We start from the raw sequence: 143864 nt of genomic DNA, 5'->3' as shown, positions 1-143864 counted from the left end.
TTTCATTATGCGGTCGGTCATGTCAGCTTATGACAAGAAAAACTGGTTGTTGTCCGATTGTGTTGCCGGATCTTGGTCAGTCAGTCTCGTGGGAAGAAGTCACCACCTCTAGCATGTAATGCACTTATGTAACTGCTGTTGGCACGAGTGTTCTCACTGGGAACTGTTTTCCAGTTTCTGGACAGTGCTTTTTGTCTGGTGTACCTATTTATCACAACATTTTTCCCCATTAATGGCTTATAATTTATCTATAAAGCATTAGTAAACTATTTATCATTTGAACCTGTTTGAAAATTGAGGGAATGGAGGTGACGATAATCTGTAATCTTATTTCAGAGCAAGACTCTTTTGATATTTATGTTTTATAGTCATTTTAGGCCACATAAATATGTAGAAATACTTGATTTGATTTTACGAAGCAACAGAAAGTATGCTCTATGCACAAAACATCAGGAGGTATCATGTAAGATCACTGAAATTTCACTCTTAATGTAATTTAGGGATTAAATCGAGAACACATAAAACAGTCTTCAACGTGAATAGAAAGCCGCTGGAAAAAGCTGACCTTAAAATAAAATTGGGTTGACTTCAGCCTCTCGATAGTAGATGGATAAACTGTTTATGTCTGGTCTTATATAATTTACTTACTTATCAAATGTTAATCTTTGAAGAAATGCAGCACTGTGGTTGTTGAGCTGACATGTATTTTTGGTGTCACATCTGGTTTTTAAGTGGTTCCTCCGCTCGGCTGATTCCAATGTTCTGTTCATATACTTTAATGAGTGGGAATAGCATCTACTGATAGATTAAAAATGGAAATATTGGGCTAGGGACCCATTTCTAAGCATTGGAAATGGATTAAATCGAGACACTAAAACAATGAATTAAGTGAAATAGATAATTTTGTAAACAGAGTACTATCTAATATATCAGTTCATAATCTCTCATGGGCTACTGATTGGGTTTAATGGTCATGCTGTATGATTCAAATCATGTTAAAACTCGTGATTTTTCTTTTATTTGCCACCCGCCTGTATGTCCTTTTGCATTTCCAAAGTTAATTTGTCAAACAACTTTTTTGTTGAAGAACAAAAACATCCAAAAACTCTTTAAAATCTCTTCCTGCTGTAATTCTGTGTGTTTCCAGTCTTTGATTTTGTCTTTTTTTTCTGTTAGGAAGGCACAAAAACATGTGAGCGGGGCAAGGCCATACCAGCAGGAGAGTGCCAACCTCACCACAGCCACGCCAAAGCTTTTCGCAAGTAGTCTGCTCCATTATCTTTTAATCTGCATTGTCTGAGAGAATCTTAAGAAAGGATTTTGACACAAGTGTTTCTTTATGTGTCTTCCAGTTTAATTTTGGTTCCAGACAGTGTTAGCGCAAAGTTAACCCTTTTTTCATACATTTTCAGAAGTTTACTATCAGCAAAGATAGAGAACTAGATAATCATTTACCTAATTTTCACAATGTTTTTGTCTTTATGTTGGTGATCATGTAATCAGAGCAAATGTAATATTTTTATCAGTCAGAGAATTCCTTAATTCAACAGAATATGGTGAATTTTTTGAAACCTCTGTTGTATGAATTTACACCTGGTTACACTTAAAAGGGACAGTTCAGCCCCAAATAAAAAAATGCATAATTTTCCCCTTTCCTAGTGCTGTTTATCAGTGATATTGTTGTGGTGTGAGGTGTGGCGATATCATCTGTGGAGCTAAATCATTATTATTATTTTAATTATTATTATTACTGTAAAAACTCAATAATAATGTCAATTTACAGAAATCATGACCTAATTTCTCATGAAAATCCACAGACCTTTTTGCGAGCAGTTTCATGTAGGAGCTTTTTTCTCTCTAAACTAAACCCATGATATCACCACTCAGAAGGAAGCGTGCATCTACTCATGAATGAGAGGATGGTGCTCATGACAGCACGAGATGTAGAAAATAGACAGAAAATAGTTCCAACATGAAACTATTCAAAACAAGGTCTGTGGATTATCTTGAGTTATCTGGTCATGATTTCTGTAGAAGTCTTGCTGTTGAGTTTTTTGTGCCGAGTCACATTTAGTTTTATTATATCAGAGATATTTCTAACACTCTGCAACTCACACCAAAACAATCCAGACTGATAAATACTGCAGCACTACAGGTAAGAGGGCTGATGTGTACTTTTGATTTTGGGCTGTGTGGTTTCCCTATGTAACTCACAGGACAGTTTAACCTTAATTAAGAGTGATGTGTCACCTTAAGTCGAACAAAGTGAGACCTTGGAAAATCTCAAAGCGGAGAAACATCTCCGATCTCATGACAGGCATCATGTTAATTTAGTCAGATGCTCTGAGACACGATGCTGTTCTGTGAACCTCAGTCTGAGGCCAATAAATTGAATTAATTAGAGTCACAACTTTGGTTAACTGGAAACGGCTGATGTTTTCTCCACTGATTACAGTAACCTCCTGAGACCTGATGTGATAAAACGTAGCAGTAGGTCAGTCTGAAGGCGTGTGCATGCCCTTTTGTTGCACCTGGTGCATTTAGAATATCAAATATGCATACACGACTGAAAATGAAATCTGATGAGAGAGTCCTTTTTTATGCTTAGCTGAAATTTCATGCTCTACACTTGAAGCTGAAAACATAAAGGTCAGCAAAGTTTTGAAATTGAAGTTTGTGGTTCTCTTTGTTGTTGCACATAATGTGTACATGAACAAAATTAATTTTCAACAGAAAAAGAACCAAGAAAGCCTCATAACTTAGATTAACCATGCTGCGTTACAGAGATAATCATCTTAAAATCAGACGTGACAGCTATTGAAACATTGAATTACTTTAAATTTTAAAGTAAGACCAGTGAGGTGATATACATTTAATTTTGTATGCTGTAGGATTTAGGATTTGTGTTTCATTCGTGTATTATCACCTAAAACTAAGAGCCTTGTTTTTGTTGCAAAACAAGAACAAATTAGTCAACATCTATAAGTCTATTTACAAAAATATTCACAGAAACTGCATACATGATGAATGAAAACATTGAATTTGCAGCTTTCATAAATCATTGAGTTGTATACTCATATGTACTTGTATCTTGAGTTTACAGTTAGTAGGTTTGTAGATCTTCTGTACACTTAAAAATCAACTTAATTCCAAATAAATCCAGCAACATATTGTATTAAGTAATGTTTCAAGACCGTCTTAAAACAGGAAGCAGGTCATGTTTGGATGTTGGAAAATTCAAGAAGTGAGCCTTTAGAGGAAATCATTTCTGACCCACTTAAGTGTCACCCTCACCCACTCATGTAATGTGATTTTTTTTTTTTTTTTTTTGGTGACACACATAATGTAGAATAAACAGATTCCATTTTTAGCTCAAAAATCGAATCACTGTGGCGTGGAGACACAGTGGAGGGATGTCGGAGGTAAATATGTGCTACTCTAAAGTTTCCAAGTGCACAAAATAGACCTTTGTCCTCCAGTTTGGCAGTTTTACAATCCTTAATTAAGAAAACATTCTTGGCACCTTCACAATGAACTATTTCCCAGCGTTTCTGTGCTTCGGTCTGTGAGCTCTGAACCTCTGATTCACATTCAGCTCCTGACTGATGAACAGGCGATTGTGCAACACAATTTTTGATAAAAAACAAACTGCTTAATTCAGAACCAGCTGACTGAAAACAGATAACTAGATCAAACTAGAACTTCGTACTCATTTGCTTTATGGATTGTGTTCGGGGAATTAATAATAAAAAGGAAGTGCTTTGATGGATAAAATCAAAAACGTTTGCAAGAAATAAAAAGCTGAAATTAATGAAAATTTGTTTGACGTCCAAAAGAAAAATCACATTATTGGAAATATTTTTCCTGGTTTAGGACAGTGGTGTGCTTGTTTTTAAAATATTTACATTGACAAATAAATTTTTTTTAGTACATCTGTGTCTTTGTATTTCAAAATAGTTTAATAGTGAAATAAATATTTACAAAAAAATGTTAAGTTGTGTATGAAAGTACCAGTTTTACCCAGTTTTAAAATTAAAGCCTGATTTATTTATTTTTTTAGGGTTTTACAGATTTTTTTCTTACTTATTCCACCTCTTTTTGCAGCAGATCCCAACCCTTTTGATCATTGAGTAAACTGTAGTGACATATTCTATGGATATTTCATATTATATTCCCACATGGTGATCACAAAAAACACTATTGCCTGTGAATATTGTAATAGGGAAATTATTTTTGATATTTTAAGTGACTTTTTTCATGGTTCACAGTATTTATTATGTTTTTATTTCTTTTTTTAAACAATCATGTTTACTGAACTGGCCTATTTTACTGACAAATTTAGTGTTTTCTCCTTTTGCTTGGCCATAGTTCTGTTAGCTCTTACATACTTTTCTAACACAGGACTAGGCTGTTAAGCAGAAAGTGATGGATCTGTAAATATAGCCTGTATTCAGGTCTTCACTATGGCCTTATCCTGTGAGATGTTTTTTAAATTTGTATCTTGAAATACAATCTAAACTTAAAAAATAACAATGTCATTCAGTTTTCTTCACAGAAATGAATAATATGCTGAAATATAGGCCCATTATCTGTCTGTATGTCTGTATGTCTGTCTGTCTGTCTGTCTGTCTGTCATATATATATATATATATATATATATATATATACATATATATATATATATATACATATACATATATATAACTACCCTCCGACTTTTTCTTTTTATTTCTTTGAATTATCACGTAAACACATGCAGATACTATACAAACACAACCAGCGTTGTTTTCTTAATTACCAGCTGATAAGACTTTCCTCTTAAATAACCTTTTTACTGAAGCTTTGTTAAGATGAATAATTTATAGAATTAAGTTGTTTGGATGATCATCTACTGAAGTAAAGTCCATGGACTTGTTATTGCAGTTGTACCACTGACATCTGCTGGACAAAATAAATACTCAAATTTTACCACTAATACTCATTTCCAAATTTCAGACTTTCAAACTAAGAACTATAAAAGCCATCTCTGATTAGTTGTTTAACACTTTAACTTGGTGTAGTGCTATGTATTTATAGTAAATTATGCGTATATGTCTGTAAAAGAAAGTAGTAACCACTAACTATATAAGAGGGGAAATAAATGAAACAGACAGACACTGCACAGGTACTTGCTGCTTGTATTGTGGTTTCGGAGGGGATGTTTTAACCTCATTCATGTAGGTCTTTGTTTTCTTTAGTATCAGGTTTCATTTCACGCTGGAGGTGTGAGCATCTACAGCTTAGTGACACATCTACTAAAAAAAAAAAAAAATCGAGAAATAAAGCCAGCGTGACTCAAACTCATGGAGGCCGGTGGAAATTACTAATCACATACAAACCACTGCTGGAAATGACTGTCGCACAGCTTCCCACGCATCAACTGAAAAATCCATTTTCCATACATTTATGTCTTTTTCTGGCTGCATGACTGATAATCACCTGACAGCTGGTGTTTCACAAGTCTTTGGGAAAATTACTAATGTTACCACACTGAAAGGTTACAAGATGGAAAAGCAGTCTGACTTCTGCAGGACTTCATTTTGTTATCACATGTGTGCACATCAGTCCCTCCCTTTGGAGAGATAAGATATCTGAAATACTTCCTTTTTATTTTCTGTGTCCACTGTCAGCGTGCGGTAACTTCTGTCCTTGATGTTATCTTACATATTTGCTTTTATGTTCTTATTCTTAAGGTCTCATCATCATGTTAGTCTCATTTCACAACCCGTCTTTATCACAGACATGAAGACATGAAATAAATCTACCAAAACAAAGTGCATGCAGGCGACCGATGCCCTGAGAATATAGAAAAATGTGAACAAAATGTATCATTTGTCATCTTTATGGTGAATCCTTGAGCGGCTTCATCTCATTGTGCGTCACTGCGTGTCTCCATGTGACACAAAAGGAATGCAGAAAGTTTTGTTTCTGAAACCTTTACCTCTCAAACAGGTGTACGAGTGATGATGGTTAACATTTTTAAAAACTTTGGCAGACGTCTCGCTGCCTGTTGGACTGAGCAACAGTTTTTATGATCAGCTTAAAGAGTCTGCAAACAACATCTACAGATAACCAGCATCTCATATAGGTAAGATATGTTAATCATGTCATTATAGATTCATATTTTATATTTGTTAGACTTACCTGAGGAGGGAATTTAAATTAAATTTTAGGAAATCTGAACAGAAAATACGTAAGTAAGAAAACTTGAAATCGAAGCTTCTTTACACAGACTCTTGTGGAGGAAATGTGTTGAAAGTAATAATGGAACAAAAATAAAAAATCTAAGGTTAAAATCAATAATACACACTTCCTTGTGCCACTGGTTCATGACTGCTTTTTTTCAGGTGGTTCAGGATTACTGCCTCTGAGTCCTTTGCTGTTTTTGTTTAATTCCTCTTAAAAGTATCTCCACTTACTTAAAACCGGATTACATACATACTTAAATAATTTAATACTATAGTTTTTCTGTTTTGAAACCTGTTGGGTGGGTCCTGAAGGGAGATTAAATGTCCTGGCAGATCAAGTGCATTCATCTGAGATTACATGATACTGAAGAGGTAGAAAATGCTCACAGCTGCTTTGCACAAAAGTGTTTGACTGTTATGTAGTTGGTTAAGTTCAGGCCTGTTTGGCGTCTTCAGTCATTCTGAGGAAACATTTACCACCAGACAAGTACAAACTTGTTTGTAGCTGTCGGTTTTTGTCTTATTATGTCCGTCCTTTAATTTGTATTTTTAAATTTTTTTAACCATCTTTCTCATTCTTATCTCTGACTCAATGTATTCCACTCTGAATTAACTTAAAGGAGCAGTTCACCCCAAAATACACATCTTTCTTCTTACCTGTTGTGCTATTTATCAGTTTTTTGATTGTTTTGGTGTGAGCTGTCGAGTGTTGATGTCTTCCTTCTCTTCAGTATAAAAAAATAATAGATGGCACTCGGCTTGTGGTGCTCAAAGCGCCAAAAAAACTTTTGAGATACACCTTGTTGTGAGCAGTTACCCACCAACTGTATCACCATGCAGAAGGAAGCGTGCATCTACTCATGGGTGAGAGATTCGTGCTCGTGACAGTGCAAGATGTAAGCACTGATGGCATCCTCCTCAGCTGAGCAACCCATGTTTGGTGGCTCAAAAGTCACCAGAAAAGCAGGAACAAGTTGATGACATCACATTTGATGGCTCAAATCCTGCCAGGAAACACCCCTTTGCTGATAAAACCCCTTGTTTTGATCCACATCCCCTCTACCTTTCAATGACATAATCAGCTTATATATCACTTCATTTTAGACACACAGATACACATATGTAACTCACAAATGAAGCTTATTTGTGGTTTGCAGAAATGTACAATGCCAATATTACAATTACAATTCCTAGGCGAACTAGCAGTAGATGCACGCTTCCTGCAGAAAACTGCTTACAACAAAGTCTGAGGATTATCTTGAGTAACCGGGTCATCATTTCTGGAAAGAGACATTGGTGTTGAGTTTTTCAAATGTATAAGCCGAGCATATCTCCAACACTTGGCAACTGATGCCAAAACAATAAAAACTGAACGATAGAACTACAGAGAAGAGAAGAAGTGGGGGTTTTTTGTAATTTGGGGGTGAACTGCCCCTTAAATACAACAGCCTGGCAATCGTTACTCTATTTTACCAACATGATTGACAGATTCTCACACATATATGAATAAATATAAATATTTTCTTCTTTTTTTTCTTTCAGACATGAGAGACCGGCTGACGCACCTCCATCAGGTGCAGACTGACTCTGACGGTTTCTGCACGGTGGAGCTGGACAATTTATCAGCTCATGATGCAGCAGCAGCATCACAGACCATCACTGACCAGGACCTGGATGGCGTCCTGCAGGAGGCCCAACAGATTCGTCTGGAGATCCAGCACATCCAGAACGACATCAGCGAGCTGAAAGATGTGAATCACCAGGCCTTGAACAAAACCTCATACGCCACTGCTTCAAAGCGGGACTCTAATGCAATCGGGGCGGATATCAAACGCAGGGGAGAGTCTGTGCTGCAGCGGCTGCACATGATGAACGCCCTCAGAGGGGAGCTGGAGGCCCAGCGTGGCAGCTCTGACCCCACAGCTCGCATCGCTCGAACACAGTACCAGTGTCTCAGCAACGCCCTGCGGGAGGTGATGTTCAGCTACAACGACACAGAGATGAGCCACAGGGAGGCGTGTAAACGGCAGATCCAGAGGCAGATGGAGGTGGTGGGCAGGGAGATCAGCGAGGAGGAGCTGGAGGAGATGATGGAGAGCCCAGAGGTGAATGTGTTCAGCGCCCAGGTGGAGGGAAAAACCGCTCGCTCGGCTTTCCTGCAGATCGAGAGCCGACACAAGGAGCTGCTGGAGCTGGAAAAGAGGATCGAGGGGATCCAGGAGCTGTTTCTGGATGTGGCCGTGCTCACAGAGGAGCAGGGGCTCGCCATCGAAAACATCCAGAAAAACGTCCAAAATACTGGAGTTATAGTTGAGGATGCAGTGTTCAAGCTGGAGAGAGCCACTGCATCCGATAAAAACAACCCATTCAAGAAGATGTTTTGTAGCTGCTTTCCATGTTATAACTAAGTCTGATGAGGATCGGTGGCTTTGGATCAAGTCCACTAGTCCACGTGGTAAAACCAAAGACTGCATTTAAAGATGGACGACATGACAGATCCCCTTTAAGTGTAACTTTCAATCTTGATCACCCTCTGGTGTCTGTCTGCAGTATGTGTCATAAAGCCCGCCTCTCCATGTTAGTGAAAGGGACATGAGCCAAATTAAAAACTCAAAGTACTCACCAAATAACCTTAATTTTTCCCAAAGATGGTTTCAGTCACTGAAGATAGTTCTCATAACCCTCATGTTTGTTGAAGTGTTTTTATGATAACTTTAATTTTAATGAGTTGTTCAATTCTACAAAAAGCGTATTTTTCTCTATGATTGACAGCCGCATGTGCCAATCCATGCACTTGCATTCAATGGGGTTACTTGCAATTAGTTGGACAGGCGTTTTGGCGAATATCACTTCTGCACAGAATCCAGCTCATCACCATCGCAAGATGGCAATGCCCTATCTCGGATATTTTAACCTCACTGAAGCGTATTGCGGGCGTGTCGTCTGTAGGTAAAATTAAAAACTAAAGGAACAACCGATGAAGATTTTTTCAATTATCAGTCCCTTTAAAAAAACTGTTTTGATACTGACAGTCTTACCACAAGATCCATGTCATAGCTGTTCTGGAGCTTTTGATCAATATAAAATATAGTGAGACTCAAACTGAAATGCTCTGGTCCCAGAATGGAGACGTGTGTCAGATGTGTATTCAGGCTCAGTGAGCAACGTTTAGTGAAAGTTTTAATGTCCATAATGATAAAGTGAAGTTAGTCATATCATGTGACATTAGCATCATGAATGATTAAAAAATCATTCATGAGCTTAATGTTTATTAAGCTATATACCTTTTTATTTGGGAGACATTTTGGGCTTAAGCTGAAAAGCCATATAAATAAAGATTATTATTATTAGTATTTTTATTTACTGACTTACATACAGTTACTAAATGAACCTTGTGGTGAGAAAATTTTCACAACTGCTTATTATTATTATTAATATGTTGTTATATTTTTATGTTAGTCTGTGTCTCCCCCTTATTTCATCCTGACAATAAACTGTTGTTTAAGTGTAAAAAAGTATTTGAAGTTTATCTCAAACTTTATGCGCAAACGCTCAAATCCACCTGCGCGCTTTTAATGTTCAATAAAGCAGCGTGAGATGAGCGTGGTGGATGTATCGCCTCTTCCTGGACTCAAACCTGTGGTGTGTGTGTGTGTGAAGCAGTGGGGGAGAAGGCGTGATCTTCCGCGTTAGTACCTGCAGCTGCTGCAGGCTGTTTCACGATCAGCGTGACTGCGAGACGACCTTAAAACACTGACAGATAGATGAGCCCTGTGCATGTTGAAATTTAGTGATAAAACGGAGAGAAAAAGAGGAAATGAGTCTTTCCGTGGTCACTCCTTCTGCTTTAGCGACTTTTATAGTATAGCAGCGCCGGAGGAGAACGCAGTAAGGTATGTGTGTATCTGTAATATAATATTAGTTTAGTTATAAGGACTACAATAATCGATTCGTAACTCGCTGCGGATCCATACCAACTTTTTATTGTTTCGAAGCTATATTTCCTCATAATGTTTTGCCCAATGATGCTTCAATGGGATGTATTTCCTTGTGTAAGACTGTTGTTTTGAACATCACAGTTAAGTAACAGATTGTCACGATGGTGAATAACTGAGACCTGAGTCGTCTCTCTTTTAAGATAAAAGCGTCTCAGCTGAGGAAGTAACAGTTTCCTCGTGAAGAGTTTAAACAAATAGCTAGTCATCTGACTTCAGAAAGTACATCTGAAATACTAATTAACCAATAATGCTTAAAAAAGTTTGCCACGGCCCTTGATTTTTAAAAATTGAATGAAAAAAAAACAATATTGCCTGAATACAAAGAAAGGCCCAACATGCACAAAAGTAACTCCGTAAAGTAAAGACGACTAAACACACCATATTAAAATGTAAAATATTAATTCGTAGACATTACATTACAATGAGAAAGAAATTGCTTATTTTAATAATTGATAAAGCTCATTTACAAGATCTACAATTCCTTCAACTAAGAGGCACAAATCAAATTTGCAACAACCATAATTTCCTCTAAATATAACATGACATCTGTTAACCACCTAGCATGTGAATTGTGTTAAATTTTATAATTTAAACAGGGGAAAAATAGGGAGGAAAAAGTATTCAGATCTTTTACTTTAGTAAAAGTACCAGCACAATACTGTTAACATACTCCAATACAAGTGCAGGTCTTGCGTTTGAAATGTAAAAAAAAAAAAAAAGCAAAGAAGTTTTATTAGTAAAATGTACTTAAAATATAAAAAGGACAAGTATTCATTTTGCAGCAACATGGAGCTTGTGGCTGATTACTTCATATTATGATGTTATTTTACATTAATGGATTGTGGATGCTGATGCATCATTGTGTAAGCAGCATTTTACTGTTGCAGCTGGTAGAAGATGAAACAAGTTTTAACTCCTTTATATACAGTTTGGTGGTCTAGTCCAACCCACAAGTGTCAGGCCGTTCCAGTGGGTCACAAATTAAATCTGAGGGCTGGACAGTGTTGGACAGAATAAAAAACAAAGTCTCACCTCACAAGTTTGTATTAATTTTTAGACATTTTGACAATTTGTTTTATGGAGTCATAATGTGCTGGAACGTTTCTTCCACCAAAATTGGCAGGCATATGCTGTGTGTAGACGAGTATGCCGTTATTTTTTCTGGTGTGTCACATTTGACATGACAGATGCTCCGGAAAACAAGGTCAGTAAATAGTACAAAGCAGCATGGAGGCCAGTGAAAAAGTGAAAGTGATTACATCTTTTTTATGTCTCTTACTTTTTCAGCTTTTTAGCAGTGCTGCTGAAAAAGGGGCTAAAATTATCGTGTCCACCTGGGTGTCATATTTCAATCACTGCGGACTGGACCTGATCTGAGCCAGAGCCGATAAATTACTGCTGCGGAGTGATTTCGACTGAATGATGATTGCAACCATGTCCATTAACACAAAATTCACATTAGCATGTGGGTTTTTTGTAGGCTTTAGTTGGGACCAGTAACATCCTGGAGTCTGGTTGCTTTGCAGCTGCTCAGATTCAAGAAATAGTTAGGCACACATACCGTCCTGTAAAATGATGAATTTTTACTTTACACTGTTTTCTTGTATAGATAAAACAAAAAGATATAACATGTTTATTATTAAGCTTTAAATGTGCTGGTTAGGGGATTTTGTTGATCTAAGCTAGCTGGTTGCTGGCTGGCAGATTTATATTTAAGACTTGTATCACTCTTCTTATCTAACTCCTCATCAAAAAGCAAATCAACAGATTTCCCCCAAAATGTCTATTTGTCTCAAAACAAATGTAGAGGTCAGAGGTGAGTCAAGGTGTCTGGCTCTTGTTGCAGGTGAGATGAGGGACCGACTGAGTGAGCTGCAGACGTTGACCTCCAAACCTGCAGGGGAGGAGTTCAGGCTTGAGGACAACCACATCACCGAGGATGAGGATCTGGAGCAACACGCCATCGTCTTCGAGGGCGAGGACGTGATGGACGGCATCTACAAAGAGGCCCAGGCGTTGAGGAAGGAGATGCTGCTGCTCAAACTGGACGTCAAGCGTCTTGGGAAGCAGAACACCAGGTTCCTCACGTCCGTCCGGAGGATCAGTAGCATCAAACGGGACTCCAACGCTCTGGGGCGGGACATCAAGGCCAGAGCGGAGGCCATTTACGCTCGTCTGCAGAAGCTGGGGAAGCTGAGCAAAGAGTTAGAAGAGGAGCACGGGCCCACATCAGCTGTGGCTCGCATGGTGAGGTCACAGTGTATTTCTCTAAACAACGCCTTCCACGAGGCCATGTCTGAGTACAACGAGGCCGAGATGGTGCAAAGGGAGAACTGCAAGACCCGCATCCAGAGGCAGGCGGAGATCATGGGCAAGGAGGTGACCCGGGAGCAGATCGACGAGATGATCGAGACGGGCAAGTGGAACGTCTTCTCGGATAACCTCCTCCTGGAGGGGAGGACTGCCAGATCGGCTCTCAACGAGATCGAGAACCGGCACAAGGAACTGCTGGAGCTGGAGAGCCGCATCAAGGACATCCACGAGCTCTTCTTCCAGTTGGCGCAGCTGGTGGAGGAGCAGGGCTGCATGCTGGACAACATCGAAGCAAATGTAGGTGCGACTGAGGACTATGTCGCCAAGGCCACGGTTCAGATCAAGAAGGCCGTGAAGTACAAGAAAAACAATCCATGCAAGAAACTCTTTTGTTGCTGCTTCCCGTGCTGCAATTGACACAGCATCAGTGCTATTTTTATCTCAACATTACGAGAATTTAAAGATAAGATTCAAATCAGCTTCCTCTGTAAAGATGCCTGTAATGGATTGCTTAAGTTTGTGTATTTATTGAGCTCAAAATGGAGCATTAACGTAATTTTTGAGCAGCAGTAGTGTCCGAATTTGACACTTCACTAGTTTAAGCTGAAAAGAGGCCTCAGTTTAAAACCACACACCCATATGCAAATGTGTACAGTATGATATAAGTGTTATTTCCTGATTGCAGCATGCAGGATTGCCGAAGAGACGTCTAAGCTATAATGCAGTGCACAAGTTGTATGTCAGCTTTAAACTTTGTAACGTAGTTGTGAATTTTGTTGGGAGGAAGCAGGGGACATGACGCCCTCGACATTAAAGAGTCCATTTCATGAGCATTTAAATCTTTGACACCTCAGAAAATTGGTTTGATTTCTTTCAAAAATAAAGGAAATAACAGAATGATAAACTTGACAAGAAATATCCTGCAAACTGCAAAAAATATAAGTAAAAGGTGATAAGGAAATTAGCTGAAAATTAGCTAGGGGGAAATATTAAATATGTTTTTTTTTAAACGTGTAAACAAAAAATCCAAAAGACAATATTTATAATTTTCTTACATAGAAATTAAAAATGATATTACAGAAAAAAAGGGAAAAAGTATTTTAGTACTCTCTTGAGGTCTGTTTTTATTTTTGTGTGCTTATTTTCAGGAATTTTTCTCTTTTTATCACTTTTTATTTATTTCTTGCTAATTCTTAGGCCATTTCTTGTTAAGTTGCTCGTCATCTCATGTTTTGATTTTTTGTGGAACGGCACTCTTCCACATAATAACAATGATAATAATAAACTTTATTTATATAGCACTTTTCTTAACAAGGTTACAAAGTGCTTTTTAGATAAGCAGCAGATTAAAAACATCTACTGTATGGAATATACTGTTTATGGAAAAATGCCCCATACAACCCACTCTGAAAAATCTGAACTATCCCTTTAAGTAATGTGAATAAATGCCTCATACTGGCTTTTTAAATGTATATAGACTCGGTTCCACAGCCTGATTGGCTCCTCTGTAAACTGGAACTTAAAGTATTTCTTCTTACAGCTGTTGCTTCACAAGTCTGTAGAAACACATTGCACGCAGCTTAGCTGCTGATTGTGGTTAGCCGGGGAAGCGAGATAGATTTGTGTGGATTGTGTAACGACATATCGGCCACCCCCATTATCACCAGCGTGTAGGCCGGGGCTTCATGTGTCTCAAGATTTTTAACTTTTTTTTTGCCTCACATGACAAAAAACTGTTTGTATTGCCTCCACTTTTAAGAGATTAAACAGTGTCATCTTTAACCCCTTGTTTTCCTGTAGCTTCACTGACTAAACCATGGGGCAGATTTTCTCAGATTGTCCCATTCAGTGGTAGAATGTAACTAAGTGCATATACACAAGTGCTGTACTTAGGTACAAATTTGAGGTACTTGTACTTTACTTGAGTCTTTTAATCCCACTTTATACTTTTACTCCACTACATTTCAGAGGGAAATATTGTACTTTTTACTTCACTACATTTATTGGAACACTTTAGTTACGCTACTTTACAAAATAAGATTTTTGCATAAAATTAAACAGTTAATAAAATTAAATTACAACTAAAATTATTAGGTGATTAATCAATAAGCCGATTTACAGAAAATTAATTAGCAACTATTCTGATAAACATTTGAGTCATTATACGTTTTCTCTCTTTCATTTTCTTTTAAATAATTTTGAGTTTTTTGGGGTGATTTTTTTATTTTTTTGAACTGGTACATTTAAGTCATTTTTTCCTTCATTTTTAGAAGCTTGGACTTTTAGGGTCTTTTTTAATTTTTATAAATTGGGTACTTTGGCATCTGTCTTAATTAATACTTCAATCATTTTGTTTTTATTCTTTTAATAGTTTTGAGTGTTTTGGGTGTTTTTTCATTTTTCTGAATTGGGTACTTTGGCGATTATTTCTATAAATATTTAAGTCTGTAATAGTTTTGAATTTTGCATGGTGCTTTTTCTAGTTTCTGAATTAGATACATTTTCCTGATTATACTTACAAACTTTTACTCAAGTAACATTTTCTTAAATATTGCAGGACTTTTACTTTTAACAGAGTGTTTTCACAGTATGACAGCTGTACTTTCACTTAAGTAAAGAAAATGAATATTTCCTCCACCACTGGTTCCATACAAAAGGGCAGCAGAGTCTATATGCACATGAATGTTTGCTCAGGTAGTCAATAGAGAAAGAGAAACTAATGAGGTCAGAGTACTCTCTGTTTACACAGCAGGCCCATATCATTGTCCTATATGATAGTAAAATTAAAAAGACCTTTATTCTCCTGTGTGTGGCAGTCCATTATCCACTGGGGGATTCCCAGTTATCCACCAGTTAGGCTCTATGACTAAGACCATCATCACTCTTCAGACTTTCTCTGAGAGACACCAGTGGGTGTTTTCAGTCTCCTGCTCTGTGTTGAAACCAGTTTAAGGTCTGCGATGATTGCACATCATCAGCAGCGTGTGGTTTGTGGTGGCCTTTTACCGGCAGCGTGACTTTGCACTGTGACGTCATACGTCGCATAGGTAAACTTACCTGTTGTCCTCGTGACATCATCGTGTATAAGGCGGTCACCTGTTTCCTTGTTTTTCGCACCAGGATGGCCGAGTGGTTAAGGCGTTGGACTTAAGATCCAATGGACATTAGTCCTCGTGGGTTCGAACCCCACTCCTGGTAAAACCGGAAGTTTTAAGCCTAATATGGAAAATTAAACACAGGTAACTCACGTGCTTAAGAAAAATAAAAAAAAGAAGAAACCTCTATGTATCACACAACAGCAACAAAATGCAAAACGGAAAAAAACGAATGCATGTGGATATAATCGTAGTCAATAGTAAACATAAAATAATACAGCTACAATAATGAAATACGTTCAAAGTATTATGTCTTATTTAATTATCGCCATGCATGCATTACCGTATATATTTCTAGCAATTATTTATTATTTTAATTATTAATATTTGTATTTCTTTATTATCATAATTAGTTTATTTACATAGCTGATTAATAAATACAGAAATAAATAAATACAAAAAGTATGTCCTATATTTACGTTATTTATGTCTGGTTTAACTATCGAGTTTAATGTATCTATTAATTTATTTCAGTGTTTATTATTTTCTTTATTCGTTTACATATTTATTTTTTTACTGTATTTATTTAAACATGTATTAATATATTATTTTAAAATATTTTTTATATAACCCTGCGTATAAAGCGGGCTACTCTTTTCGACACAGTTTCGACACACAGACGTTTCCGGTGGCTATATGTAGCTTAAACTCTGATATGGCACCATATATGAGACAAAATTACGCAATTCTGTGTTTTATGTACATGTCGTTGGTCCTTCAGATGAGGCACGGTAGCATTTTTTAGCTGGAGACGATTTTTAAGGCTCTTTTGTGACTTCAAAAGCAGCTAATCACACCTGTGTTTGTCATTTAAGCTAATTAAAGTAAGCTAACACACTTGCGGACGACTCAGGAAGCTAACACAGGTTCAGGAGGGGAAACACCTCGACTCAACTGATAAACTTTGGGTAAGTTATGAAAATGTTTTTCCTTTTGTAGCGGGGATTTGAAGGTAAATACAGGCAGTGCACGACTTTAAATCAATATTTGAATGTATAATTTGGTCCAAATGTACACAAAACATAGCGTAACCACTAATACTCAAAGGCCGTTCCCCCTGTGTCCACTGACTGCTCTTTTAACACGAAAAAATAGCAAAAAATGTGGTTATTTATTTTCTGGAGCAGTAAAACTTTGGTTTAAATATGCTGTGGTGGTTTAAACAAGAAAAACAGTGGCCTGTAATTTGAACTGATATGATTAGAAACCATGTAACCCTTTGAAACATGAGCAAACTGGTTGATTTCTTTAAAAAACTATGGAAAAAGGCAATGAGCAACTGAAGAAGAAATTGCCCAAAAATTAGGGAAAAAAACCCTGTAAAAGTACAAGAAAATAACCTGAAAATTAGTAAAATAAATAAATAAAGGAAGAAAAAAAAAAACCCAAAACAAGGAAATTACCTGAAAAACTGTGCTTCAAATTAGAATTTTAAATATACATTTCCTCTAGCTCTGTTGAAATAATTTTATTAATCTTCCTAAAATTTGAGGAACATTTCTTTATAAGTTGGTTATTGCCTTCCCCTCCTAGTTTTAGAAAATAAATTGCACCAATATTCTCAGGGGTTCAGAGGTTAAATATTTATGAAAGGCGTCTGAAAGCTGCACAAGAAAAGTGAAGTCACTGCAGGTTTCAGAGGGTTTAATGGTCGTTTTCTGCGTCACTCAATAAGTGATGCATAAAAACAGATTTAACCTTCACAATATTTTGTGTATTTACATCAGTGAAATGACACTGGGTCACAAGCTGAATCCTAACAGGGGAGGGTGTTCACTGTTTTCAATCTGGCGCCATCTAGCTGTAAACAAGTAGAACCCATATAACCCATAATAGATTAAGCATTTTTTTAGGAAAACATTGGGCCTTATGCAGTAAAATGTCTGAAGTTTGATGAATAATCATCTGATTAAGTGTGAGAAGTATGTTGCATTATTCTCTTGTGATTTAGAAATATTATCACAACTAAAAATGCAGAAATACTTTGTTGTCACCTGCCATTTTTTTCTGGCAGCATCATTAATCTAATCGGCAGTCTTCAGAGAGCTGTTTTCTGTTGCCTCTTTGTAGAACCAGTGTAATACAAAGGACAGTGCGTTATTGTTATAATTTTATTTTTACAGAAAGTTAAGAATGTATTTATTTACACAAGGGATGGTGTAGAACACTATATATGATATATACTTTTGATGGTCTTGAAGATATGAAATCTCTGTTTGTGTTGTAATGTGTTTAGTCGAACTGTGAGTATGAATGTTATGTGTCTTTATGTAATCTAGTAACCGAAATATTGTAAATTAAAATAATGGGGACCCCAGGAAGAGCAGGATTTAAACAGATTAAAACAGGGGCTATTGGGGCTCTTAATAAACAAATGAGCAAAAAAAAAATGTAATCCCAGGATTCAATGGGCACTAATAAAATAAAAAAATGACAATACAAACAAAAATTTGTTCTTATAGTTTCCAACATGAGACCCATTGAGAATATGCACTGCTTTCAATTTCCTAAATCGTATTGTTACTGTTGCTGAATCAACAGATTCAAAATAAATTAAAGTTTTATTGCCATACAGACTTGCATTTTGTAATACTGACCATTAGCCTGTTGGGCATTGAGTATTAGTCCAAAAAGAGCTTTGTAAGTTTTGATCCAGTGCACTAACACTCCCAATTTTTCCCTTCAGTTCATTTCTTATCTTGAATTAAATGCAGGCTGCAATGTACGATGTCTCTGTAATTTCTACCGTGTTAACACTTTGTCAGCTGTAGGCTAAACCTGTGAATTATGCTGAAACCACAGGCTGAAACAAAGTACTGTGACGCAAGTGATCTGCTGTTCAGGGGCAGTGTAACATTCAGGCTTTGTCACGAACATGGTTAAGAGCAATAAAAGAGAAAGGAAATCAACATTTAAAAACTGAGAGCCTCTTTATTCAAATGCTTCAAAAGTCAAACAAATGAAGCTGGCATATTGTGGTGAAAAACACATCAGCAGGAGTGAAAACAAAACGTAATATGCTGATGATAGTGTTGATACACTCCAGGTGCCTGCAAAAACTGTCTCACTAAAAAAGGTGTGCTGCAGATGAAATACATTTGTCTTAATATTTTATGAACCTCAGTGGAGCAACAGATTTTATCAACTCAATCCACTAAACCTGAAGAACGACTGCATGTGATCAGGTCATTATGACACAAGTTTAAAAAACGCTACAGTAAATATGAATCGTACTAAACCAACTGCGCCTGAGAAAAAATCTGTATGAATGAGTTGCAACTGGACTGATACATTTTCCAAAAGACATCAAACTCACATGCAAAACACGAGGGAGTGAAATTCCCACTATTTTTAAGCAAAGACAACCCCCTCTGCATTATAATTTAAATTTTACAGTACATGCCTTCATGTGCAAATCAGTAATTTCAATACAAATCTACAGAGACATTACAGAGACAGATTATTTTTTTCCTTCAAAATAAAAGTACCAGTACAAAAATAAGAAATAAACCAAACATGAATTGGGACTTGTCCGAGTAAAAAGAAGTCCGAGCTGAATTCTGTCATCACTTGGGCTTTACATCAAACTTAAAAAAATTTAAAAACACACAAATTCCTCAAAGGAATATACCAGTTACTTTTCTTTGACATTTTCAACCAAAATCCACATTGCAAACATTTGAGTTTCTCATATTAGTGAGCAAAATAAAAATCTCTCGTGTTATTTCTTAATTCAAACTGAAAATATAAATAAAAAGGTGTCTGATCACTCCAGAGAACATTCAAGCAGCATTTGTGCCTGGTTTGGTTACTCTGTTATAAACATAATGTTGATAGATGAAAAACATGAAATTTATTAGTCCAGCACTGCAACACACACTGTTATTTATGCCATTATAATACTGAGCGGTTCACCAGTCAGTTCGTCTGAGACCCCACGATAAAACAAGCAGCTGACGAGTCATCAAGTTGACTTAACACAAACTACTGGGTGACAAAGCTTCATGCTACAACCCTGAGACGCCAACATTTGAACACAGTGGACACGTAGTGACAAAAACATGATAAATAAAGATAATTAGTGATGCTCGTTACTGGAGGGAAGCGTGTGCCCGTTTTGTCTTAACACCTGGCCTGCAGGGTATTATGAGGTCTGACGCTAAAGGAGGCAAACCAGGCTGACCACAGTCACTGATGGATTTTTATATTCACTGAGTACATTCATCATTTTACTTGCTACATTTAGATCTTTGTATAAAACCTACAAACAATTGCTGGTTAGAAGTAGCTGGTAGAACAGACAAACCACAAGCCAACCACAGCTATAAATATGTTGCCATTTAGCTGGTGAATAGTGTTGTGCCGTCTCTCACCTGACTAACATGCCTGCTCATTAGTCAGAAATAAGGGAAAAGGAGGATGGACTGCCTTAGCGTAAACGTGCCACACCACGCTACATTTAAAAACCAAACATGACGGTGGTGACATGCTTATGCTGGTGAACGAAAACCCACAGTGAATACAGTATGACCATCCTGTAAAGAGGCATACATTGTGCACCGCTACCACAGATGTTTGGTCAGTCATAAAAATGTAGAATTTAAAGCCATGAAATCTATGAGCCTGTTTACACCGGGTGTTATCATGCATTTTGGGTGATACAATGACAAGTGGACAGCTCTTCAGCGTCTCCACATGCATCTTGAGTGACCACTTTAATCGGCTCTCTTCCCCGCTCTGAATCAGGGTAAACACGTAAATCATTGCTGTTTGCGAAGAACAAGTCTGTTGTCGTGCTATAAGCACACACACGGCCTTTACTATTTAAATGGAGTAAAATCGTATTTAATTTGACGGCTGCCTGTGTGTTGACAGCCACTCCTAGCACACACAGCCTGTTCAAGGCGTTATGCTGCTTTGCCATTCAGTTTAAACGGTACGATCACAGAACGTGGTGGACAGAGTTGTCTTGCCTTTGAGCTGACAACGTAAGTAGTAACATAGTGTCTAAGTAAAAGGGACAGCTGGCAGGACAGGATTATGGGCAGGGTGGGTATGATGTTTTGGTGTGTCATTACAAAGTTACACCGCAAACTACTGGCCTGGCATGCATACTCCAGCATTTTCGGTTGTTTTTGCAGATCCGTATGCACGAGGATCTTTCTCCAAATGTCATCATATGAGGCCGTTCTGGTCTTTACATGGCCTTAGTAGCGGCCCTATAGCATGATATCTGGTTAAAAGGAGAAAAAGTTGAATTGTTAAACTGCTGGTGTAATATCGTTGGGATGTTGAACAGCTGCTGCTGCTGTGTTGAGTTGTGCTACGTGGGCAGATTTTAAACTGACTGTTGGAGTAGTGTTGACTGTAAGGAGTAGAGTTGCTCCAGAGACGGCCCTTAAACTCTGCATCTGAGGAACTGCACCAACAAAAAAATGCTCTCATTTGGTGGTGGTTCAGACAAGCAAGGACATCAACCGAGCAGGCGGTCATTCAGTGTGGCTGCAGACACATTAGTGTTTGCACTGCTGAAACGACGTGGCCATGTGGGGCCTGTACCACCTCTGAATGTGGTCTGAGTGATCAAATCTCAAGACACATTGAGGACATATTTGGTCAATTCACACCTGTACTTGGAGCTGTCCACTTATGATCTGCCACCCAGGATGTGTTTTAATATCAGGTGTAAACAGAGCCTAGGAGCTCTAAGCAGCACACTCGTGGTCACTCTAAGTATCAGGATAAGATATAAAACCGTGCAAGACACCAGTAAACTGTTCCAGCTGGAAGCAGCAGAGAAATCTCACTGAGACGTTCCAAACAACCTCATGACTAGAAAATCAAGTGTATCATAAATTAAGGCCGTACTCTTACCTCAATCGTAGCACAGTACTGACTCTTTGATATAAAAATAAAAAAAAAATCTACATCAAAACATCTGGTTATTTACACAATGTCAGAGTAAATATGGGTACAGCTTCAGTACACTGACATTGATAAATCCATCAGAGAAGATGATACAAGGCGAGAAATTTAATTTGTTTACAGTCCCGATCTGTGACAGCAGCCTCAAATCTACCCACTACTGGCTTTGCCTTATTTAGGGGGGTGAAGATTATTTCCACTGTGAGAAAAAGAACCAACAGTTTATAATGTTCAACCAGGAGTTATCTTTTTTTGAGGCTGGAAGAGATTAATGTCTGTAAACACTGAAGGGAAATACATGTGTATTTGAGATCTGATGGTCTCAGAAAAGTCCAAAAGAAGACGTAATCCTCACTTTATGCTACTGGTTTGAGAACTGAGCGTAAACACCTTCCCTCTTTGGTGAGCTCTCTGGTGAAGCACATGCACGGCAGAGGGATTGCCTCTTCCCGACGGGCAATCGTATTGAACTTGCACTTCTTGAGGTGGTCGGCCATGCTGGCGATGTTGGCAAACTTCCACTCGTTCACTGTGCCGAAAGCTGTGCTGAATCGCCACACCTATATCACAAATAATCGAGAGTCGATCAGTTGCTCCTCGTGATGTGACAGCGTAGTGTTACATCTTCCCCAAAAACAAGTGAAGTTAAATACTAAATGTGTTTTTAAGGGGAGACCCTACAGGTTTTTTTTATGCACTCGTCAATTTTGAGATTTTAAGCTTTTTTGCCTCCATCATACTGGGAGAGAGAGAGAGATGTCCAATATAATATAAAAATTACACTACAAATGTACTACAATAAGAAACAAGTTTGTAAAATCCTTTGACTCTTAATGTATCAACATAATTTTTAACTAGGCTTTCTTCAATTTACAGATTTGTTATGAAAATATGTGCAAAATATTACATATTGCATATCAAAACATAAAATTTCAAAAATTGTTACACACAAATTAACTGTTTTAATATAAGTAATAAACTGGTGAAGTTTCATGATTACATCTTTTAAAAGTTTTACCCTATTCACCTGTAGTGTCTCCCCTTAAAAAAAGCAAATGTGACTCACCTTGTCAGTGATCTGCCATGATGGAGATCCGTCATCACGCCGTTTCTTCTCCCACAGCAGGACGACCATGCCACGCATCTGGAGCAGACTAGCACACACATCCCTCATGGTGCGGGACACTCTAGAAAGCTGGCACAAGCTAAAGCTGTCCAGGAAGCTCGCTACATGTTGCAACACCTCAAATGGTAGGCTGCTGAACTGATCGCTTCGTGAGCCAAAGCGGCAGCTCTTTCTCGGGAGGTTGTCTCCGCTTCTTAAGGGCAAACCAGGCTGAACCCCAAACGAGCCGAGGTGCCTGTCATGGATGATCCTGAAGCCCTGTACAGACGGGCAGAATCGTCTTTGGGAGTAGGTGCAGCCATAGTAGGCCAAGGGGCAGCGTTGCTCCATCCAGCCGTTGAGTCCGGCGTGAATGTCCCCGTGAACATTTTTGAAATGAGATGAGAACTCATCCCGTCTGAACAGCTGCCCGCACACAAATGTGAACATGGAGCGCTGCTTTGTTTGGTATCGAGCCACACATTCGAGCACAAGGTCCAGCCTGAGGGTGTGGAAGGGGCTAGGGTTGGAGAGCTGTGGGCTGGCGTGATCGCAGGCAGAGGCCGAAGCGATGTCTCCCACCATGGTGTTAGTTGCAAGAATGGCTGAGGGGAAGGAGAATGTCTGAGTACCAAAGTCAATGTGGTAACCATCGACGAACCTGCTGTCTGAGATTCCTCTGCCTCCTGGGGAGTCACCGAGGCAAAAGAGCAGAGCTGCAGTGATGAGATCGATGCCGTGGAGGCCCATGGGGTCGTCTGCTACTTCCAGGTCAGATGTGTCCACCGCCTTGTCCTCCATCTTTGCTCGAAACAAGTAAGGATCTGACAGCAGAGCTCGACGTCCATTAAATGTAAACATACTTATTCCTCTGAGCACCTCTACATTCTGTAGTTTGCGCTCCAAACACCGATACCTGAGTTCAGTGGGTAAGTGTTGCAAGAAGTTATTTCTCACGTGATCAGACAGCAGGAATGGCATTGGATGTGGAACCGGCTCTTGCTGGGGTATGGGAGGCTCCAGTGCTACAACAGGCATGTAATTCTGAGGCATCTCTGGCCATACGAGGTTGGAATCATCTATTGGCTCCTCAATAACATCTTTCTTCTCTTCAAAAAACAGCTCAACAAAATCGTTTTCTTCTGCCCAGCTGATACCATCTTCTTCTCCATCTGTCCCGACTGCGCAGTCCACCCCACCTACAGCTCCGAGCTCACACTCTGAATCAGAGTCGCTCTCCTGCATATCTACATTCTTCCCATCTTCTGCAACATAAACATCATGACTCTCACCATTTTCCCCATTGTGGAGTGCTCCATTTTTATCAGTCTTTTCCCCGTTTAAATTTCCAACAATTACATCAATATCCTTGGAGTTAGTGAGGATGTCCAAGGCAGCTGCTAAACTTCTGCTTGTCTCCACTGAGGCTCTATACAACCCGTTGTAGGGCTCCTCTTCCATATCAACTGTGACGTTACCTAATATAGTTTCCGGTAGGCTTGACGCTGTGGCCATTTTGACGCTTTCATCCGCTTCTTTATCCCCATTCTTTGACACAGTGGTTGTGACCTTCAGTGACTCTAACAACATCCTCTGATCCTGCAATGCCAACGCCATGTCTAGCTGCTCCACCTCATCAAAGTCTTTGCTCAAGTTTTCATAGGATTTGCGATCGGCATAGCTCACGGGCCAGCGGTTCCACTCCATAGTACAACACACTATACTTGCTGGGCACGTCTCAAGGTGTTGTGCCATCTTGATCCTTGCAATAGTGAACGGGCAGCCAAATCCACTGTTAAGGCATGGCAGCCGCTCATATGGACACAGCAGACGGTGTTCCTCTAGTTTACACGAGTGAAAAACTGCTCCACAGACAAGAGGACAGCCGATGAGGTCGCAGCAAACACCTGCCTCTGGTCTTGCCATGCATCTTCTGTTGATGCATTTCAGGCAGTGGGAGTGCAGGCCATCCATTTTTTACTGTAGTGCTTCTTGCCGAAATGGTTCTGGCAGGGAAAGGGGTGTGAAGTATTCAACCCTGAAATAAAGTCAACAGATAAATAGTTATCATTTAAAAAACAAACAAAAAAAATGCACACAAAGCACAGAGCTGCTGGTGTTGCATTATCCCATGAACATTAAAGGTCCCATGTAATGGGTTCATTGTGGTTCATTGGCGTATTTTGCGTTTCAATCGGAGCATGTTTGAATGCTTCAGTGTTTAAAAAACATATTATTCTCATTCTGTTGGCCTGTATATACATGTTTCACCCTCTGTCTGAGACACTCAGTTTTTTTAGCGCTTGTCTATTTAAGCCCCCCTCCCGAAAAAGCTCTGTCTGCTCTGATTGGTCAGCATTTTTGTGTCTTCCACAACTGTGCTGTGGTTGTTTTTGCACCGTCACTGCAGTTGGGAAATGACAAACTAGCGTCAAAAATAGTCTTTGAGTCTTTTAATGATGAATACAGACTCCTGCAGTTTGTTGGATGGGAATGTTATTTCCTTTCACTCAGGGGCAGAATGTACTTGCTGATTTGCTGTTGGTTGTAGAGGTGTGTCTGTTAAGTTTTCGACCTAGTCATGGGCGTCATGGGGCGATGCAACAGTTGGCTCTCATTCCCACTGGTTCTCTTGTAGTCTTAATTTGGAACATTTATATTGTACAGTTTAAAGCTGTGTAGATGATAAAATTGTGACATCACAACTTTATGCAAATCTGGACGCTCTGATTGCATTCCTGTTGATACTCTGAGTATCTGTATAGCACTGATACCTGCTTTATATTAAAAAAAAGACATGGTAATCAGACTTTTTACAAATGGGGCCTTTAATTTATGTTTTCGACATAACACACGTGAGGTCTTCAAATTATGCTCCCTCTCTGTACATGTTTACTAAATCTTTGGGCTGTTCAGGGACCTTTCCCAATACATCTTAGGTTTCATGGTGGGCAAATCTGAACCCTCACCTTTAACTCTCTGAGAACTGCCCTTCACTTGGAGTTTGGTGTTTTCAACATCATTTGGAGTTTCAACATCATGTGCAAACTGTTGACCTAACAGACACAACAGACCCATGTGGTAAACACCTCTGAATCATTAGCCCCGGGCTTAGTTTTGTAGTGTGCATAATAATGGCTGCTGGATAAAACGACACCCAACAACAACTTAAAGTCCCACAATAATGCAGCAAGTCCAAACCACAAAGCCACACAGGAAAGCTATTGTTCAAGTCTTTGCAGCCATCGCCAGCTTGTTAAATTACGCAAGCATAGCTGGCAAGTTAGCCAACAGCTAAAAACACAAACAACACAGCAACAGCCGGCTTTACACGTTTTTACCCATTATAATCCAAGCGGCCATAATATCACAATACCCTGTTTAACTAAAATAAGGTGTTTTAATAATAACTGCGCACGGAAACATGTGAGCTGCTAAATCGAAAAACTTTAAACAAAAGAGCATCAACAACATGGCCAGGCTGTTAGCATTAGCAGCTAAACTTCGTTAGCTAATCAGTTAGCTGGTAGCTTCTAGAAACTGCTTACCCGAGTTACGGGGTTCTCCCGGTGTATGGTATCAATACTTCGTTACTTAAATCAGCGCCGTCGACCTCAGCAGCGTGGGCACTAAAGCTACATAATCATCTCACAGTGTTAAATGTGTCCAAATCTCCTTATGATATGAACTGGCTGCAGCTGGTTCTCCGGCTCTGAGTCCTTCGCTGCTCTGTCGGCGTTTGTGTTGATCCTGGAGCTGTGGGACGTCGTAGCGTTACGTCATCACGTAAATGGACATATTTAGGTCTATGGACGCAGAGCAGAGAGGACACTGAAATAGACAGACCGGGGGAATACCCCGAGGACAGTTTTACATGTAATCACTCATGAAATGTCTCTGCTGTTATTTTGGGATTTTAATGGATACAGATTGTTGCCAGGAAATTTAACAGCTAATCTGCTATCACTTTACCTTAATATAATAACCGTTTTACAAACTGTTTAGGGACTGTTTTTTACTTATCAGAGTTGGGGGATGGCTGGAGTGTGAATTTGTTTTGTGTTTTTATTAGGGTTGTTAAATTATTCTTTTTTTTTTTTTTTAACAGTGATTAACTCTGCCTTTTTCTTCCTTTACCTTATATCGCAGAATTTCTATAGTTTATCGTGATTAATTCCTTTTTTGAATCACGCTTTCAGTTTCATTATTTTGCATTACAAAACAATTTTGAACATAGACTGTATATAAAGATGGACAACATGGCAGTTCCCCCAAAGTGTAGCTTTTCAATCCCGATCGCCCCCTAGTGTCTGTCTCCATAATAAGTCATAAAGCCCGCTCTAGTGAATGGGACATAGACAACACTAAAAAATAAAATAAATGTTTGTTCAAGTGTTTGTTTTAATGATAAGTTCAGTTTTAATGAGTTATTAAATTATACAAAAGGGGGATTTTCCGCCATGATTGACAGCTGTAAAAGCCAATCCAGGTTCTCAATAACATCACCAACCGTATCCGGGATATTTTAGCCTCACTTGAGCATAGCGGGGGTAAGTGGGAGCGCATTGTCCATCTTTATGTACAGTCTATGGTTTTGAAGTCCATATTGACAAGATAAAGCAATTAAAACCTGTTCCCATTCCAAACTCGTCTAATGGTGCCACTCTGTCAGTGCTTTTGGCGTACAACGCCAAAGGCCATCTTCATGGCCATCTATGTGCAACATGCACAGATGTGGTCTGATGAGAACGCGGTCTTACAGAACTGGTGGCGTCGTTATTGTACGCTGTTAGATGGCTGTAAAGCACCAGGTGCGTCCACATGCAACGTGCATGGATGGCATCACTTGGGAATGCAGCCAGGTGGAACCGGTGGAGTTGTTATCATACGCTACGTTATCATTTTTTCTTTAAAAAATTGCAGTAAAATAAATACAAAATACAGCCATTTAAATTTGTACCCACCCATCCCAAAGCCAAAATAAAAAACTCCAGTCCATCCTCAGTGCTTGAAAAATTATTGAAAGTGCTTCTCCCTTTTTGCACAACCCCCTCCTGTCTCATAAATAACAAACAGTCCCTTACATTCAGTTCATTCAGTTGCAATCATGTCTACACAAATTTATCTTACTTAATATATATATTTTATGTATGTCTGTATTTTATTCCTATATTTCACCTTGTATTATTTGATGTCTTACATTCAGTTTTTGTTTTTACTGGTGTGATTTTCTTTTTTAGATTTTTAAATGAGCTGGAGGGAGCCTGAGCCCTAAGATTTTATAAATTGGTCATGTGTTGTGTAGATACAGATTTTACATGTAAAGTAACTATAACTGTAGTTAAATAACAATATTTCCCCAAGAAGTTAAGTAATATGGAAGCAAAAGTAGCATGAAGAGGAAAATAAAGTACCTCTAAATGGTACTTTTAAGTATTTCATTGAATGCACTTTTTCACTACTGTGAAATAAAAGGAGAGACAGCATAGCAGGAGACCTTTATTCAAGCTGATTTTTTACAGTTCAAGAATTTTACTCTATAAAGAGAAACATATAAAAGACTTTAATAATCATAAATCACACCTGTACATGTGTGTTTGTATTTTTACATGTTTATGTGTCCATGTCTTTGCTCAAACAGGTCCCTGATTCCCACGACTCATGAGGCCACCTCTGAGATGTGGTGAATGTTGGACAGGGTGAGCTGCGCCTCCCTCGCAGGGTAGAAGCGTCTGGAGCGAAGCCACAGCCTCCCAAACACTCCTGTGATCAGCAGCAGGACGACCAGCAGTCCTCCAAGGACAAAGGTCTCCACAGGAGGGACCCCGGCTGCATCTGCATAATAAAGAAAACAGGTAGACACACTCTTTGCATATGGATGCATAAAATTAGCGTTGAAGTTGTAAAAGATCTAAGATCCATATAGAGAAGAAATAAACATACTCAGACTGGGCTTTTCACTATTGCTTAGTAGTCGTCTGATTGGTCCGTAAGACACTGTATGAGACAGAGGGATGTCTCTCCGTATCCTGATTAATTCATCTTCACCGTCACTGGAACAGTTCTGTTTAAGGCATGAAAGACACGAAGTCTCAGTGTCACTGAGTTCACATCTCACATCAGGACCGCTTAACTTCAGCTAATGCAGCTGAAAAACAATTCTAGGCCAAAGGGGTCTATATTAAGGACATAAGCTGCACATATAGTGGGCTACTTGTCTGAACTGGCCTCTGACTACCAGTGCGAGAAATGCATGAGCTCACTCACAGGCTGGCACAGTCCCGCAGTGTTGTGGCAGATCTGGACGTTGCAGTGGAGGAAGACGTTGGTGTAAGAGCTGCCGACAAACTTGAACATTTGTATCCTGAACGTGGCCTCTGGACCTTGACCGTTCCTCAACACGCTCAGAGTCTGTTCATTCGCCAACACCGGGCAGCTATGAGAGGGAGACAAAGCAGTCAGTGAAGCCTGGTGGCAGTGAGATTTAAATCTAGAATGAAATATTGTAAAATAGAGACAAAGAAAACTACCTTTCTCACTGTCAAAGTGATTCAACACAGCCAGAGACAAATTTGTATTTTCTTTTCCCTGTGGCATTTTGAAATCACTGTGCATTTATTTGCCCTGCTGTTGCTAACAGTACCAAATACTGCCTGGTTGTCAAGGGCATGCACAGCTGTTGAGCTGAAACGCATGTGGCCTCTTGCACAGGAGTCACATGACCAGGCTCTCAGAGTAGTTGTCTGGCCGGCTCTCGAGGCAACAAATTCTCTTATTTCAGATTTCAACAGAGCTCCTGTAAGAGGACTTGGAGCTGTTTGGAAAGAGCATGCGTGTGTAGAAATAGCTCACATGCCAAAATCAGGTTTCAACACAACATCTATAAGTCTCCTGGACTATTTATTTGTACTCTTTTTAGATGTAAGAACCAGGCTTTGTATAAATCCACAATGAGATGTTTCTTTTTTCCCCTATTTGTTCATGAAATTAAAAAAAAAAAAACTTTTGCACAGCACAAATTTACTTGAAGGTTTATTGTGTATGATTTAGTAGCATCCAGTGGAAAGGTTGCAGAACTGAAACTTCTCTTGTGTACCAAGGGTGTAGGAGAACTATGATGACAGACAACATGAAAACTTAAAAACGTGAATGGCTTTATCTAGAGCCAGTGTTTGATTTGTCCGTTTTGGGCTACTGTAGAAACATGGCACACTCCTTGGGATGGGACCTGCTACGTATTTAGATAAACATAGACGGCTCATTCTAAAGGCCCTGACACACCAATCAGATGGTCAATGTCGGGTTCGCCGGTGAGCGTCTGACATCCAAGTTTGTGCTGTTGTGTCCTGCACCATTGGCATAAGTCAGCTTTTGACAGTTTTTTAAGTCCAAAACAGCTTGTTGAATTTGCGTCAGAGACATAGACTGAATAAATAAAGGGCGTAGCTACTGTGGTGTCATTAATTGGTTTGCGGTTTGCCTCTTGTTTTTTTGGAGCCAGGAAAGATTAGAGCTCTGGAGGAGCAAGGGGTGAATCTGACCTTCAGACTGCGGTCACACTGAGATTTTTTTTTTTTTTTTTTTCTTTGGTTGATATTTTTCCTCAGCCCCTGTCTTACATTTTGTACATTACTGAAATTAACTATTGAGACCCAAAGTTTTTGTGCCAGGCTGTAAACATGTTTATTTTTGCTGTAAAGTTGGGCATTTTAACAGGGATCTCTGGGGATTTACTCTGCTGTGGGACCTAGACTCGAGTGGCCGTTTAAGGAATTGTATTTTTTTGGCTCTTCCTCAGTGGCTTCATTATTCGGCTTCATTATTATTGGCCCTTTTGGCAGTTGAAATGACGTTGGAGGAAGCGGAGCTCGTTGGTAAATGATATCACTCTGATTGGCAGCTCAGCTCAGTGCACGAGAAGAGAAACGGGCATGAGATTGAAACAAGCTTGTAATATAAGGTTAGATTAATATTTTTAGCCGTTGAGCATTTTTGAAGAAACAGTTTGTAATTTCTTGTGTTACTGTTTGCTGGCTAATTAGCATCTTGAATCCGTCCTTCTGGTTTTTCAGTTTCCTCTTTTTAAATGATGAGTACAGACTACCACCACCTGCTGCTAATAAGTAATTTCCTCTCACTAAGGCGCACAACGTATGTGCTGGTTGTCCGTTGACTGCAGTCTTTGTGGTGTGTTCTAGTGCAACTTTTGGTCGAGACAGGCAACATGAGGCAATGTAACAGTCGGCCTTTGTTTTCTGGGAGCTCTTTGATGTTGGATTGTGTATCCAGCCCTTACACGAAAACACAATGATCCTTATTTTTGGATGATTATAAACTAATGACGACATTAGTGGTCACCCAATATTGTTTTTTCAGGGCCGATACTGATACCAATTATTAGTACTACTTAATAAGACTGATAACCGATATTTTGAATGGATGTGCATTTACAATAAAAATGAAAATATGTCTGTTAAAAATGTTGAATTTGAAAGCGAGCAAACTCCAACACAAACCTTTGTTTAAATGCCTTTAGCAAATGTTTAATCACAACTGAGCCTTTCAACATCATACACAGCAATTTCCCTGCAACTTCTGAAAATAAAAAAAAAGTAAAAAAAAAAAAAAATAGCTCTCTGAGGTGTTACAAAGTAAAAGTTCCTCCCATGCTGACACTTTGTTTGCACTTTTTCATTAATTAATTTAAGATAAAAATGCCAATACAGATCGGCAAAATGCCAGATACTAATAATCTGTCGACCCCTAGAAAACATAGTTATGAATATTATATATAATTTCTGCCAATAGATGCCCCTGCATGCAACACACTGGACCTTTAGAGTGTTAAAAGGTTTACCTGTCTCTGATGAAGGTGTACTGAATATTACTGTATGGATCACTGGTTGGTGTGGCCCAGCATCTCTCCATACGCAGCATCAGATGAGCCGGTATCTAAGAGACAGATGGGGTTGGGTAACAGTCAAGTCATGCTTTACTCAGAGTTATTACTTTTCCATGTTGGCCTACAAATTGATGATTCATAGTTAGTAAACAACAGCTGTCTGAGGGCTTATAGCAACATGAAAGAGAAGAAGACACGTGTCGCTGGTTGAGTGTTAGATTTCCAGCATTGCTTGGAACATCCTGCAGCAAAACATATTGCTTAACATAACGTGCTAAACCCTCTTCAAAAATAGCTGTCAATAGTAAGAATACCTGAAAGTCTAATATGTTTTTCAAACCTCAGTATACACAATCAAGACTCTACATGTATTTCACTCTTATAGTTAAATATGAGTTCCCATTAATAGAGGGAATGCTATACAAAACATTGCTTTAAAAGGTGTTTATAGTGTTTATAATGTAATCTTCATATCAGCGTGAGGTGAACACATCAAAGGGATCATTTGGATATTTGAAGTGGGGTTGTATGAGGTAACTCTCCATAGTCAGGGTTTTATCTACAGGAGATGGAGGTCGATGCCCCCAGTTTGGAGAAGCAGCCAAGCTTTGAACATAGGCTATATGTAACATGTTACACACAATTGTATATATTCTTATTGTTATTCTTACACATGTATATCTTTACTATTAATTGTAGCAAAGCACACATATTTAGATTTTTAACTTATATACTAGTTTTATGTATTGCATTGTAGCATAATTGATTTTATTTATATAGTTTAGTTAATAGGGACAATATCAATTAACATAGTACAACTTTCACCTATTACAACCAAACGGCAAAAGGCAGTTTTATATTTTACACACTTAACACGCTCAGCAAATTATCTATATTCTGATTTAAATATTCGCATTTTAGTACTAATTGCCTTCTTTACATTTATACTTTTACACACTTACATACTCAGCATACTATACATACTTAATTTTGTAAATAGTTACATACTAGTGCAAATTGTTTACGTTCACTGAATTTCTATTTTTATATTTCTATTTTTATATACTTATGCTGATACTTATTTATACTTTCGATAATTCTTTATGCTGGCATCAGAGCACCTTTAATGAACCACTATTTCCCCTTGGGGATCAATAAAGTATGTCTGATTTTGATTTGATTACCACGAGAGCTAAGCAATGTATGGCTGTGGATACATTTTAGCAGCAGAATATTTTTTAGCCACTTAAACAATATTGTTTTAATGCCCTATTTGTACGGGACTAGTGTTACGAGGGACCTCTGGCCTATGAAAACTGCTTTGGCAATTATTATTGAAACTATGACAGCATTTTGGGTGCAGGAGGTGTATCTCCCTACACAGTATGGAAACTGTTGGCAGAAAAAGCTCAAATCCATCAGAGGAGTGAAATGTTGAAATATGATTAGATAGATAATATGTGACAAGGTGTGGCATAATCGGTTTCCTTCAGTTAATCCTAATTTAAAAAGGAAGAAAAAACAGATTAACACTGTACATGACTGCTAGTGGAGCTGTGTAGTGTTTCTGTGTTGCGTAGAGTGGAATATAAAATGACAGTGTGTATCATATCCAGGGGATGAAGTCAGTAAATTGGAGTAAAATACAGACTGTGCTTATCCTGTGCTATCCCATGCACTGCACAAAATACACATGTGGATGGTAATTTCTAAATCACATGAGGTCCTTTGGTAATTATAGTCCTATGCAAATAGAGCTTAAGTTTACATGATATTTAGAATATTTTCACTGCTTTACCTCACTGTCAGACATCCCTTTTCTTTGGCGCAACACTTTATCATCTGTAAAACTTCTGTATTCCTACGCATACCACACACTGTATTTTGCAGACCAGCTGTTTGGGTGAAATTATTCTTGATAAAATGTACATTATAAGCTGCTACTGATTTTTTTAGTGGCTGAATTGTTATTCTGGGTTTCAACAATATGTGTAATACTACTACTACTACTACTACTACTACTACTACTACTACTACTACTACTACTACTACTACTACTACTACTACTACTAATAATAATAATAACAATAACAATAATAATAATAATTATTATTATTATATATTTAAGTCATTAAATATAATGACTATAAGTATAAGTCATTAATTGTGTTTTTTTTTTTTTTTTTTTTTTCTTTAATTTTCTTTCAGGTAATTTTCTTGGAACGTTTACAAATTTCTTGCTAATTTTGGGGTAATTTCCTATTAAATTTCTAATATTTTTGAAAGAAATCAGGCTTATTTGTTCAGGTTTCAAAGGATTAATAAGTCTGGCGACACACTTTGATTTACCATGAAAACTTTGACAAAGATGTCGTCATCTAGCGTCAGTGATGGAACAGTGGTCCATCTGTCCTCAAAGGCTTCATCTTTGTACAGTAACATTGACACTGAAAAGTTCCCGTCCTCTGTGTTCAGAGTGATGGTTCTTTTGTGAGAAAGAAGAAGATAATTAAAGTAAGTTCACACATTAAAATTAAATCATATTACAAGTCAGTTCAGGAAAAATAAAAAATGTAAAAATAAACACTCACCTGACATCTACTCTGATCATGTTTTCTCCATTTGGTTGTTGAACCAGGTAGTTTATGGGGTAGCGGCACACAAATGTTATGTTGATATAGTTTCTCGTTATTATGTCTGTGTCGTTGTTGTGTATGGTGTTTATGAACATGATGTGCGAATCATCTGAGGCCTGAAAAAAGGGACACACATGAAGGTCAAATAATCTTCTAAGAGACATTTGAATTGCAAAGTCCAAATAGATTTCTTAAACTGCTTTATATTTTTTTAATACAAGAGTTGATACCCGCTATGCTATTTTTTGTGAGAGGTGAGAACAACTGGAGAAATCTGGCGTGGATGTTAGGTGAAAGGCAGCTTGACGACATTAGGTGTCTCATGTCCAGACAGTGTCTCTTCTTACATGTTTTATTTAATTTGGTCGATGAACACGCAGCTCAAGCATCCTGCTGACCCACTGACCCTGATCTGCACTCATTTACCTTGTGCGCCATTACACAGCAATGTGTTTGCAGAAAATTATCATTTCATTATTGAGTAATCCACTAATCCTACCTTTGTTTAGTTAATCTACATTAGATTTAGAAACCGTGAAAAATCACACTTTTCTTGCAATGGCAACATCTTGAATTTTTTTCTTAAATCCAAATATATTTAATTTTCTATTGCGTTAGAAAAGCTGCAATGATTAATGAATTAGTTGTACACTATTAGAGTAATAGCCAACTAATTTTTATAATCGGTTTGAGTCTTTTCTTTTTTTTGAGAAAAAAAGTTTAAATTCCAGCTTCTTAAATTTCAACATTTTCTGGTTTCTTTATGACAGTAAACTGAATAACTTTGTGCTGTGGAAAAAAAGACATCAAAAGAACAAAAGAATCAACAGATTATTCAGCAGTGAAAATAATAGTTAATTGCAACACATTAAACTAAGAAAAGCAACAAATTCTCACATTTTCTAACCCAGAATCTTTGACAAGTTTAGTAGTAGTAGTAGTAGTAGTAGTAGTTGTAGTTGTAGTTGTAGTAGTAGTATTTTGCATTCTGATGTGTTTTTCAATGACAACCTTCTATTTTTTTCTTTGTGTAACCCTTTTTTTCAGTGTTAGTATTTTTTAATTTATTTAGTCTTTTTAGTTTTTTGTCAGTTTCAACTTTCTGTCAGTGATTTGGTGTGGAGGGGGAGAGTTTGAGGGGAGGGTCAGAGACAGCGTGATTTACATTTAGCCTGTTTTTCAACTCACAAAATGAGTGATATGAAGAAAAAAAGACATCTTTCTTAAAGTTGTAAGAATGACAGTAAAATTTAACAGGAGTCTTTGAGGTGCTGTTATGTAACCTCTTTCCCAAGTTGTAACTTCTACAGTTTTCATCCTTTCACACTTTAACTGTAAATGTGAGTGACACTGTTCAATATTCAGCCATTGGCAGCTGACGTAGGTCAAACTGTAAAACGTGGCCGGGTGAAAAGGTTGTGTCTGAGGTTTGTCTGAGCTCCTGCTGGGCGCAGACGGAGGGTGGCTGCTGTGGTCTCTGAGCAGCTTGAATTGCCTCGTTCTCTAACACTGAGACGTCTTTTACAACCTCTTGGTAAACACACAACCCCCCACTATGAGCACCAGTGACAGGTCTCTGCTGCCAGCAACAGGTCTTCATTACGCCACAACAGGCACCTGCGCTTATCAACATGAAGGCTCCGTGACGATCACTGAAACATGAGCGAGGACGCTGTCATGTTTCAATAAAAAATGTCTGACCTTTAACCCAACAATTCAGTCATTTCTTTACTGACGGCAGGTTTTAAAGGCTCTAAGTTCAAGGTGAAAGCAAGATTGACAGCTATGGCATTCCTCTCCTTTAGCAACAGCCATCTAATCCAGCGCGGGCTTACTTTCCTCAGCCGCTATGCGAAAACCTTGTAAACTGCTGAGGTGGTGTACTGGGAGATTTCTTCCCCGTTGGAAGCTGCGTTAACCTTTTGCTTGCTTTACAAGAACGCATTCCAAGCGAGCGATTCAAGCACACTCGTACACAGAAGTAGGGATTTACAGCTCGCCAACGTTTGAATCTACAAGAGTGGCTGGATTAAAATAATCAGGAGGCTAGTTGGCCAATGATTTATGGCCTTCCTATTCAGTGAGCATCAACAAATAATCATCATTTCCATGTAAATCCTGATAATTTAGAACTGCGAGGCCATTCAGGATCCCCTTTGCTGCTTTGAATAAGGCCCTGCGCTGTTGCAGAGAAAAGGAACAACGCCGCCCTTCTTTCTTGACATACACGCCACTCCCCCCCTTCTTCTTTTCTCCGCAGTCTTTTCTGTCTGGGCTACGAGTTTGTGCCTTTCTCTGTCCGTCTTATTATACTTGCTATGAGCTAATTCCATAGTGTCCATCTGAACACAGAGCCTCACAGTGCGCATTTACGTCACAGCAGGAAAAAAAAGCCTCTGGTCTTATTCAAGGTATTTTTTGCTGTTATGTAAAGTGCAATAAATCGACTAAAGTAGCTCCTTTTTTTGGCGCTGAAGAGATCCTTATTAGGGAACCAGTTCCCACAACAACCACAGACATCGTAAAAAAGATAATTTATTATGATGGGGATCTTATGATGTCTATGCTAAGTGTAGTTTGTCTTTATCCTTTTGTTGGAGGTTGTTCTAAATGTCTGAGTTCACGTGCAACGTTTGATTAGTTAGACCCCTGCAGACACGGCCCTGATTGAAAAGTTGTCATTGACTTTAGTGTTAAAATGTGGAGCAAAAGATTGAAGGTGATACCATTATTGTTCCGCAGTCCGAGAGATTCGTCTTTATGCTGAAAACGTAGTCATCGCCGACCTCAACGCCACGACACTCCGGGTCATTTAAATGCAAATCCCAAACCTAAACAAAAAAAACCCACACACACAAATCTATTATTAAGTAAAACTACACTGCAAATAGTTTAGGACATCAGCACTGGGGAATGCCTACATTGAGAGAATACATTTGACTTTTTTTTGGTGTTCACTTACATAAACTGGAGGCACTTTGTTGAGGAAAAAAGCACTGGGAATAACAACCTCCATATGGTCGTTGGTGCAAATGACAGTTTCATTGAGCTCTAAAAGAACGAAGATAAAAACATTAAATCTCATGCAACAAGTATTCCTTTTTTAGATAATGTGAAGAAATTTTTTCTTAAACCTCTTTTGGGTACTTTGGGTTCTCTGGTGAGAGGAGGGCAACACACACACACGTTTTGTTTTGTTTTCTCTATGGTGTTTTTGTGTATTTATATGAAGCTAGGATAATAAGAAAGGCATTTGTAGATATCACATTTGGGCTATATTTCATGTATATTTGCTATTAACTTGAAAAAATGTTTTCAGATGGATTTTGGGCTTGCATCATTAATGCTGTTTGCTTGAATATTGGAGGGATTTTTGACTTGTTTTTGTGTGATTATGGACACACTTCCAACACAGCTGGTAAATATCATGCAATTATGAGCTGTATTTAAGCACTGTGTCACCTTAAAATGTTTGAATGTGTCTTTGAAAAGGTCCTTGAGACCAAAACATTGATACTTTTTCCATAAATTAGTGCAGAGTTATTAAGTGTGACCAGGAATTTACGTCTTTCTTTTTACTTTGGGCTCTCTTCCAATCTCTCTCTTAGACTCCAAATACCGTTATTTTTACTTATTTTGGGTATCATGTTCAGTCGCATAGACAATCTATATATTCTACACACTATATATTATACACACTATATATTATACATATAAAGTCAAGCTATCGATATCTAAGTGTCAGGAGTTGAACGTACTCAAGTACTGTAGTATTTCCATTTTCTGCTAATTTCAACTTTTCACTCAATTTATGACAGCTAAATTTAAAATATAAGATTAAGCAAAGCAACAGATTTATAAAGTATATGGACTATTCTTAAAAATTAATATGATCTTTATAGAGTAAATGTCGTTAAAAAAGGGAGTTAACATCAACTTTGACCAGCGACATGAAAACGCTGCTTACACACTAATGCATAAATAATAATGATCCAATAATACCGTGTTTGATAATCTGCTATAGATTATCGGCCTGGTTGATTATCATGGCCGATATTTGGCATTTTCCCAATTATCTGTGCTTTATTGTAATGATTGCAAAGAAAGTGTCAGCATGGGAGGAACTTTTACTTTGTAAATCCTCAGGAAGCAATTTTTATTTATTTTAATTTAAATGTTCACTTGACATTATAAAAAAAAAAGTTGCTGGGAACTTGCTCTATATGATGTTGAAAGTTTAAGTTTTGATTAAACATTTATTGGAATTTGTTATATTCCAAATTCTACATATTGACAGAAAGATGTTCATTTTTATTGTAAATGCATATTGGTTCCAATATCGGTCTCATTAACTACTAATAATCTGTATCGGTATCAGCCCTGAAAACACTATAATGCAGGACTTTTACTTGTGATTGTGGTATACAGAAGTATTCAGATCCCAAGTAAAGGATCCAAATGTCTTTTTCACCATTGCTACATGCTTAATGCCAAATTACAGTGCTGCTGCTATGAAAAAACTTTATTTCCGTAGTCAACCTACAGAAAGTTCATTGAGTATTTGTAACACTCCAACAGTTTATCAATTGAGGTCCAACAATTCTATAGTGAAGTGAAGTCTATTCTCGCCACTAGTTTGTGTTATATTAAACATAAATTTTAATTTATTGTAATGCTATTTGTGAGATTTAAGCATTTCCTCAATTTTGTGTTAACTTCTTTAAAATTGAGATTTTTGATCCATCCACCCAGCTTGTGCAAAGAGTAATGTACAATACATGAACATACCTACATATTCTCAAAAGAAATTAGTTGACTTCGAACTTTTCACTCAACCAATGCAGCTTTAGTTGAGTGAATAGCTCAAATTCAACTTAACTGAATTGTTAAAACTCAACTAATAAGCTGCTTAAATGTTACAAAAATATCTGTAGGTGGATTCAGCAAATAACGTTATTGAAATTAAAAAGACCATTTCAAAGAACATTTCAAACGTAGGGAAGCCCATGCTAAACCAATAATCGTCAATATGAAAAATGACTCTTTAATGACTTCCCCCTAAAAAAGCAGTTTATTTGACCCTTGACACTTCACTCCCAGGTGTGTGATGTGAGGTGTGAGCTCACCCTCCTCCTCCAGCTCCAAATACTCGGCCGAGGTGACCATCCTCGTGGTGAACAGTAACCAGGCAAAAAACAAACTGGCAGGTGCCATCTTCCCAGGACTCTCCCTCTGGTTTCTCTCAGCTCAGCCACTCCGCTGTCTTTTGGCCCTGAAACTCTGTGAATCTTCTGGGGACTATTCACCACAGCGCGCTGTCACCACAAAACGTAGGACCCCTCTCTTACTCTGACCCTCGAAACACAGCTCTAATGAACTGGGAGCCTCCCTCCGGCCTTAAAACACCAGCTTGAATGATGTCCCCGCCAACAATGAGATTCCGCACATGAATAGGGGGAACTGAGGGGAGTCCAAGGTAACACGTATGTCACCGCCTACTGCGGCCATCTCCTCTTAGTAAACATCTTACTACTGTTTCTTCCTACAAGAAGTCTGGTAACCATGTGAAGAGGAACAACAGTACTGGGCTGCCACTCTTTGTTGTCTACGTCCTTTGTGTGGACATTTTAAAATCTTTACTGGTGCGGGAATCCCAGTCAGTCAGGCGAAAAGAAAGTCATTATGAGTCAAGGGCAATTCAGCCACGATGGCAAAGACCTGCGAGTGTATGTGTGTGGTGGAACAGACCGTAAAATACTTGAGCAAGCAAACACGAGATTAATTTCATCTCATTTAACAAAGCTTTGGAACAGGAGAAATGTCATAAAAAAAGCTTAAAATCTGTTAAACATTGTCCAGACAATTTGTAAGTGGTAATAGAAGAAAAAAGATAACTGCTGCCATGAGGCGGAAAACTTCTTCACATTTTCTGACTTTTATGAGTGTGATTTACAAGATTAGTTTCCAAGACGTTGAATCTTGTGCTTTTTTTGTCTTGCAAATAAGACAAGGCACAAGTGTTGGGCTCAATTGTTTTAACGGACAAATAGCTTTTAAGAAGAAAGTCCTGCTGCAATCTCTCACTTCAATTGTAAAAGAGTAAAAGTAAGTGAAGGTCAATGGCTTCCTTCCTGCTTCCACTTTTACTACACAGAAATAAACCACAAAAAAAGCACAGGACAAAAAGAAGCTGGTCATAACAGGCTGACACCTCGCCATCGACAGACGTTTATTTCCTGATTGTTGTGAGAATGCCTCGATCAGCGTCTGAATTCCCCCATTTTCAACAACAGTGAAGTTGTATACAAATGCATATACTTAATAATAGATTAAAACAAGCAACAATACTGTACAGTCTAGTCAAACGTGATCGTCAAACATGTACTTGAGCATCAGACGTAGTTATTGAATCCGTAAGTTACAGCTATGACAAGTGAGCCAAATACACAAATACTCCAAAGAGATTAAAAATTCCAAACAGTTAAGAGACATGTTGTAGTCTGCTGTCAGTGATCTGATAAAATATCATATTGGGAATGTTTTCCATTACTTAAGTATTTTAATATTTAAAAAATGTGCAAAATAACAGTAATTCTATCACCGCGGTGTACAGAGTGAGCTGTTTTTGCCTGTGTATCTTCAGTAGGTGATCCATGCTTGTGTGTCCAGGTGTTCAGATTCACTCCAGATGTTCTGTGTCTTCAGTAAACAGATCAGCCAGGTCGGCTACTGTCAGTACGGCAGCCTCCGAGTGCTTCATAGTTGTGCTGGTGTGACTAAAATGTGAAAAAAGAAGCTTCTATCAGTACTTTCATTCAGTAGTAATCTCCAACCCTTCACCCTTTGAAACTTGGAGCGGCGCCACTTTTCTTTGCTGATTTCAGACGTAGACAAAGTATTTAAGCCCCTGAACCCTGAGCAAATCAGTGTTAGTTCTTTAAACATGGGAAAAAAACACTGAGCAACTTGGTATGAAATGTTCCATAAACTGCAAGAAATATTTAGAAAAATATTTATAAAAAAGCTGGGGAAAATGTTTAGGGAAAAGAAAAAAGTTAGAGAAAAAAATGACATTTGAAATTATGTTACAGAATTATGTAATTCTTAAAAAAAAATTTTACCAAGTCTTATTTACCTATTTGTAATTTTTTTTCGATTTATTTATTTTACTAATTTTCATGTAATTTTCTTGTACTTTTTTACTAATTTCTTGCTAATTTTTCTGGTCATTTCTTCTTTCATTGCTCATTGCTTTCTTCTCATGTTTTTGAGAGAGATCACCCCAATCTGCTCACGTTTCAAAGGGTTAATCTCAACACTCACCTGAATTTATAGGTTTACATTAGAAGTGTACCAAAAGATAACTATCTGTATCTGTATCTGTATCTGTAACTATTCAGATTGAAGACTGGAAGTGGGCATGCTTATATCGAAGGTCACATTAAATTGGGCATATGTTGAATTTTTTAATATTCATTGGCAAACATCAAAGCATCAGTTGTGACAGTTTTGCCTCTATAATTTATACATTTGGCTCTGCAAACATCATAGTAGTCAGCTCCCAGCCCACATCTTGCTGTGTAGGGGCGACTATAGGAAAGCGATCACTTTCCAATAATATGTAGTGAAAGAAATGACCATTCGGTGAAATCAAAGCTCTTTACTGGAAACAGAATGGGCATTTTTATCTTGTGTTCATTCACAATGATATGAATCTAACTGAAGAAACATAATGGCTGAAAAACGGGTCAATCATGATTTTTTTCCCCCTGAATTATATCGAGTAACTTCGGGTAGAGTTAATATATTTCCACTATTCAGGTTTGGGTACATCCCTAATTTAAAAGCAGAAAATTTACGGTATTTTGTTTTAATTCTTACGTTTTTTCTGCTGTCTTCAGCATTGCCTGCATTCTCTCTTCAATGGTGGATTTGATAAGAAATCTGTGCACAAATGTTGGCCTGGTGGACAGAAAAAACAACAGAAATCAAACATAATGAACAAAACAGTAGAGATGTGTAATTAAGTGTAACATTAAAGTAAATACTGTACAGATAACAGCCATGATTAAACCCATTAAACATCCTTACAAAACAAATATGATAAAAAAAACTTTCATTGTATGTAGATCGAAACATCGACATGTTTATATTTGCAGGTCTAAACTTTAAATACTGTTTTCTGTCTACAGATTGAACTCGCTGCTTCTTACTTGGTTTGTCCGATCCGGTGCACTCTGCCGATGGCCTGGAGCTCGTGAGCCGGGTTGAGGATCGGCTCCACCAGCAACACGTGTGTCGCTTCGATGATGTTCAGCCCGTTGGAGCCGGTGTGGAGAGGAAGGAGAAGGATGTTGATCTTCTCTTCGTATTTGAAGGAGCACAGATTCTCCTGGAAAATTGAGGTCAGTGCACGAGTTACAATCACACCTGGGTCAAGGGATTTCTGGATTTTAAGCTGTGTGGTAGTTGTAATTATTTGGTTGCACGTGCAGGAAAAAGCAACTATGTGGTTAAGTGAGGTGAGCACATTTGTAAATGTTTACAACAAAAATTCAAACCTGGAATTTGTGAATCCCATTAATTTGAGAGAACTCCATGTTGTTGTCGAACAAGGCTTTAGCAATGATGTCCAGGACACTCAGCCACTGCGCAGCAGAGAGAGAGGAACAAACTGGGTCAGATCCAAACTCGATATGGGCAAAATAAATCACTACCTTACAGAGCAGGGATAGTTTACAGTTACCGTGGAGAAGACGAGACACTTGGCCCCGGGGTCGGTCACTTGAATCTTCTTTAGTGTTCTCACTACCGCCTCCACTTTGGTAGAGTGACTTCCCTGATAAAGTTTTGTTAAATTATAATTACATACATTGCAATGCATGAATCAAAGTATAATCCCCTAATAATTGCTTGTTAAAGTCATAAATAACATCTCAATAATTCTGGTGGGCAACAAAAAGCATATTTTGGACAATTAGGCCTAATTATCTGAATAGATTAAGCCATAACTAATAAAATACAAATCCTGGAGTTGCTGACTGACCTTGACCGGTATGTCCTGGTCCTGGCTAGATGACTGGGTGGTGAACACATAGGAGATCTCTGTGTGGGATGTGGTCTGTCTACAAATGGCACATTTGATGGCACGCCGCCTCGAGCCCACGCTATACTGCTCCACAATAATAGCAATGCACTCGTTGCAGAAACAGTGGCCGCAGGTCAGCACTGCCCACTGCAAAACAGAGTGAGAAAACACAGTGAATAACCGGATATACCGTCACACGATTACACGCCTCTGCGCACCAGTCAGGTCCGTGAAAGGTCTGTGAAAACATGATGTTTCACACACAGTTTTCCCCAAGCAGCGCAGAAGATCTATACAATCAGCACATTTTCAAGTTGGGCACTCAAGGTTCATGAGTTATGGCCAATAACATGTTTTATGAGGTCACCTTGACCTTTGACTTTCAACTATCAGATTCTAATCAGTTCATTCTTGATTTCAAGTGAACATTTGTGCCAAAATTTGAGGACACTCCCTCCAGGCCATATTCAGATACTGCATTCACAAAAATGAGACAGATGCAAGGTCACAGTGACCTTGACCTTTGAACACCAAAATCTAATCAGCTCATCTTTACGTCCACTCGAAAGTTTGTTCCAAATTTGAAGAGATTCTGTAAAAGTGCTCTTGAGATATTGCATTCAGAAGAATGAGACTGACAAGGTCACATTGACCTTGACCTTTGACCACCAAAATCTAATCACTTCATACTCAAGATCAAGTGATTGCTTGTTCCAAAATGTAAAAAAACATATAATGAGATATTACGTTTAAAAGAATAAAACAGACAGTCACAGTAACCTTGACCTTTGACCTATGACCACCAATATCTAATCATCTCATTATGTCCAAGTGAATATTTTTGTCAAATCTGAATGAATTACCTGAGGCAGTCTTGTGATATCTCTACACAACAATGGGCCGAACGGACAACCCAAACACATAATGCCTCCATCCACAGTTGTTGCCGGCGTGTAGAAAGTAGTTATTTGCAAAGTACTTTTCTTAGTACAGTTTAAAAGCAACCCTTACCCTCCTGACTGGGGTACCCGCAGACCTAAGAGGTATATTTTTTCTTCTTACCTCACTGGTGCAGTTTTATAAATCTGAGAATATGTTAACGTATTTTTGTCTTTGTTTGTACACAGTTTTATGGTTCTGACCCCTGGTACGGGACGAATCAGCCTCAGACGAGATGTAATTACAGTCCCTGGACAGTGATGATAAGACAGACTATTAAGTTCACCCAGTGTATCAAGATAGTCAAGTCACAAGTGGAGATGTTGCATAAAACACTGATACAAATAGAATTGGTGAGGCATTTAAAACATACAGTCAACAAGTTCTTGCTTACAACTAAACTATTCTCACCTCCTGTCCCAGGGGCCGCGCACAGATGGGACACGGCTCTGGGTTCAGTCCTCCGGTAGACTTGTCCTGGGACTAAAACAAAGAAATTAAAGTTATTTGGAGATCATAGCACACAGTTTGAGATAAAATGGGTGTATTATTTCTGTGCTTCTTTAGTTACTATCAAACGACCTTCTCCAGATTCGTGAGATACAGAAATTGTCCGAGCTTCTTCTGGAGTTGAGACTTGGCCACCGCCTGATCGTTCAGAAGCTTTACTCTGTTCTGCTCCACCTGCAAGCAAAACAACCGGAGCAGAGGTCAGGAATGCAATAAAAATAGTTAAGGCTGAATATTACATCCCTGGAAACATTCACCGACAAAAAACAACTACGCTCAACACAGGGTCAGAGGCTAAAGTTTTGATTTTAATTCCTCCACGATGGATTTGCTGTGTTGATATGTTGCTTGCACTCTGTTTATTATTTAGAACCAAACCAGCCATTTTACTTTTATGCTCATATTAGGTGCTAAATTTGAAAGAACATTTGTTGATTAGTCAGCCTCTGTTTCACGCTGCAGTTCCGAGTGAAACAATCATCCAAAAGTTTTTAAAATATCCAGATTAGTTTTGGAGTGGAAATTAAGTAAGTAAACACATGCACTTTTTATTATTTTTTAGCCTTAAAAACATAATATTTCTGTTTTAAAGCGAGGGATCCCTCCTGTGTTGCTCTTCCTGGGGTAGATACAATGGAAATAGGAAAACAAACATTATTGAGAATAGGAAGAAGTGCCTGAAAAATAGTTTGTAAACCATAAACAAAAGATGTTATGTAAACTATGTGCTTTTATAAGAAATATTCTGCCTCTCTTTAAATAACTCAGTTTGCGCTTAAGATCTGCTGTGGTTGTTTAAACTCAAATTGCTGTCTTGTCCTATATTTGTACTCCAAACCATGATTTGTGGTCTGTAGTATAGAAATCTGAATCTGAGGTTTGTTGTTTTACAAAAGGGATTTTTGGAGCGATTTAAAGGTCTAAGGACTGAGGGTGTTGTATGCTGTACAGACAGTAAAAATCTCTTGAGCCAAATTTGTGATATTGTGGTGTATGAAATATAAATAAAATGGACTTGCCTTGTGTTTAGTACCTTTCAGAACAGTACAGACTCATGTTAACATGCTGTTATGATGCGTACTAATAATAATATGTTTCCTCACCTCATGTGGCTCGATGATGTGCAGCAGTTTGGGCTTCGGTTCATCGGGCAGACGCACGCGTAGTCTCTCTGTGGCCATGCCCAGCTCATCGATGGCCGACACGTGATTCCTCAGCACCATCCAGTACTCATGCAGCACCTGAGAAGCCACAGAGGTAGTTTTTACTGTTCTTCATTGGTCTAATTAATACTGACACTTGAAAATATGTATATATATTTTTTTTACAACCAACAACATGACTGGGACACTGTGCAGGAAGGTGATTGATGATAAATACCATTTCATTCATTTATTCATGCTATAGTACACTGGCTGTTGAGATTTTTGACTTTCTACCTCCTCTGACAGCTTAGTGTGTTATTAATTTAAGAAATATTAAACATACTTTGGAGTATGATGCCACTAATGTTGTCAAAATCATATCAATACTTTTTGAATAGTACATGTTAAGGACATTCAATAGTACTGAAAGTACCAAAGCTAAAAATGTGATGGTAATCAAATCCTCATCACAAATCTCAGTTTATTGTTTCATCAACAGCAACAGAAAATAGATTTGCCATTATGTTACATTATGTCGAAGATTATTTATGGAAGATTACTTTACTAACTCCATAAATTTCCTCGGCCTGGAAGACAAGATTGTGAAATTCCATGACTTTCCCAGGTTCTCCATGACCGTGGGAACCCTGGAGCTTGTTTGAAAATGCAGAGAAGGGTTAAAAGTGTGTGCGTACAGACCTTGTACTCTTTCTTCCAGTTCTCAAACAGCTCCATGAAAGTGTTGCCCTCCTCCACCAGGTCCTGGTCCATGCGTTTCACTTTGGCAAAAGACAAGATGGCTTTCAGAGAGCGCTCCGTCTCACTGGCTGCCCACAGACCTCTGCTGGTGGTGGGGAGACGGTCATCCACCAGCCCCTCTTCATCTTCAATCATTTCTTCAAAGATGGCCGTCTGACCCTTCACCCTGTTTGGATCATTCTCCTCATAAACAAGTATGTTTTCACGCAATTTGACCAGTAGTCTAAAATATTGCTTTACTTACGTGTGTGAAAAAAGCTTGGACTCATAATCGGTGAAAAGTACATCTGCTTTGCAAAACACACAACTAGAATACAACAAGAGAGCAATATTAGTTTAGAAAAAAACAGGCACAGACAAAATATAAACATATTCTGTTCATGTAAAACAAAGCTATAAATGGCTGAAACAAAGCAACGCTTAAGTCTTACTTATTGAGCGGCAGTCTCATCGGCCTGAGGTGACAAATGGTGACCTCATCAATCACTTTCTGTGATGCTGGGCCTTCGAGACTCTTCACCGCGTCTCTGACAATCTTCTGCGATTTCATCAGATCTTCCATCTGTGTGGTGAGCAGGAACTGCAAACCACAGGCGTCGCGAAACCTGCAGGTACCACATTTTGCTTTTATTATCTATGTTTGTGTAAAGATAACTTAACTATCATCCTTTTTTAACGAGTAAGCAGTTTACTTGTCGGCCATGGTGAGCTTGTTGGCTTGTTGTTTGTAGCTGGACGTCAGTTCGTTCTTGATGCGAGACACTAGATCATCGTCGTTTGAGCATCGGATCGCCCTCTGGATAACATCCAGCCACCAGGGAGCATTTAGGTTGACCTTGAGAAACAAAGGTAATCATTTGAAGAAAATACACTGCTTCTTCTGTTGTTATTAATATTACTTCAAGTTCAAATGTCACTGCAGCTATTAAACACTCTCATCCAGTGAATCAGAAACTGACTTCAAAGTAGATCTAATGTAACTGAAGTCTTACAGGTATTGTAGGGAATAAACAAAATAAATAAACAATATGAAACACTGCACATGCAGAAAATGCATGTAAATGCTGAAATTGCAGCGCATTGCTGAAAATACAGAAATCTTTACGTGCAAATATGTTGCACTGCGCTGCTGAAAACCTGGAAATTGAATTTTAAAACTGTAAGAGTTAGAAGCTGAACTGCATTACTTAAAGAAGCTTAGAGCTTTTGCGGTAACACTGTAAACGGTGGAAGTTGAAATGAATTAATTATTAAGAAGAAGAAGAAATGCTTTGCACTTTAAAAAGCATAAACAGTCGAATATAATAATGAATGTTCTTGACCAAAATTTTGAATTTGAATAAAGGAATCAGAAGAAAAATAACAATTTGGATAAGAAATAAAAACAGAACTTGCTCCCATTAGGACAAGAAAACTATTCAGTTCAGGGAGTGAAACAAATTTACATAACTTAAAATTTCTGAGGACATAAGTGGAGTTATAGTGTCCCTGGACCCAACTAAGTTAGTAGAAATAACTTTATGTGGAAATAAATTTTCTTACTTTGCGTTTCAGCTCTTTGATGTTATGGAGAACCGGCTGCAGAGCATGATAGGCGTCTGCAACCTCTGAGTCATATTTGGTCATGTAGTGCTGTCGCAGCTGCTCCGCCTGCAGAGACAGAGAGAGGGGAAACAAAAAGTAAAATAAAAAAGTTTTATTCACCAAAATTAAAAAAATCTTACAAAAAATGTTCTGACAAAGAGAAATATTGATATGAATATATTACATTTTATTTATAGAGAGCTTTTCAATGTACTTAAAGACACTACAAAATTTTAAAAAGTTCATATGAAGATTTATGAATTACCTCCTCACTTAGTCGATCATCTCTCAGCGTGGGAGGTATCCCAGGATGCTTTGCACTCAACAGTTCCATCAGATTGTGGGTAGCGTGAAGCCTCTGTTTTGCCCCAAAGGTAAAAAAGACACAAGTAATCAGAATATTTAATTTAAACTCACAATGTATACTGTATTCATATTGGTTAGAAATAAAAGTCAAAAGTCCATCATGAATTAATTTAAGGGCCCCATCTTACACATTGCAGCGTAACTGTCATTGCTAGTTTCAGACCATCGCAGCTGTCATTTTCACAGCCAGCACAAACCTTGTGTAAAAAGTAAACGCACTTGGGCCAAGCTGTGCTCCCATGGGCATGTAGGTCTTAAAATTGCAGTGTGTTCAGGTACATTGTTGGCATATTGTTAGCGTGAGGCAGCACAAAGTGATCATCGTCACCAAAAAACCTGTTCTAAAGTCAATAGCGCAGCATTTTCCTATTATTTGCAGAGTGCATTATTTAAATGGAACGACTTGCCTACATAAGCGCATAGGGATATTATGACGGGTTGCATACATCATAAATGGGAAAACATATGAATTAAACTAATAAAATGTAAACATAGCAGGGTTGCAGAGCTGCTGTTGACCCCCCATTGAGAGAGTCGACATTTAAATACAGGGAACAGCCAAAAAATCCTTGATTGTTTTAGAGGTTAAAAGTTTAGCTCTGTTTCAGTCTAATTTCTAAATACAGTTTTTCAGTTTTGCTGCTTTAATGTCCCACGATATTTGCTGCATTGACATTACTGCTCTCTCTGCATTGCTCTCAGCAGAAAATGGCCTGCTTTTTCCAATTTATTGAATCAGCCATGTAAAAAGGGAATGGGAGATGACACTGATTGGTTGATTTCATGTTATGCCCAAAAACACACCTCTGATTAATTACGGGACTAAATACAATCCCTTTTGCCCCTTGCGCCCTACTTTGCACCCAGATTATACGCCGTACAACTGCAAAAGTGGAGCTGGACACATCCTAAATGTACTTGCGCCATGCACTTTAGACGGTGAGCTATAGTTTGTTTAAATAGAGCCCAAAAACTCTGGTCAGATGGTGTCTGATTTCAGAAATGAAACTGTTGATATGTTAATCACAGACGTGTTGAACACATGAATGAGATGAGGCCGTCTACCTGTAATGAATCCGTTTTCAGTCGGCCTTTGTGCTCCTCTGATGAACGCAGCACTTCTCTATACATCTCTGCTGCCTCTAAAAACTCATCTGCAGGGAAGCAAAGGAGACTATGTGATTATTAGTGACACTCGATGTATGTCGGTCACATGTGGAGTTAATGAGACGTGCTATACAAACCACGCCAGCGCACTCAGGCCACATTATAGATATCGCCTTAGAGAAACGTGCTACAACAAAACATCTCACCACATAAAGAGACACAAAGATGAGATCATGTCTTGTGTTCTGTGTGAACTGATTCCCATGGGAAACTGGGAGCAATGGGAGCACAAGTACAGACGAGGGGTTTTATACCTCTGATGATGTGGATGCCAGCCAGGCCGTTGAGTGCGCACACCAATTGTCTGTGAGCTTCTTCACACTCCACTCGACATTTCTTCTGCAGGGACTTCAGGAGCTCCTCCATCGTCATGGTGCTGAGGAGGCGCAGCACAGACAAACCCACTCAACAAACCCTCCAACGTAAATTACACCGAATGGGTCAACTCTAGATAAACACAACTACACATTGTATAATTGACAAAAAGGTTGCCGTGGTTCATTACTGAGGTGATACTTTATTTAGTCCAGCAAGATTGGTAATTAACTGTTGCAGCTGCCTGCAGATAAAGACCTCTTCACTCGCCTTGAAAACATAATAGCAAGTGTCATCTACCTTTTCTGCAGAGGCAGGAACTCCCCCCTCACCGCCTGTGGATGGCAGCAGGCCTGACGCAGCCTCAGCAGTGGGCACAGGATGGTGTGGACGGTGCGGCGGTCGAGGCTGCCAAGTTTCAGGCTCCAGTCTGAGATCTTCCTGAGTTTGACCAGAGCGTCCTGGGAGCAGACCTCGTGCTGACGGTGGTAGAAGTGACCCTCGACGGGGGAGAAGTGCAGCCAGTGCACCTCCTCTGTCTGGGGGGGAATTTGGATCTGGAAAACAGAAAAATGGTAAAATATTTTTGACTGACTGCTGGAGATTCTTTAAGTAAGTAAAAGTGAAGTTTATGTTCGGTAACTGAAGATAAAACAACTTTTGTTGTCCTACCTGATCAATGACATCTTTTTTCGCCGATCGCCACAATAACTGAGCGATTACATTGTACAGCGGCTCGGTGTTTCCACGTCGATAAGGGCGATAAAGTAGCTGGTCCCACCAATGTTTTACCCAGTATGGGTCAACTCCCAGGAAAAGTACAAGGCCGTACAGATCTGCACAGAAAACAAAAACAGTTAAGAGAGTGACTTTGATTATTTTTAAACATCATCAAGAGCCTGGAAGGAATACTTCACCTTCTCTTGTTTATTAGTTATTTACCGTGTGTAACACTGAATTCATGAAGACAACTGTTTTCCTCACATGCCTCCACCATGAACAGAGAATCCAAAAGAGGCGAACGTTCGTACTGAACGAAATTCAACACACCAGCCTGCAAAGGCACGCTACTTGGCTGTGCATGAGACCGTGTTTTAAATCGTCATGTTATACATCAAAAATGCAGTGTTTGGGAAGTACTGAGCATGCGACTGGATAAATGAGACTTGGTTTTACTCCATGAGTTGTGTGAGTGTTTAACAGATGTTTTGATATAATTTTCCTGCTGTTCAATGCTGTCACCTTTTGCCTTAATTCGTCAAAAATGCCCACTTTTTTTTATTCTTCATTCACTGTGGAGGTATGCAGGAAAGAATACGTTTTCTTTATGAATTCAAGGTAAAACATACTTTTACTTCTTTCAAGGCCCACTTTGATACTTTGATTACTTTTCTTGTATGTTTTCTATGTAGTTTGTTTTGGTTTTACCTTCTAAGCCTCTCTGTACAGGAGTGCCACTGACACACCAGCGGTTGACAGATGCGAGACGTAGAGCCATCTCTGCAGCCTGACAGTAAAATAAAAAGGTGTGTAAAAAAAAAAAGTTTCAACAGCCTAAAATCTCACATAGAACATAATGAATAAATAAGATTTAAGTCGGTATTTTAATACAAAAATAAGATTATAAACCCAAAACCTAAAAGTTCTGTGCAATCTGCAAACCACAGGTACTGACATCGGACTACCTTCAACTCACCTTCGCAGTTGGACACTCAACCATCTGAGCCTCGTCCAGACAGATGCGCCACCACTCCACAGCCACCAGTGGACTGGGTATGGCCATGTAGCGCTTCTGGTTGCGGAAACGCCGTCCATCCTTGCTGTTACTGTGGGGAATGTCAACATAGTTAAGCTCCGACCGAAGCACGTCGTAGGTGGTGATGACCACATCCTGCTCGGCGAGCATGTGCGGCTGGATGAATCCGTGCTTCTTCACACCCTGATAGACCTGAGATGAAGAAGTCATATGAATTAGTCGAGGTTTGTCAGTATGAGTGTTCTGGAAGTTAAAGTTTAAATGTGAGAGAAGTTGTGAGATAACAGGAGAGAAGATTGTACACGCATTATTCATCCATTCATTCAGTGGGCGATTCTGACAGTGGGCGTAAGGCAGGCTACACCCTGAACAGGCCACTAGACTATCACAGGGCTGACACACAGACAGACAACCATTCACACTCACATTCACACCTACTGGCAATCCAAAGTCACCAACATGACCTGCATGACTGTGGGAGAAAGCCAAAGAACCCAAAGACAACCTACGCTAACACAGGGAGAAAACATGCAAACTCCACATAGAAGTTTAAAGTAGATTCAAATTCCTGAAAAACACATGCTTATTGCACAGTTGCAATTGTCTGGGAATTCAATGTACTGAATTTTGACTGTGTAGAGGCATAACAGCTGCATGTAAACAGCATCTACTGCAGCAAACAGCATTGCAATTATCTGCCTTGAGATAAATGGCTGCATGTAAGTTATGTTAGTTTCTATAATGTGACTAATCTCAACTGACTTTAGGTCATTTAATATGTGACATTTCTACTCTATGGACAGAAAAAAATCTCATATTCATCTGCTTCCTCACCAGCACTCGCAGCGAGGAGGACTTGATGTGCCGGTTGATCTCCTCCACCCACTGGTGGCAGATGGAGCTCGGGGAGATGATGAGGGTGGCGCCGGTGGAGACGGGTTTCATGGCGACCAGGCAGTGAGGGCAGTAGAAAGGTGTCGTTTCAAGGCTTTCCTCTTTGTAGTTCACACAGTCTGCGTGCTGCCACAGCTGGCAGTTCATACACTGGACGCGAGCCTTGTAGTCAATAATGCCGAGCTCACCACAGATGCACTCAAAGCGGTAGTCCGGGGTGTTGAAAGGAATAACAGATGCTCTGGTTGGGGTTTCTGTCTCCTGTGATTCAAGCTGAGGAGCATCTCCCTTTTCTTCAGGTAGATCATCCATTCTGGGCATGTCCTGCGAATCGGACTCACTTTTATCGTGTGACATCTGTAAATCTGGCGTTAACGTATCAAGCACATCATCGGACTGATCTGCTTTCTCCTTCACACTTTCATCCCATTCCTTCTTTGTCTCCGTCTCCTGTGGTGGCAGACAGTCTGCTGGAGGGGGGGACAGATCTCTTTGATCATCTGTAAGCAGAGCGTTTTGCAGAGCTGCTTCTGCCTTCTCTTTTGCTCGTCTCTGAAACATTTTCCTGGGCGTGCTCTCTGTAGTTTTAGAAGTCTAACAAACAAGAAATCACACAGAAGTTAAATAATACAACCAAGTAATATTTGTTGCATGAAACATTTATATTATGCTCTTTATTCTTACAAACTTGGATGCTCCTGCTAACATCTTCTTTGTTTCTTTGTAGTTCTTCCCCAGTTTAAATGACCCCGCCAAGCCGCGGCCTTTGACCCGGTCCACCAGGCCCTCGTCTATCAGCTTCACCAGCGTCTTCTTGATGTGGTTGCGGTTTTTTAGGAGGTCGTAGCCGTAAGTGGCACGGATGTATGTGAAGATGGCGTTAACGGAGGCCCCCTTGCCAGATCTCATTTCCTTGATTGCGGTGAGGAGCATAACGCGCACAGCTGCACAAAAACAACCAGATTCATGTTAAATCTGAATCAAACTGCACAGGCTTTAAAAGATGCGATGTCTGAGAGGACTGTGAGTGACATACTTGGGTAGGATACTTTCATTTTAGGCTGAACTTCAGACTTGCAGCGGATAACTTTCTTTCTTTCAAGAGGAGGAGGAGGTACGAAATAATTTACAGATTTTCCCTGCAAGACCAAAAGAGAAAAAAAAGAAAAAAACGATTTCACAGTTTTGCAATGAAGCTAATGTCGTCCACCAAGACGAGCATATTAAAATAAACAGAACAGTAGACAAAAAAATCCCACATTATATGAAAGTTAACGGTCAGGTAGAGAAAGAAAAAAAGGTCAAATTCTGTATTTTAGGTATTTTTCAAACAAACTATATTTTTAACTGTAGCTGCCTACTGATCCTCACCACAGGCAGAGTGAGGGCCTCCTGCTCCAGGTTTTGTCGGGTGTGAAACAGGATGAGAGCCAGAACTTCCACCGTTTTTCCCAAACCCATTTCATCAGCCAAAATCCCACCAGGCCACTCCACACCCGCCAGGGGAAACTCTCGGATCAAGCTGACAAAAAAAAAGGCAAAACAAAATTGTTGAAAATCAAAAGTACTTTCGTGTATCATTAAAAAAACTCATCATTGAAACTACAACAAAAAGGAGGTAACACTCTGCATCCGCTAAAGGAAATCAAAATAACAAATTAAAGGGTCAGTGCAGCCAAATTCAAAAAGACTCTTTCCCAGTTACCTCTAGTGTTTTCTATCCACGCGGATACATTTTGACTTTATGTAAAGATGTTTTGTGATATCAGTTTATATCACCTCTGCTGCTTACAAAACACAACAGAGGTGAATGGAATTTCACAGTGCTGCTCAAATAATTGGAAAAATATAAATACATTAAAAATGTATAAACTACTTTTGTACAAAGGTTTTCAAACCACCAGTTTCTTGGATTCTGGACAGTGAAGTCTGTAGATTATTAGAGTAATCGAGACATAGTTTCTGGAAAGACACTTTCCTCTTGAGCTTTTCAAATGTCATTTTTGTACGTTTTGAGCAGCATAAAGAAACTCCATTTATCCTCACTGCATAGGAGTGGCAGCGGATCTTTTAGATCTGTCTGTACAGATAGTACTGGTGGTTAGACAGAAAATATGTGTTTGCAATTCAAGTAACATTTTAACATTCAAGCTCTTACCAGCCGGTAAAGGGGTTGTAGAACAACTTCTTGCCACATAAAGTGATCAACTCCCTCCAGAGGAAATGCAGCGTTTGTTCTGCAAAGAAATAGGAAATACTGACAGTCTCAATTACGCTGCCATCACAGTCCTAGCATAGGCCTTTTTTCAACATAGGAACCAGTAACTTAAAGCACAGTCATTGTCATTTTTGCTTTTATTTACGGTACTCTTCCCTCTTTGGGGGTTGAGTTCCTGAACATACACTTTGAGCATTGCTTAGGAAGTGCTGCTGAATCCAATTTCCAGGTTCCAGTTTCAGGGTAAAGAAATGGCAAACATGCAAAACAAGCTGCTCTCACAGACCTCATCATTCTAAAAATGTATATACTTTGAAAAATGATGGGCAGTAAAGCATGTGCATGATTTATCATAAATGCAAAACCACTAGCACGGCGCTCTTCAGCAAAATCCTAAAGTTTTACATCCCACGAGACCGATTTACTGGAAAGCTGTTTATAGCAACCTATCAAAATTTCGACTTAAGGGTAGTTGAGGTGTGCAGCAGTAGAAATACCTTTAGGTGAAGCGTTCCTGTATTTCTCTCTCTGCAGCATCCAGTTGACGGCCTGGCTCTGATAGGGTCTGAGAACAGGAAGAAGAGCTTTGTGCTGGACGTCGTAGGTCACCTCGCGGCTCTCTCTCTGGTGCAGATGCCTCACGAAATCATAGAGCTCCTCGACGTTCTGCCTCTCCAGGTCGGTGTCGCACTCCTCCTCGTCATTCTCTACAACTTCTACATAGAAAACACAAAAGAGAAATCAAGTTGGTTTTTTTTTGAATACTCGGATCACAGGATGCGTTAGACATAAGGATCAGAGTCATACCGGGGATAATAAAATCGTAGAAATACTCCATTAACTTCTGCATTAGTTGATTGGCTTTCTTCATCCGAGCATTTCCCTCGCTGAGGAATTCCGGCTTCCCGAGCCCAGATTCCAACAAGTAAATCCCCACCTGCCAAACGCAGACCAACAGCAGCTGATAAAAAGGTTTTCAATCCAACCCAAAGCTATGATAGTGGCTTTGGCTGCTTGGGACAGCAATAAGAGAATAAACTAGTCAAAGAAGAATCATTTGCCATGGTTCAGATCATTTGTTCACTCCCCATCTCTCTTCTCATCTCCTGCGAGTATACCACTGTCCACTCTCGAATAAAAATGGATCAAATCTCCCCAAAAAGTCTACTTTATAAACCCACCACAGTGGCAAAATTGAAACCAAATAGTCACAGTCCGGATCAAAAGCTGTTCTTTGTGTGTCTGTGAGAGGTGGAGAGCTGCAGGAGAGAGCGAGACAACCGAACAGCCAGTGACTTATGAAAAAGACGCAACAGTTTATGCCTGATGTACACGATATAGTCATTTTATATATTGCACATGGAACAGGCCGTTATACTTCGAGTATATCAGATATTTCGCTCATCCCTACCACCACCATGCCAAAAGTTCAACCAAATGCAGCCTCTTTTTTTTTTTAAATTCAGGTGTGCCTCGCAAGGTAATAATAACAAAGTAAATATTTATTTAATGTTCCTTGTTTACTTTAAATAAAGGCTGAAATTTGATCTTGTTGTAATAGAGGACTACAAGGTCACTGCCAGCATTTCATTTACATGCAATGGTTAAGCACCAGGTATGCACTGAAGGTAAGAATCATGTTTTTAAAATACTTTATCATTATATTCAGACAGCATTTGTTCTTTGAATAAAATATTTTGGACTGAAATCATGACAATACAGTACCTTGTTTTCATCCGTAATGCAGCAGAAACTTGTGCATGCACACTTTATGGTCATCATTAAGTAATTATTGGGAGAATATTTTTTACTCCATCCTCTCTGAAACACCCTCATACCTTAACTGAGCCGTCTTTTTCCTGGTGGCAGAGCTGCAGCACCCTCCTCTTCTGCATCCAGTCGAGGTCCTCCAGCGGGATCACGTTGAGGCTGCACTCCGCCGTGCAGGTGTCCTCATCGGGCCTCCACTGCAGCCCTGCGCTCTCGTCACAGCTACAGTAACTGAGGCAGAGCTGCTCACCCGTCCTGTGGAGCATGAAGGCTCTCAGTTCACAGTCAGACGGGATCCAAGCAGGACGGACGCTGAACTCCCCTATAAGCGCCTTCCAGATGTGGCCCATCTTTAAAGCTGGCACCACGGTGAGGGCCAGGGAGGCCGAGGCAGAGGTGCTGTCTGATGACGTACCGGGAAGCTCCTCGGTTAACCGGACAGAGCTGGTACAGGCAGCCTCTCCGATGTCCTCAGTGGTCGTGAGAAAGGAGCTGCTGGGAGGAGGGTCTGCAGGCAGAATGGAGCAGGTGGGTGTTTGGTCATCGTCCAGGATCTCCTCGTTTTTGCGGTCGTCCAGCATGTTCCAGTTTAACCTCTTTTTGGCTTCTTCGTCCACCCTCACAGGAGGGGCCCTCTTTCTTCGGCTACTCATGATTAAACTCTACACAGAAAGCAAATTAAATGTTAATAACAATAAATCTACTTTAAATTAATTTCTTACTATATACTATACTATACTATATCTTTATCTAGTAGACAAAATGAGATCCTTTTAACACCAAACTGATTAAAAAATATCTTAAAGTTCAAAATTTCATTCCTATGGCTTAGTGAAATGGACAAAATATAATCATTAAATTATTTCAGTAATAATATTACAACTTGTGCCGACACCAACATATTGACAGACAAAATAGATCAATAAAAAAACTAAGCAGATATTTTTCATTCTTTTATTATTTGATTAAACCTATTTAATATAATTCATAGGACAGAAATTTACTACATCCGTCTACTTGTAATACTTTAACACACATCTTTTGGACTCTTAATCTCTGTACATTGCATATATTCTGTTTAAACTTCATACTGTGAACTTTTGAACATCCCTTGTTAATATTTTTGACATTTCTGCACAAAACTACATCTTAAATTGTCCAACTCTTTCATTAATATATATAATGTACATATTTTTTCCTAAACAATATTGATGCTTCCTGACTTATTTTAGTATGTTTTACACTAAAGCAAATTCCTTGAATGTAAAAACCTTCTTGGCAATAGTCAGACAAACAGTAAGAGTAACATTTTTTTCTTTACTCACATGACCCTAACTTTCTTCTTATTTTTGGACCCCTTTAAAGGGCCAGGACCTCAGTTTGGGAATCACTGATACAAACATTGTTAGATTTGCCAAAACTATACCGGAAGAAGCAGTAAAATAGTAGCTATTTACCACAATTTAACTGATCTTTTGGGCAATTTTAGCGATCAGACTATTCGATCACTTGTTATTGTCACTGTTTATACATTTTAAAGCACCTAAATGTTAAAGTTAGCTCGAGATAAAACGTTTAGGGCTGACTTTCTGTCACTTCACATTTCATGTAGCTAACTTACAGTGTGCGTTATGCTCCGATGTTTATCAGTTAACACGGATCACATTGAATAAAATCGCTAGCTGGCAAATAAATATATAATTTAATTTACATGTTGGCTAACATATTAGAGTTTTAAAAATTGCGCCTTTGTTTCAATTAAGGTTTTTCGTTCACGGAAACCGGCAGCAGAGCTCCAATATAACAACAACACTGTTATACAATGAAAACACTTTCAGGCGGCGCGGCTGCGTATTTTTATCGTCTGACTGTAAACAAGCTAATGCAAAAAAATAAGCCGATTTACTTTTGAAGCCTCCCACAAACTGATCGGGTTTCTATCGCTGCATCGAAAGTCGTTTTAGGTCCCAACAGCTCCAGAAAATCAGGCAGACATGCACCAAAACACACTTCTGTAAATGTTGCTGCTCGCCATTTTTAAATACCGGAAGTGAGGTCAGAGCAGAGGGAGCCGCTTTGGGCAAAGGAAACCAACTACTGCTATTTTTATTTTTACTAAATTTATTATTATTTTTTTTTATTTTACTACTTTAATTTGAATATCGATGTGAGTAGCTATGGGTAGATACGAGAAGTAAAATCTATCATTTTAATTTCGGTGGGTTTTTTTTGGCACGTTTTGATTTTTTTTGGCACCTTTTTTTTGGCACCTACTTTTAGCTTTATTAATTAAATAAAAAAACCCACCGAAATTAAAATGATAGATTTTACTTCTCGTATCTACCCATAGCTACTCACATGTTATATATAAGTAAAGTAAAACTGTAAATGAATAATTTAGAATTATGTTCCGGTATTTTTTTCTTCAATAAACTGTAAGAAAATAAATATCAAAATAAATATTAAATATAAAAATATATAAATATTTTTATATCTAAAATATGTCTAAAATATAAAATTTATAAAATTATCTTTTTCAAATAGGTGGATAAAACAATTACAATTATTTTTGATCATGTTTTTCTTTATATTTATAAATGGTAAAATTATTTTAGGGTTTCAGATAAACTTAAAAAAAAGTTACGTTCAATAACTATTACTGAAAACTATTTAAAAAATAATTATTAAAATTATGTTCAGGTAACTATCTTGTCAAATAAACTGTAAAAAATATCTTTTGAAAATTATGTTTAAGTAATTATGTTTTCCAAATCAACTGTGAAATATATTTATTAAAAAATATGTTCCTATAATTATGTATTTTCAAATAAACTAAATATTAAAATTATGTTCCAGTAATTATTCTTTTTGAAAATAACTCTACTTTTTTTTTTTTTTAATTTCTCTGGAAAAATAATTTAAATAATTTAATAATAATTTCTCTGTAAAATAAATGTTTTAAAAATTGTGTCCAGAAAAAAACGCGAAGACAGATTAATTTAATTACCTATGTACTAACTGTGGCTTCAAAGCAGGGGCACTGCAGTGAGTATATAGTCTTATTTTTGTGGTCTAGCAGCGGAGTTGATTTAAATTGTTGAATAAAGTTTTATTTTAGCATGAGGGCGCAGTTGCAGTACCAATAATTAGCCACACTGTGGCAGCAGAGCATCGTGTTTCTATGGCTGCAGCGGTGAATTGCAAGTGCATCACATCTGTCAGTGACAGGCACGACGCAGCAGGACTAATCATGTGAAGTTTGACCACTCTCTTTACACTTTTCATGAGGAAAATAAACAACGTCCCACTTCACCTATATTTGGTGTACTTATCCTGACTTTTCAGGTTACTATCTTCCCTCAAAAGGCTACATTTTCTTGGTGTGCACTTGCACAGAAATGGCATTAATCGACGTTACATTGTGTGAAACATCCTCCTGACGTGTACTAACTGTGGCTTCAAATCAGGGGCACTGCAGTGAGTGTGACCCGCTTACAAGATGCAGTGAGGAAGAGGAGAAGAAGGGGGCACCTCATGATCAGGAGAGAGAGAGAGAGAGAGAGAGAGAGAGAGAGAGAGAGAGTCAGTCAGTCCCACAGTGTTTTCTGGAGACAAGAGTCCTGCCTGGCTGCTTCAGAGGAGACACAGACCCGCTATGTCCCGACTTGCCTGGTGCAGGTATGTAAAGTAATCCAGGTTATTAGTTGCTTTGCAGTCACAGACAGTCTTATTGGAGCCTTTTCTTATCATTCACTCTGCTCTGTTAATTAAGCGCCACCATTTAATTGGGATGCATGTGCTGTAGGTAGGTGACGATGTAGAAAATGTTGTCCTGTGAATGACACCGGCTGTAGAGCTGCAGACAGGAGCTTGAGTCAGCTGTCAGACGGCGGAAAAGAGGATTCAAACAGAGCACATCGCAGTGTGTGTGTGTGTATGTGTGTGTGTGTGTGTGTGTTTATGTGATTTTTTCGGGGGTAAAAAGTTGAAACAGATCGGCTTGAATAAATGAAATCAGCAGAGAGATGCAGGCAGCTGTCCGTGGTGCTGAAACTCAAAATGCTCCCCTGTTACAGATGCAACTTTTTATCTCTCAGATTTAGCATTTTGTAACCTTGAAGGTCGTGATCACTGCTGTAGATCACTGCATACCTTCCTGCAACAGGACTCCACCAACTTTGGCTTTTTGCATGTTTTTCATGCAACTTTTATGTCTGTTTTCATTTGCTTTTGCGTGATTTGTGTTACAACATTAGAGTGATAATAAGTATTTCACATTTCCAGATTTCTGTGATGACCTTATGAAACAGCAGTTAGATAAGACACATAAATGTACGATTATTTTAATTCTGAATTCATCTTGATTTTCTCAACTCTTCGATTGACCCTTTGAAAACTGAGCGAATTGACTTGATTTCTTGGCGTGAAAATAAGGTGACAAGAAACTTAAGAAATGGCTAAAAAAAATCTCAAGAAATTAGTAAAAAGTTAAGAAATTACCTGAAAATAAATGAAATAATAAATAAATAAATAAAGGAAAAGAAAAAAATGTAGAAAATAAACAAACAAGAATAGGACTTTAATAATGTCTAAAATATCTTTGTAACATAATTTTAAATATGTAATTATAAGAATTATAAATGCAGTTTTATGGATGTTTGTCCTGATTTTTTTTTCTTAGATAATATTTTACAAAACCCCCCAGCTAGTTGCTGGGCCATTTTCTTGTCACCTTTACTTTTTTTTTCTTTTTGCTCTCAATTTATTGGATATTTCTTACCAAGTTGCTCATTGTTTTCCCAATGTTTTCAAAAGAAACAAAACCAATTCTCTTAGGTTTTAGGGGTTTAAACACTTTAAACGCATCTGAATACAGCACAGGAAAACTGATGTTGATCCAGGTGTTTAATGGTTAATTGTGTTGCAGGTAAAATGTCAGAGGGGGAAATAAGCTTAATGTACCATCTTCATATGATTTCTGTTGTGTGACCAACAGTCCAAAACAGTTTATTATCATAAAAAAAAAAAAAAAAAGTAAAAACATTAAATCTAGATCAAATTTCAGCAGCTGGAGCCAGAGAACGTGTCATATTTATGCTTAACCCTTTGAAACCTAGATCGCCTTCACTTTTCTTGTGCTGCATTCAGAAACTTTTTAAAAGTATTCAGAGCTTTGAACCCTCAGCAAATTGGTTTAATTTCTTTCAGAAGAATGGAAATAAAGGTAATGAGCAACTTGGCAATGAAGTCCTGCAAATTTCAAGAAATTATTAGATTTAGGAAAATATTTTTTTAAAAGTTAGGGAAAATTTAAAGAAGTATTATCATAATTATATATTTAAATTGATTTTACATAATATAATGTTAAACAGTGTTTTTGAGGCCATTTATCTGTTGTTGTTTTTTAACTTTCCTGTTTGTTTTTTAGTGATTTTTTTTGTGTGTGCTAATTTTTTTTTTTTTTTTTTTTTTTACTTTTTACTCATTTCTAATCTAATTTCTGGGTTATTTCTTTGTAAGTTGCTCTTTGCCATCTACCCATGTTTTTGAAAGAAATCAGGGCAATTTAACCAAGTGTCAAAGGGTTAAAACTAGTGATACTGATGCTCATAATAGTTGCTTATTGATTTATTTGATCAACTTAATGATTAATTGACAAAATACGTGTAAAAGACAAAACAGGAATTAATGCTCCATGTCTCTCATACAGGGTGACGATGCTGAAGGAGAAGCAGCTGACTTAATTTCCATTTTATCCAAAAGTGGATTGATGGACCTCCATTATGGCCAAGTGGACATGATTCTGCATCCAGCACCTGTGGCACAATGTCGAATATGATTTACCTGACTGCCGTGAGCATTTTGTACTTGCCTGTTTTGCTCTTTGAGGCATTTGTGTTGTCGAAAGGCAAGTATGAGAGGTCCGTGGTGCCGAGCTCTGCCTCTCGCCTGGTGGCGAGGATGGACGGGGATATTATAATCGGAGCCCTCTTCTCTGTTCACCACCAACCGTCTGCTGAGAAGGTGGCAGAGAGGAAGTGTGGAGAAGTCCGTGAGCAGTACGGCATCCAGAGAGTGGAGGCCATGTTCCACACCTTGGATCGGATTAACTCGGACCCGAACCTGCTGCCCAACATCACTCTGGGCTGTGAGATCAGGGACTCCTGCTGGCACTCCTCGGTGGCTCTGGAGCAGAGCATCGAGTTCATACGAGACTCTCTCATCTCCATCCGGGACGACAGTGACGGCTCCAGGTGGTGCATCGAGGGGGTGCCCTCCAGTCAGCCGCCACCCACCAAAAAGCCCATCGCCGGGGTCATCGGGCCCGGCTCGAGCTCAGTCGCCATTCAAGTACAAAACCTTCTGCAGCTGTTCAACATCCCGCAGATCGCCTACTCTGCAACCAGCATCGACCTCAGTGACAAGACGTTGTTTAAGTACTTCCTCAGGGTCGTGCCCTCAGACACTCTGCAGGCCAGGGCCCTCTTGGACATCGTCAAGCGATACAACTGGACCTACGTGTCAGCAGTGCACACCGAAGGTAAGACATATTTCTTTAAAAGGGATTGTCTTTTTGACCTTAAGATGTGGATAAGTGAAGAGGCTCAGGCAGATATCTTTTTTTGGCTCTTGTGTGGGCGTTTATTGAAGCACCATGTGCAGCAGAATGAGAAAAAAAGCTTTTTATTTTATTTCATTTTATTTTATTTGAAAGGGACCATGTACAGTTTAAAACATAAAATGTCATCTTTTTATGTGCTGAACCAGATCATAGTTTTAAGTCGTATCTGCAGTCCCTCTGCAGGTCAAAACAAAGACAGGACAATATAAAGTTGCACAAGAAGAAGAGAAAAAGAAAGTCATACACACAAAAATATAATAATACACATAATAGCATATGATATAAAGTGATACGAATAAGAAAACACAAGACAGACAATACAACATAAAACTACAGCACATCACAAGTGAATGCTTGTCAAATTAAAACAAAGTTATAAAGTCCAGAGTTCAAGGTCAGTAAGTACAGAGCTAAGCAGCTTTTGATCATCTTTTCAAGGTGGTTTTGAAAGTGTTGATAGAGCTGCAGCTCCTCACATCATCAGGCCGAGTGTTTCACTGATTTGTAGCTTTTACAGAGAAAGCTGATTGCCCAAAAGCAGTGCGGCAAAATGGTATGTGACCGTCCCGTACAGAGGCTAATCTAGAGGATCTAATCGAGCTTAATGAGCGAGTAAACACAAAGTCACATGGTGGAGGAGCAGCAAAACATTCAGAATTTTCTTTTTTTTTTAACTGAGGCTTTGCTGCATTTCTAGCAGGCATAGTCTCGTGAAAGGCGAGTGTTTTGCTTTTTTTCCCAAGATATCGCTGCATTTTCCTCTGCGATAGTAGCCTAATAGGAGGTTGATTTTTGCAGGGACATTGCTGTGTTTTCTGTCGGGACAGTGCCTCGAGAAGTGGTTGATTTTTACAGAGACATCACTATGTTTCCGGCTGGAAGAGTGCAGCAAAAAGCGGTTGTTTTAACTGAGACATCACTGCGTATCCTGCCGTGATAGTGCCATGAAGAGGTTGTTTTTACTGCAACATCGCTGCATTTGCTTCTGGGATAGTGTCACAACAAACAGCTGTTTATCAGTGGAGACATCGCTGTGTTCCCTGCGTGATAGTGCCACAAAAAGCAGATGTATTTTCCGAGACATCACTGTGTTTCCTGTCTGGATTGTTTTTCACCAAGTCATGGCAAATTTCTTGCTGATGACAAATTGTGGTTGTTTTTTTTTTATCATGACATCATTGTGTTGACACCTGGGATAGTGCCACAAAAAGCGTTTGTATTTTTACCAAGACATTGCTGCATAGCCTGCCAGGATAGTGCTCTCAAAAGGGATTGTTTTTATTGAGACACCGCTGTCTTTGTAGCCGGGATAGTGCCACAAAATGCAGTTGTTTTTAAATAGATGCCAGCAGTGATTGTGCCACCAAAACAAACTTTTTTTTCTTTTTTTTTTGTAGTCCAACATGATCTTTCCAAACCACAGCCAGATGGTTTTTGTGTCTACTAATCCTTACCATGCATTAACTAAAACGTTTTTGAAAACCAAAGAAATGTAAACTTTAAACGTATCTGTTACATAGCACGTAGCATGTAAATGAAGTGTGTCTGTGGTTTGCATAAATGTACAATGCAAACGTTTTGTTCTTGTAATACAATTGTATTGCACTTACATAAAGTTGGGGGACTCACAAGAGAGCGATTGAAATTACAACTGTCAAAACTGAAGCAACAAAAGAAGAGATATGTTAGCGTTTAGTTTCCCATGATGCAACTTCTTTGATTAGACCGTCCCTGTCACCACTCACATCCGGTTTGTAACACAGACTTTGAAAAGCTCCTTTTAGAACTACAGAAGACATTGTGCAAATGTTTTCATTGGATGAGCAAAACACGTAAACTGAACGTCGTGTACAATTGGTATAGTGTCCCCTCAGTGAATCAACAGTCCTGTTTTTAGTATTTATTTCTTCTTTTTGGGGCAACTTGAAGGCTAACAGGAAATTAAAGACAAGAAGATACAAGAAATATCTTAGAAAGTCCTCTCGCACAGACGCGTCTGTTAGCTTAGTGCTGATTTAATCAATGCTGTGTGTTGCTGCAATACTTCAACTGCTGTTTTATCTTGTGATTGACATTAGTAGACTGCTGCTGTAACAGCGGGTGGCTGCAGACACTTGTGCTCTCTTTTGTGAAGCCAGTTTGTGTTATATTAGTATGAATAGAGAATTGATTTTAGCAGAGGAAAGAGAAAATGATGTTCTTCATGCTCTGTTATGGAGAATGAGTCCCTTTTATGGAGACTGAGTTTATGCATCAAAGTCCATGAAGACCAATTGCATATTTGACCTTTTTTTTTGACTTTCTCATTTTTGCTATCAGTTTATTGCTCAAGGGATCAGTTAAAAATATAGTCTGTTAACTTTAGTTGATTGATAGAAATTGAACTGGCAACCTTTTTTTTTTAAAAAAAAAAAAAAAAAAAAGATTTATTGTTTTTTTAACTCAACAGCACAGTGCTCTCCACATTCACAAAGACATCTCAGATTAAAAACCAGAAATTAAATATAATAATAATAAATTACTTCATTTGAATAAAGAGAAAATAAAGGGAAAACACCAGCTTTACCAATAAAGGCAGATACATTAAGAAAAGTGACCAAGTTCTCTCAAATAGACCACCACCCCCCTTCACTCATGACCTGGCAACCATTTCAAAAACAGATTAACAGTTTGAGTTATTTTTCATGCAAAAATGACAAACATTCTCTGTTTTTATCATTTAAAGGTGAGGATTTGTCTGTTTTACATGAAAGCAAACTAAAAAAACTTTTGGTTTCGGCCAATTGTTTGGACAAAATTTGAGGATGTTACCCTGAGTTTTGAGAAATTGTGAATTGTTTTCATCATTTTTTGACATTGTATAGACAAAACAAAAGATCCATTATTTAATATAATAATGACCTGATAAATTGATAAAGAAAATGATCACTAGTTCCAGCCCTAGGTGCAACCTGCATTTAATGCATAAAGAGACATTGTTTTATTTTGTATTTAATTATCACTCGGGGCTGGAGGTCATGTCTCCTTTGATTGATCACACTTTTGCACTACTTTACAACAAATCTTGTGTAAAATTTACATTTGATTTACCTAAAACTACATGTTATAAGCATGTAAAAGCATATAAATTGTAATACGGATTAATAATTAAGATTCCACCCACAGTGTTGGGCAACAGCACAATGTGAGATGTACCCATAAAGCAGCTGTTGAAACCTCATACACATTTTCACTGAGGGAAATTTGAGAGTGTGATAAACAGATAGAAAATCCAATCAAAGCCTGGCAAGCCTTTTTGTTTACTGCAATGAAGATCTGTATGTGCTTTTGGCAATAAATGAATAAATACATGTCAGCCTATAAATAATGATGCTCTTTAGATCATTTCTTTATAAGAAAGAGACACGAACGACCAGAAAGTGACACAGAGACACAAAATGACTACAAACAGACTCAAAGCAATTCAAAGGAGACTTAAAATGACTACAAAAAGACACAAAATAACCACAAAGAGACACATAATGACTGCAAAGGGACACAAAGTGATCATGAAGAGACACAAAATGACTAATCTGAGAATTAAAGAGATTTAAAGAGACTCAAAATGATTACAAAGAGATACAAAATAACCAAAAAGAGATACAAAGTGACCACAAAGAGATAGAATTGCTACAAAGAGATGTGAAGCAATTTCAGAAAGACTCAAAAAGACACAGAAAGACCACAGAAGCACAAACTGACTACAAATCGATGCAAAACACAACAAAAACTAAAGGTTGTGTGTCTATTGCTCCTGTGTTGGAGAGGTGGTGGGGCCTTCTGGATTTCTGTGCACAGGGGCCCATAGTTTAGTCTGAAAACATAAAATCTGCAAACCTCAAATATGAAAATATAAACAAGTGAAAATTAATAATTAATTCAAAAGAATATCATTTTTAAATCAAAATTATATTTAAATGAACTTTTAATTAACTTTTCCTATACTTATTTTTCATTTGAAAATGTTTTTGATTTTTTTTTATAATTCAAGATTAAAAAAAATAAAATAAATAAATTAAATCAAAATCTTTTTTCAAATTAACAAAACTTTTGGCCTTGATTTGGCTCCACATGCATGCAGATATTGCCGTTGATGTCACTTGAACCCACCTTGCTCCAGCTGTACTTCTTATACCATTCAAAGAAGTCTGGGGCCACAACAGGCAACTTGAATGATAAAGAAAGAAACGTTTTGTCTCGAAGCATTATAAAAAGCCTACTGAATACAAAGTGAACCTTGAAGTCAAAATCCCATTGATTCTTCTGCTGAATGAAACTCCTCTAACAGCTTCTCTTGTCTTTCACAGGTAACTACGGGGAGAGCGGGATGGAGGTGTTCAAAGAGCTCGCCTCACAGGACGGTCTCTGCATCGCCCACTCTGACAAGATCTACAGCAACGCCGGGGAGAAGCACTTTGACAGGCTGCTGAGGAAACTCCGTGAGCGTCTGCCTAAAGCCAGAGTGGTTGTCTGCTTCTGTGAAGGCATGACGGTCCGAGGCCTGCTCATGGCCATGAGACGGCTCGGAGTCGCCGGAGAGTTCCTCCTAATTGGCAGGTTTGTTAGCGATTGTTTTCCCCCACGGGAATTTTATTTTCTCCGTCAGTTTCTTTGTTGTTTCGGATGAAAAGTTTTAAACAAGAATGATGAAAAGAACTCTTTCTTCTAAGTTCACAGCGGCTTTTTGTAAGATTTTAATGGCCATGAAACTCAGTCAACACAGTAATGATGAAAAAGGGAGTTATTTGTGCCACATTGATTAATGAAGATAATTACAGCCCGCTTGTAAATCCCAATCTCAACATTTTCATCATAAAAGTCCATCTAGTAGCTGTTGTGCTGTAGTACTCGAGATCGTAGATGGTCTTGGTCTCATCTCGGTCTCGGACGTAGTTGACTCAGGATTTTTAATCGAGTCTGGTTGAGACCACAACGGATTTATCTGTTAACATAATTACTGTGATTAGATGTAAAACTTTGTCACATGAGTCATTTGTAGTTTGCCTTTTTTGGTGAGCAGAGATGCCAATTTGTCTGTAATCAAGTTTGGCTTCGTTAACCACAGAGAATTCATATACAAAACAACAAACAGAAGAAAACACTCGGCAGAGTGCACGTTCTTGAAGGCAGCGCTTACTGAGACAGCAGGGACAACATCAAACCTCTGTCGGTTAAATTGGTTTCAGCTTCTCGGTATGTGCTTTTATTCGTTCATAGCAATAAAATTAAATTATATATATATATATATATATATATATATATATATATATATATATATATATATATATATATATAGTTTAGAGAGGGTTTTAATCGGTTTTAAGACAAGAGGAGAAGAGTTCTTACTTGACCTTGAAGGGTCCATTAAGCAGCTGTTCTGGAGCTTTTTTGTAAAGATTTTATCATATATAACTCAGTATTGTCTCTGTTTTCTCATAACTTCAGGTATTGTGCCTCATTTAGTGACGTGACATTTGTGGATAATGAAGATAAATTGTTGACCAGACAGTTTCACCACAAGGTCAATTTAGCTTGAGCTTTCAATTGATCTTCCTCAGCAGCTGGAGTTGAGATTTTCAGAACTCAAAGGCTATTTCCTCCAGATTTGCTTCACACAAGAAGTTCAGCTTAACCTTAGAAATAAAAGTTGAAAAAACTGTAGTACTACAATGTCTATATAGTCACTTTTCTAGAGCTTTTGATCGTGTCTTTTAATTCTTTATTCTTTCCATGAGCAACTTAACAAGACATGGCCAAAAAATAACAAGAAATTAGTGAAAAGTTACAAGAAAATTACTGAAAAGAAGCAAAAAAGAAAAAATTGTTTATTTTTTTCCTGATGTTTTTGAAAAAAAATTAAAAAATATATACTTGGGTATATACTCAGCAAATAAGACAATATACAATATAAAAAAAACAACAACAACAATAATAATGATAATAATAATAATACAACAATAATAATAATAATAATAATAATAATAATAATAATAATAATAATACATTAAAAACTCAAGGTAGTACTTTTCCAGAAAAATAATGCCACGATCCTGTGACAAAAATACATATGTTATAATATTTGGCTCCGCTCAGGGTGGATGGTATACACAAAGTTCATATGGAACCAAAATATTCTTTTCTTCCTACAGGGAGTCGAGTTCTTCTGAAAGCAGAAGACGCTTTGAGTCAGGCTCAGTAATGAATAATGCATCCACGCAGCGAGCTCTCCCTCTCCCTGTCAGATCACAGGCAGGATGGGCTAATATGGGACAGCACCTCCAGCATAAGCTGGGGAATGAGGAGTAGTGAACATCAAAGCTCATATCAGCACTTATACCAGACATTCCCTCTTTGTGGAGTCTCAGCTCACCTCGAGTCCTGTTAGGAGTCGCTAGTTGCAGCACCTGAAACGAGGCTACGATAAAAGCTCGCTATGGTTAATTTACTGAGAGCGCTTCATTAATTTGCGGCTACTTTATTCACAAAAGCTGATGAGAAGGAGTCGAAATCCCTTCTTCTGGACCCAAATGATGAAATGCATGTGTAGAGAAAAAAAGTTTAAACTCGCTCTCACCCCTTCCACTTGAATTTGCACCGCTGTTTAAGTCTCCACGGAAGATAAGGAGGGCGTGAGTTTGGTAGAGCAGTGTCTGTGTGTGTGTGTGTGTGTGTGTGTGTGTGTGTGTGTGTGTGTGTTTTTCTGGGTCAAGGAGACTACTGAAAAAGGAAAATGTTTTTTAGAGCAATGCAGTAAGTGAACACATGCAGCCCGGTGCAATGGGCCAATCGAGAGTGCCCGAGGTGCTGGTCATCAGCCATCCATCGTCTGCTGTGTGGAGGATGAAAGAAATGGCTGCGCTCACACCACAGATCCCACACAACTCAAACAGCAGACGACTCATTTGATCGGCTCTCAAGTGAAACGACAAAGAGAATACATCAGCTTTATGATCTGAGCTTGACAGACATTTGACTCCTAATCTGTTTTTGCTTTGAAAATACCCTCTTTTATTTCATGATTTCATTTGACATAAATACTCTCGGCTAGTACTTTCAATACGCAACAATGTCTCCTTCTCCCAAAGTGAATGATTCATGAGTGTGTGATATGAGGTTTGTGCTATGCGTCTGTACAGTACGTGCGTGTGTTGGACGTCAGAGCTGTAGGTTTTTGGCACTCAGAGTGTTGGACTGGAGGGAGTGTGATGCTGAGAAGCAGATGGCCAGGTACTGTTGATACTGTCACACTGGACAGTCATTGTCAGTTCATTTTTGAAGTGCCAGCCAAGTCAAACGTGCTGTTGGCTTTGTTTTTTTGCCAAACGTGGGGTTTTGTAGTGATATTTTTGTACTGTGGGTGAAGTGCGTTTTGTGCCACATTCAGTCTCTCAGAATTGTTCAGTTTTGGATACAAGGATTCATTGTTTCGCACCAGATTTATTTCAGTGTTTGCAGCTTGAAAAAGCATGTGGAGCAGCTTTAGAAACAGCATCTTTCTGACACCAAAGGAGAATCTCACTTATTTTTCTACACCAGTGTTTTTCACCGTAGCTCTAGAGTGCCCCAGGAATGAGTCCTAAAACCCGAAAATGAGTTTGCATTTCAGCACTCCACGTTCCCTCATCTCAAAGTCAATGGGTTTTTGAATGGGATTTTGGTTAGATGCCTGAAATAAGGTCTGTGATTAACCCTTTGAAACCTGGATCAGTTTTCTTGTGCTTCATTCAGACCAATTCACAGTCATTTAAACTTTCGAAATCTAAGCAAATTGGTTTCCTTCCTTTTGAAAGCTTGGGGGGGGGGGCAACTTCACCTGATCTGTAAATTGCAAGATTTAATATCTTTGTAGTATTGTTTAAAAAAAACAACAAAAAACTATATTTATAATTATCATCATTATAGTATATACATACATACATATCAGTATAAGTGGCTAAATGAGACCACAGAACGTCATCACGCCGTACTGAACACGGCTTTACATCGTTGTTTTGGTGGCGACGTTGTTGTGCAACAGTAGTGTAGAGCGTTTATAGCCTAACAATAGCTTTTTACTTCTGATGATGGAATTTAGGCTTCCAAAATCCTAAAAGTGGTGTTCATTTGTTCAGATTATCTTGCTTGAACACAGTTTATTTCCTGCAAAAATCCAAAATTCAGGCTTTTAAATGAGCGAACCAGGGCGATGCTTACCTCCATGTTGGCCTACAGAAAGACATCATTCCTGGGCGCCCTCTATCGTGATACTAAAGTAGTTTGTGGATCACCAAATATGTCATCATCATTGTCTGGGGACCTTTAATGTCTGCAAAATTCAATAGAAATTCACCCATGACCTTAATACTAAGAATGGTGGACACGGTCCTCACCAGAGCCTCGCTGCTGCCTTAAAACTAGATGCAAATGATTAATTAATTGTCAGAGCAAATAAGATCTCATTGTAGGTTTGGCAATGTTTTTATTTTATTAATTTATTCATGTTCTCAGGATTAATCATACTGGAATGAACTTTTAATCAGCAAAAATATATACTGGTATAACCCAATTATTATCTCAAATCATTATATATAGTTTTTGTATTCATATGTTCCAGTTGTCAAACCCTACAAAAATAATTATCATTCTGCACACCAGGATTTGCATTTTGTTGCCAGAAAAAAATGAGTTGTCATGTTTTATTGTATTCAGTGTGTTGTTGCATTTTAGGCAGTTGCTTTTGTCCCAGATCATTCTTGGAAGGATGCTATTTAGGCCCCCTCCACGTCCCCTGTTCCCCCCTTTCATTTCTCACTCCTTCAAACACAGTATCACATCTATGCATCACAGATTTGATCCCACACTGCTTAGAAATACTTGAGTTGCATTTGCAACTCAAATGAGGGGAGGATTTTTTTTGTTGATTCAAATCTGAAGTGTCAAACAAAAGTGTTTGTCTTGTCAGCACGATCTTTTGTGAGAGGATTCAATGCAAAATTGATTTTTAAATAGGCGAGCGTGTAAACTATAAATACAAACTATGACCATCGCAGAGACGAGATCACACTAAAGAGTCTGTGTGGAGCTCGTTTCGCTCCGGGGCAGATTGTGCTGCTACAGCACTGATCTGTGAATTCTCACCGGACTTGTGATTGTGTCTGTGGACTTGGAGGCTTTTTTTTTTCGTCTTCTTTTTTTTCGGCAAGAACAGTGGGCACTCCACGCCTCTCAGTGGGAAGGCTGAAAGGGAAACAAAGTCAGAGCAACAAAAGGGAGGAGGTTTCTGCAGGATTCAGCGTGAGGCTTGTTAGTGAGGCTGCCTGTAGCTTCAAACACAGTGACACTGTCACAGACTTCTGGAGCTTCAGCTGCATCCTAAAACAGCAGTTCTCCTTTTTGCCAGATGCAGACTATAGAATTTGTTTGCAGCAAAAGGATTTTATTTTATTTGACTTCAAACAAGAAAACGTAGGATAGAACTTTATTTACCCCATGGGCGAGGGGGGGCTGTTGTGCAGCAGTTGCAAAGTAGGAAAGAGTGCAAATAGAAAGAGTGTGAATATAAATATCAATAAACATATCCAAAATCTGGAATATACAGAATGCTAAAAGTACAAACAACAGAAAGAGATCATAAGTTGCTCATATCTCAAGGTGCTAATGGCTGTTGGAGCTGGGTTTGGTGTCTTCAGTTTCAAAACTTCACACTTTTCAGAAACTGTTAAAATATAAACAACAATGCAGTTATATCCTGTTTTTTTCTATTTATAGTTAACTTGTGTTGGAAATACTTGTTGCAGACCTCCTCAGCATATACATTAGCTTTAAATTCTTTAGTTGCAAGGCCCCAGTTTGTGCATTAATTTGATATTACCTTAGAAAGAAACATTTACATATGGAGCTCTTCCACACAGTCCACCATGTTTTTTTCTACAACAGCCCAGAACAGACAAACCAAACTCTGGCTCTAAATGGGGCCTTTTTGTGTCTTCACATCAGCCGCCGTCGCTCTCATACATGTTTGTTACATGGGAGAAGTTTCACATGGTTGTAATCTGCAACCTCACCACTAGGGGTCACTAAATCCTCCACCTTGGACCTTTAACAAGACTTTGCACTATTTCAAGGTATTTCCAAAATTCTCAAAGACTCTTCTAACTGTCTAGATGAAAATAGTTTGTCCCCTGCTTGACCAAACAAGATGGCTGTGACTCTTGTTTCCTATTTAAGTAGCCAAAAATGACAAATCCGCGCTTGTTTTTACGACACAAAAAAATATAAAAGTGTTATTTTCAAATGAAAATTAAAAAAAACAAAAGAACGTCACACCAAAATAAACAGTTACAACTAATTATAAGACTTATTAATCTTATTCTGTTGCAACCCTAGTTTTAAGTAGTAGTTTTAAGTTTTATTTGCTTTTATAAGGCCATGAGCCACAAACAGGCTCCTCAAAGTGGACGTTGTCTTTGCTGTGCAAAACATTTGTATTGTGGTTGCACTGCAGTACCAACCACATTTGGAAATAACTCCAAAACTGTTCTCCCGTTAGTTAGCCAGCTTATTGGATGGGAAATAAAAGTGACTTCTGCAGAATTACATTTTTGCTGACTCCTCAGGAAAAAATGCTGTGGCATGATTTTGGTATAACCTGTTTAGCACCTTAAATTGTTCTTAAGCATTCTGGCGTAGAAAATGTTTATTCATCAGGTGTTTGGAAAAGTCTTTGATTATTGGGGAAATTCAGACAGTAAATAGGAAAGCATTGTAAATGACCTCCTGGGTTTTTCAAAGGTCATCAGTTTTGTTTATTTGTTTTTCAGAAAACAGATGATTAGCTGTGTGACTCAAATGTAATGTTTATGCATGAAAAACACAAACTGGGGCTCGTCCCGTATTACAATATGCAGTGTGCTCCTCTGTGCAGTGATGGCTGGGCAGACCGAGTCGAGGTGGTGGAGGGGTACGAACAGGAGGCTGTGGGCGGCATCACCGTGAAGCTGCAGTCTGAGGAGGTCTCCTCCTTTGATGACTACTTCCTAAAGCTCAAGCTCAGCACCAACACTCGCAACCCATGGTTCCCCGAGTTCTGGCAGTACCGCTTCCAGTGCCGCCTTCCCGGACACCCGCTGGAGAACCTGAATTATGCACGAAACTGCTCAGGTAGCTAAACAATTTGTCAGGCAATTATGATGTTTCATGCAGTTTTTTTCTGGTTTACATTTTTACGCCAGTGTGCACATCAGCTTGTCTTTTAGGACTGTTTTGATGTGTGCAATGCCCAGAGGACGATGCCAAAAGGCCCCGTAAACTGGAACACAGTCTTTAATTATGAATTAGACTGCCAGAGGCTAGAATTCTTTCTCTAAGTCAATCCAATAACACATATTTTTATATTGTTCATTTCTGTGACGCGTTGCTTTACAGAGGATGATGATCTAGGTAAATTAAATCCTTTTCTTTCACAAAGGAACAAAAATTCATTAGCTTAAGTTTTTTTTGAAACAATGCTCAACAAGCATGTTTCTAAAACATATTTTTACATACTGCTCATACATATTTCTTTTATAAATATATTACATAATATATATTTACGTTTTCAATCCTAATTTATGAGACTGATACCATTATTGCTGCTGTTAACACAAAGTATTAATTTTCAATTATTTCATATTCATCATATTGATAAACGTAAATATAAAATAATGCATGTAGCAAAAATGATTTTTTTTTATACTTTTCCGTTCGCAGCTCTCAAGATTCCTTAAGTGAATTTGTTTTTTTGCCATTGCACCTCACTTTCTGCAGTTGTTTTAATCTTTTATTCCTTTGCAGCGTTTGCACATTATTTATGAGAAAAGAGCCTCTCTTCTTTATTATGCACATACCTCAAGCTTTTACTCATTTCTACAAAGCATCATATTTTAATAGCACTTAATAGAGTATTTATTTTTGTCTCATAAGTGGAGATAGAGTTCTTGTTTTCTGTCCTGCATTGCTATTATTTTTATAATATTATTTATATTTTTTTGGTGTAGAACTCCAGGACGGTGAGTGAATCCCTCTGAATGGGCCCATTATGCTCCTCACTTTGGCAATATACATAGAGGTTGACTGATATTAAGGTTTAGTCACATGATGTGATCATTTAAGTGGTCAGTTTTATTATTATTTCTCTCTAAACGTACTATTAATCTCAGTTAACCTCTAATATATGAAGCTATTGGGATGTTTTGATGTGTTTTTTCCTCACACTGCAGTGAGAGCTCAACAATTGATCCGCTCTCTTTGTGCTTTCACACCCGTTGTGGCCTTTAGTCGTACTAAACAGCCCAATAACATTTGAGTGAGATGGCTGATCCAGCTTGAGTTGCATGTAGCCACAGGACAAGTGAAGCCATATTGCAACAGATTTCCAGTGCAATAGTATGGTAGTTTAGTCATATTTATAGAGAGAAGGTTGAGTTGTCTTGCAGCCGACTAATCCCGACGTGCGGCAGTACTAGGCCCTCTGCTTGCATGCTGACATTGTGACATCATTGCATCATGACTGAAGCTCACACAGCTCAGTGATCGAGGCGAGCGTCAAAGCCAAGGAGCTGTTAAACTAGGTCATCACCAGCAGTTCCCATCGGACGCTTACCCAGCTGCTACCCGACTGAATTTACTGTTTATGTGTTTGTTTGCACAGGCAGTCGGTTTCCCAGCAGTCGCTTTTTTTAACGATCATCACTTGATTTAAAACACGTGGTGAGAAACACACCAGCGATGGATGATGCTCATAAAGCCTGTTAGACTCGTGCGTCACACAGTTGCATGTCGTTTTTGTGCAGTCTGTGAATCCTGTCTTACAGACTTTAGAAAAAAGGACAAATGTTGCGACTAATGATGTTAATGACAAATTATGTAGCTATAGATGAGAGAGTGACTGTCTCTGCTGAGCCTGCATAATCATTAACACAACTTATTTTAATATGAAACAGAAAATCTTTTGATTTTTAAATCTGCATTTGGACCTTCATCTTCAACTACCACTGTGACAGACTTTGGCGGAAAATTGTCTTCAATTTCGTTAAAAACAAATAAAACATTCACATACATGCCACATAACACCAGTACTGATGGTATGAATGATATTTTATTTACTTTATATACGATTTAAAAGATGAATTACAGTTTTAGAAAAGATTTGCCTTTTGATTTATTGACCACAGGGGAATTAGGTTCTTGCAGCAGCACAAAGACAGAAATAAATAGAGGTTACAGAAAGTAAAAGACATAATTAAGAAGAGATACATAAACTAAAATAAGAATAAATTTTTTTTTTTTAAAAACTAAGAGCATAAAAGTACATGGTAATATATAAAAGTTTAATTAAGTGCAAATTGAAGAAATCCTCAAAACATTATATTGACTGCTCCAAAAATATAAAGAAAAATTTAATAAAACAGGTTTTTTGATTTTCTGTCAACAGAAAGAAAAAAAAATCCAATTTACAATTTATCATGTCTCATTTTTTCAAAGTATTATCCCCTAATAACTTAAAGAAATGCTAACAAAAGGTAATTCAACCCAATCTGAGCTGCTAGATAACATGAAGAGCTGTGTAATTAATTATCATACAGTGTAACAATAATTTCAACACTGAATACCTAATATTAAAAAAAATAGCACACACACACACACACACACACACACACAGATCTTCAGGACAGTTGACTAATCTCATTTTAACAAATTTAAAAGCATGCTAATGTGTCAGCCTTTCACACACACACACACACATATATGTGTGTATGTGTGTGTATATTTTTGTCTGGAGATCTGTGTGTGTGCTACCTTCGCCTTTGGGTATTAAACATTGGAACTTTATGAACGGTGGTTTAGCATCCTCTAAGATCTAATTGAAATATATCAAAAACCTTGTTAAATAATGGAGTTTTAGGCACTATATGATCACTATATTAAGGATTTTTGGTTCATGTTACAGTATTATTACATCATCAATAAAATATATAAAACTGCAGTCATGATGGCTACCTAATGTTATATATTTCCATCTTGGAGGAAATTCAGATACGTTTTGACAGGCTGTCTAAATCTCCATCAGATTCCTTTGCATAAAATATGAAAGAGGGATTTTTGGAACAGATTCAGGTGACAGATACTGAAGAGTGAAACATCATTTTCAGTCCAGAGCACATTTCACTTTTCTTTTTTTTCTTTAGATTAAAATTCAAAAGGTCTGGTAATTCACATGCACAGAGTGCTATTGTGAAAATAGGCTGCTTTACCATCTTATCCTATCGTAAAAAATGTAAATCAAATCTGATGGTTGTAGGATGACTGTGGGGAATTTTGAGTTCATTTATGCAGTAGAAAAGATGATTTAGAAAGTTTTTCCTTTGCCACAAAGTCTGATTTTACACAAGTGGTTGCTTTTACCCACTGATGGTCTAAAAAATGATCCTCTTTGAGTCCAGGAGCTTCCACAATACGTACCTGCTCCACTGTTCTAACATAATGGATTGAATGCATGGTGCAGCTCTTTGCACTAATACATCTTACTTTAACATAAAGCCACTTAAAAACCTGCTTTCTCTGCTTCTAGCTTGCATTACACTGAACTGATAGGGTGTGTTTGAACATCACAAACTGTTTGTCGTTTGTCTCGTTCACCTGTCGTGTTTGTTTGTGGAAAAACAATACGAACAGAATCCTTAAACATGAGAATAGCTGTTTAATTTTTCTGCTTGAGGAGACGCAATCTCGACGGCACGGTGTTGTAGACCAACTCTAATTGAATCCTGACTCATGAATGCAGAAATGGATAGTCTTGCCATGGTAACAAGGTTTCTTTGAAGCCATTTTCTGAGGCTTCCAGTTCTTTTAAAGCAGTCTCCCACTGAGGCACAGAGGCGTTCAGCTCGCTGCCTGTATTCAGAGAATAATCACAAGAATGTGTCTGTGAGCACCCTATCACTCCTTTGTAATATGTTACATCATGCCAGACACACCTGTACAGTACACCTGGAATTATTCTACAGCATAACACACATCATGCTACTGCTTGCAGCAATGAAGCCCCTCCTGTAAGGCTTTCCCTTTTTTTAGAAAAGTTGTCCCAGAAATGAATCCTTACATTTCTCTCATGTGTGGGCAGGTTATGAAAGTCTGGAGGACAACTACGTTCAAGACAGCAAAATGGGCTTCGTCATCAACGCCATCTATGCCATGGCTCACGGGCTGCATGACATGCACACTACTCTCTGCCCCGGTCATGTGGGTCTCTGTGAAAACATGAAGCCCGTTGATGGCAGCCACTTACTGGACTTTCTTCTCAAGACGTCCTTCACGGGTGTTTCTGGAGAGGACATTTGGTTTGATGAAAATGGAGACTCACCAGGGAGGTAAAACACTTTTTTTTTACCTTGAATTCTTTTAGAAACACTACATAAGAAGACATAACATTGTGCATAAATGCTTTGTTCGTAATGCCTTAAAAAATTACCTTAAAGGGACAGTTCACCTTTATTCTGATTCATATAAAAGTACTTTACATATGCAGAATAACAAATCTTAAATGACAGGTTTTATTTTAACATACATAGCATTACTTTCATCCTCTTTTTCTTGCTACTTTCATGAGAGAGCAGCTACAACTGCATCATCAGATAGGGTTTGGAGTGTTTTCAAACTCCAGTGGGGAGTTTTTATTGAGAGATAAAGGACATGTCCGCACCTGGCAAAATAATCCCTGAGTCACAAGTATTGATCAAGCACCTGACAGGCCCCCTGCTGATACAATCTGCTGTTTTTGCTCTAAGTGGCAGTAAAACTATTATTTCCCCTTTTAAGAATTGATTCAGCATCTGTAAAACCTCGTTAAATCTTGTCTTCCTTTAACTCACGTCTTTCTATCCACTCTCAGGTACGAGATTATGAACTTCCAGCGTGTGGAGCCCGGTGTTTATGACTACATCAACATTGGCTCCTGGCACGAGGGCGTCCTCAGTCTGGATGATGAAATGATGCAGATGAACCGCAGTGACATGGTCCGCTCTGTCTGCAGCGAGCCCTGCTCCAAAGGAGAGATCAAGGTGAGGGACAGATCCTTCAGATACTGTCCTGCTTTAGGACATGCTGTTACTACACGTCTGTCCTTGTTTTCACTGTTTTTATTGGACAATAATTCAGTCTTTCTTCTCTCTGCAGAAAATGAATAGCTTGGTTACATGCCAGGTTGTGAATAAACACACTGGCTGATGTTTATTCTTTCTGTTGGGTAATAGTGAAGTTCTAAATGTTTGAAATCCATAAATGCTCATGGATTTCTCTCTTTTTAATAAGCAGTAATGCAGTCTGCTGTAATATACATGTCAAGTGGTCATTAACTCTTTGAAACCTGAGCAAATCGGCTTGATTTCCTTCAGTGAGCCACAAAAAGAGAAAGTGACCCAAAAATTGTGTATAAATTAGGAAAAAGTAAAAGAAAATTAACTGAAAATTAGTTTTTTTGAAAAAAAAAAAAGGAATCATAAATAGTTTTTCACTAGCTGTTTTCTTTTTCCCTTAGACATTTTTCCCAAGTTTAAAATAAATGTAATAATTTTTTGCAATTTGTCATACATTTATAAACAGGCTCATAGCCTTTTTGCCATGTTTTTGAAAGAAATCGCACCAGTTTGCTCAGAGTTAAAGGTTTAAATTCTTGTGAAAGTCTTTTGAAAGCAGCATAAGGAAAGTCATGATGCTCCAGCTTTTAATAAAGGTTTTTAATCATCAAGTCTGCAACTTAAAGTATCAATACGATGTTCATTCATCGATTTTGGTCCAGATCATCTGCAGCCCATTTCTAAGAAATAGAAATGGTTAAACGACTCAAAAGTTATTAATATCTACAAACAGTGGGGAGTCGCTCTTTCACGGAAACAAACTCAGGGTAGAGATAGTCACTTGTAGAGAAGTATTTTTACATTTCTCCTCATGTTTTGTCAACCAGGTGATAAGAAAGGGAGAAGTGAGCTGCTGCTGGATCTGCACTGCCTGTAAGGACAACGAGTACGTCCAGGACGAGTTTACGTGTAAGGCCTGTGAGCTGGGCTGGTGGCCAGATAATGAACTGGAAGGTTTGTACTCATTACTCTCCACTTAACCTTCTGCTGTGAACTCTCACCTGCTGGGAACACTGTACAGATGACTTAACTGGTTTTCCCTTCAAGTTAGACATTTTAGGAAAGAAACTAATGCACCTTTCCCCCCGGATCAGAAGATTGACACCATGTCCTGTCAAATATGATGCTGTGTTCACACTAAGAGCAACAATACAGCTGAATAACCAGCTAGATTATCGCAGATTATTCATGGTTAATGAAGTTAAATCGCCGCAGGCTTGTGTGTGTCTAGTACATGCCACAAAGTACCTTGAATAAACATTATGTAAAGTTTGGTCAAATAAGGTCTATGCTTTTAGTCAGTGTCTGAGCCTCATTTTAATATCACATTTCGCTGCCTGATCGCATCTCTGGGTGCATCACAATGCACACAAAGCCCCATAATGTCAGCTAACTAAGAAACTAACTAAAAAACAAAGTACCACAGCCAGAAACAAACACATACTGGCTACAGATAACTGCATACATATGTAGACATCAGTTAGAAGAGAAAATGTATGGATTAAACAAATAACGATAATGGCCCTTTGACTGTAGCGACATATTTATCAGACAGATACAAGAGTGGTTTCAATATTCTCGTATAACTCTCAGAGAGAAAGTGATTACAAATATTTCCCCAAAATGTCTAGCTGTTGCTTTAAAACACCAAAATTACATTTCTCTGCAAATTCCCTCAAGACAATTAGCCTTTTTTGAACTAGAACAGACAATTTTGCTGTTTTGCAATTTTCACTCTTAAATGTAGATGAATTTAGGTTACTTCGATGGCCGCAGGCTGGGTTCCTGTTGCATGATTGATGCTTTCAGTGACAAGAGGAGATTTTTTAGTCTTATAAAAGGCTCTCTGTAAAAAGTTAAGTTCCTCCAAGCTTTTACTCCACCCTCCCACCTGTTCTCTGTACAGTTCGTCCTGCTAAAATTTTTGCAACACTTTTTCATAAACCTGTTCTGTCCTATTTTCATTGCTTTCCCATGACACCTGAGAGCCATTCATCATCTTCACCACTTTATCCGACAGCAGCCCTACTTCACTTACCGCTCTTCTGGCCCACTTTCAAAGGCCTTCTGTGCTGTTCAAAGACAAGATACTTTCTTAATAGGATCAGCCTGCCTCCGTGCTGTTTATTTACTTTTTTTTAACCACAAGACCTTTAGGTAAACACAGAAATGAGAGTCTGTGGAGTACGGGAATGACATAAAAATTATTCATGTGCAGTTTTCTAACCCTAACCCTCCTGCTGTTCCACAATAAATAAATAAAACAACATAAATTAGATATTCAAAGTGTGTTCTCAGCGTGAAGCAGGAAGGAGATCGTACTTGGATCCATGAAAAACGCAGTGATTTACTTTGTCCTGCTGCATTGGCCCCCTCCTCTGCTGGCTGCAGCCCAGCCTGGCCGTGGCTGAGTAGAAAGGGGTTTATTTATAGTTGAGCTAAAAACCTACTTTGAGACTTACTGTATTTTCTCAGGCTAAAATGTATTTGATTAATTTTGAATGTGCCCCATACAATAAAGCTTTAAAAATCTGAAGCTTTTTATTTAATTCTTCTAAAAATTACCTTTCATTTAGGCTTTTTTTTCTCTAAATACTCAACAGAAATAACCACCGAGCACATGCTGAAACGATAAAAGTTTTATAAGCTGCTTTTAGTGTATTTTGGCAGTGTGTTTATATTGTCATGTTTTTATTCTGTTCCAGGCTGTGAGCCAATTCCCCTGCGCTACCTGGAGTGGAGCAATCCAGAGTCCATTATCCAGGTGGTTTTCTCCTGCCTGGGCATCTTGGTCACGTCATTTGTTGCCTTCATCTTTGTTTTATATCGAGACACACCCGTGGTCAAATCCTCCAGCCGGGAGCTCTGCTACATCATCCTCGCAGGGATCTTCTTGGGTTATCTGTGTCCTTTCACCCTGATCGCTCGTCCCACTGTGGCCTCCTGTTACCTCCAGAGGCTGCTTGTCGGGCTGTCGGCTGCAATGTGCTACTCCGCCCTGGTTACCAAAACCAACCGCATTGCCCGGATTTTAGCGGGCAGCAAGAAGAAGATTTGCACGAGAAAACCGAGGTTCATGAGTGCTTGGGCTCAAGTGGTCATTGCTTTCATCCTGATCAGTGTTCAGCTCACTTTGGAGATTACCCTCATCATCATGGAGCCGCCTGAACCCATTAAATCCTACCCCAGCATCAGAGAAGTATTCCTCATCTGCAACACCAGCAACGTGGGTGTTGTGGCCCCTCTGGGCTACAACGGCTTGCTTATCATGAGCTGCACTTATTATGCCTTCAAGACCCGCAACGTCCCTGCAAACTTCAACGAAGCCAAATACATCGCCTTCACCATGTACACCACATGTATAATATGGCTCGCGTTTGTGCCGATCTACTTTGGCAGCAACTATAAAATCATCACCACATCCTTCTCTGTCAGCCTCAGTGTGACTGTAGCTTTGGGCTGTATGTTCACGCCAAAGATGTACATCATCATTGCCAAACCTGAGCGAAACGTGCGCAGTGCGTTCACGACCTCTGATGCTGTGCGCATGCATGTCGGCGATGGCAAAGTTGCCTGCCGAAGCAACAGCCTGCTGAACATGTTCAAGAGGAAGAAGAACGCTGGAAACGGCAGGTAGGTTCTTTAATTGAGTCTGAGTCCTGCTCCTGAGGCACCTCAGGGATGCTGGTTTTACTGTAATTCCCTCTCAGGGGAGCCTCGTGTCTTACTGTATTTACTTTCATAGGGACACCTGTTGTAAAGTGTGAAGGATGTAGGTCAGTGCTCAATTCACACAGCCGCTTTAACCTTTGAACTGATGGGACGATTAAAACAAGCATCTCTGTGTGCTAAAGGATGACAAGTTGAATCACAAATACAGATTACAGGGTTTCTGCAGGGTTCACCAAATCAAATTTTAAGTTTAAGACCCTTTTTTACTCCACATACAATTCAATTTAGAGCCTTTGTTTTTTTTTTTTACAGTCTCTAGTGCAGTGTCTGCTCTGAGCGGGCCGATTGCTTGGCCTCGTTCTCGAGAACCACTTATAAAAACAACTTCACACACGACAGTGCCCTTTGTCCTGAGCAATACACTTGCCATGACAAAGTTTCATCCCCTAGCAATGCTGGAGTATTCAGGTAAAAAACGCCGGAACATTTTATGGCTTTAAGGAATTTAAATCCCTTTTCAGGAATGAAAGTGTTCATTCTGAAAGTTACATCACTGATGCTTTAAATGTCTGAGATTAATACCGTGTTTACATCTCTGCTCTCTCTGGTCTGCCATTGAATGCTCTGTAGCCGTGTTTTTATGAAGAGAACAGGAAAAATTGGATTCGGGCCCGTCGTTGGTGGTGCTTGATGCCAAAACAGTTCGAACTTTTAACTTAAAAGTTAACTTCTAAATTACTCCTCCAGTTCAGCTCTCTGCTAACTTGAATAGGAATAAATTGAAATGTTGTCGTACTGAATGGATCTAACCTCGAAGGTTTCCCCTAAGGGAAAAAGTCTTTTTTGGGCCCCGTGGCATCAGGTGACAGACCTTGTCTTCAAAGCTCAGCAGTGTACCTGGGAGCTGCACCCAGCATGTTGTTCAGCCGTGTAATAGTTAATAGGGGGCATCTCTCAATACGCAACACAGTGTGTACATAACCCGTTTGTAATAAATATGTAGATTTCGAAAGCTCACCCTCGACACAACAATTTCTTGGGTCCTCGACTGCCAAATATGAAGTTGAACGGATGAAGTTGTTCGGCACGAGCCATACTAAACTTTTTAATTCAATATGATACGGATACCTTTTTTTTTATAATAATACCTATAGTGATCGTTCCTTACATCATTATGTGAGTTTTGAAAACAATATCATTACACTTAAGGAAAATCACATGACACTTACTTGCTATTAATGACAAATGTATCAAAAATGTATCATGGGCATCTTCTTGTTTTTGTTCAGCCTTCGAATTTTCAGTGTGTTGTTTCTAAATGTTTGACGAGTTCACTCATGTTGCTACTGTTTGCCATTTTCTTGTCACAAATTCTGCATCTTGCTGTATTTTGTATTTGCATGTTGCAGAAACACGTGACTGTGTGCAGCCGTTCTGATGTCACATAGGTTTTCACAGTCATTTGACACGAGCCACCTCAAAATCAGGGCTGCTTTTGCTCAAACATTCAACAAAAGTACTTAAAATGTTTGGAAATATTGCAGCCCTCCATGTTTTGTGTTTCTATCATTTATTATATGTATATTTTTTAAGGGATCAGTACCAAATGAGTCGCTTGTGAGTATCTAAGTTTGGATCCCACTGGAGCAATCCAGAAAGACAGAGACTCCTTCCATTTTCATTAGATACCACCAAAGTATGGAAAACCAGCAGGGACAAAATGGCCTAGAATTATTTATATCCTCCTTTTTTGGTACTTTCGAGCAATACAGTATCTAACAATAATACCTAATATTATAACTAATTAAATTAAGTGACCTGGTCCCAGATAAGCAGGATGGGATGCATGGATGAATTATATGGAAAATATATAAATTAATTGCTAAATCAACACTTGCCCATCAAGCGTCGATGATTTTCTTGGCCTTTAAAGCTTTTCAAGACCTGCAGATACCCTGGAATATTACATAGAACATAGATTTTTTTTTTTTTAGATATACATTTTTCAGTTTTTAAGACTCGTAGGTAATTGTCTCTTGCATGAAACAGAAATGCTTTTGTGTCTTCCACGTTTCTCGGTTCCTGTGAAGTAACAGCCATCTTTATTCTGTTCATAGTTCTAATGGAAAGTCTGTGTCATGGTCTGAACCAGGTGCAAGACATCCTCCAAAAGGGGATCACACGTGGCACAGACTGTCAGTGCATGTGAAGAGACAGGAAGCAGGTTCGAATCAGATGGCTGTCATCAAACCCTTAACTAATACCTACCAAAACAGGGACTTCTCAGACCTTAGCACTAAGACCTTGTACAATGTGGCCGAGGAGGACGAGAGTGACCCTATCAGATACAATCCCCCCATCACTCCCCCCATGATGCCACACGGGCAAATTCCTGCTTGCGGGCTGATAAAGGACGTGGAGGAGGTGGAACTCTTTACACCTCAGCATCTGCAGCCAAACTGCGTTCTCCCCCAAAAAGTCATCATGGACCACCTGCAGGAGAAGGCGGTGGTGGGTAAATTCAACATTGACATCCCTGAGCTCAATGATATGATTAGCATGCCTGAGTCCGTGAGCGGCGGCATGCCCGTATACCACCAGGCCCACCTCATCCAGCAAGACCCCGTCCTGCCTCCGCACCTGGACCTGTTCGATGAGGAGCCCACCTCCCCTCTAGAGGAGGAGGAGATGGAGAACGAGCAGTTTGGCCTTCTCCATGGTTACATGTACAACAACGCCCAGATTCACGACGAGGAGGACTTGGTCGCGGTCAAACTAGCCATGGAGGACTCTCTGGCTCTGATGCCTCCGTCCCCTTTCCGAGATTGCGCTGCTCCTCCAGTGAGCCCCTTTCCCAACTCGCCCGTGTCCGAGTCGATTTTGTGCAGTCCTACTAATGTGACATATGCTTCCGTCATACTCAGAGACTACAAGCAAAGCTCCTCAACTCTGTGAGGGTGCACACTGGGTGTTTCCAGTAGTACTACTGTAAATTTTCAACTTTATAATGACTTGTGCTGTATATGATGATATATAAGGAAAAAGTCATTCTGTGGTCTAACAAGTCATTTTTCACTCAAACTGATAGCACTTATATGATAAGAGTGAACAACAAGGCGCCACATTTTAAAATTCTTTTAGTCGTTGTCTACAGTAGTGAAAGAATTCGCCTTTTACAAACATATTTATATGCTAACTTAAGCTTTTAGGCTAAAATAGATTTTGAGCTAACGAGACAAAACAACTACGGTTGTCTATGTATGTAAATTTATTAATAGAAATAGATTTATTTGAGAAATATAGGCAACATAAGCAGATGAGTTTACTGATTTTAAACAGGGCGACATAATGGTGAAAACTGTATGTAATGCAAAAACAAGCTGATTTGTCAACAATATTTTTTAGAAAATATGTTTTATGTTACACGTTCTGTGTTTTGTTCTTTACCAGAAATTGAGGAACAGTTACACATTTTGGGAAAAAAAACCCCCCCACTTGTTTGATTTCTTGTGGAGCAGTCGAGGATCGATTCTACTTGAAGAGGACGGTCGAATGTGCAAAATTAGCATTGGTTTATATTTATCTCCCTTTCACTCCCAGTCAATCCAAGGGAACAGACCATAGACTTTATATAAAAATGGACAACATGACCCCCAAAGAGTAGCATTTCAATCTTGATCGCCCCCTGGTGTCTGACTGCAGTATAGGTCATGAAGCCCGCCCCTCTATGTTATTGTATGGGACATAGGCTAAAATAAAAACTCAAAGTACATGCCAAATACATTTTTCCCAAAGATGGTTTCTGTCACTGAAGGTTCCTCTCATCACCCTAATGTTTGTCAAAGTATTTGTTTTTTGGTTTTTTTTTTAGAAGTACGGTTTTAATGAGTTATCAGTTAATTCTACAAAAAGGGGATTTTCCGTCATGACAGCCGTGACAGCCAATCCGCGCGCTCACATTCAATGGAACTGCTCACGATTGGTCCGATGGGTGTTTGGGCGGGAATTCCCCCAACGCGGATATCGCTACTGCGCAGATGCGGGCTCTCCATGACGTCACCCTCGCAAGATGGCAACGCTCGTATCCGGGATATTTTAACCTCATTTCAGCATAACGAGGGTAAGTGGGGGCGCGTCGTCCACGTTTATTTACAGTCTATGGTCACAACAGGCGGTGGCGCTGCCCACATTTATCGTGAATATCGCTTCACTACATACGTGAAATTAGCATAGGCGAATATTTGCCTCCCGTCAACTTTCATTCAATGTGAGCAATGAAAGATACAAGTGGCCCACATAAGATATGGGAAATGGAAAATGTATCAAAAACATATTTTTCTGTACTTATTTGCAGGCTAAACTAACCGAAAGCTAATTTGCAAGCAGGCGATGGTCCCTCACCTGCATTAACATCTGTGCTCTAAATATAAAGCTACAGCTAGCAGCCTTTAGCTTACTTTAGCATTAAAACTGGAAATGGAGCTGCCTCTTTCTAAAGATGACTATTGATAAATTGTCTTTTTAAATCACATTTTATACAAATTAAAGGAACTAGATATATGGTATTGGTAGTGAGCTTAGAGGCAGATCTATAACTGCCTATCGGTGGTAGCTTTATATTTAGTGTACAGATGTGACCATGATATCAGTCCTCTTTTCTAACTCTAGACAAGAAAGCAAACATTTTCCCAAAATGTCAAACTTAAACTTTAATGTGGAAGAGCAGAGTAAAAAAAGTTTACTTTCAAAAGTTATATGACAACATGATTTCTTGCTGAAAAAAAAGTTTGTGAATTATCTGTGAATTTTTTTTATCGATACAGTACTGCCAAGCAAGCACTGACTGTGTCACGAATGTAGCAGAAGACAAGTTCAAGTGCCACATTTTAATTAAGATTTTTTCCTTTTGTACATTTATCTCATTTCTGTCTTGAAATGCGAGTTGAGTTGCAAGTTATGCTAGTTCCAAATTTGTATCTTTTATAAATAGACATGTGATTTCATAATTGTATAGATGTATGTATAAGATAAATGACATACGTTTTGTGAATGTATGAATTGTGTATCATATTTTGATATTCTTATAATATCTATATGCATTACAGTATTAGAAATAACTCATTAGCTGTGTATGCTTCTGTTGTGTGATTGGTTGTGTGCACCAATCAATTTCCTAAATATTAAGAGCTTATCAATACCGTATGTGATGAAGTGCTACTGTTACTGTTAGTAATACTTTGAATAAGCTGCAGCCTGATATATACACAGTATAAATTAAGTCTGCCATTTCAAACAAATATTTCCTGTAGAGCATTTAAAAGGACACTTGTTTGATTGGAGTAAATTAAATATTTTTTATGCCTCTCCTGTTTTTCATGGTGAAACATTAGCTGGGTCTGTGTTCTCGGCCTTGCCTCGTCTGACAGCTGTTTTGAATCAAAGGTCAAAGATATGGCTTCGGTTTGAAGGAAGAAACTCAAAACGGGAACACTAAAAGTAGTCATAAAGGGAGCACGCAGATTATATAAAACGCACATGTTTATGAGCTAATGTTCATAAAACTGGATGAGAATCAGCTTTGCAATGGCTTAGGATAAAGTTTATTTTGCCTGTCTGTACCTGCACAGGTCGACTACAACATGGCGCAAAGTTCAGTGTCACTCTACACAGAAACGCTGTTTAAAGTTTTAGTCATTGGGGATGTTGAGGTTGGAAAAACAAGCTTTATCTTGCGTTATGTCAATAAACGCTTTAATGAAGGATACAAAACAACTATTGGAGTTGACTTTGCTCTTAAAACAATCGAATGGGATCCTAAAACAGTGGTGAGACTGCAGCTTTGGGATATTGCAGGTGAGTTTCGAGATTATAAAGTCTGTTTTGTCCCACAAATATCATAGAATGAAATCTGACTTCCTTGCGTCTGTTTAATCATATAAAATATATCATACCAGTCAAATGTGTAGTGTCCTTGAAGCTTTTAAAATCTGCAGTCACTACAAAACAAAGCTACAGCTAAAGCAAGATGGCTGTATGAAAGTTAGCTTAGCCAGAGAAAAAGCTTTTGCAAAAGCCAGAAACAAATGTGCTTATTAGTTTCTCCCTAGCTGTTTTCTACAGTTGAAACTGCTTTTTTAAAACAGATATTTTGATCAATTTACTTATTACTCCACATAATTAAATGACTTTTTTTTAGCTTTCAGCTAAAGCAAAACTGCATCAGGTGAAAGCTAGCCTAGCCAGCGTAGCTAGCTTTCACTAAATCTAAAAACAAATATAATTATTAGTGTTTGCCATGGTTTTATCTGTAGTTGAAATACATTAAAATAAACTAATATTTTGGAATGTATTTTTTAATCCATATATGAGGTAATGGGTAAACCCAGTTTAAATGGAGAATAAAAACCTGGCTAATGCTAAATTAGCGTAGCAGTGTAACTGTTAGCGGCGACTGCCATCACAGCTTTTGACTCTGTTCAAATTCAATTCATTTGTTTTTATGTTAACTTCAAATCACATATTTAAATCTATTTCATGTAAAAAGAATTTGTATTTAATTTCAACATCATATTAGCAGTAAACAAAAATATTTTGGATAATCTATTACCGGCAAAAAAATCCAAACAAAATAAATGTATCTCAAAAAATAAATTATAAAAAGGATAGGAAATCTAAAGTGAAAAAACAGACAGTGCGGAAATGACTTTTGTTATTAAAAATGACCTTTACAGAAGTCTATGTGAGATCCAATCTGCTAAAATTACCTCCAAACTCGAATAAATCATGCTGTGATTACACTATAACTGTAACTGGATACCTTCACAGTGGGATATGTCGGAGTGACTGGAAACTTTCAGCCTTTTTCCTCAGTGTTGTAATTTCAACACCAGTGTCCATGGAAACATACTGTTTTATTTCAGAAAATTGTTTTTGTTAGTCTCTCACTTGTTACCTAAGATTTAGGCTAAATGTCAAATCCCACATGTTAAACAAACAGTGGCATTACTGACTGCGTGCAAACTTTAAATTCAAATCCAGAAACTGTAAGCCCTTTGCCAAATAACAACAGCCTATCTGTGAAAAATGAATTAATCTTCCTTCTTGGAGTGAGATTTGAGCACAGGCTGTGGTGCAGCATAAATCACAAGGATTTATTTTCTCTTCCCTCAAGGCCAGGAGAGGTTTAAGAAGATGTCCAGAGTGTACTACAAAGGGGCGATGGGAGCTGTAGTGGTCTTTGACATTACAAACAGCTCCACCTTGGAGGCTGCCTCAGCGTGGAAGCAGGACCTGGATAACAAAGTCTGTCTCGACGGTGGACATCCGGTCCCCGCTGTCCTGCTGGCCAACAAATGTGACCTGACAGGATGGGACAGAGACTTGCTGTCGTCTCTGGACAGCTTCTGTAAAGACAACCGCTTCACGGGCTGGTTTGAGACCTCTGCAAAGGTGTGTGGTGTTTTTCGCTTATTATGACAGAAGAAAATCTGTGTATACTGGCAGTGAGAAATGTTCTCAGAGGGATTATTTACTAACTTAAGCCTGAACTGGATAGAGATGGACCAAATAATATAATATTATAATTTCTTCACTACTTTTTTTCCCTTGTTATGATGATATTAGTTAATATACAGTATTTCAAAATAGAGTCAGGACTTGATAACCAACAACTACATGGGAAACTGCCCCATGATCACGTAGGACATCCTGAAAAGCCCTGTTTCTCACATATTACTCATCTTTGATCATTTAATTGATTTAACATTTTTCAGAGAATTTGCACCACTTAAGCATGATATTAACCAAGGCATGACCTGTAATAATACCATATCAAAATCTAATTTCAACAACTTCATTACTATATTTAAGTTTATACTAAGTTGGTAGATTTTTCTTAATATATTCATGTAGGGTGGTGGGCTACTAAGAGCACAAAAGCACATTTTTGTCCCAGAACAGTTTAATGTTGCCATGCACATTAGACCACTAACACTCTAAAATGAGAAACTTGTCCACAGGACCACATATGCCTATGCTTACCTGCAAGGTCTGAATAAGATTAAAATGGTTTGTATGAAAAAAATGTCTAAAAGAAAACCCTATATCTCCAAAATTACAGCTTTTCATTAAAAAATAATTGATTTTTCAACTATGTTCCAATGTACCTTACTTTCTAAAAAAATAGATAAATCTGTATATTTATAGTTTTCAGTGGATAGAGAAAGATTTATTTGTAACTTGCAGCCACAGTATCTATCTACTGTTCAGCAAAGCTACATATTCTTGCTATAACGTGTCAGGAATTCTTTATCTATTTGCCTTTTGAACAACTAGACTGTATTTTGTCACAGAAAAAAGGGCTTGGTTTCATCATTTTAACTTCACGCTCTCTCGACTGACTGGCTCAGTGAATTATTTATGTAATTATTCGCGTGTTTGACGGTTTTTGCATTTGAAAGAATTTATTTTTTATTGCTGAAGCTCCCTCCTGCCTCAGTAAAGCCACCAGCAGATCTTGTGGCTCACAATTAGAATTGCATGAGGTTACACTATGCTGCATGTGTGAACTTTAACACTGCAGCTATATAGCATGCTCATAAAACGTGTTCAAATATTAACACACAGGAACAACTTGCAGCCAGGGTTTCGACCGGCGAGCCAAACTCTTAACTCAACGGATGCATACACAATGTTCTAAATCATATTCCCCCTTCACCATTTATAGGACAATATCAATATTGATGAGGCAGGTGCCTTCCTTGTCAAACAAATGATGCTCTGCGACACCGGCCTGTCCAATGAAGAGCACCGCGGGGACGGGATCAAAGTGAGCGAGCCTCCCGAGGAGAGTCAGAGCCAGTCATTGTGCTGCTGGAGACCACGGCTCTGAGGCAAAGAGCCAAACAACGGCAGCTACTGGTTAAACGCTCTAACATGACCTGTTTTTGATACCGAGCCACGAAGCCACAGCCACCACGTAGAAGCTATGTCAGCTTTTTGTTACGTATTTTTTCTTTCAATTTCCTCACTAATGTGTGGACTGTGTGGGCCGCCTCATCAACACCTCTGTGGAGATGATTGAACTCATTTCTCCGGGAATCCACTGATACAGTCGGGCTAATAAAGAAATCAGCATGATGCACGTCCTGCTGGGAAAAGTCTGTAACACTCATTGCAAAATTAAGACTTTCTGGTGACCGTAATGAGAGTCACAACTGACATTTTCCCAAACTACAAAGAAAGAAAGAAAGAAAACATTTTTTTTGTATTTGAAGCTGTTAAACATTCCTCAGTAAATGACAACCTATTCAATCTCAGCTCCGAGTGTTACTTGTCTGTTATGCAACCCATGCATATAATTATCTGTTAATCACTTCAGAGTGAGATGAGCTAAGACCCATGCATAAGCAGAGCAGCCTGACTCGATATGGCCAATAGCGGAGAAAAGCTATCAGCGTGACCTGATTTTGGTGGAGGGAAGAAATATGCTACATACCGCCCAGAGAGCTGGAGGGAACAGAGCACTTATGCTTTATTTAATCATCCACTGACATCAAATATATATTATTTTCTATAATAGGAAGCCAGCCAATCTGATTGAGGCATTTGTTAGTTAGATTTGTTGATGCAGAGAGAGACAGAGAGGAAACGACATTCTCGAATCCTTGACTTAACCCTTTGAAACCTGCAGCGACATCACTTTTCTTGTGCTGATTTCAGACGCCTTTTATAATTATACACCCTGTAACCATGAGCCAAGTGCTGTGATTTCTTTTTTTTTTTTTTTAAAGGGAGAACAGGGAGTCAGCAACTTGGCAAGAAGTTTTCACCAAATTGCAAGAAATTTGTTGATTTTGAAAATTGTTTTCAAAAGAAAGGAAAAATAGAAAAAAAGAGCCTGGGAAAAACTATGTTTCTAATTATCAAAATTACATATTTAAAATTATGTTTCAAAATTAGTTTTTTTTTCAAGGTCATTTTCTTGTTTGTTTAACTTTTTTCTCCTTTTTTTAGGTATTTTTGTTACTTTCTTTTATGCCACTGTGTAAGCGATGTGGTTGGAGGCATTGTTTTGTAGATATCTGGGAGAGTGAAACCTTGTCCTTTATGCTCACTGACATGTTGTGTATTACTCAGGTTATTTTTGCACACCAATCTGTTCTTTGCTGTCCTGTAGTTTTACTTTTCAGTGTCCTTGCTGTGCATCAAGGGAACTGTTCCACATCCTGCCGCCAGGTACCTAAACACAGTCGCTTTTGTCCAAATTCAGGCTCTATGCAGGTATGTCATGTTTATGTTTTTATTTACTGCTCCATAAATCTAAATTACTGCTTTATTATTACACCAGTACATACACACTTTGCTGATCAAGTGAGTTGCAACATAAAAGCCAGGAAGGAAATTTACCTCGTGTGGCAATTGTGCCCGAGGGAAAGCGAGAGAAGAAGTGAAACACAACTGCTAATTATGGATTTATGTCCCAGATACCGCAGACCTAAATTCAGGAGTCAAACAGGGATGATGTCCCCGATACTGTTTTCTCATCAGACACAAAGCTCAGCCTTTTGACTTGTTGTTTATGAATCTGACAGTCTGAATGGGAGTCACACTCTCTGCATCAGATCCCGTTACTTGTGCATTATTCATATTGCCCTATTTTATCTGCCCTCCAGTGAACATTTTTGCTGGCAGCTTCCTTCATATATTCATGATTGCATGAAAATTTCAATTTAGTCAAACTTGTGAAAAGGTTGATGAAGTGTAGGAGCCCTGCTGGGCCTCTGCTGGCCTCTTATTGTGTCTTGACTGACCCAGTTTATGATCATCTATGATAATTACCTCTGTTTGTTAAACTCTATTGCATAAAAAAGCTAATTCATAGTGTTTGTGCAATAATGCCAGAATGTGAATGAACCTAGTCATTCAAACGGATTATATCCAAACCTTTGAGACAACCAATCAGGGACAGGAATCCATATGTTGCTGTCCATGGTGCTGAATTTTGTCTTTCAGGGGAGCCCTCCACCACGACAGCTGCTGTCAGACAGCTGCGTGGTCTAGTGTTGGTAGACTGCACCATCTAGTGTTCAAAACACATAAGTGCAAATACAGTTATTATTTTTTATTTGTAATATTTTATTTTTTGTACAATCAATAAGGCACATTTAACATTCAAGAGAGTACAGTTCACGACAGCAAGCACTGAGCAAGCAATTCCAATAACAAAAACAGGAATATTATGCGAAATAATAAATAGAAATCAATTTTAAAAATAAAATAAAACTCACCATGTGAAATTGATGTCAAATTGTAGAATATAAGCTTCTGCTCAAGATAGTAAAACCCTGTTATTTCCTTAAAACAATAATGAGGACATGAGTTTAGTGTACTCAGTGTAGCTAAAGATCAGGGCCTTCTTTTTGGTGTGTTTAAATTAATGTTGTTTAGGTTTCATATCCTATTGTAGTTTTATATTTTATATGAATTGAGTGGGTTTTTAATGTGGGATCTGAACAGAAAGGGAGGGAAAACTGGAGCAAAGCAGCACAAGTTTATTGTCTATATTCAAAGCCAATGCATTAAAACATAATGTGAGTCCTACCTCTGCAGTGTGAGCTAATAATTAAGTTGTATATTAAAAAAATATTTGTTTTTGTTGTCAATCAGTTATTTTTGTGAATATTTCTACAATGATTTGGGCCCAGGTTTGTTTACTGAAGCAGGCCACAGCACAAATAATATATTTGGTTTATATAGAAGAAATATTTTTCAGAGTAATTCCAAAACATTCAATAGAGTGGAAACCCAAGATTTAGAGATTTTTAGGATCTCAGTTTTCTTTTAAAAACCCTGTTTGTTCACTTTTTAAAAAATCTTTAATCTATGTAGTGCCACAACCCTCGTAGAATAAATGATGAAACGATGTATAAAATATAAATGACATGGTAAAACACTGTTGGGATTTCCCATGTAGCCTACTATCTTTCATCTCTTCCATATGTCTGTTTCAGATGTATTATTTAAGGAGTGCTGCTTAACTCCCGACAATGTGTCATCTCAATTACACAATCAGTGAAGAAACCTCAGCTAATTAAAACAAGTGACCCTCCCAAATGACAGATCATGAAGGTGATTGTTTAAGCAGGTTTTCTGGTTTTCATTAAACCAGATTTTCTAGTTTCTGATTCTCTGTGGAGGTAAAGTAACCTGTTTTTTCCTCCTAGGGGAACAAGAAGAAGGAGGAAACACGGCCTATTTTCTTGCACACACAATAGATTGGATTCTGAATTGGGAACTTGACCGTTTACAAAAGGACAAACCTGGTATCAGATTTCTTTGGGAAAGATCTTCAGTAAAGAGGATCATGTAGAGCAGATTTAAATGTCCAGTTTCAGTGGACTGATCTGTTTTTCTCTCTGCCTCTGCATTATTATTAGATATTTTTTAGACTTTTAAGTTTTTGAAAGCTGTCACAAGGTTCAGCTTCTCTTTTTGCTCAGCCTCAAGGCACTACTGCTTCAGCCAGTAGGGGGCCACAAAACAAAATGAAAATTTGAATAGTAGGTTCCTCTGATCATTTTTGTTTTGCTGTTGCCTAATCGAAAAAAAAAAAAAAATCAAAAAAGATTTTATTGCAGTGTTCCTTACAATTTTGGGGCTTGTTAGAAAGCTCTTGAGCTGTTGGGGTTACTAAAATAAAATCATGTGTATTTTAAAGTGCTAAATTACCATGGTTTTAAATGTACTTATGATATATTTTTTAAAAAATATTATTATTAATATTATTCCTATTATTGTTGTTATGAATATTCATTTTTTAATTTATTATTTACACTGTGTATATTAGTTATTTAAGGAGGTTTTTGAATTGTTGTCAGCTATATAATTTATTATATTATCCATATTATATATATATGTGTGTGTGTGTGTGTGTGTGTGTATGTGTACCATGTATGTATGTTTTTATTATTTCATGAAAAAAACCAAAAACTATTCCAAACATTTTATGAACTGGCATCATAAAGTGTACCATGTGTACCAAGTATAGTATACTGTGATTGATAATATAATGTAATAAATAATATAATATTTTTAGATTTGTCTATAATATATATAACATGACATGACATGATATGATATGATATGATATGATATTATATGATATATATTATCCATCACAATACACAACAACAATTGTGAAGGTGCTTAAAAATTGAGGCACTCGCTTTATCAATAAAATAAAATACATAACTAATAAACCCACATTTCAGTAAATTTCGATGAATGGCCTGTCTCCAACCTGACAGAATAAAATATCCCAATTAAAAACACTTGGACTCAACTAGCAACGATTTCTACCAAAATGCGCGTGCTGTAAAGTCACATTTTTCGCTGCACGTTATGAAAATCCAGAAACCAGCTGCAGTTAAAGCGTTTATGAGCTAAAACGATCGTATCGAGGTCACAGAATCCGACAGGTCACAGAAAACGCCGTAACACCGGCCCCAGCATCCGGGTGACAGCAGAGCGCAGACTCAATCCCCGCTGCAGTTCACTGCGTTTCCGTAGCCAGTTTGCTACCCGCTGAGCCCTGACCGGGGAAACAGCTCGCGGAAACGATTGATCCCGATCGAATAACGCCAAAGCTGGCTACACAAATGGCGGATTAACACCGATATCGGAAAGGACTCGCTTAATCAATGCTCGTGAGTCGGGTGCTTTTGGAGAGTGCGCTGGCAACACCCTCCGTAACATGTGAGATGTTCACATTAAGATATTAAGTGTGCGTTATTTCGGCTAACTAGCTAGCAGCCACCCCCCCCTCTCTCGCGCTCCTCTATATCCAATTTATGGTCGCTCGCTTCGTCTGTTTTCTCAACGTCTGAACTGGAGGAAAATGAAGAAGTTTAACATTAGAAAGGTGCTGGACGGCTTGACAGCGGCTTCTTCTTCTTCTTCTTCCTCCGCAACTGCCCAGCCGGGTACTCCCCGGGAAAACGACGTTATCCAGGAGACTCTCCAGTCGGAGCATTTCCAGCTCTGTAAGGTGGGTTTCCGTCCACAGCAGCAACATTAACGGACTGTTTTCGCTCTGACAGTCAGATGACAGCGGCGTGACCCAACACTGGCGTTGTTTTCATCCCTACCACCACTGTTTAATGGCATGGAAACCACACCAGTGCTCCCATATAACACTCGACTAGGCAAATTATATACATATATGTATGTGTACTCCAGATATTAAAGTACAAGTTGACATTAACAGGGAATAAATGCTGATTATTGAGTGCCGTGCCTGGCTGTGTCCCATGGTTGTTTCCTGGCTGTCATAGCATCACGGCTGTTTGCATTGCACTGAATCGTCGCCTCAAGTCACTGTTTTTCAGTATTACTGCAATTTAACAAGCTAATAAGCTCCTGCAGTTTGACAAAGAAAGCAAGAGCATTTAGATTTAACATATAGCTTCACTTCTTTTTATAAAAAAAAAAAAAAAAAAAAATTGCCACACCACCACCAGCAAGACATCAGTAAAAAAAATTTTAAAAAAAATACAAGAAAATTACTGGGAAAAACAGAAATTGTAACATAATTTTAAATATATGATTAATTTCATTATTAAAATAAGTTGCTCATTATGTATACAAGCTAATCAAGTTTGTAGTTTTGACTAAGAAAGCAAGAGCATTTTGATTTAATGTATATCTAAGGCAAATTGACTTGATTTCTAGATGCTTAAGAAAAAATTGCCAAAACAATAGCAAGACATTAGTAGAAACAAACTTACTAGAAAATTACTAGAAAAATAAGAAAAAAAAGAAATTTTAACAATTTGAAATATATAATTAATTTGATTATTAATATAATTTGCTCATTATGTATACAAGCTAATCAGTTCTCTGCGTTTTGACGAAGAAAGCAAGAGCATTTAGATTTAACATATAGGTTCATATGTTTTTAAAGTCTCTGAAAAACTTACAAGAAAATTACCTCAAGAAATTGTAACATCATTTAAAAAACATAATTAAAATGATTCATAATATAAGTCACTCATTATGTATACAGGCTAATCAGCTCTGCAGTTTTGACTAAGAAAAATAGTAAGCAAAGAAATAAACAAGAAAAAGGAAATGACCTTAAGAAAGCGCTTAAAGAAATCGTAACATCATTTTAAATACATAATTAAGAGAATTCTTACTATAGGAGATTTCCCTGTTGTTTTAAGATAATTTCCTCATCACCTTCACTGTTTTTTTCTTAACAGTTTGCGTGACATTTTTTGCCAAGTTGCTTATTATGTTTTTCCAATGTTGTTCTTTTTAAAGAAATCAAACCAGTTCTCTCAACTTTCAGAGGTTAAAATGCTGGTGGAAAAAAGTCTGAATGCAGCAAAATAAAACCTGTGTGACTGTGATGTTAAAGGGTTAAAACACCACTCATGTTTTTACATTTTATTTTATTTGGTCACACATAAAACTGCACAAAATCCAGATCCAGATGGCTTTATGCATTCACCTTCGGGGGAATGTAACACAGTAAAAAATAAGAAATGTGACGGGGGAGGTCAAGAAGCCAAAGTCTAAAACAAATGGATCATCCCCTTAACCCTTTGTACTCTTGATCACGTTTTCTTGTGCTGTGTTCTGGCATCTTTTATACTCTGTTTAACCCTTTAAAACATGAGCAAATTGGGGAAAAGGGCAGTGAGCAACTTGGTGGTAAATGTCCCACAAATTGTAAGAAGTTAGTAAAAGGAACAAGAAAATGACCCAGAGTTTTGTTTTTAAAAATTGGGGAATTAAAAAAAAAACCCAAACATATTCATAATTGTTATACTTATATTTTATAAATATAATATAATTTTACATAGTTAATTTTCAGCACTTTTTGGGAGTCACCCTCTTTTTTCTTTTTTCTTTTTTTTCCCTTATTTTTATGTAATTTCTTTTGCAACTTTTTACTAATTTCTTGCCAATTTCTTGGGCCAAACCTGGTTAAGTTGCTCGCTGCCTTCTCCCCATATTTTTGCAAGAAATTAAATATGTTTTCTCAGGTTTTAATTTCAGGTGAAAAACAAACGATAACAATAAAAGCAAGCAACCAAAACTCTATTTCTTTAACACATTTTATTCCAGGTGGAAGCATAAATGTGCTGCACTAAGTGTGAGGTAAACCAAGCAAGCAACCGACCATAAAAGTGAATCACATTGCTAAAATCTGATATTAAAACCTCATAAAATAATAATTCAGGTGAAGAATAGAACAACAACATGTCAAGTATCAATTTGTTATTTTTATAAATTATATTATATTATTAATATTACAAATAGAAATTCACCTTTTTGTAGCCTAGTTGAATAATACAATCAAATGTTTTTCTAGTCCACGAGATACATTTTTCTGCAACAAAAATGCCAAAAATAGAATGCACAGAATGCTTAAAACACATGTTGACAAACATTATTTAAAGTAGAAAAAAGGTCATGTATTGCAATACTTGTCATTGCAATTGTATCGTGACTTCGATATCGTATCCATGGGCGATTCCCATCCCTAATTGTTCACTTAAACCGCGGCCGCACTGCTCTACAAACATGATTTCCCAAAACTAATTTTCAATCACGTACAGTTTAATAATTTGTCTGCGAAGCTTTTGCCTGTGAGAAATGTGCTGAGCGTCTTAAAGAGCCGGCCCACCAGCTCCGGTCCCAGCTGGAGGCAGCACGGGTCAGGTCCCTAGGTTACAGGGCCACGGCTTTACCTGTTACATAACACTGCTGCAAGCCGCGCAGAGCTTATGGATGGCTGGGCAAGGTTTCCAACCCGAAACAATTGAGTTATAGATGCCTGATGATGATAACATTTTGGTGGCTGGCTGGGGGGGGGGCTGCAAGATCCTGGCAGTGAAGTGCACTCCGAGGCTGAAAATGTGAGCCTCAGGATGGATAAAATGAATTTATTTCTGATGTTTTACAGATTGAGCCTGCCCCCATGTCAGGCGGATATCAGGAGAAAATATTCCAGTCCCCATCTGCGCTAATGTTTATGCTTTATCTAATTTATTTTAATAAGGAGACTAATTTTCCACATTGATGGATTGCATTTGTAGGAGATTATGATAATGTTTTTTGTTTTTTTCCCCAGTAAAGCCAGCTTGACTGTGTAGCAGATGATTGATTAGCTGACTGGAGGTCTAATATAAATTCTGCTCTTTCCTGCAGACTGTGCGTCATGGCTTCCCATATCAACCATCCTCGATGGCTTTTGACCCCGTGCAGAAAATCTTGGCCGTCGGGACTCAGAGTGGAGCTTTGAGGCTGTATCCTTCTTTTTTTTTTCATGAGGAAATGACGCCACACAAGGAAAGTAAAGCTTGGATTATTTCAGTGCAACACTTACACAAACATAACAACACACACCAGTTCAACGATAATATCTTTTCTGACATCTTCCTGCTGTGTTAAGTGGTGTAAAATATTTTAAAATTTAAAAAAAGGCAAATATTGACAAACATTTTTTTTAAAAAAAAGGCCAAACTTTTATAAAGAAAAGAATTTTTTTTTTAAAATTGCCAATAAAAAATAAAAAATTATATATATTGCCCAAACAAAAAAAAGAAAAAAAAAATCTAAAAACTGTATTAAGGAAAAAGAAGATTGGCATTTTTTTCTTTAAATATTGCCAAAAATATTTAAATGGGAAAAAATGGCCATCCTCCAAACTTTTTTTAAAAAAAAAAAAGAAAAAGAAAGGCCTTTTTTTTTAAAGAAAAAAAAGCCTAAATAAAGAAAACCAACATTTTTTTTAAAAGAAAATAAAAAATATTGTCAAAAAATCAGCAGTAAGATAAAAATAAAATGCCGAAATTTAAAGCTGTATGTCCCTCCCCTTAAGCCAAAATAAAAACTAGTTCCTCCCAAGTGCTTAGGTATTTTGACACTTCTCCTTTTGAACCACACTCACTCCCCTCAACAGTCCCTAAGTTATATTGAAATATTCAGTTCTAATCCTGTTCTGAAGTCATTTAAAAATATATCAATATATATTTAAAAAAGCTGTTACATAGTAATGAAAAAGAACCAATAAGGAGTGTTGATGGTTGTTTCTGAGAATGTATGGTATTTAAAATTTGCTTTGACGTCATGGAAAGGTCATGGAAATTATTGGTAAAAATGTGTACAAACCCTGCGCATCTAACACTCTGTCCACAAACGTCACGTGGCCAAGTCGCCCTTCAGCATTCCTTAAAGTCCGGGGAATTCATACAGTAAGAGACCTCAGTTTGCCTCCTGTCATGCAACACAACAAACCGCACAGAGCAAAGTGCAGAGCTCAGAGGAAGACGCGGGCCCGGCTGTGTTTCTGTGCAGCCAGCAGCCTCCTTCTCCTGGAGCACCCGGGCTCATTAGTGGTATCTCTGCAGTAGCATGAACAGCTCCTCCGCCATATGCCGAGGAGCCAACCTCATCAACTGTGCTGCCCAGTCTGTGCCAGGATGCCGCTTCATATGTGCTGTAAACATCACCGGACTTGCACAACACACACACAATCAAGCTGCTCCGGTGCTGCGCGGCCCCACGGCAAGTTGGGAGTCAGTTTGTTTGTTTTGGAGGATAAAAATTTGTTTTTACAGCTAACTTCTGTGAGTCACAGTAACAAAACCGCCCCTGGATTACAGACTGTTAAACTCTGCATGTGATAGTCTGGTCCAGGTTGTTGTCTCAGTCGATTTGTAAAGGGTTTCCCTATGTGCGCATATCTTGCATGCAAGACCCATCTGCTTTATTTAGATTTTCATTCTGTCCTCGTCTTTATCCACTCTCCAGATTAAGAGAGCGCTGTGTTTACAGGGTGACTCCCGCAGAAACACAGTGCTTCCATGTTGTCCTAATGTGCGAGGTGGAGCTGATGGGATTACTGTCATTCAGGCAATAGGCCCATTTATCAAAAGACAGGCTGTATCGATCTACCTCATTGCCCCCGGAGTTTGGAAACGCTGCCACAGCTCAGTAGACATAAGCTCAATGAGGTGTCTACAAGCAATAAATGTCTGCTTTTACAAGATGTGTCTCTACTACAGTGTTTTAATCAGTGTGTTACTGTAGACAGTCGCCTGCTCCTTCTGATACACGTGCTCCCAAATTCTGGCCTGCATCTTGTGTTTGTTCTAGGAGCCGAAGCAAAAACAGTAATTAAAATGAATTTGACCCACACGGGAGTGGAGGCTGGTGGTCACAGCAGTAAATGTTTTGAACTTTTAAAAAAGGGAAAGTTCAAGTTAAAAAAAGTGAATTCAATATTTCACGAAATTGCATTTTCCTTCAACATGCTCCTGCAGCTGACTGGTCATGCTGGAAGTCAGGAGTTTGTTTTAATGAGCTTCCAGTGCAGAAACGCTTTTAAAAGAATCAGCTCACTGGCCTGCAGCTTCCTCTTCTTTCGGCATATGTGACCCAGACTTTAAGAAAGGCTGCAGAGAAGTGTTTCTGTTTTGTCATTCGTCAGCTAGCATGATTAAGAGAACTTCCTGTCCTGATGGTAATCACTTGACTACACAAGAAAACTCGCTGATGCTGAAATTCAGTGGTAAACCACGTTGGTTTACCAAATGGGGAAGTGTTGATGTTTGTCTTGAAGTTGCAGGAACAAAGTTGAAAGAGCAACATGTTCAGTATCAGTTTCTGATATGATATCAGAGTTGAAAAAAGTGTTTTCCTCTCCGTTAAGAACGAAATGGCTAATAACATGTCAGTTGATATGCAGAGCTGCACTTAACAGATATCTTATTTTTTTATTATTCTGCTGATTATTATTTAGATTCATAGTTTGAGCTAAAATTTGAGAAAAAGAAGCCCAATACAAGTTCTGCAAGGTGACATATTCATGTGGCTGCCAGTCTAAAACAGCCCAAAACCCAAATTTGTTCAACCTGGAAAAGTTATGGAATTTGCAAATAGCCATATCCAGGCCTGGAAAAGTTTTAGAAAACTACATATACCCTGAATGTTTTGGAAAATTCTTGGAATTTTGTTTCACAAACCTGCATACTATGGTGATGTGTTAAAGGACCATTTAAAATTTGATACTTCAATGATAATTTCTCTTTTTACGTTTTCCTGCTGTGATAAATGATGCCAAACATTTTAAAGAATAGAATCATCAAAATTTCTCTTTAAATATTGCCCAAAAAATGTGAGAAAAGAAAGATGAAACTTTTGCAAAGAAAATTAAAAAAGAAGCTTTTTTTGGGGAAGACATTTTTTAAAGAAAAAAACGCTAAACTTTTTTTATTTTAAATATTCCTAAAAATTTTTGGGGAAAAAGGGTTAAATTAAAAAAAAAATGTTTTTTTAAATATATACATATACATATATATAAGTTTTGCAAGGTGACATATTTATGTTGCTTCCAGTCGAAAACAGTCCAAAACCCAAGTATATTTAGTGAACTATCATTAGTTAGAGATGGGAATTAGTAAGACTTAATTGATACCAGTGCCATTACTGATTCTGCGCATCTGTCCAATTCTTTATTGATTCCCTTGTCTATGATACTGTTTTATTATCAGTGAGTGTACACAGTGTTGAACAGCCATCTTCTAAAATAGGGATGCACGAAAATATCGGCACGTTATCAGTATCGACAGATAACGGCTTTGAAATGAACATTTCTACCGACATGACAGGCTGTGAGATTTGTCACATTTGCCTGGGTTTGGCTATTGTCAGGATTGTCTGAGGAAGAGCTTCACCCAAGCTGCTAAATCGGGATGAATTTTAAATTTTTCTTTAAAATTTGTTACTTAAGTATAAATATGGCATGATTTACATCTAACCCGGGTTAAGGTAGTACCAGGAGAGACTTGATGTTCTCTGCAATCAGGCGAGAAAACGTGCATACATTCACGTTAGCAATGGCCAAAATGAGTCGAAATATATCGGTTTGCACTTTTTATATAATTTATTTTATCTGCGATCATTAAAGTAAAACACTGAATACAGATAATTGGCAAAATGCCAAATATCGGCCCCAATATTCAGCCAAGCTGATAATCTGTCATGGGAAAGATGAAATATCACAATATATATTTTTTAAATGCTTCAGTATCAATATTGGGATAATGCTATCGGGTTGACAATTGATGCCTACGCAAAATAATTCAATTATTAATAAGTAATTATTAGTGATGTCGGGGCACCTGATAGCTCACCTGGTGTACAGAGGCAGTGTCCTCGCCGCAGTGGACACATTCTCTTACTTTGCCGCATGTTAACCCTCTCACTCCCACTTTCACGCTTAAGCTATCCTATAAAATAAAGGTAAAAATAGCCAAAAAATAATCTTAAAGAACATCAGTAATGTGCTGTCCTGCAGGAAAAGACAACACTGACAATGTAACGATATTCAGAATCTAAGACGATATCTAGTCTCACATCATGACGTGGACGCAGTATCGATATGTTGCCCAGCTTTAATGACAGGGACCTCATTTGAACTTTTTGTTTCTCTCTCAGCGGGATATTTTGTAACATGCAAAGTCACAGTTGAATAGTGTGACTCAGCTTCCGGTGCTCACACAATCCTCGAGGCACATCTTCTAATGAAATAGTCACAGTATGAAACGGTCTCAGTTGATTTAGTTCGTACCTGTGGCTTACACGATCGCAGTGCAGGTTTTTCTCATGAAGCGTAAAAGGAAGTACCAGCAGACTGCTCTACTTGCTCACCACATTGATAAAATCTTAGCAATTTCCTGCTTGCCTGGAAAGTAGCTTGGCTCAGCAGCACCATTAACCCACATTGCATCAGAATCAGCTCAGACACCTGTACATTTACATACACTGATGAGTTAATGCACACCGAAAATAAACAGCAGCCTCTGATAAAGGCTTTTGAAGCAACATGAATCCACCACAGTGTTACATATTAACATTTTTGCTCTTTAGACTGCTGCTTTGTTCTCTTTTATGCATGACCAGAGGCTATGAAACAGACTTAATGACTCTTAGTCCTCCATTGTGGACCTGTAGAGACATGATATCCATTAATAATTCTGAAAAAATGTTGTACAGAACTTGCGGGGCCAGGAGCTAAAACTGGACAGAAAGGTCACGGGTGAATGCGAGTTCAGTTGCCAAACAGCCTGCGACTGGCGCCGGCTTAAAGTCTCAAAGTCTGTGTTTGCCTCCATCCTACTGCAGAAGTGATGCTCCACTGTTGAGTCCTGAAACGGTCTCCTGCTGCAACCCCACCTTAGTTTGTTTAAGGCACTGAGGGATTGTTTGATCACAGCTTGGTTAATCCTGTTCGGACATAGTCTGCTGTGTCAGCTCAGAGTGGACTCTGATAGTGAACACAACTGTCTGTCTTTGGAGCTTTTCTTCAGTGTGATCACATTAGGAGTGTGAGAAACAGCTTTTTGTCTTTGTGGCTGATTCGTCCGTCTGCAGATTCTCTCTCTGATTAGATCTCGTGCTGCTTCTTTCTTCTTTTGTGCACGATTGGTGCACATACTATCTGTGGAAGTGATTACAGGCTGGTTGAAATTGACAAGCTCTTCCTCATCATGCTCCTCGTTTCTGAGCTGTTTGTGAAAGTATTTGGAGTTTTTTTTGGGGGATACATTACAGTTCTGGTGCCTGAAACCTCGGAAAAAATGCATGTTTGTCACATGTGATGTGTTCAAGGACGGTCAGAATTTTGAAAATCCAAAGATAATTTTTGTTTTCATAGTTTCTGGCTCTAATAAATGGTGTAATTTTGGTGATTTTCATTTTGGCGGCCCTGTGGGTTTGGAAGGCATGTTACCTTTAAAAATCACCAAAAAGTTTGAATAAAAAATAAATTGGCAAAAAAAATTAGATGAAAAGAAAAAAATCCAAAATATTTAAAAGAAAATGCTGAAAATGTTGAAAAAAATGGAAAACATGCCTGCAGGTTTGGAAGGCAAGTTGGATTCCCCTCCCATCAGCCAAAATAAAAAACATCTGTCCTTCCTCAGTGCTTAAAGATTTATTTGACATGCCTCCCCCATTTTGCACGAATGAACAAACATGAATAATGAATAACAAACAGTCCCTAATGATGATAAAAATTCCTAGATCTAATAATCTGTCATTCCGTCCAAATTTATACTTGACCAAATGCACTGAGATTACGCCACTTTTAACAAAAATACATACTATTTTTCCAACTCTAATCAATACATTTTTAATTAAAAGAGTTTTTCAGGGTAAATAAGGTGCCAGAGTGAATAAAAAAGCCTGAATATAGAGCTTGCTCATCAAAAAGGAGGTCCAGGCGAAGCCACAATGTCCATGCTTTTGTGCCCACCGTACAGGGCTCCACTGTGGCCGCAGTATTTGCCGTAAATGCAGTCAATTTGGTTCCTTTTTTAGCACTTCAGATTGAGGCCTAAGACGTCTTCAGTTGCCTGAATATGTGTCCCCGCTGTCTCTGAATGCTCAAATTTAGCAGGCAGGAGTCCTCTGACCTGAACTCAACAGTCCAATAGAGAGAGGTGAGAGTTAAGTTTATCATGCTGCCGTCATAGCGGCTGACGCATGTGAATAAATAAGGCAGACGGAGCCCACTGATTTTATTTATAACTCACTAGTTACCTCTGCCAAGAAGGTTATGTTTTTGGTTCGATTTGTCTGTTTGTCAGCAGGATTACTGCTGATTTTCATGAAACTTGGTAGACGGATGAAGCATGGGCTGAATAAGAAATCGTAGTGCTTTGGAGCAGATCTGAATTATCGGGTGGATGCCAGGGCTGGAACTAACGATTATTTTTATCGGCTATAAATCTGTAGATTACTTTCTGGATTCGAACAGTGTAGTCTATAAAATGTCAGAAAATTGTGAGAAATGTCAATGTTTTTGGAAGTCCAAGTTGACGACGAAGTAAAAAGTAAGAAAGTACGAAAAGTAGAAGTACGAAAAGTAAAAGAGTATATTCACAAATCAGAGAATTTTCCCCCTTTTCCCCTTAAAAATGTATCAATTAATCAATTATCATATTAGTTGGTGATTAATTTAATTATTAATTGATTAATCGTTGCAGCTCGAGCGGATACAAGAATAATTTCTGCTTTAATTAACGTTGTGAGATAGGACATTTGGTCTTGGCGGAGGTCTGCGTTCTCCGACTGCACTTTGATATGTTGTTTCATGTTCTTGCCTGTTAAGGATTAAAATTAATGACAGAAAATGTCATGTTATATTATACAAAACAAAGTGCATGGGAGACGTTTAGGTCATTTATTATATGGATAATGTATCATCAATTCAGAAAATGCTTACACGAAGGGCCCCCCCTCAGGTTAAATGCTTTGGCTTGGGTTGGGTTGCTAACACGGCTGCCACACCAATTTCTGTTCTCAAATTGAAAACATTTTCAACTTTCTTTTAATATTTATTGACTAAGCCACTTTTCTAAAAACGTATCAGTTGCTTTGTTTGAAATCCATACGAATCTCTCTTCACATCAGCATTGATTAGATCCACCGCACAGCACTTACTCAAAAAGGAAATGCATTACTTTTAAAGCTGATTCACCTGTTAACCACGGCACAGCCGAAAAATGAGGGCAAAACAGTTTCACTCGTCTGTTTTAATGAAATTTTCTCTGGTGTGACTGGAAAGGATATTTGGCGTTATTTTTGGAATCAATTTTTTATTTTTTTTTATTTTTATGAATAAGAAATGTGAGGTCTAAAAGATAAACAAAGATGCAAAAATTGCCGCTACGCCCTGGAAACATTCTTATAATAATACTGATAATAGCAGCAGTGTTCAGTCAGCAGAATCGGTCTCGCTGCATCAGAGAAGAAGCTGTTCCTCAGACTGGTCGTTCTGGCCCTGACGCTGCACGGCCTCCTGCCAGAGACGACGGGGCAAACTGTTCATTAAAGGGTGGGCGTAACGATATATGAATGACACCTACAGTCGGCTTGAAATTATTTTTAGAAAGTCATCAGTAAGTGTTTATTTAAACGCACATTGTTCAGCATTATTACATCAGAAAATCAACACTATGTTAGACAGTAGCCGTGTTTGCATGCACACTTTTTCTCAATCTGAAGATTGCAGGTCAGTTTTTTGAGAAGCTGTGTGACATGCACAAAAATTATGAATACAGTAACTTGTAGGGGTCGACCGATATTGGTTTTTCTGGGCTGATACAGATACAAATTACAGTACTTAATGAGACTGATAACCGATATTAGGAATGGCATTTAAAATAAAAAAGAAATCTTTTTGTCAATATTCAGAGTATGATATAAAAATATAACAAACCCCCAACACAAAACTTTGTTTGAGTGTCTTTAGCAAAAGTCTAATCAAAACTGAAAATTTAAGTATCATATACAGCAAGTTCCCTTTTCAAAAAAGTCAAGGGAAAATTTTAAAATGTATTCATAAAACAAGCTCCCTGAGGTTTTACATAGTAGAAGTTCCTCCCATGTTCACTCTTTCTTTGCATGTATTGCAGACTGCCTTCCCTGGTGTTGGTTGAGGTTTATACGCACACTTTTTCATTAATTTATTCTATTGGCGATCATTAAAATAAAATGTCAATATAGAAAGTCGGCAAAACGCCAGATGTCCGCCCCGATTTGGCCAGGCCGATAATCTGTTGACCCCTAATTTTAATGCTCTTAATCAAGTAACAGCGTGATACCAACGTACTTCTACCGGAGGCATTGAAGAGGAGAAGAAGAAGATTTTTTCATGGATTAGTTTATGAAAAGGTTGAAACTAGATGATTGAGGTGTTTATATGGATCATGTTTAACCGGCTTGGGCTTTTAAACCTATTTTTATCAGATTATTTGGCTCCATGTTAACGTGCCGAGCGTTTGTGTCACTTATCTGCATGAACTTCACGTTTTCCTTGACTGAGTTGACTCTTAGCTTCGGCCGTGCGGGCGTGGAGTGCTACTGTCAGCATGAGAGCGGCGCGGCTGTCATCCAGCTCCAGTTCCTGATCAACGAGGTTTGTTGTCATCACCTGTCCCTTGTCTCCGTGCTTCGTTTTCTATCCACCTTCTCCTCACCCCTTCACTCCAAGTCTGTCCCCGTCTCCTGCCTCTGTCTCTGCTGATGCATCAAATCGAAGGTTTTTAACTGGATTCCACGAAATGACCAAACAACATTTCATTCAGCAGTTACGTTTAATAGTTAAGTTTAATTGTTTTGTTAATTTCATTAGTCAGTAGGTTAAAAACCTTTGAATTTGATAAACAGAAAAGAAAAAAAATGCAATTATGCTGTTGTGAAATGCATACGATTATTATTTTGCATGAAATGTTTCAGGTTTTTGTTATTGTTTCCCTTTTTTGTCTTTCTGTTGTTAATTCTGTTGTTTTGTTTTTTATGTTCTGTTTTTTGTTTTTTATTTCTTAAACTTAGTAGAAAGTGAGTTCATGCATGAGAACATAATAAGTAAAAAGGGGCGGTATAATATGCCGAAGCATCGGCCTTCACCTTTGCTGTCTATAATTGTTATTTTCCATTTGAATGAAATACTTTGATGTTATTTGTTCTTCTTTAAAATCCTCTTGAAAAATTGTTAACAAGGACCAAAATAAATCAACACAAAAAAGAAAAAAAAGACAACAATATAAATAACACCATAAAATATACACATTTGTAAATATTGCAAAACACATTAAGCATCTATGCTTTTTTTCCACTTGATTTATTCATTTTTTCCATATTATATACAAATAAAGTGCCCACTGCTGTTATAACTTAACATTAGCCTCACGTCAGGTAATTTATGTATTCTAATTGCATTTTAATAAAAAGCATTTTACAATCTTAATCATTTAAATTGATTTTAAATTATGCAGTCCTGGTTCTTATTCAGATATTGTTGACCATCAATCACCCCTGCAGGCTCTTAATGAACACACTGATTAAAACAGTAATGCTAGTTTTGTGATCCGCATGCCTCTGAAATGCCCTCATAGGTTTGTGCTCATGATAACATGCAAATAAAACAGCCTGTACAAATCCACATGTTTTGTACATCTTACTAACCCGCCTGTCCTTAACGCTCCCTACAGGGGGCGCTGGTGAGTGCCTTAGCTGATGACAGCATCCACCTGTGGAACCTGAGGCAAAAGATCCCTGCAATCCTGCATTCTCTCAAGTTCAACAGGGAGAGGTACAGTAACGTCCTCCTGCGTCTCCGTTTGCAGCGACGCTGCAGCTGTCTCTCTGTGAACACTATTTGGAAGCAGTCTTCACAGCTGGCCACATGTTTCTCTGTGTATAATTAACACTATTGTTGCCATCAGGTCTAGAAGCATAATGCATCAGCATCCTGCAGCGGTTGGAGTGTAAAAAAAACTTTAACCTTTTGAAACCTGTTCAACTTGGCTTGATTTCTTTAAAAAAAAAAAAAACGTGTAAAGAAAATAAAATAAGAAGTTGTAAAAAAAAAAAAAAAGACCTGAAATTTGAAAAAATTTTAATTTTAATATATAAATGCAATTTCCTGCAATTTCTGGGACAGTCATTGCCTTTTTTTCTTTCATATTTTAGAAACAAATCAAACCAATCTGCCCAGGTTTCAAAGGGTTAAACTCGTTGTGATAGGTATCCAGGCAGTGTAATCCCAAATGGAGAATAAAAAACACAAAATTACCACAACGCTGTTCCGATGTGGTACTCCAGTATATAAGATTATAATATAATATGTTTGTTGTCTTCCATTTTTTTCCAGTAATTGATGCAGATAATCATGCTTTATATTCTAGTAATATATATAATATAGTAAATGTAGTTGATTTATTGTAAAATTGCTCCTTAAATTTATACACCAATGAAAAAAAGTCTTGAAAAGTCTTAAATCTCACTTGCCTTAAGCTGCAGGAACCCGGACACATAAACAGTCAAACGCACTCAACAGTTAACGTCCACCTGACACCGTAAATGTGGTGTTTGACTGAATGTTTCTGCCTACCGGTTGAGAAAAGACAGCAGTGTTTACTCCGCCGTCACTGATCTATATATAGTCTTGCTTCATTAGTGTGACACAGAGCAAGGCCTTTGTAATTAAATCTTAGTCACTCTCTACTCCTTCCAGTTGGAGCAGCCTGATTAGGGACAAGGGTGACTCTTTGACGGGATTGAGTCATGAGATAATGAAAAGCCTGATCTCCTCTTGCAGAATCACATACTGCCACCTGCCCTTCCAGAGCAAATGGCTTTACATCGGCACAGAAAGAGGAAACATCCACATCGTCAACGTGGAGTCCTTCACTCTCTCAGGCTACGTCATCATGTGGAACAAAGCCATCGAACTGTGAGTCTCTGTTGCACAACTTTTTTTTCTCTGTCCTTCACTTTCTGGCCATTTGCATATCTTCTTTGTGCACTTGTGTGAGTTGACAGTGGACCAGGAAACTCTGAAATGCGAAGGAATGTGCTTGCAGATACAGTGTGTCCTGTTTGCTGAGAATACTGTAGCTCTGATCAGTGTGAGGGCGGTACGGAGGTGGTGATTGTGCCATGCCAGAACTTGCTGTTGAGACTTCTGGAGGTGTTTGCTGCCTGATTTAACGGAACATCTGTGATAGGAAGTGCCCACTTGATAACCCCAATGACTTATCCTGTGTCACCCACTCCCCCGTGTAAACACCCACTTAGAGGATCACAAGTATTTTACATCACATCCTGTGCACCGGTTAATGTACTGCATTTCCTGCAGGGTTCAGATGTAACTTGGCAGGCGCTGCATGCAGGTAGACTTCGATTTGGGTGGATAAAATCTGCGCCTCGAAACACGGAGCAGTAGGACCGTCACGAAAAATACATTATGGACTGACATGAACATGACCTCTGTCATTTTGCTGGCCTCAATATTGCATGTTGTGTTTACATGCAGGTTTGTTTACATGAGCGTGTCGCGTTCTGGGGGCATTCTGTTTTTTAATTTATTTCACTGGCATCTTTTAAATGCCTTTGTGTCATGTCTCTGAATTCAGACTTTTTTGCGGGCTCGTAAACACAGTGCAGGAGGCGGAGCTCTACATGAGATCTTTTTTTCCTCTGCAGCAGTTTGTCACTCACAGGGTGGATATTTGATCTGTCGATCCGTTCTCAGCTGATCAGATCACATGGATGGATGAAAGGAGCAGTTTAAAAGTCAACTACTAGCCTGCCATGCGTAACATGCATTTTCAGTTGTTTTTCCAGATCCGTGTACATGAGGATTTTTTTAAATGAACGTGCTTTTTTTTAAACTCAAAGGAAAGACTTTACCATTTTTAGTGGGGCCATTTTTCGTCCAGACATGGTCTTAGACCCAACAGAACGGACTGTAAAGTTTCACTTTCAATTCAACTTACTTTCAGTCGTGCCGTCTTTGCCCCAAGTGCGCTATAAATAACCTAACTTATAAAACTAACTATTACAATAGTGCTCCTGTTTAACAGTCCAGTCCTACTAATACTTTATATGTACTTTCTTATATATATTTACTTTTTAAAAAATGTTAGATTTTTTTTAATGTCCCTGTGTCTAAATATTCCTGAAGAATATGAAGGACTTGCATTATTAGGTTTTAATATAGTATATTGGTGGCATAAAATAGTCTTAAAATGGCAATTCATTGCATTTATCACAACCATTTCAGGGACAATATATCCTTCAACAAAAGTATTTATGGTGACAGGCCTACTGAGTGGCAACTTTTAAATGTTTATTATAGTTTCGATGTACCTGATTCTGTGCATGAAATATTACTGAAAAGAAGAGATCAATCACTTTTGCCCAGTAGAAGTTGCTCTTTTCAGGTAATTTTTCTAGCACACCCACCAGTGAGCTAAAAAAAATTAATTTGAGACAGTAACTGGCAGCTAAAATTGGAAGTAGAGTATAAAGGTGTGTGTGTGTGTGTGTGTGTGTGTGTGTGTGTCTGTGTCTGTGTGAGAGGCTGCTGGTGAAATGTGATAAATTGGTGTTCTGACACTTTCAACTCCCTCATCTGAAACAGCAAAGTATGCCATCAGTTCAGATAAATGTCCCCGAAACAGACAGCGGAGAGGCCGGGAAATGATTTTTGGCTTTGTGATTGTGAAAATGATTAAAGAAAGGAGCTCTTGGCTGTAGTGTGAAATTTAAAACATAATTTTCAGTCATTTCCTTGAAGAGCGGTTGTCCAGTATTTGATAAAAACATCTTTGCAAGACTTTTGCATGGTTGTCTTTCCAAAATAGTTTGCATAGTCTCTGCAAACTTGTTGATTCACAGTCGAAGTCTCTTGCTGTGGCCAGAAACCTTTAGCTCTGCATCAGAAATGGTCTGTCAGTACTGTCATCTGTATTTTTCATATTGTGATGCTATTTCTTGGAGTTTCTTCAAATGCTTTGTATCCCTAAAACCTGTAAAGCCTGAGCTAAAAGGTTATGTAAGTTAATGAACCATGATAAGTGCTAAAAGCACTGAAATTGTGTCATAAGTTTAAGGATTAAAAACAAAAAATACAAAATAAACACAAAACATATTGATCCTAAATATTTTAAAATATAAAAAAAAATGAATAAAATATTTCTAAACAATCCATAAGTTATTTTAACCATGTAAATTATTAAGTTTTTGAAATTTGCTAATTTTTATAAGCAGTGAGCAAAAGTGTTTTGATGGTTTCATTGTTGATTCTTCTGGTGCCACCGCGAGCTTTCCCACGGTTTTGCGCTGCATGTAAAGTAGCATCATGACGTCTTTACCAGCATACAACATGATGATATGTCCGTGAAATTCACTGTTACTGCAAAATAAAGTGAGTTGTAGCCCTTGGAGCCACTTTTGGATCCTGACCCACCAATATGGAACCAATGTTAATATGCAAATATGGTTTTTATTTTGGATCAATATACACAGGATTATACAAACAACAATTTACTATAGCAATTACTGCCAAAATATTGACACAATTATGACAAAATGCCACATTTGAATTGCACGTACGGTATGGCAATGATGTGATGACAGGAGACAGAGGCCTTAACTTTCGGCTGCAAACAGAATGAATTATTTTGGCTATTATGACTCTTATTTTGGTTTGATTGAAATAGTATCATGCAAACAACAATCTCCCACATCCGTCTGCAGAACGTCCACTATTAAAGGGTTTATAACACTTAATTATCAAAAGAGACATTTTTGACCAAAAATAATTTTAAAAATCTGTCTGGAGCCGCAAACTATATTTGATCCTTGTTGAAAAGGAATCATATGGCTAATTTAGTCTAAATTTGCCTATCAACAAAGGGTCTAAAATAGCATTCAGTAATTTGTTTTACCCCAAAGTGGCTCCTCTGTGGTGAGCTACTTGATTGTTTTGTACTTTAACTTTTCATGTGTGGCAGTAAAAACAACCAAATCTGCCCATAACCTATTAAATTCTCTTTTTTTCCTGCAAGATTTCATTTTTTTAAATTGGAATATCTATAAATAGCCTGGCAGGGGAATTTGAAGACTAGCTTCTGCTGTTGAGGTCTATGTGTATATATACATATATATGTATATATATATGTACAACAGCCATTATTCATTACCGCATGTTTTGTTTTGTGTTTTCTCTGGAGAGTGGGCTAAAGAGCTGAATGTGGCTGTGGAGCTGCAGGTTTCCTTTCCCTGGTTTATGGTCACAGTTGGTGTAGTGGAGAATGAGCTCACTTAAACTCATTTTGTTACTTAAAAATACTGTTTAACTCCCCGTCCAGTCTGTTAAAATTGACATTGCACCTCTTTCTCTGTCATGCCCTGATGAAGGCCCTGTGTGCCCGAAACATTATGGCTTAATTTTATCTGCTCCACCATGAACTAGCCCTGATAATAAAGCTTTTTATCACAAGAAGATTGCCTTGGTTTAGCCCTTTTTTTGGACAACTTTCACATTTTTTAACAAAATAGCACCTTATTGCTTTGTTGCGTCAGCTGCTTGGAGATCACAGTAGCTCTCCTACTTTGTCTCCATTGCGGTTAAAATTTATGTAGGAGAAGTAAAAATTTAAATATTTTTTAAGACTGTAAACGTAACTGTTTGCATAAACATATCGTGCCCACTGTGTATTAAAACAGCCCTTTATATTGACGTTGCATGATGCGGTGATTACAGACTGGAGTTCATATTCCAGTCCATCCCTTCGCTGTTATTCACTGCTACATCTCTGACTGTATCGACTCATCAGCAGCAATGAGATCATTAGCCACTGGAGCCAGACCACATTCACAGGCAGCAACACTTTCTTTAGGCCAGACCTTCACTTCCTCCATGCCCCTTGCTCTGTTGCCACGGTGATGATGTCTCCACACACCATAATCTCTCATAGACCCTCATGTAACCCTGCTCTCCCTCTCTGTTTGTCTCTCTCATACTGTATGTCATGTCTCTCTCCGGTGCTCTGATGCACATTTCATCCTATGTTTTTCCTTTTCTCTGTGCACAACCAGTTTTTTTTTTTTTTTGCTTTTATATCATGTTTTCTCCTTTTACATTTCTCTCCTAATTGCCTCCCTGTCTCCCTCCCTCTAAAAGCTAGACACTGTGTTTCAGACGACATTTATCAGATACATTTTACCTGTATTTCAAACTGACACACTCTTTCCGTGTATCTTGTTTCTCTCCTTCTTCTTCTGTCTTAAAACTTGCACAGATCCACCAAGACACACCCAGGGCCTGTCGTGCACATCAGTGATAACCCCATGGACGAAGGAAAGGTAACTGACAGTCAGCCACCACATAGCATGTGGAGCACAGATAAATTTCTAGGCTAAAACCTAAAAACAAATCTTCACTTTTTTGTTGTCTGGTGTTGTACTTCCCTTTTTTCCTGTGAATAATTGCTCCGGCACAGACGACTGAGTGTCAATACGGCTCGTGCAGCTACAATTGAGAATGATAGCAGAACATTTTCTGCTGATTAAAATGTCGATGGTGAACAACATCGGGTTTTGGTTTAAATATCAAAGAGAAAAGGTTTCTTCAGAGACTAATTGTTTACAGAAACTTTCCATGCAGAGAAAGTCATAGCAAAAGACGTAAAGATACTGATTGTTTCTTGTAGCAGCAGCAGCCCCGGCGGACCAGAATGCATTGCACCTGTTTAAGTCTGATAAGTGAGCGATGTGTTCATGACCATATGCAAGCCCTTTTATGCCCAAACACCCGTGTTTGACTGAATGCAACAGGTTCATTCTGTTCAATTTAAAGGGACAGCTCACCTCAGAAATAAAACTATGAGTTCAGTTATCTGGGAGAAAAGGCAGACATCTCTGTAGCCGATATCTCCAACACTTAGCGCTTACACCAAAACAATCTAGTTCGATAAATAGCACTACAGGTAAGACGAATAATACACTGTTTTTATTTTGGGGTGAACTGTCCCTTTAAGGTTTTTTGAAAGATGCTTTGTTTTTTTCTATTTTTTTATTTGAGCTTTTGTATTTAATGTCAAAGTATTTATGGGGACTGGCTCTATACTATCAACTTTTCAATAATGTAAATGCAATAAAATTATCTAATAATAATAATTATTGTTATTATAATAATAATGGTTTAAGAGTGATAATCGGTTCTTGTGTTGTCAGTGTATTGGGTAACACTTTTATTAAACATCCCATAGTTTCCTAATAACCTCCTAATATAGTTTATGTTGATACAAAGAGATATTAAGAGAAAAAAGAAATTAGACTTTTCAACTGGTGCACAACAGGCAAGTATACATATCAGCTAATACAGAAATAACTTTATTAATTAAAATCAAATCATTTAATGTAATTAATGTTTACTTGAGTGTCAGTTGATCTCACTTGTTTTTTTTAAGATTTTAAGAAGAGCTGTTTAAGCTCTTTAAAGAAGGTTTCTGTTTACACAATTACTCAGCTAAAATAGGATTTTCTTGTATACATAGTAAGTCATTAATGAGTTGATACATATTATGTTTTAGGAATTTGCCTGTTTTCTCTTTAATTAGTACCAGATTACATATTTCTTTAAATAAAAGCCTTAAGAAATGATTGAGAAATTATGACAAACATTACATAATGAAAATGTATTCTAAAGATGACCGGTTCCCGTTAACGTCACAGACGGTTACGGTGCCGTCGTGTTAACGCCAGGCTTTAGTTCTCATGCAGATTGTGGTTTAACAGCAGTCAGCTGAGCCGTTCTCTGCTTCTTCTGTTGTTGCAGCTTCTGATTGGATTTGAGTGCGGGGTGGTGGTGTTGTGGGATTTGAAGTCCAAAAAAGCTGACTACCGCTACAATTATGATGAGGTAAGGCATTATTTACTTTGCACACAGTTCTTGTGAGGTTACTAGTTAGTTTGCTCTCGGTTTTCCCGCTGTGTTGTCGCGGCAACATGTTTTGTCTTGTGAGTTTTTGCATGATCTATCGAACACGTGACTGAGCAGCAGCTCTCACTGGGCTCCTCAGAGATGTTATCTCAGGAGCAGTTAACAGATAAGGAGACTTTTGATGTCAGTTTCGTATAATAGTGTTTCTAATTCACATACAATACAGACTGGAATTAGGATCATTTAAATCAAATATAATAAAATAAAACAGTTTTCTAGGTTATTGTACTAATGCTTAAATCGAGTTCATTTTGTGTTGTAAGAAGCATTTTTTTAACATTTATTTTTATTTTTTTATGTCCAGAATACTATATTTATAAAGATTATAATTACATATCTTAAATATTTTACACTTTTTTGGGCCATTTATTTATTAATTATATTTATATATTATTATATATTATTTATAATATATATTTTTCAGATTTTATTAGTGAATGTAGAGAGGGAGTATAAAAACAATAAAAGGGGAATGAGTGTTTTCTAAAATATTTTATTTATTTTTATATATATTTTTTATATATATATTATTTTTCTATATGGTTCATTTTATTCCCACATCTATGCAAGGCCCTTGTATGTTTCTTCAAGCTCAAGATAATCTCTAAAATTAGGTCATATTTATCAGTTACCGATCTGCATTACAAAAAGTTGCGCATTTTTTTTAATCTATTCTCTGCTTTATTTTACTTTACTCGGGTATCAGCCCCTCTACTGTCTCCAGTTAGTACAAAAAGCTGCTGCTCGACTCTTTACCAGGATAAAGAGATCACATGACCCCTGTGCTCGCCTCCTTACTCTGGCTCCTTGTTAGATTTCAAATTGATTTTAAATTTTATTGCCCCCTTTACGCCCTCAAACGACCTTGCTCCTAAATACATCTCTGATTTATTGACCTGGTTTGTGCCCTCTCGAACCATTAAGATCTGTGTGTGGAGCGCTGCAGGTTATTCCCAGATCGTGGTTTGTTACGAAGGATGATCAGCCTTTTACTATTAGAGCCTCCACACTGTGGGACTCTCACAATAAATCTCACAATAAATCTCTAACTTCTTTTAAATCTCTTTTTAAAACTTTTCTCTCAGTGAAAGCTTTTGGAAATGTTTGATGTACATTTTTATTAATGCTTTTTGTTTTTCTATTCATTTGGTCTTCTGCATTTTATTGTCTTTACTTCCTCTGTGTCAGGGATACTCGACATGCTTTACCCAGGGGCCACTTTTGCAAAATGACAGGAGACCAGTCAATAAACAAGCATTAGTCATATAAAAAAAAAAAATCAACCTTAACGTCCTCACTCACATTTGTCTAGTTTACTTTAGTTTACTTTAGTTGCACACAATTAAGAACTGCATGAGATCCAGATGAATTTAAAAAAAGTGTCAGGAGAGGTCAAGAAGTAAAAGCCTTAAAGCCTAAAAAATTATAATAATTTAGTAAAATGATTTTAGACATGGAATTATGAATCTAGCAAACTGGACATTTTTCCCTAGCTTTTTATTTTATTTTATTTTTTAAAGTCTTCTACATCTACTAATCTCTTTTTTTGCATCTCTCTTGTTTTCTGTGCCGATAATACCGTCTTCTTTGGTGCTCATAATTTCAGTACAATTTACTAAAAGATTGAATTGTGGGGAATCTTACCAAACTCACATTGTGTGTAGCATGTTCATATTGACCAAAATTTCACACTTATATACATATTTGTATGTTTGATCTAAGCAGCTAACTTGCGTTAACTCCCGCAGGTAGCCAACAACCCGATTTTATATATCCTAGGAGCTTATATAAAAATGTTCGGGAAAGGCCTTTATTTGTTAAAATGTGTCACCAGACCAGGCTAGATACTGAGACTGTGCATCTAATTGCGAATTTTATTTGGAGTTTTATGTTAAATTAATCAAAGTAATTTTGGTGTGATCCATTTTCAGAAAGTTCTGTCTGTAGTAGGAATTGGGCGTGGAGTAACACAGACATGCTGACAAGTTTTTATAGACGGATTAACGCACTGTTGGCTTTTGTCTTGTCATGAGATTTGTTGACTATAAGAAAAACACAGAATAAAGCAGCCTTATCCACAGAGCTCCTACAGATCTTCTCATTTATCACTGCACAGCTGTAAAATATGCACGCACTTTATTTATCGCACACTAATGATGTGCTGCTGTGTGTTTTCCAGGCGATCCACTCAGTCGCCTGGCACCACGAGGGTAAACAGTTTGTCTGCAGCCACTCTGATGGCACTCTGACCACATGGAATATACGAGCCCCGGCCAAGCCTGCACAGATCATCACGCCACATGGTACCAACGGTTATATACACACATTTGCATTGTTTACATACACACACATATACACAGGCATACTGAATAGAAGCCACCTATGTCTTTAAAAGCGCGTATCGTAGTTTAAAGTCGATGCAGTCTCAGAGGTGTGACTGAAACAGATGGATGGTGACAGCTTGTCCTTATGTGAGCGGGAGCTTATTTACATTATATGCACTGTACCCCTGCAGATTGAGCTTAAATGCATTTTTGCCATTTGACCTCCACTAGGAAAGCAGCCCAAGGATGGAAAAAAGCCAGAACCATGCAAGCCTATCCTGAAGGTGGAGTACAAAACAACAAGGGCTGGGTAAGTGTGGTGGTAGCATGTCCCCACCCATCCTGTGTCTTAACCGACTCTGGTTTGAATCCATATCCTGTACTGAAAGTGGCCTTTCCTGTTATTCTGTCATAACAGAGCGGTCATGATGGCAGTAAACTTCTGCTGGTGGAGAGTTAGGAAGGACATGTTGAATTGTTCTTACGTATTTACAGCCTTTGTTTTGTTGTGATCATTTTAGAACTCGGGGATACTCAACTTTGCTTTGCTTGGCAGCCACGTTTGCAAAATGACAGGAGGCCAGGGGCCCAGAGCAGCAGCCCCTTACGTGTCTCTAGGATTTTAGGGCATTTCTAGAATTTTAGATTTTAAGATGATTCTCAGATTTGAGGACATTTCTAGGATTTCAAGAGACTTCTAGGATTTTAGAAGGATTTTTGGATGTTCTTAGGATTTAAGGACATGCCTAGGATTTTTGGATATTTCAAGGATTTTTAGATGGTTTCCAGGATTTTAGGATGTTTTTAAGATTTTAGGACATTTTTGGTTTTAAGGACATTTCTAGGATTTTAGGACATTTGAAGTATTTTTTAAATATTTCTAGGATTTCAGGACACTTCTAGTAATTTAGGACATTTCTAGGATTTTAGGACTTTAGGTGGTTAACTACGACCTCTGTCAGGGGGCGCAGGGATCCTCCACTGGCACTTTTTTCGATAAACAAGCTCTATTTTAATGCTGTTTTATGCACTCTGGCACCTTATGTATACTAAAAGTACAAAAAACATTTGCAACTGTGAATCAGTTTATTTTTTATTGTGAATTAGAAAACGGTTGGGGGGCCACCCAGCTACATATTGGGGGCCAGATTTGTCCCGCAGGCCCTAAATTGAGTATAATTGTAATAAATTATTTGTGATAATGGCAAATGATGTGTTGTTCCATTGAGGTAACATGTTAATTATGTTGTAATCGCCGTTAACACAAATATTATTTCCTGAAGAATATTTTAATGTCAAAGTCACAGAGTAAAACCTTCCTATAAAACATGTTAAAAAATTAACTCTTTCACTGATGCTGATCTAATTACAGTTTTTTTTTCTCAGGACAGGGATTAATATAGTTGTCATTATAATTAAAAAAGTAGACTCCTCCCATCATACATGCTCTTGAAATGGGGGCAAAGTATCTCCAGAGGAAGCACAACTATAACATTTTGGTGTCCCTTCTCACCCATTTACAGAATGAGTATCCTTTCCAATGAACTGAAAAAAGTATTGAATAAGCAATTAAAACGTTTGTGTGTTTCCTGAACTCAGGGACCCATTCATGGTGCTGTCTGGAGGTCTGTCTTACGACACAGTGGGGAGGAGAGCCTGTCTGACTGTGATGCACGGAAAGAGCACTGCCGTCCTGGAGATGGACTACCCCATCGTCGATTTCCTGACGCTGTGTGAAACTCCATATCCAAATGGTGATCTGCAGCAATTTGCTCCGGACAGTTTTTATTTGTGTCTCTGGATCTGTATCGGCTCCCTGACATTACGTCATTGTTAATTTTGTGCTGTTTTGGTTCTTTTTGCCAGACTTTCAGGAGCCTTATGCTGTGGTGGTCCTCCTCGAGAAGGATTTAGTTTTAATAGACCTCGGACAGATTGGGTAATTATTCTGCTTTCTAAATATAGTTTGCTGAGAGCATTTTTGGTGCATCAAATAATATGGGTATTCTACATCAAGCTGCGCAGCATACGAGAGATACTGCTAAATATTTAACAGTTAGAAATGATTGATTCAAACCTTTCACGCTCAAATGAAAAGCAGAAAAAGTAATAATGCATTTAATGCAATTAATTTATCATATGAATTTTTTGGCAGTTAAGCAACACATCCTCTTTACTATTATCTTTTATGTTTTATTACTTTTTCCCCAAGTGTATTGCTTCTTTTTTTAACAATTTTATGCTAATTATATTGTTAAAAATGTTTTTAGCCCAAATCACAACCTTTTCTCCTTCTTGAAAAGTGTTTTAATGCTGTTGCATCTTGCACCATCCATTGGTGTGTATAAAAAATGAATACAGTTCATTTGATAAATTTGGGGCAACCGAGCCAACATGAATGATGAAGATGAAGTCCTTGATTTTGTTATCGCACCCAGTAGTGCCTCTCAGTCCTCAAATTCCTCCCAACTCTTTGTGGATTGTTTGAAACCCACAGTTCACTAACAGCAGTAACACAGTGTTAAGGGACAGTTCACCCCAAAATCAAAAATACAAATTTTCCCTCTTACCTGTAGTGCTATTTATCAGTCTAGATTGTTTTGGTGCGAGTTGCCAAATTTGGGAAATATCCACCATAGAGATGTAAAGTTTAGTAGAAAGAAAATAGTTCCTACATGAAACTGCTCACAAGAAGCTCTGTGAGTAACCAGGTCATGATTTCTAGACAGAGACATTGCTGTTGAGGTTTTTAAATCTTTTTTTGGCACTTTAAGAAATACAAGCCGAGTGTCATTTAGTTCCATTATATTAGAGAGAAGGCAGACATCTCTACTGCTGATAAATCCACACTCCACACCTCACACCAAAACAATCTAGACTGATAAATAGCACTATGAGTGAGAGGAAGAATATGTATTTTTTATTTGGGGGTGAATTGTCCCTTTAAGGAAACTGTGTATTTGGGTTTCAGGTTGCATTACTTGCAGTGTAAGTTGACCAAATGGCCAGTTGCATCTTAAAGTTGTTGTAAGAAGATGGAGTTCAAATCTAACCTGTGGCACTTTGTCTCCACAGATACCCGATATTTGAGAACCCATATCCTCTGACTATCCATGAGTCACCAGTGACCTGCTGCGAGTACTTTGTCGACTGCCCTGCTGAACTTATTCCTGCACTTTACTCTGTCGGCAGCCGGCAAAAGAGGCAAGGTTACAGCAAGAAGGTAAATGACTCCTCTGTGTATTCTGAGTTTCAAATGCACTGGACGTGGAATTACTTTTTGAAGACATATATATGCTGTTAAAGTCGTAACAAAACTAAAAGAAGCCTGCAAAAATAAAACATTTAAGGTATGTTTTGACCTTTTCACAGGAATGGCCCATCAGTGGAGGGAACTGGGGTCAAGGCACTCAGAGTTACCCAGAGATCATAATCACTGGGTCAGTGACTAATTATTAATAATGAACCAGTTTGTTGTTTATTTATTTGTTGTTTAAATAGCTATTGTCAAAATAGACAAAATATCACATATTCCTTTTTTTGTCAATTTTTTCAGACATGCTGACGGGTCGATCAAATTTTGGGATGCTTCTGCATGTGAGTACTCTTATTTGATTTATTGAATTTATTTGTAGGGAGCCATGTATAATATTTTCTAATGCAGGTTTTTTTTTGCCATATTTAGTTTTCACCAGAAGTCTTAAAACAGGTTACAGATTAAAAAAAGGGAACATATGCGTAATGAGTACAGTAATTACACACACACCCATATGTTGGGTGTTGAGTTAATGTATGAGTACATTATCAGATTGGCGTATCTTTCTAACTTCTTCTATTCTTTTTTTCAAAGTAATGCTCCAAGTGCTGTACAAGCTGAAGACTGCCAAGGTGTTCGAGAGAGCTCGCGGTAAAGAGGAGAAGGCAAATACAGACATCGTTGAAGAGGACCCGTTTGCCATCCAGACCTTGTCCTGGTGCCCTGAGAGCAGGATGCTGTGTGTGGCCGGGGTGTCTGCCCACGTTATCATCTATAGGTTCAGCAAGCAAGAAATCACCACTGAAGTTGTGCAGGTGGGTAAACAATCACCGTCTGCGGCAGAGCGGCGCCAGAAACACGCAGAATTATAGACGGATTTACTGCGACGTTGTGCTAACAGCAACAGTCACTTCCAGGTAGAAAACTGGCAACTGTTTTGAATTGTAGACATATGTGAAATCATTAAACCTGTTTATTTTTGTTGTCATTTTCAGTCCTAATTGTAATGTTTGAAACCATAGCTAGCAGAGGCAGTAGTAGACTGCCAACTCTGCTATTCTTTGACATAAAATCACAGTTTTTGTCAAGTTTTAGTCTGGTGGTGTTGTATATCAGCTTCCAGGACTGTCTGACAGCAAGGGAAAGTGGTAAAAATATTATAAAGAAAGCGTAGACTTAACAGATAATTTTTTTTTTTTTTAGGTGAGCCTTTTTAGGTGGCTTAACACTAACCACCCGAGGCACTGCTTTCTCAGAACCTTTTGATTTTATGTACGAAGCATGGGGGTTTCTACCCTGAATTTGTTGCAAACAAACATTGTGATTCGGTCTACATTTTTGGACAAATGTGAATCATTCTTCTAAGTCTTGAAACTTTGATTTGACAGCGGACAGAGAGTTCAGGGCAAGACAGCGTAGGGGAGAGAAGATTCTGCCATAAGTTTATCCAGGTCCAGGAGTGATGCATGTACATATATTTTGAGAGGTGGAGGTCAGATACGTCCAAGGACAAGCCATTTTTTAACACATCATGTCTTGTGTTTAGCTTTTGGAGGTGCGGATGCAGTGCGAGTTCAGTGATGGGGACTCCCCTGATCCAGGAGGGGAGCAGACCCCCACCCTGCCCACCCCGGGAGCTTCCTCCAGCCCCCAGGAGAGCGAGCCCCCCGCTCAGCCCTCCACTGGCAGCAACTCCTCCGACGGAGCCCGTGACAATATACCATGCCTGCAGTACGAACGATTTCTTGATCTGTTTTTGCGAAAACGTTGAATTGTGCTCAGCTGTTTAGCTTTTTGTGAGGCAGGTTGTCACTGAACAGCAATTTCAGTAAGTGATGTAGTCATCCATTCACTCCTTCAGCTGCTCAATCCTTCACAACATTTCCACATCAGTGCACCAGGGGGAAATAATCCTCTTTATAAAAATATTAAAAATGATGAAACTGTTTTGACAGCAAAAGGGTCGAAGGGGGAATAACAATAATAAAAAAGTGATGATATTGTCAGTGTGGCTTACCCAAAGGGTGATAATTCATTCCAGTGTGAAGTGCAGCCGGTTGTTTCATGCTGCTGTGTGTTCGTTGCAGGGTGCGGAGCTCCCCGCTGAAGCAGTCTCCGGGCTACCAGGTGGAGCTGGTGATCCAGCTGGTGTGGGTGAGCGGTGAGCCACCTCAGCAGATCACCAGCCTGGCTATCAACTCCTCCTACGGCCTGTAAGTCTGTGCAGCCAGCACACTTGATGTTTTGACATGACATCACGTCCCACACTTGTCCTGATTGTGGGTGGTTATACCTGTCCAGTGGCTGTATTTGTGCATCCTGTCACACACACAGAAGACATTAACCATTCAGTGCACCTGTAAATAAAGCCTGCTGTATCATAGCTAGAAGTTAAAGCTGGGATAGGCAGTTTTTTATGCCTCCTTGCCGGCGATAGCCACAACTGCAGACATGTTTTACTGTTGTCCGTCCCTCTGTCCACCCCCTTCTTGTGAATGTGAGGGAATTTCTTCAAATTTGGCACAAACATCCACTTGAACTCAAGGATGATCTGATTCATTTTGGTGGTCACATGTCAAGGTCAGTGTGACCTTGCATCTGTCTCATTCTTGTGAGCACGATATCTCATGAACACCTTGAGGGAATTTCTTCAAGTTTGGAACAAACGTTCACCTGGACGCAAAAATGAACTGATTAGAATCTGGTGGTTGAAAGTCGAAATTTAAGGTTACTATGACCTCACACAACATGTTTTTTGGGCGTAACTCAAGAATATATATAGCTAAAATTTCACGTAAAAGTCAGATAGGATATAAGGATGAAGTTCCTTATTTTATATCCAAGAGGTCAAAGGTCACCTTCACTGTGACATCATAATGTTCTGCAAAACCACTTTTCTGGCCGTTACTCAGCATCATTCTTACTGTTTACTACTGTTTGCAAAACTACAATGGAAACACTTTTTTTCCGCTTTTATAGATCATAGGATGCTATGACTATGCACTGATGTTTGAATCCATAATTCCTCTGTGAAATCATGGACAATCACCAGAAATCCCTCATACGTGGCTGCTCCCACGTATAAGGGGCTTGCCTTTTCATTATCGCTCACATAACACGACTACGTTGCCTTCGATTGGAAATAATGACGGCTAGTGCGGTGGCTGCAATAGAAATAAATCTGCTAATGTTTTGAGCATCCATCATTATGCTTTCTGGAATATTTTCACGAGAAAAGTTACATAACATCAGTTGGTGGAAATGCATTCATTTCACAATTTTGTTTTATCGACATTTGGAAAATATTGCTTAAGTTTTGCACAAATCTGTAATAGAAACAGTGTAGAATTGCTGCTATATAATGGAATCGGTATCTCAATCCTGATTGTAATAATTGAAATGAATGATAAGTACTTCTGCAGTTTACTGTATGAAGCGTGTGCAGACAGAGAGGAAAGAGAGTGGAGAAGTACAGAAGGAGGCTGCATTTTCAAATTCTGGCTTTTCTGCCTTTTCCAGAAAACTGCATAACCCAGCTTTAAGATCAAAAATAGCATCTGAATCCTTATCCCACTGCGTCCCTGCTGTGTTTCAGCGTGGTGTTTGGAAACAGTAATGGTCTGGCTGTGGTCGACTACCTCCAGAAAACTCTGCTCCTCAACATGGGCACGTCGGAGCTGTACAGCCCGTCCGACCCCTACCAGAGGCAGCCTCGCTCCCCACGCAAAGCACGGCAGCCCTCTGGAGGTGAGCTGCACTCTAGCAAACATATCTGTGTCTCATGTTATTGTTGGTCACTCTCCTAAGCTCAGCACCTGCACTGGCTTTCCCTTACTAACATTATTACCCTTAATGCTCGTTACTTACCTCATATGACTTCGTATTGCTAAAACATTTAGCTGAGCGGCTCTGGCTCAGGCTCTTAGGTGGGTTAGTGAGGCAGGGCTGACACTTGGCAGCAGCCCCGACTTCGCACCATGAGCACCGCCCCCTGCAGTAGCTCCTGTCCCTCAACAGGGGGCATCACTGACGGATTCTCCATCTGTTCAGTTGGACAGACCAAAGACAGTGAATATCAGTGCTGCAGTAGCTTTTCGTTTTGATTCCTTTTAATGATAAAAAGACTCTTAATTAATTTTGATTTGCTTTTCTTACGCCTCACTGTTTCTCTCTTGTCTTTAACTGTGTTTTTGTTGTTCACTGTTTGTTTTCATTCTTTTAAGTCTCAGTGGCCTGGTGCGAGATTCAAGACTGTTTTATTGACCTTTTCTGTCATGAAAAGCAGAATTTAAGAGGACGTATTGTGTTCTTCATTATTTTCTGTCATAAATATGGAGTTACAATAAAGGATGTTAAAATTAAATGTAACCTAAGTTTCAAACAATCAGGTAAACAAATGTCAAAAGTAAACCCTGTGAGCAAAAACCTCCTGAATACTCTGTTTTCTATAGTTTTTTTTCTACTCTGGCTCCAAGATGACAAATTTTCAGATTAAATTACAGGTTTCTTTATATGATCATCTGCTCCAGGCATGTCACTGCAAGTGTTTAAATTACATTATTTACATCATGTAGCTTACACTGCTACATGTAGCTACATGCTAACATTAGAGAAACATGCAATCTTGGTTGCAGATGTGTAAATTTTTCTCAGACTTCGGATCATATTCCTGCTGGAACATGTATGGTTGTGTTTAAAAGCTTTTACTGTCTATTTTTAAAATGAGAAAGTGCTGCTATACACAGTCATTGCTCGCCTCCAAGTACAATGCTACATGTAGCTCCATGCTAATGTCAGGGAAACATGTAATCCTGGTTGTCAATATTGTTCATTTTTCTTGGATTTCTTACATATTCTCCGGCTGAAGGAGACATGCGCTAAGGTGTTCCAGTATAGACAGTATGAGGAAAATAGTGTTTTTGACCATATGATCATGTAAACATGTATTTTGGGTTTCTGATGGATTAAGTATTAACCTGAAAATGAGCACAATTGGTCCTCTTTATTGTCCGCACGCTGCCTCATTATCTGACGGATATATTTTAACTACAAATTTCAATTAGAAATCCAGCAGCAAGCCTCTGAGACATTTCTTTTCTTTTGCACTTATGATGTCCTGTCATTTTTCTGTTTCACTGTTTTTACTGTTGGTCTCTCTCTGTGATTTGGTAAAGACATTCCACCTGTGACGTCTTGCATGTCGAGACTTTCTAACTTGTATTCTGAGTCTGTGAAAAAACTACGCTCATCTCACTTCAGTAAGTCATGTTGTGTCTGATTTTCTCCTTCCTCCCCACAGTATCATTTCTCTCCTCTAAGCCTTCCCTTCTTCTCACAAAGATTCACTCCCTGATTTTGATGTAGCCGCCCCAAATCCCCAGAGCTTACTATTGACTTTTTAAAAACAGCAGTGAGCTGGGAGGAAATTTAGAGACTTGAGGGCACTTTCACAAAATCAGGTAGTGTATCTTTAATCCCTGCCACGTATTTTACTAGAAAACAACACTGACTCCCTGAGTCAACGGATTTGTATTAGATTTGTGAAGTGAACTCAAGTGTGGCTTACACTGTATGGATAGTTTCCCTGCCTTTGCTCAAACAGTTGACCCTTTAATTAATTCACTCTACGTACCTGGGCTGGGCAATATATCGATATTGTGATTTGTGACTAGATGTCCTCTTAGATTTTAAATATCATAAGTTTTGTCTCCTGGCGGTTTTAAATGCCGCATTACAGTAAAGTGACGTAGTTTTCGGACTGTTCTAGCTGTTCTTATTTGCCTTTCCTGACTTAGTCATTATATAGTCCCCCCAGGATGTTGTGTTTGCAACAGTTGCATATTTTGTCATTCCTTGCTAAATCTGTGTGACCGTGCCAATTACTGTAACTTTACAGCTAATTTTACTATTTAAAACTGGAAAAAGTGCTCTCTGTCTCTCTCTCTGTGCTTATCATGAGACTTCTGCTGCAGGAGAGTGACCTCTGTACTTGGGACAGAGTTTCCCACACACAGTGACAGGGCTAACTGTCAGCATCACACAACTAATGTCACCCAGTGGCTATTAATGAGTTTAGCCACAGAGTTCAGCCTTTATGGTGTCAATGAGAGATTTTTGGGACTGTTTGAGGGCTCGACGTTGGATATTACCTGCTGCTGCAGTTTTGGGTCATCCCAACTGAGCAAAGAGAGCAGGAGGAGAGAGGCTCACGGAGGCGGTCTTCTAGCGCTGCCGTGAACGGCAGCAACAGCTGATTGTCAGTGATCAGCTGCCTGACCCCCACCATTATAGACAGATTCTAATTCTGTGGAAAACACTGACACAAAAACAGCATCAAAACTATTTTTACAATTATCCCTGCGATTTCATTGCAAAAAAAATCTGTTAAATATCACAAAGTGCATCACTTTTTTTTTCTTCAGAAAAACTGTTGTGAAAAAAGGCATTTCAGGCTGTTAAAATCCCCAAAAGGCCTGTGAAATCCTGGAGGGACTGGCTGTATCCACATCACAGATGTTTATATCTTAAAAAATCTCTAAATAATTTGTGAAAGCACCAATAGTAAAGTGATATTGTTGCAATATCAATATCGAGGTATTTGGTCAAAAACATTGTGATATTTGCGTCCATATCCATATCGCCCAGCCTTATTATGTACAGTAGGAACTGTCTTAGCTTTACTTAGATTTTCTGAGAGTAGTCCAAGAGGATTAATTCAGCCATGTTTAATTACAACCTTTGTGGCTCCCACAGCAACCTGTGATTCCAACGATGGGTCCAACACCTCAGAGGACCGCTGCAAATCTCCCACTTCAGGTAAGCCTCCCTGACTGCTTCATACAAAAACAGATCCTTTGATTATTTTATCTTTTTCATATGCTGACATTTGTCGTGTAGGGTCTCCCTCACCTTGCAATTCTGACGATGAGCGAAAACAGAAGTTCATAGAGAAGGGTAAAGCTGCATGTCCACTTACATTTCAGCACTTCAAATTGGCTGCAGTTGTCTGATTTGTCTTTTCGAACCTTATTTCCAGTGAAGTTCAAAAGCAGACGCTTTTCCAAGACGGTTGCCAATGACTTTGGTACTGTATCATCCAGATGTGCTTTCTCTGATCACTCCCTCTTTCTCTGTGAATGAAGGCGCGCTAACCACTCTGTGCCTTAATCCCACGCCGGTCTGTGCATCTTGTGCCAATGACAGAAAGAAGTGCATTCAATGAATGTATTTTTACTAATCAGAAGGTTTGGGGGTTTCAGTGCTGATTTATGAAATTAATCACGATTCTCTTTAAAATGCATGACAGGACGTCTTTTGAATTTCAGGCCTCAGATTTTCTATGCAGATTTTTTGTCAAAATGCTAGAGGCTGTTGATACACAAGTCTGGATTAAAAATATGACAAATTGGCAAACATAACCTTTTTTACAAAAACCAAAGCATAGAAAATCTGCTTCATGCCTCGTTCTTTACAGTACTAATGTCTAACCGTGTCACTTAAAAGTTTAAGTGAATTATTTACTCAATTGTTGTCACTTGCTGTGTGTGTTTCTGATTCCAGGGCTTCAGTGTTAACTGTTTGGCTACCCACTGATTTTTCTCCTCCTCCCACTCTCTTTGCATAACTATGTTCACTGAATTGCAATTACCTTACTTCCTGACTGCCTCTTGCTTTGTTTGACATTGCAGGCCCTTTGGTTGTCTGTGATTCTACTCAGCCTCATTTGTATTCTCAGCGTTTCTCTGAGGGTGGTTATACACTGCAACAGGCAACATTTGGGATTTTATACTTTGTGTTGGCAACACTCCTGGTAGCAAGCAACAAAGTTAAAAAGTGCCAGCTAAAATCAATCGAAATGTTTTTGGAATCAGAATATTCCTCTCAAAGAACTGCAGTCTTGTTGCACACAGTAAAGCCTGATTTATGGTGGGGTGTCCACTGACACGTTTCTATAATATTCTGCACCTGGAGAATTTAGTTATGTCGCAGACAACATCATATTTTGTAGCAAAATCTGAATCCTCGTCAGTGCTCGGCATTTGTTATACAAAAACATACTCACCCTGGAGCTCCCGGGTTTGGTTCAATGGACCCATTTATCGCCTCCTCTTTGCGCTCCTGTTGTCTTCTCAGTAGAAGTAAGTTTAAAATGTCTTCCTCTTCAAACTCACTGATTTTATCAAATCCCTTGATTTTAAAATGCAAAAGGTTACGCAGTAGCATAAATATAGATACAAAACAAAAAGCTGCCAGAAGGATGTACTCTTTACACCAGAGATGGGACTAAGCTACTCTTTTGTTTGTCACAAGCAAGTCTCAAGTCTTTGCAGTTACAAATCCCAAGTCAAGACAGGCAACTCTCAAGGCAAATCCCGAGTCCTAAACATTGAGTTTGAGTCCTTAACAAGTCAAATGCGCTCTTTACCAAATGCAGTGCCATTTTAACAACAGAGAAATACAAAATAATATTATATTAAGTCTACAAAAATCATGAATGCTTTGTAAAATTTGCATAAGCGTGAAGATTACATGCACAATAACAGGATTATAGAATGTACCTCAACTTTGCTGGAGGATAGCGTCTGGTTACCATAGAAATGGCTGTATCCCTTTGTCGAAGCATAATTTCAAAACATTGTGCAGCTCTTCAATTTCTGACAAGTGGCTCTTGCTAAAAGTGTTGAGTGCTTTACCATAAATCAGGCTTAGGAGTTGTCCAATGTATGGCATGAGGTACTTTTAGTGCTTAAAGATTATTTTCCACAGTTGTCCTTCAGTATGTATCACCACCTGTAAGAGTGACTCAAAATCCTAACTGTTTGCAATGATTACGCACTGATTTTAAAACAATAGCCCTTTTACACAGAGGTCGCTCTATAGGGCCGCTACGAAGTCCCTTCTTTGTGCCGCCTTTGCAATTCACACAGAACCAAACAACGTCAGCATCATGTTGCTCTACTGTGATTTTAGACAGCATGCCGGCACTGTGGAAGCAAAAGAGGTGTGACGTTTAACACAACAGTATCTGCCTCTAGTGTGACATAAAATATTTGTGTCGGCAGCACTTTCTAAACAATAACAATGGCATTAAAATGATAATCAATTACCGTCTACGTTATATGACAGTTGATCTCATCCTCTGCTTGGACAGCAAGGAGCTCCCAAATTTCATATTTTTTCCCCAAATTGTGGACATTTACAGCCTCTGTTCTTCTGCTTTGAGTTAGCTGCTGTTAACTACGTTTTAAATCTTCAACTGGTCATTGGCACAAGCTGTCATAATGTAACCTACCATGATCCCATCCTGCCGGCTGTCCCTTTTACACGGACATCGTTTCAGCACTGTTACTACCTCCGTTGCCGGCTCAAAGACAAGACAACTCTGTCACCCCATTTTGCGATCGTACCTCTTTTACAGAGAGGCAAGGCGGCATAATAGTGCGATATTCCTGCCTTGAACAGGCAGTGTAAAAGGGGCTGATGTCACAGATATCTGCAATGATCATTACAGAATCCTCTGTTGTATTTTTGTCAAACTATCTTTGATTTCTCAATTTGTTTTTCAATTTTTAGCCATCAATCTTTCCTCATAAAATAGTATTTGTTTCTGTTACAGCCAAGATGTCGCGGAAAATAAGCTCGTCTGGCGAGCAAAAGCCGGACCTGGGTAAGAAAACTACTGAATTTAAGCTTCTAAGAACCTTTACATTTTTCAACAGGTCTTCCTTTTGTCTTTTGAATCTTCTGTCTTTGTATCGAGTTGACATGTTGGCTTTGAGACTGTTGTTTTGGGATGATAAACTGTCAGTTGAGACGAACACTGTCTCTGTTTGCACTGTGAGCAGAGGACAGGTCCCAACGATGGCGCTCTTTCACATTTAAGAAGCGCTTTTGTTGTATGAGAGAAGTCAAGGCAGCAACCAGGATGACCCAGAGGGGGGGCGTCTGTAGAACTAAGTCCGCCCCCAACTCCTGTGAGTGGACCGGCCCCAGTCTGACTTGGGCTGCAGTGGGATAACTGGTACTAACCCCCACCACTGCTGGGGCTTTTGTTCTGAACTGAATGACACTAATCTCCTCACAGTGATTGTTTCGTTCTTTCTGAGGACGCTCCGCTGACTTCACTGCACTCAGTGTTAAAAATCTTGCTTTTCTTGTTTACAGTTTTTCCTTGTGAAGAACACACACGACGGGCGGTGTGTTTAGCCTCCCCGTCTGTGTCACAGATCTTTTTGTGTTTCTGTTGGGATCCCTCATTAGCTTTTTTAAAGAGGATAAACGCTTGTGTTTCAGCTGCCGTCAGCACAGTAATGAGGCATGAATAATTCTTGCTCCTTAAATACCAGTTCTTCCTCGGGAATCCCTGTAGTACTACATGCATATCTCACGCATTTTTTTCACATTGAGAATGTTGTTGTCAATTTAATTGGGAACCATTTCAAAAAAATGCATCCCTGGTTGCAAACTGTGCAAGAGCATCTCAATGTCAAAAAGCTTCTTGGTGAACACTTGTCAAAGTGTGTTTTTTTCTGTACTGGGTCACTTCTATAAAAGACATGACTATATTTGACGTTGTGCTCTAATAAATAGCCACAGCCCAAACATGTTAACTGAGCTTTGACCCAGTGGATTTTGTGCTATTAACATCTCTAATTCTCCTGTTTGCATGTGAAATCCTCTACAAGCTTCTCGCCGCTATCGTTTCAAATCATTTCCTCATTCTCTCATATTTGTGCTCGCTCCTGTTGTCCAGATGCCAAGGATAACTCATTCACCCGCTCGCGTAGTTCAAGTGTAACCAGCATAGACAGAGAATCCCGAGAGGCCATCTCCTCCTTTCACTTCTGTGAGAGTTTCCCCAGGAAGACGGACAGCCTGGTCAGCCCCTGTCTGCTGGTGGGGACCACACAGGGCACCGTGATGATGGTGGCCCTCAGCCTGCCGCCTGGCGGGGACCAGAGGCTGCAGCAACCGGTCGGCATCTCCTCCTGTGGTAAGAAGCTGAACTGAGCTTAAAGATATTCATCAGGTAGGGTTGTCTGCGTCACTGGGGACACAAAACAAGGGGACAAGATATCTCGATTATACTCGATGCAGCTTGTTCCATGTGAGATGTAAAACACTGTAACGGTTAAACTTTCAGGCATCTGCTAACATCTAACTCAAGTTCACAGAAAAAAACATCAGCACAAGATGAGTTTCAGAATACAAGATACAGTGGTTCTGCTTTGATCTATTTCATTATAGTAGTATTTGATTAATGACAGTACTAGTAACTTTGTAATGACAGTACTTTTTAAAACTTCACTTTAACAGTACTTTATTGAACTTAATTACAAAAGTAATTTAATAAAGTTTATTAAAACAGTACTTTATTTGACTTTATTTTAACAGTAATTTATTTAATGTTATCACATTTCTTTATTAAACTTTATTATACCTATACTTTAACTTTAACAAAACTTACTTTTCAAAAAAATCTTGTAACATCACTAACTATTGTAACTGTACTGTATTTAACATTATTGTAACAATACTTGATATAACTTTAATGCAATATTACTTTGTATACATTTATTATAACACCTTAACTTTTCTATCACAATACTTTCTTTGCATTTATAATAACAGAACTTAATTTGACCTAATTACAATAACATTTTATTTAACTTTATTACAACTACTTCATTTGACTTTACTGTAGCAATACTTCATTTAACTTAATCATCACAGTACTTTTTTTTTAACTTTATCATCACAGTACTTTTTTAACTTTATTATAACTCTACTTTAACTTTAATATAGCTGTATGTTATTTAATTTTATTGTAACATCACTTTAACTTAATGATAACTGTACTGAATTTAACATTATTGTAACAGTACTTTGCTATACTTTTAAAAACTGCGTAAAAAATGACCAAACCAGTATTTTTGTATTTCAAAAACTTTGAAAAGCTCATGCCAGTTTTAGGATGTTTTTATTGCACCGTAACATACGTGAGGATCTGTTCTCTGACCTTTATTTTTTATATTTGAATTGAAGCAAATGAAAATGCACTAAAGAGAGCAAAGCACAGGAAGAAAGTCTGGCGGCTGGGTGGTTAGTGGAAGTGGTTTTTATTTCCCATCACAGTTTTTATCCAGATGTTCTCAGTGTAGATATCCACCTTCCCACGCGCTGCTGTCCTCTTGGTTGACCTTGAATTGATGTTTATAGCAACTTGCTTTAAATGCTGTGTTTATTTAAAGGCCGTCTGAAACCTAAATGAAAATCTCTCTTTTAAATCTCATTCTTCAGGCACTATGGCCACACTCAAAGGAGGCATTTTGACGATGGCCCTGTTGGACTCAACTGGAACTCTGCTGCCCCCTTCCTACGAGCCATGGTATGACCCAAATGCCTCAGATGAGGAGAAGGAGAAGAGCAGGAGGCGCAGGCCAGCCTCCCCTCCCTCATCACAAGAGGGTCAAGATTCCCAGTTTGCCGTGCTGTGTTCGGAGAAACAGGCCAAGGTGGTAGCCATGCCCTCCCAAACACGCATCCACAAACACAACATCACAGAGACGTCCTTCGTGCTGAGGGCTGACGTCGTGCAGATGGCCGGAGCGAACTGCATCGCCTGTTTCTGTGCTAACGGGCACATCATGACTCTGAGGTATGACTTCTGCTGGCTTGTTTGAATCTTCTCTCCAAATATATGATGAAATCACGATGATACATTTCTGTAGAACAATTCTTAAAGTTACTATATCGGGTGAAATAACGTCTGTTTTTTTGTGTCATCCCAGTTTGCCCAGTCTGCGGCCTCTGCTGGATGTGAACTATCTGCCGCTGACAGACATGCGGATAGCCAGAACGTTCTGCTTCTCCAACCAGGGCCAGGCCCTGTACCTCACCTCCCCCACCGAGATCCAGAGGATCACCTACAGCCAGGAGACCTGCGACAACCGGCAGGTCAGACTCTCTAAAAGGACCTGTTTGTAATTACCAGACACCCAGTCCAACCGAATAATGTAACCCAGAGCATTTTCTGTACCAGAATGGTAATGGGTGCTTCCAGACATTTCGCTCGTGCTGACACAGTGCTGTCGAGATAGGTCTGACTACACAAGACTACTTAATTAATGAATTAGTTTTACTGTGAAAAGTTTTAATTCGTCTTTCATTATTAGATCCAATAATTTAAAGTGTGGAGAAAAGACTTCATGTAGACTGGGGAGGAAACAAATTGAAGTGTAGCATGTGCATTAAAACTACTTTAACTCAGCTTACATGTAAAACATGCTGTATTTTGGGCACCTGGTAGCTTAGTGAACTTCAAGCTCATGGCCCTTTGCTGCATGTCATCCCCTCTCTCTCCCTCTGTCATGCTTAGAATTATATCCTGTACAATAAAGGCAAAAACACCCCAAAAACATGCCATCTTTATACTTATGTGGCAAATTTGAAACAAAAATGTAAAATTCGTCCCAGTTTAACAGGCTTGGTAGATGCTCTTCCTCAGACAATCCAGACAAAAGCAAAATTCAGGGCAAATTTAAGCAAAATTAAAGCATCATCATTCTGGCCTGTCATATTGGCAGAAATGCTCACTTCAGACTGACGCTGATATTTCTTTTTAAAGCTGTTATCTGCCGATACCAATGACGCGCTGATATTATCGCGCATCCCTAATCCTAATGTTCATTTTACAATGCACTTACAACACCCAGTCAACTATTTTTTTTCCTGCAGTTTGAGGCAGCTCTGCACTGTCGACTGTAGTGTCATTATAACATTATGCATCATGGTTTTTAATGAATCTGTGAGCTTCCAAAGTCCTGACACAACCCCAGTTGAGCCTTCACCAAGCATCCACTGTGGATCACTCTGGGATCTGTGTCTGTTCAGATACAACACGAGACGGGTGACAGAGGAAAGAGGGACACACAGGAAGGCACTTTGCTTTGCAGTGCACTTATGAAGCCACTGAGGTCACATGTTTTACAATGGTAGTTTAAAAAAACCCAACATTTGTGTTCTTTTCAGAAACATAAAATAAAATTATTTCATGTCCTGTTAGCACCTGAAATGGGATGATATATAGTTTATAGATTATATAATAAACTGTGAGATAATCGTAGGTTAGTCTATATTTCTATAGATTAAAAGCCTGTGCTGATGTTTATGTGTTCCTCAGGAGATGCTCAGTGAGTTGTTTACTCCCGTGGAGACACCAGAGGCTCCGAACAGAGGTTTCTTCAAAGGCTTGTTCGGGGGAGGAGCTCAGTCTCTGGACAGGGAGGATCTCTGTGAGTACAAAATCAAATCTTTTTTCAGCATGTTTATTACATAGGATTCTGTTTATTTTTAATGTCAATGGCTGGCCAAAGCCACCAGTAAGCAGTATTTGGAGAAAGGTGTGTAAGATTTTTCAGTTACACAACAATTTCAATTTGATTTTACCTTGAACATTGGAAGATGGATGCAGAATTTGTTAAATTTATTGGTTTTGTTTTTTCTTTGGTAGTTGGTGAAACAGTTGCTGGTAAGGCTTCCCGTAGCCTGGCCCAGCACATCCCCGGCCCAGGGGGCATGGAGGGCATGAAGGGTGCAGCGTCTGGTGTTGTGGGAGATCTGGCTCGTGCCCGGATAGCTCTGGACGAGAGAGGGCAGAAACTGGGCGAGCTGGAGGACAGAACGGCAGCCATGATGGCCAGCGCAGAGTCCTTTTCCAAACATGCTCATGATGTACGCACTTGTTATTTCTTTGGGCCCTTGAAGGAATACTTCATCCACAAAAGAACAATTTGTATATCAGTTACTCACAATGTGTTACGTTTAATTCATGAAGAATACTTTGTCTCGTATGCCAATGAAGTAACAGAATATATGTGTGCATGTAATGTGCTCATAGTTTTTTGTTTAGTTTTTTTAATATTAACCCTTTTCTTCTCTTTTTTTATTTACATAGTTATTTCTGTCCACATCTGCCTATCCCTTTTTATTTTCTCATAACTTGTGTATACATTTGTATATATATATTTATAGAGAGATATTTAAGAGATTGTAAGTACTGATTGATAGTTTCGTAGGGGACTGCAGTTGTCGAGCCCCTTGAGTGTTTTCTGGCTTTCCCCAGCATATCTCCTTTTCTTAAAATGTATAACATTGTTGCTTTTTAATATGTGCCAAATAAATCAAATCAATCGGTTAACTTTATTTCTGACTCTTGTTTCTGCTCTTTTCTCCCGTCAGATGATGCTGAAGTACAAAGATAAGAAGTGGTACCAGCTCTGATGGCAGCGTGTGGAGCATCGGACTCTGTAATCACGCACACCAGTATCTCTTAGGAGCTGCAGGTCCCTCTCCTTCTCTTCTCTTATTTCTCTCCACGGGGGGTTCTGCTCAACGGACTCATGCTTTTATTCTCAGCACAGCATCACACACTCTGCATTACCTCAGTCACCGGAGGACTGCCGCGGAGTGGACACACCGGCCGACCCGACGTAATGAGAACGGAGAGAAATGGAAGAAGAGAAGCTCCCTGGTATCTCTCTTTCCATTTTCAGCTGAGAGCGACGATGTTTGTGCGACATCAGAACAGGAGAGAGGTGACCTGTCATATCCATCAGTCATGCACTCATATATATCTCATATATACAGTATATATATATCTACACACCCTGCTGTTTTGTTCTGAACGAGGAAAGACATTTCTGCAAAACATGTACTTGTAGTGGCCTGATTGCTCTTTTTTCCTTTCTCTACCCTTTATGGTGTACGCCAAACACAGTGGACTTAAACGAGGAGAAAAGTCTGATGACCCCTTGTCCTTCAAATCTAATCATGTCAATGAAGATTTCTATAGGAATGATTGAATCAGTGAAGGACTTGTGTCTGTTTGTTTTTCCAGTTTAACTTATTTCTAGTTTTGTCAGTCTGCTTTTGTCTTATTTTTTTGTTGTCCAGAAAGAGCCTTTCAAGCACTTAGAACCGTAAAAACTAGACAGGGAGATGATGAATCTGTTGCCTCTCACCGAATAAGGGCTGGTAGTACACTAGTTCATCACCGACCATTCCTTTTTACAGCATTTTGCAACCGAGGTTTTCTGTGAGTCACTTTTTTATTTTAAACGAGATTATTTATTGGAAAATAGATAGGACGTAAATTAAGTTTGTGTGTCGGGCATTGAATTTTATTTTTTTTTCTTTGGTAAATGTGCAAAAAAAAGTGCTGAAAATGTTTACCCCAATGAAGAGTTTACATTGATCTATTAGGAAAAATGAAGATGATACACTGGAAAACCCTGGAAAGTTATTTTCAAGGGGCTGTAGCTAAGTCAAAGAAGGATGACATATTGAAGGGCAAGACAAAGATTGTCCTTAAATTAGCATAAATGTATATTTTGGTTACAATTTAAATTTTTTTGTGATAAAGATTCTATCTAAACATGTCATAAATATTCAGATTTATTTTCTCTGTCGCAGCGGATTTCTTTTGTCTCAATGTGTAGGGAAAAAAGCATGTGTCACTTACAGCACAAAGGAAAAAGGTAACGCTGTCTCGCCGATAGAAATGACCATGCACCACAGAGCGTCGCACGCAGTGCCATTGGTCATCTCTCTCTGAAGCATTCACTTCAAAACTGTTTCTCTTCTGCCTTTGCCTCATGATGCATATATTCTAACCTCTACCTATGTGTATGTCTGTGTGCGTGTGAACATACATATATTCAGGAATATGTGTATGGGCGCCAATATTTATAATACTACATAGATACAGTGTATTACAATAGGTCTTTTGAGGTTTTTGTTTTTGCTTGACAGTGTTTTTTCAGTGTGGTTAACTAGAAATTCTCTTGTGATTAGATTTCTTTCTCATGAGGTGCAAAGGATACGCTGCTATTTGTGTCAATTGTAGGAGCATCATCTGTCGGTCTTTTATTTTGGAAAAAGAGAGACTTTGTCGGTCCAGATTGCTGCCAAATGTTGTAAATAACGGGACAGCCGGACACAAATCTGACAGTGCAGGTTCAGGCAACGTGACATACTGTACGCTCGCAGCCATGTTCTTTTCCGACACCAAAGAGTTGCTTAATTTCACAGAGTTGTCTTGATTTTTTTTCCCCAAACAGTAAGAGTCAGTGTGGATAGCTTGGACGGGCGAAGAAGTCTACTGTGTGTATGGGGTGGAAAAAAGATTGGCTTTAGCTTTTTCTTACAGGCATGCCACTCTCATCACCCAAACTGCTGTACATGTGTTCAGAAGACAGGCAAAGTGAATCTGAAGAGTTTGATTCCAAAATGACGTAACTCTTGGTCACGGAAAAAGGCTTGCAAGCATGAAGTAAAAAAGTGGGAATCCATTTTCTTAGGGTGCTGTCACACCAAACCTGTTTGGTTCCCTTGAAGCAAACTCAGGTCAGATTCGGTTTGTTTGGGCTTATTTAAAAGCTGTCAGTCAAACTTTGGTGCTGACCAAACAACCGAACTGAGGCTGCCTGAGAAGGCGGATCTCGGACCACTTCTGGTTTGTTTGTAGTGTGAAAGCAAACTAACAACAGGATTTTATAGCAGATATGTGATATAAGCATGATTTCAAAAGCTAAACAACAAATTAATCTATCTGCTGCTTGTGAAATCTGTCTGCGATCTTACAATTGTTGGTCTGTTTGAGGCCATCTATTGAACCTGTTAATGCTCATTATTTGATGATGGTAACTCATACCTGTATGCTCATCAACTTTGGTATTTTCCCTGTTTAATAGATCGAAAGCTGTTAAAACTGTTGTGCTTGAATCCGCCTTGGTGGCTCTTGATGATGCAGGTTGAAATTCACCAAAACTGTCCAATCCAGTTAAGTTGACTGTCAGTATAACTTTAACTTCATGTTTACTGCCTCCGTGCAGTATGGTTTCCGGTTGTTCGTCTGTCCCATTCTCATGAATGCGATATCTCAATAACACCTTTAGACAATTTCCTCAAAGTTGGCACAAACATCCACTGGGACTTAACAGTGAACCAAATAGATTTTGGTGGTCAAAGGTCACAGGTAAAGGTCACTGTGACTTCGCACCTCTTTCATTCTTGTGAATGAGATATCTCAAGGAGGCCTTGAGGGTTTTTTCTTCAAATTTGGCACAAACATCCACTAGGACTTTACAATGAACTAAATAGATTTTGGTGTTCACAGGCCAAAGGTAAAGGTCAGTGTGACTTTGCATCTGTTTCATTCTCGTGAACATGATATCTCAAGAATCTTGAGGGTTTGTCCTCAAATTTGGCACAAACGTCCACAGGGACTCAACAATGAACTGATTAAAATTTGGTGGTCAAACGTCATTGTGACCCCACAAAACATGTTTAACTGAAGAATTTGCTAATTTTGACAACATTTCACACGAATTTCTAATAAGATAAAATGATGAACTGATTCTCCATTTTCTAACTAAAAGGTTATCTTCACTGTGACATCATCATGTTTTCGCAAAAACACTTTTCTGGCCATATTGTTTTAGTCATAACTCAGGAACAGAAGGGGAGACATTTGGTGACGCTGGTTTTTGGGGTCCACCTTGACACTGTGCTCGATGTATAGATCTTTTGTGGTGCTGGGTTGAAGTGTGAAGTGTTCAGGTTTAGAGTTTGTAGCTTCTTTTCAACAACATTCACATTTGAAGCATTGTCTGTTGTCATGGTTACATATAAATCTGGACAGACGTGGATGTAAGCTGTAACTTGACAGATTTTTTGGGGGGCGTCTGGACCAAAGAAACCCAACTACAGGTGTGAAAGCACCGTTAGATTTTAGAGCATTAAATCCTGTATACTTACTGTAGGAGGTGTTGAGTTACCAATCTCACCAAAAAATGTTTTTACCACAGATAAACATCATTTTGGAATGAAACTCTTCACTGTCACTGATTTAAGTCTCCTCTCCTGTGTACTGCTGAGATAAACCCATCAGAAAGAGCGGTTATGTGGGTTTTGCACTATTTTTTGTACTTAAAATAATTTTGTCAGTGTGGTTTTTAATGTGTTTATTTTTTTTCGTGTCCCATTTTGTTGTTTTTGAAAGGACCAAAACGTGACAGTACCTATGCTTATCTATGTCATTTGCCAATTAATGTTGATTGCTTCACTCTCAGATTTTGTTTTCAACGTTGTAGGCCGTTCGGTGCTGATATATTCAAGGACTTGGCCCGATGCCTACAGACTTTTAATTTCAATAATCTATTAAAAATGAATACCTTTAATGTAATTTTTTTTGGGATAGAATAACTCACATTAATGTCCATACAATGGTTGTGCATAACGATCCATCATCCGGACATGACAATAAACATTTTCGGGTTATATATTGAACATGCTCATCTGGGATTCAAGCTTTGCTACTGCAGGAGGGTCATCTCCTCTCAGTGGGCCGCTGAGTCTTTCTACAAAGTGTGGCCTCGACTTTAAAGTGCTTCAGTTTGCAACATATATGGTCTAAATGGTCTCTTATTGCACATTGAAGGATGCATGATATTAAGTGTTTACAAACTTGAAACAACCATGTATTATCCCTCTTAGAGATTGTCTGCTCTGGCATTTGTATTTACCACCATGTTGAACAAAACTGAAGTTCTCATCACGCATCACAAGGTGTCCCATTTTCATTTGATCATGCCAATTGTAGAAGTGTGAGAGATTATATTTATTTTATTGGTACATTCGTTTATGTTACTGTTTGCTTCATGGAAGCTCTTGCTTTCCCTGCACTGTAGAAATGCATAGAAATCAAAGCTCGCCCCGCAGCACCGTGCAGGAGAGCTCAAGGGTTTTTCAGTCGCCATACTTCCATCAATCCATCCGTCTGTCTTCTGGGATGAATATCTGTGGAGTTGCAGTATTTTCTCATAGTAGGCAATTTTTGTACAGTTTTATTAAAATAAATTTCACATGGATGTCTGACTTAATCTGCTGCCACAAACAATTTAGACTGTAGATACAGTATATATAGATATTATTGTGCAATGGAAAATAAATGTAAAACCAATCATAACACATTTTGTCTTGTGTTTTTTGTTATGCTTTACTAATTCTTGTATCGAAGTTCATGTGGACATGTCTCTCATTAGGTCATAGTAACTTTTGAAACAAATTGTCACATTATTATTATTATTGTAGTAATAATTATTTAATGACAGGGGGGATTCTTATTTTTTAAACTTTATTCTGTAAATCTTTCATCTGGAAACAACTCTACCATAAATAGAAAATATAGAAAATTCTTATTCTTTCTACATTCTACAAAAGGACATTTTTTCCAGACAAATTTCAAGGTTTGGAACTTACTTCTCTAGTAAGTATTATTCATGTGGTGTCCTCATCTTATATTACAGCATTCTAATGTTATGTTTTTTTTCCGACAATTTCTTTTGACTCGTTTTGAGTAGAGATGCAAGTTGTGTGTGCACATGTGTGCGTGCGTGTGTATTAAGTTTAATTTGGAGAAAAAAATATTTTACAATGATACATTGCATTTAGACTATTTTCATTTCTGTTTGATTTTAAAGATGTGGCCAGAATAGAAATAATGGTATCCTGGGTTTGAGTATTAGACTCAATTTGCCCACAAAGTGTTTGAAAAAGCAGATGCAGAGCCACTGAGAAAATAAATAAA

The 143864-nt window shown here is 38.5% G+C and overlaps 8 protein-coding genes and 1 non-coding gene across 13 annotated transcripts; 6 read left to right on the top strand and 3 right to left on the bottom strand.

Annotated features, from left to right (window-relative positions):
- The first annotated feature begins 5910 nt into the window (after positions 1 to 5910).
- LOC121953935 (syntaxin-11-like) lies at positions 5911 to 9818 on the top strand. Its single transcript, XM_042501218.1, has 2 exons — positions 5911 to 6127; positions 7770 to 9818. Exon 2 carries the CDS (start codon positions 7772 to 7774, stop codon positions 8633 to 8635), a length of 864 nt encoding a protein of 287 aa, XP_042357152.1. The 5' UTR covers positions 5911 to 6127; positions 7770 to 7771; the 3' UTR covers positions 8636 to 9818.
- A 105-nt stretch (positions 9819 to 9923) lies between these two features.
- Positions 9924 to 13377, top strand: stx11a (syntaxin 11a). Its single transcript, XM_042500928.1, has 2 exons — positions 9924 to 10120; positions 12072 to 13377. Exon 2 carries the CDS (start codon positions 12077 to 12079, stop codon positions 12953 to 12955), a length of 879 nt encoding a protein of 292 aa, XP_042356862.1. The 5' UTR covers positions 9924 to 10120; positions 12072 to 12076; the 3' UTR covers positions 12956 to 13377.
- Positions 13378 to 15653: 2276 nt separating this feature from the next.
- On the top strand, positions 15654 to 15736 carry trnal-uaa. The gene has a single exon. It is a non-coding gene; the product is annotated as a tRNA-Leu (tRNA).
- A 2864-nt stretch (positions 15737 to 18600) lies between these two features.
- Positions 18601 to 26461, bottom strand: fbxo30a (F-box protein 30a). The gene is made up of 3 exons (XM_042501008.1): positions 26272 to 26461; positions 22685 to 24761; positions 18601 to 22178 (listed from the first exon to the last, which is right to left on the bottom strand). The coding sequence occupies exons 2-3, from the start codon at positions 24695 to 24697 to the stop codon at positions 21975 to 21977; spliced, it is 2217 nt and encodes a 738-aa protein (XP_042356942.1). The 5' UTR covers positions 24698 to 24761; positions 26272 to 26461; the 3' UTR covers positions 18601 to 21974.
- A 1921-nt stretch (positions 26462 to 28382) lies between these two features.
- On the bottom strand, positions 28383 to 39427 carry si:dkeyp-110a12.4 (alpha-tectorin). Its single transcript, XM_042500746.1, has 9 exons — positions 39388 to 39427; positions 37224 to 37312; positions 36988 to 37092; positions 34217 to 34377; positions 33975 to 34110; positions 31581 to 31675; positions 28991 to 29159; positions 28667 to 28787; positions 28383 to 28558 (listed from the first exon to the last, which is right to left on the bottom strand). The coding sequence occupies exons 1-9, from the start codon at positions 39425 to 39427 to the stop codon at positions 28383 to 28385; spliced, it is 1092 nt and encodes a 363-aa protein (XP_042356680.1).
- Positions 39428 to 40450: 1023 nt separating this feature from the next.
- On the bottom strand, positions 40451 to 58805 carry shprh (SNF2 histone linker PHD RING helicase). Its single transcript, XM_042500944.1, has 30 exons — positions 58679 to 58805; positions 56841 to 57434; positions 55810 to 55939; positions 55500 to 55718; positions 54943 to 55021; positions 54156 to 54306; positions 53821 to 53923; positions 53469 to 53728; positions 52725 to 53378; positions 51831 to 52082; positions 51563 to 51641; positions 50807 to 50970; positions 50435 to 50691; positions 50074 to 50195; positions 49718 to 49806; positions 48552 to 48644; positions 48245 to 48352; positions 47395 to 47537; positions 47134 to 47307; positions 46947 to 47009; positions 46643 to 46868; positions 45902 to 46039; positions 44871 to 44972; positions 44700 to 44771; positions 43308 to 43496; positions 43008 to 43100; positions 42823 to 42909; positions 42475 to 42653; positions 42143 to 42223; positions 40451 to 41037 (listed from the first exon to the last, which is right to left on the bottom strand). The coding sequence occupies exons 2-30, from the start codon at positions 57423 to 57425 to the stop codon at positions 40941 to 40943; spliced, it is 4989 nt and encodes a 1662-aa protein (XP_042356878.1). The 5' UTR covers positions 57426 to 57434; positions 58679 to 58805; the 3' UTR covers positions 40451 to 40940.
- Positions 58806 to 60345: 1540 nt separating this feature from the next.
- grm1b (glutamate receptor, metabotropic 1b) lies at positions 60346 to 86455 on the top strand. The gene is made up of 9 exons (XM_042501488.1): positions 60346 to 60450; positions 62483 to 63313; positions 67741 to 67990; positions 74337 to 74572; positions 78573 to 78819; positions 79341 to 79509; positions 80412 to 80538; positions 82290 to 83217; positions 85374 to 86455. The coding sequence occupies exons 2-9, from the start codon at positions 62599 to 62601 to the stop codon at positions 86209 to 86211; spliced, it is 3510 nt and encodes a 1169-aa protein (XP_042357422.1). The 5' UTR covers positions 60346 to 60450; positions 62483 to 62598; the 3' UTR covers positions 86212 to 86455.
- Positions 86456 to 88895: 2440 nt separating this feature from the next.
- Positions 88896 to 92304, top strand: rab32b (RAB32b, member RAS oncogene family). The gene is made up of 3 exons (XM_042501310.1): positions 88896 to 89109; positions 90428 to 90705; positions 91982 to 92304. Exons 1-3 carry the CDS (start codon positions 88896 to 88898, stop codon positions 92144 to 92146), a joined length of 657 nt encoding a protein of 218 aa, XP_042357244.1. The 3' UTR covers positions 92147 to 92304.
- A 4526-nt stretch (positions 92305 to 96830) lies between these two features.
- stxbp5b (syntaxin binding protein 5b (tomosyn)) lies at positions 96831 to 138929 on the top strand. Of its 5 annotated transcripts, XM_042500442.1 has the most exons (29): positions 96831 to 97303; positions 100477 to 100574; positions 109174 to 109255; positions 110331 to 110431; positions 111440 to 111574; positions 115932 to 115995; positions 117470 to 117553; positions 119814 to 119937; positions 120190 to 120268; positions 121558 to 121712; positions 121825 to 121897; positions 123034 to 123181; positions 123331 to 123398; positions 123515 to 123555; positions 123809 to 124029; positions 124761 to 124945; positions 125302 to 125427; positions 126810 to 126961; positions 129968 to 130030; positions 130112 to 130168; positions 130251 to 130298; positions 132831 to 132881; positions 133060 to 133188; positions 133968 to 134207; positions 135515 to 135872; positions 136006 to 136171; positions 137397 to 137508; positions 137727 to 137947; positions 138455 to 138929. In XM_042500442.1, exons 1-29 carry the CDS (start codon positions 97154 to 97156, stop codon positions 138494 to 138496), a joined length of 3573 nt encoding a protein of 1190 aa, XP_042356376.1. In that variant the 5' UTR covers positions 96831 to 97153; the 3' UTR covers positions 138497 to 138929. The 5 variants fall into 5 exon arrangements, with proteins under 5 accessions (XP_042356376.1, XP_042356378.1, XP_042356377.1 ...); XM_042500444.1 differs by lacking the exon at positions 133060 to 133188; XM_042500443.1 differs by lacking the exons at positions 130112 to 130168; positions 130251 to 130298.
- The last annotated feature ends 4935 nt before the right edge of the window (positions 138930 to 143864 follow it).

This window comes from Plectropomus leopardus, chromosome 14, assembly GCF_008729295.1.
Source record: "Plectropomus leopardus isolate mb chromosome 14, YSFRI_Pleo_2.0, whole genome shotgun sequence".
Classification (NCBI taxonomy): domain Eukaryota; kingdom Metazoa; phylum Chordata; class Actinopteri; order Perciformes; family Serranidae; genus Plectropomus; species Plectropomus leopardus.
The sequence above is the reverse complement of the archived record's forward strand: the minus strand, read 5'-3'. Positions and strand labels throughout refer to the sequence as shown.

Bases quoted from the DNA above. Each gene is read 5' to 3' on its own strand.
- si:dkeyp-110a12.4 (XM_042500746.1), bottom strand. From the start codon at position 39,427: ATGGTCACCTCGGCCGAGTATTTGGAGCTGGAGGAGGAGG. The intron at 37,093-37,223 runs GTAAGTGAACAC...TTTTTTGTTTAG, and splicing joins ACAAAGTGCCTCCAGTTTAT to GTTTGGGATTTGCATTTAAA. The intron at 31,676-33,974 runs GTAAATCAAAGT...TCTGTCTCTTAG, and splicing joins TCTTTGTCAAAGTTTTCATG to ATACCGGCTCATCTGATGCT.
- stxbp5b (XM_042500442.1), top strand. From the start codon at position 97,154: ATGAAGAAGTTTAACATTAGAAAGGTGCTGGACGGCTTGACAGCGGCT. The intron at 123,399-123,514 runs GTCAGTGACTAA...CAATTTTTTCAG, and splicing joins CCAGAGATCATAATCACTGG to ACATGCTGACGGGTCGATCA. The intron at 137,948-138,454 runs GTACGCACTTGT...TTCTCCCGTCAG, and splicing joins TTTCCAAACATGCTCATGAT to ATGATGCTGAAGTACAAAGA.
- fbxo30a (XM_042501008.1), bottom strand. From the start codon at position 24,697: ATGGATGGCCTGCACTCCCACTGCCTGAAATGCATCAACAGAAGATGC. The intron at 22,179-22,684 runs GTGAGTCACATT...TTTGTGATATAG, and splicing joins CATGGCAGATCACTGACAAG to GTGTGGCGATTCAGCACAGC.
- LOC121953935 (XM_042501218.1), top strand. From the start codon at position 7,772: ATGAGAGACCGGCTGACGCACCTCCATCAGGTGCAGACTGACTCTGAC.
- grm1b (XM_042501488.1), top strand. From the start codon at position 62,599: ATGTCGAATATGATTTACCTGACTGCCGTGAGCATTTTGTACTTGCCT. The intron at 74,573-78,572 runs GTAGCTAAACAA...ATGTGTGGGCAG, and splicing joins TTATGCACGAAACTGCTCAG to GTTATGAAAGTCTGGAGGAC. The intron at 83,218-85,373 runs GTAGGTTCTTTA...TTCTGTTCATAG, and splicing joins AAGAACGCTGGAAACGGCAG to TTCTAATGGAAAGTCTGTGT.
- shprh (XM_042500944.1), bottom strand. From the start codon at position 57,425: ATGAGTAGCCGAAGAAAGAGGGCCCCTCCTGTGAGGGTGGACGAAGAA. The intron at 46,869-46,946 runs GTAAGTAAAGCA...TGATCCAAACAG, and splicing joins TCCAAGCTTTTTTCACACAC to GGTGAAGGGTCAGACGGCCA. The intron at 42,910-43,007 runs GTAACTGTAAAC...TCTGCTGCGCAG, and splicing joins AGTGTCTCGTCTTCTCCACG to TGGCTGAGTGTCCTGGACAT.
- stx11a (XM_042500928.1), top strand. From the start codon at position 12,077: ATGAGGGACCGACTGAGTGAGCTGCAGACGTTGACCTCCAAACCTGCA.
- rab32b (XM_042501310.1), top strand. From the start codon at position 88,896: ATGGCGCAAAGTTCAGTGTCACTCTACACAGAAACGCTGTTTAAAGTT. The intron at 89,110-90,427 runs GTGAGTTTCGAG...TCTTCCCTCAAG, and splicing joins GCAGCTTTGGGATATTGCAG to GCCAGGAGAGGTTTAAGAAG. The intron at 90,706-91,981 runs GTGTGTGGTGTT...CACCATTTATAG, and splicing joins GGTTTGAGACCTCTGCAAAG to GACAATATCAATATTGATGA.